Genomic DNA, 128,351 nt, shown 5'->3' with positions numbered 1-128,351 from the left:
GAGTATTCATTAATCCGGCATTCAATAATATTGTTTTTACATAAATAAATAAAAGTAATAAATAAATAATCAACTATCGTCGGGGTCATGTAACTTGAACTTTAATAGTAGATCTTTGACCTAGTTTTTAGTTTACTTTTGTTTTACGAAGAAAAAAATCTTGCTAATCACAGAAAAGGTTACTGTTTTGACTGGTGCCCACTAAATTTTTGCTTATCAGATTTATGAAATCAGTCCCATGTTTCGATCGTATGTCAAACACGTGTAAAACAAAAACTTCTCAGATGCTAATCCCCTTAACAAAAGGCTGTATAGAAAGTGTACAGACTACTTGGTAGGGACAGAGAAACGTTGGGTCACCCACGTGGGGAAGGGTATCCTTCCATAATAATAATGGGGATCAATGGCAGGGAAAAGTCGGGTTCAACGGGGTGAAAAGAAACTGACGAAATTACCCGAAAAAAAATTGGGAAATTGGCAGATAGCGACTAAAGCCTTGATCTGTTAAAAAAGTAATTATATGTAAAGAGCGAAGAAAACTGTCTTGGAAAAATAAAAGTTATTTGGGATATTGAAACCATACAAATAGTATAATCCAATTGATAAATTTTTAATTTCTCACTACGTGTCTATCAAAACAGGTGTTATACTTACTTCTCAGCGTATGGTGGTATTGATCAACTTCTAAATTCTCCATACCTTAAGACAACAAATCTCAGTTCTATTATTCTGTGTCTTCTATTTTCTTCTAGGGTCATTGTTCACTTAATTATCAGTCAATAATAATCTCACCATGTAAACACTGGTTTAATAATTTCACGAGTTTACCCCATGCAAGAAGACGTACCCGATCACCCCTTTTAAAATAAATAGTTTCAACTCTTGCAGGGCCCGCCCATTTAGTACCTAATATGGTCACAAAAGTTGGGCAAGAAAATTCTAGAAGGTCCGGCTTTGTTATGCAAATATCAAAGCTGGTTGCTGATTGGCTGGGGGCTGGACGGAGGACGCCGGCTGGGGTCGTAGGTGAAAATCTGCATGATTTGCACATTTCAAAGAAAAAATGGAGGACTTTAAAAAGTTTCCGTGTCTTTTATCTCCAAGAAATTCAGCTTTTTACCGGATTTCCGAGTTCAAACTACTACAAAAGTGTAATGGTGAGTTGAGATTTTGTTTGTCTTGAAAATAAAAGTGCTGCAAAGAATTTTCATTCGCAGAATTTGAAGAAATGTTGGATTTTACAATACAACCCGGAGGCCGAAAAGTAAAATAAAAAAACACAAGTGTTGACTCAATTATTCGGTGCGCAGACGACATTGTTGAAATGTGCAGGTTAGAATTACCGAATATGTCGTCCGAAAATTCTCCAAATTGAAACGTATTATGCACGACTAAAATTCTTTTAAAAGCATGCCCAAGTGCTACGGGCCCTTAGAAAAGAGAAGGACTGTGTTCCGCTTGTGTGAGTTCGCTATATAGTCTTTGTTTTTAAAACGTTTGGAGGCTGAGTTTTGAAAAGTTACTTTTTGCACAATCGTCCATGACAACCCGTCCAAAGCGAGTTTGTTCTGAAACTGAGCCTAAAATTCATAAAGCCGGTTAGCAGAAAATTCTTTGCTAAACAAATAGTTGGTGTAGCACCAGTCGCAACAATATAAACTTTATTGGAAAAGTAGCTGGTATTCCTGGTCCTGCTAAGCAAGATTTGTTTGTGCTTAGCAAGTTTTTGTACTCACCCAGCAATGACCAGACTTTATTAAATTGGGCCCTGGTGTCACTGAATAAGAACAATATTGTGCCGAAAATTGTTAAAATAATTTGACATGTATACTGTCATAACGATTTAGCTCTTTATATCTTAAAAACATATTTTAAAACACATTTCCAGAAGAAGTTGGAGTATTTCAATGGAGCTGTGGCCTGTGCCGCCCATGTGGGCACATTTTCAAAGCCTGGCGCAAAAAAGTATTGCTAAACAGAAACAAGTTATCAGCCACTCCATGACAAGTTAACATTGTTTTGACTGGTGCCCCACTCAATTTTTGCTTAGCAAAGAAATTTGTCAAGTAGTACTTTCTGCTTGACAACTGCCCAATTTGATAAAGCCTGTCAGTGTAAGCTTAAAAATTTGCTATGTGTACAGAAAAATCGTGCCTGACAGAAACTGGTTACTTCAGCCAACATGCCATAAATGGTTCTTTTTCTGCAATTCTCTGTGTTCAGACAGCTTTATTAAACTTTGCCCAGTATAACTGAAATTTGTGTTTTCCCTTAAAAAGTTAATTTATGTACATGATGCATAAAAACAAATCAAAATAAATATGTGAAGTTGATTGTCAATAATTGCCAATGTTTTCGGAAAACAGTAATTATTCAACCGTATCTTTTTTCTTTTAACCACCAATTCGAGTCCATGATGTGTCAACAAGGTGAAGATGCCTGGAAAATGTCATGATTCAGGGTTCTCCCCACGTACAAGCTAGCGTATCGGGCCGATACACAGAAATTATTGGCCGATACGCTGCCAAAATTGCCGATCACACTTTTTCCCACCCGATACGCTACCAATTTTTGAATACCTTTATTATTGGATACAAAATCCTCTGCGAGACAATGGAATTTTTATCATCCCATAAGTCACTCTAAATCATCAGCTGCATGTCGTTTCCCAGCTGGTAAATCACACGCAAAAAGACCACACTGACACAGCGGACGACGTAGACATAACAGAAAAACCCACAATGGAAGCTCTTGCATAATGCATGCGAGTATGCATGCAATGTACATGTACATGTATGCTGTTGATGATCGCGTGCGCGGTGCACAGTGTAACTGGTTTCCTTCCGAAGAAGGCAATTTTGCCGTTGCATACCGTTATCCGACGACGGGTACCAGCTTTTAAAAACAACTTCGACCGCAAATTAATGTTGATCGCTCAACCCCACGTTTGAACACACACCCAAAATAACATGTTACGCGAGCCGTGAGTTTGCCACAGACCTGCGTTAACAATGGCTGCCAAACAACTGTGTTTTTTGTGTCTAAACATTCTTTACCAAATTGACTGTATACATGTAATGTGAATTGTGTGTGAAAAAGTTTTCTTTCATTAAAAATGCAGCTCACTTGTAAAAAAAAGGACAGATTATAAGAGACTTTGTATTAATTTATTAAGTTTTATTTTTTTGTATCTGAACTTAACATACTCAAAATAAGTTAGGGTTGAAGAACATAAAACACTGGCTGGTATCTAAATGGTAAACTGTGTTACCTGTCCTTTTGCAATTTTGTTATTTATTTTGTGAATTATTGCTCACTTAAGTGTGCTTACACACACAAAAATCCTTGATAAAAAAAGTAATTTCAGATGCCTCTGGAGTCTTTTAAAATGCACCAGAATGCAGCAGAGAGCATGAGAGCATGTAAAACCTCAAACCCTGATGATTATACTCTGTCATTCTGTGTCAATGAAAAAAATTCAAATTGTTACACTTTTTAAATCTCGCAGTTGACACCCTATGTTGGTAAAATTCACTGCATGTTGTGATTTCCTCTTTTACGTTACCACAAACACGGAGATTTCCCAATTTTTACATGGTATATTAAAGTGCGGGCATGGGGCCAAAAACAACTACTTGCTGCATTTTTAGTTTTCACAAAGGGACAAAATGTTTGACCGAGATAAATTTTCAATAAACAGACACTCATTACGAATTTGTTTGTACTCCCTGCGCAGTTTTCACAAAGTTTGACAGTGTTCAACAGTTAATTACTCAACTCTTAAGTGCACAAGGCTGTCGCTAGGGCCCACCAAAAACATGTTCAAATTGGCCTGTGATAATCGGTTAAAACTACAACCCACGTATATACTGCCCTCATTCAGTTGTTTATAACCATTGTTGATCAATTTTGTTTATTATGATAATTAATAGGGGGCATTATTGACAAATTTCAAGAAAAACATGGTTGAATGTGTTTTGGTCATAGAAATAGAACCTGGAGAACGCTGAGCTCGACCACCCTCTGTGTCGTCTGTGGATGCGGCGTATCAATACCGCACAATACGCGCATATGACAAAATTATCATCTTGTGACATGCGCTTATGGCAAAATGGCAAGATGTCAGCGCACATAGACCATTTCTATTGTTTTAATTGGTCAATGATGATTGTATGGCAAAATATTTTGCCATACACGCGTTACGTAAATGGCGTGTGCGCGTGCATAAAAATGGTCTCACAACGAAACCGCACGCACAATGAGACACTCAGCGTTCTTCGGGTTCTATTTCTATGGTTTTGGTTTAAATTGTGGACCAGAAGAAGCACAGGAATACCTTAAATTATCACAAAATGATTCTGATTGAAAAGACAAATTAAGTGATGGGTGACTATGGTATGGTAAACAATGGTTACTATATGACCAATGACACTCACATGAATCGCAGTGGAGGCATTCTAGTCCGGACAGAACCTGCTTCCATGGATTTGTTTACAAAACTGCAGTATAATCCATTGCCATGATTATTATTATATTAAATCGTTGCTTACATTACTTTGTTCGCATTCTCACATGTTATCTCCTTGGCTAAAAATAATTTCACTGGTTCAGATCTGTATCTTAAAGCAATCGCACAACATTGGAAAACAGTATTGTACAAAGGCCCACACTTTGTGTATCACAATTTATATATAAAATTTAGACTCAATTGGATCAGAGTGGGGAGAAAATAATGGGAAAACCCACCCTTGTTTCCACACCCAATCAACGAACAGTCTGACCCTACTTTCTCTGTAAACAGGTAAATTGAAACCCTTACAGTCTCAATTCCTTCTTCAGTATCCAAAGTGAATGATTCAGAAGGACTTGGGTCAGTAGGCTCGTATGACAGTTGCTCATTAGGCCTACAAGGTCTCTTTCAAAAGCACATACTACTTTTGAACAATAAGGTGTGTTTGTTTCCTTTGCCTAAAGCTCCAGTCTCCAAAACATCTACATGTCAACAAGGCGGAGACCCAATCATCGAACAGTCTGACCATAGGATCTACCTTCTCTGTAAACAGATAAATTGAAACCCTCACAGTCTCAATTCCTTCTTCAGTATCCAAAGTGAATGATTCAGAAGGACTTGGGCCAGTAGGCTCAAATGACAGTTGCTCATTAGGCCTACAAGGTCTCTTTCAAAAGCACATACTACTTTTTAACAATAAGGTGTGTTTGTTTCCTTCGCCTACAGCTCCAGTCTCCAAAACATCTACATGTCAACAAGGCTGACCCCCCCCCCCCATCATCGGACAGTCTGACCATAGGAACTACCTTATCTGTAAACAGGTAAATTGAAACCCTTACAGTCTCAATCCTTCTTCAGTATCCAAAGTGAATGATTCAGAAGGACATGGGCCAGTAGGCTCAAACGACAGTTGCTCATTAGGCCTACAAGGTCTCTTTCAAAAGCACATACTACTTTTTAACAATAAGGTGTGTTTGTTTCCTTTGCCTATAGCTCCAGTGTCCAAAACATCTACATGTCAACAAGGCTGACCCCCCAATCATCGGACAGTCTGACCATAGGAACTACCTTATCTGTAAACAGGTAAATTGAAACCCATACAGTCTCAATTCCTTCTTCAGTATCCAAAGTGAAGGATTCAGAAGGACTTGGGCCAGTAGGCTCAAATGACAGTTGCTCATTAGGCCTACAAGGTCTCTTTCAAAAGCACATACTACTTTTTAACAATAAGGTGTGTTTGTTTCCTTCGCCTACAGCTCCAGTCTCCAAAACATCTACATGTCAACAAGGCTGACCCCCCAATCATCGGACAGTCTGACCATAGGAACTACCTTATCTGTAAACAGGTAAATTGAAACCCTTACAGTCTCAATCCTTCTTCAGTATCCAAAGTGAATGATTCAGAAGGACATGGGCCAGTAGGCTCAAATGACAGTTGCTCATTAGGCCTACAAGGTCTCTTTCAAAAGCACATACTACTTTTTAACAATAAGGTGTGTTTATTTCCTTCGCCTACAGCTCCAGTCTCCAAAACATCTACATGTCAACAAGGCTGACCCCCCAATCATCGGACAGTCTGACCATAGGAACTACCTTATCTGTAAACAGGTAAATTGAAACCCATACAGTCTCAATTCCTTCTTCAGTATCCAAAGTGAAGGATTCAGAAGGACTTGGGCCAGTAGGCTCAAATGACAGTTGCTCATTTAGGCTTACAAGGTCTCTTTCAAAAGCACACTCAGAAAAATATTTACACAATTTGTGTAAAAAAAATATGTTTTAGAGGCAGGGGGTGAACCTGCTAACAGTTAGGTAAACTTTTACCAGTTCGTTGCAGGGTAAAACTTACACAACAAAGACTTACAAACTTACTTCGTTTAGGAGTAAACATATTTACCTAAATTTTAAGTAAACGCTAGATATGTAAAATATTACACATTGGATTGTAGTCGTACAAAATTACATCTTTTTACCGTTGTTTGTACCCTTTTCCCGTCTGAACTTTTGAGTTTGTTCTAACACGACCCTAAGGCCTTTACTGCCTGTTCGTGCTCGTCGAGCAAAAGTTACAAGCATGGGGATTTTGCTCCTTGATGGACGTATTGAAAGGTGAGTTTCTCAAAAAAATTGCGATCTTCAGTCATATACAGACACTGATGTTTGCGTATTATTATTTGTTAGTTTTTACAACCATTTCGGCCTACACGTTTGCCATAAACGTGAACATGTCTGCAGCGCTAGAAAGTGAGCATGTGTTGTAACGTGTTGCAACATGTTGTCTTGCTATATCAGCATTATAGCGCTGTATACATCTTCAAGTTCATGGCAAACATGTAGGCCAAATTTTAATGGTTGTAAAACTAACAAAAAATAATACGACACGCATCAGTAGATATGGCTGTAGATCGTAACAACTTTTGAGAAACTCACCTTTTAATACGTCCACCTAGGGGCACAAATCCCCATTCTTGTAACTTTTGCTCGCCTAGCACGAACGACATGACTGCATGGACTGAGACGTTAGCAACTTGTCACGCAGACATGCGCGTGCGCACACGCGGGGAAAACATAACTTGCATGTAAACACCGGATTTTTTTCACACTTCCTTGTAAGACCTACCAATGCCATGTAAAGTTTCTCTTTACTTCGGTAAATCTTACATAACTTTGATTAACTGCAATACTTACTCTCAAAACATGTATATATTTTTTTACATTACAAATCAGTATATATTTTTGGCCGTGTTTTACTTAAGTTAGGTAGTTTCTTACATAACCTTTATTTACAAAACATCTTTTTACCATTTGTAGTGCACATACTACTTTTTAACAATAAGGTGTGTTTGTTTCCTTTGCCTATAGCTCCAGTCTCCAAAACATCTACGTGGCAACAAGGCTGACCCCCCAATCATCGAACAGTCTGACCATAGGATCTGCTTTTTCTGTAAACAGGTAAATTGAAACCCTTACTGTCTCAATTCCTTCTTCAGTATCCAAAGTGAATGATTCAAAAGGACTTGGGCCACTAGGCTCAAATGACAGTTGCTCATATTGGCCTACAAGGTCTCTTTTTCAAAAGCACATACTACTTTTTAACGATAAGGTGTGTTTGTTTCCTTTGCCTATAGCTCCAGTCTCCAAAACCTCTACATGTCAACAAGGCTGAGACCCAGTCATCGAAAGGTCTGACCATAGAAACTACTTTCTCTTTAAACAGGTAAATTGAAACCCTCACAGTCTCAATTCCTTCTTCAGTATCCAAAGTAAATGATTCAGAAGGACTTGGGCCACTAGGCTCAAATGACAGTTGCTCATATTGGCCTACAAGGTCTCTTTTTCAAAAGCACATACTACTTTTTAACGATAAGGTGTGTTTGTTTCCTATGCCTACAGCTCCAGTCTCCAAAACCTCTACATGTCAACAAGGCTGAGACCCAATCATTGAACAGTCTGACCATAGGAACTATACTTTCTCTGTAAACAGGTAAATTGAAACCCTTACAGTCTCAATTCCTTCAGTATCCAAAGTGAAGGATTTATAAGGACTGAGCCATGTAGGCCCCAAAACCTCAATTCAGGTTCTCAAACTCTATGCTGATAAAGTTTTTGGTATGGAGTGACATAGAAGAGGATATAGAAGGATAGAGGCTACATGCTGGCGAAGATTCCTACTGAAGTACTGCTCATGTTGCATCTATTCCACCTTGGAATGACAACTCTTAATTACATTAAAACCCTATCTGTAGGGGGGGGGGGGGGCACATGGTGCACTCCACCACATTTGTTAATAGGTTTTTATTGCTACATCTTACCACCAATAAACTTTCTGACTTCACCCAACAAAGTATCCAGGGTCATATTGTGGACAAAATAGTAGTTGATTGTGGTATTTTACTGCAAACTTTACACCCATTTTACTTTCGTTGGGTCTTTCCCAAGAAAGTGGCAGTGGAGTGTTAACCTGTTATATCCATTGTGGGAATATGATGGCCACCATATGCAACATCATCGTGGTTTTTGTTTTCAGTCTGTAAAGTGCACACATGGTTAATTTTGACTGTGAATCTACTTTCAATTAGGTCGATGCTGCAACTTTTTTTGCAATTTGTTTGTTATGAACCATAAATTGAATGAATTTAATGACTTGGACACGACAGGTTCAATATAAATAATTGCAGCGGCACAGTTGTTATGTTTGCCAACCAGTGATTGCATACTGGCAGCCTTTACTTCAAAAAGTACAACAAATTTTTAGTAAAAACCACTTTTTTTTTTTTACAGATTTTGTAAAACCTTACCACACAGGGCTTATTTATGCCAACCCAGTTATACATTTAGTGATAATTTAGCCACCCTCAAAAAATAACAACAAATGTCTGGAGTACATAACATATTATTGGTTTTTTTTTTCAGCCTAAAGCTGTTTGCTCCACTTAACAGTAAATCACATTGATAAATCACATTGATGAGGCACCGGGTTTTACTAAATTACTCCTTTAATACATATTTTAATTCAAATTTGAAGATATTTAATGACACTTTTCCTTACATTTTTTAATCAAGACATATTAATATTGGTAAGGATCCAGCAGTTCTTTTACAATCTTTTGAAAGGGTGAAAAGCAGAGATCGTTTTAAACTAATAAAGGTTCTGCGCTCTCCTCATTATTAATCAAGGTTGTATTGTTTCCAGAAAAATTGAGAGTAAGCACAAAATACCTTTGTTTTATTTTTATTTTTTTCTAGATTGTAAAAAAAAAACTTTTAGTGGTGATACAATGAAATAACTGTCAGATTTTTATTAGTTTTTTTTTTAAACAAACATGTTTTTGTTTCATTTTCCTGCCTGCAGCTCCAGTCTCCAAAAGTTCAACATGTCAACATGAATGTCTGAGACCCACTTATCATCATACATCTTGGCATAAAGAACTACCTTCTCTGTAAACAGGTTAATTGAAACCCTACAATCCCAATACTTTCTCCAGTGTCCAAAGTGAAGGATTAAGGACTTGGGCCAGTAGGGTCTCATTCCAATCTTATAAAGTACAACCAATTTGTGGAGTGACATATAAGAAGAGGATATGGAAACGTTGATGCCACATGCTGGCAAAAATTCCTATGCTCTTTTCCCAACAAGAAAATGATCCCCACTACCAAAATATATTGTGTCTCGTTTTTTATTTTACTACAAACTTTCCACGTGTTTTTCCAAAGAAAGTGGCAGTGCTAGTCACCTGGGGTGGATTTCACAAAGAGTAAAGACTAAGGACAAGTTGTAATATGTACAATTGTGGCACGTTTCATAAAAATAACTCTAGAACTTTGGAAAATACAAAGGGGCCACTATGTGCCACATTTCTCTGTAAGTCTGAAACTTGTTTGAGGGAAAATATCAATTTGATCCAAATCAAGACATTCAACACTGAAAATAAACTGGATCCGCATAAGTTTCTTGGAGTAGTTTTTCTAAACTGTTGGTGTTCTGCAAGTACTTTTGATAAAAATTCTAAAGTGAAAGCAATACAGTTGAAAGTAATTAATTATTTTACATCTACTGTTTGTTTTGTTACAGGAAGGCTTTCGACGTTCCACATGGCAAGATACACTTCACTGTTATTTGAACAGTCCTAGTGTTACCTTTTTTTTCTTGTGCTTAAGAAAATCAGTTTTGTTAAACTTTAAACACCTTTCTGCTTCCTTTCTTGTGATTTATATTTTCGCTTGCAATTTGCATGAGTTTGTTGATGTGTTGCTGTTTGTGTGCATGCTTAAATTTTTTTGTTTGTGAATGCGAATTCCTGCCACTCAAAGTGTATTTCCGCCGCCCCAAAATCGAATGCGGTGGTTGGTATACCCATGGGTATACCTAAGCTGCAGAATCGCGGCCCATCGGGGCATTCTGCTAAGGTCACCACGATGCATGAGTTCATCTGTGTCTGCTTCAGCCTAAACCTAGACCTCTACTCATGTTGTCAATGTGGAGCCTTCATTGGACAGCAACGATCTGTCACTTCTGGAATTGGTGAGTTTCTGCTTTCAATTTTGATTAAGGAACTGCACTCTCTAGTAAAATGTAAATTCCTTAAAAGCAAATTATTCAAGACCTGAATCTGATGTATATTTTACACAAAATCGAAATGGCAAGCAAATTGCAAATTATCATTATGCATTGTTTTTTAAGCCAGATTTGATACCTCTGCAGGGTATTTTGCTAATAACTTTTTGGCATCCACACAACTTTCTATCTGTAAACTTATTTTTTCAGAGCCAGAGATTCAGCTGTTCCCCAAAATCAAGTGCAGAGGGAATCGGCTCCACTGACATTGCTGAAGGCTACAAAGTACAAGGAGAGCAACTCTTACGAAAACATCAGCATCTAGTCATTAGAACACACTATAGCTGTTCATTGTCAAGTTACGAATGAACCACCCTGTAATTTGTCTTAAAATTTTTCATTTATTCAAGATGTGTTATTAGGCCTGACATGTTTTAATGGTGTTTTTCAATTAAGTTTTTTAACTACTTAAAACATTTCTGTAAATAAGTACACCATTGCAAGCAAGCACATAATATGCGTTTTTATGCGCTACTTGGCGATCTTAGGGCCTTGTTTGGAATCCGGAAGTACAAAGCATGGGAAATTCCAGACTTATTGCGAAAAGGGACTTGGACACATGCACGTGGCATGTGGGGTCTCAGCCCGGCCGGTTGTTTCACAGCTGGTGGTTGATCTTAAAGGTGCATCATCTGGTGTTATCACAAATATGGTTGACCAAACGGGTTAGTTCCTAGTCTAGGCCATGGGACTAGGGACCGCTCTCGGGAGTAGGGGGTGCCCCCCTCAGACGGGGGCATGGACCTGGGCGCTCTTTAACTAGAGTACGAGGGACCTGATGATCTCCCGGGCGTGTCGGGGCTGGTATCCTGGGACCTGCACGTGGTGGCCCTGCTTTTAACTAGCCTTACCAGGATGATATAGGCAAAATTATGAACCAAATAAATTAAACGCTTGCGATGGTGCATTTATACAATACCTTACTCTTTACTATCATGAGTGTAATATCCAATGTAATACTGGCACAACTTTTTAGGTCATCAATTTTCTAATTGTGGTTTTTCAGCTGTATTGTTTGAAAATAGGTTAAAGTACATTGCTGTGCCAGACATTCACTCTTTTGCTCATTAAATTTTGGTTGCATGCCTATTGCAACTAGTCAACAGAAAAAAAACATGTTTGAGTTCACTCTTTGGCTCTCACGATGAATAATAAAAGAGTGGAAAAGGGCGTTTGAGAGAACTTGAGAAAAAAATAAAATACGTGCATTGTCATGAATACATCTGTATTGTGTAAACAAATTGCTCAATAAGTTAATATATTCATGGTGAGTCTGTCTTTTTATTTAATATTTGGTTTAAAAAACTGCAAGGGGTTAAACTTGTTCTTTTGAATGATTTGGGACCATTTAATTTTTTTGGCCAATTTTTAAAAATGGGCATTTTTGGGTCAGGATGTTTGGTTTAAAAATCTGCAAGGGGTTAAACTTGTTCTTTTGAATGATTTGGGACCATTTCATTTTTTGGCCAATTTTTAAAAATGGGCATTTTTGGGTCAGGATTTTTGGTTTAAAAATCTGCAAGGGGTTAAACTTGTTCTTTTGAATGATTTGGGACCATTTAATTTTTTTGCCAATTTTTTAAAATGGGCCTTTTTGGGTCAGGATTTTTGGTTTAAAAATCTGCAAGGGGTTAAACTTGTTCTTTTGAATGATTTGGGACCATTTAATTTTGTTTGCCAATTTTTAAAAATGGGCATTTTTGGGTCAGGACTTTTGGTTTAAAAATCTGCAAGGGGTTAAACTTGTTCTTTTGAATGATTTGGGACCATTTCATTTTTTGGCCAATTTATAAAAATGGGGCTTTTTGAGCCAGGATTTTTGGTTTAAAAATCTGCAAGGGGTTAAACTTGTTCTTTTGAATGATTTGGGACCATCTCATTTTTTGGCCAATTTTTAAAAATGGGCCTTTTTGGGTCAGGACTTTTGGTTTAAAAATCTGCAAGGGGTTAAACTTGTCCTTTTGAATGATTTGGGACCATTTTATTTTTTGGCCAATTTTTAAAAATGGGCCTTTTTGGGTCAGGATTTTTGGTTTAAAAATCTGCAAGGGGTTAAACTTGCTCTTTTGAATGATTTGGGACCATTTAATTTTTTTGCTTATTTTTAAAAATGGGCCTTTTTGGGTCAGGATTTTTGATTTAAAAATCTGCAAGGGGTTAAACTTGTTCTTTTGAATGATTTGGGACCATGGGGTTAAACTTGTTCTTTTGAATGATTTGGGACCATTTAATTTTTTGGCCAATTTTTAAAAATGGGCCTTTTTGGGTCAGGATTTTTGGTTTAAAAATCTGCAAGGGGTTAAACTTGTTCTTTTGAATGATTTGGGACCATTTCATTTTTTGGCCAATTTTAAAAATGGGCCTTTTTGGGTCAGGATTTTTGGTTTAAAAATCTGCAAGGGGTTAAACTTGTTCTTTTGAATGATTTTTAATGGAAAAAAAAATCGGCAAATTTATAAAAAATGGGGCCAGGATTTTTGGTTTAAAAAACTGCAAGGGGTTAAACTTGTTCTTTTGACTGATTTGGGACCATTTTATTTTTCAGCCAATTATTTAAAATGGGCCTTTTTGGGTCACGATTTTTGGTTTAAAAATCTGCAAAGGGTTAAACTTGCTCCTTTGACTGATTTAGGACCAATTTAAGTTTCGGCCAATTTAATGAGCCTTTTTGACTGGATGGATTTGGGTGCAGGATGGGAGAGGGATTCATCAGGGCAGTTTTTACAGCAAAACATGTAAAGTTTAGTCAAAAGTGGGCGCTATAACAAAAAACATGCATTTTTCCATCATTTTGATTGCCTAACCGTTTTTGTTTCAGCGCCCTCTAGTGGCCGTGAGTACTCAGCATCCAAAAGTTCCTAAATTGTTTTTGCTATAGCGCCCTCTTGAGTGCGGTAGAACTTAGCCTCCAAAATACCTTGTAGAGCGCCCTCCCCGGCTTGAAATTCATGGCACTTTGGCCGTATTCAAAAGAACAAGTTTAACCCCTTGCAGTTTTTTAAACCAAAAATCCTGGCTGAAAAAGGCCCATTTTTAAAAATTGGCCGAAAAATAAAATGGTCCCAAATCATTCAAAAGAACAAGTTTAACCCTTTGCAGTTTTTTAAACCAAAAATCCTGGCTCAAAAAAACCCATTTTTAACAATTAGCCAAAAAATGAAGGGTCCCAAATCATTCAAAAGAACAAGTTTAACCCTTTGCAGTTTTTTAAACCAAAAATCCTGGCTCAAAAATGCCCATTTTTAAAAATTGGCCAAAAAATGAAATGGTCCCAAATCATTCAAAAGAACAAGTTTAACCCCTTGCAGTTTTTTAAACCAAAAATCCTGGCTCAAAAAGGCCCATTTTTATAAATTGGCCAAAAAATGAAATGGGCCCAAGTCGGTCAAAAGAACAATATTAAATAAAAAGACAGACTCACCATGAATATATAAACTTATTGAGAAATTTGTTTACACAAACAGATGTATTCATGACAATGCACGTATTTTATTTTTTTCTCAAGTTCTCTCAAACGCCCTTTTCCTCTCTTTTATTATTCATCGTGAGAGCCAAAGAGTGAACTCAAACATGTTTTTTTTTCTGTTGACTAGTTGCAACAGGCATGCAACCAAAATTTAATGAGAAAAAGAGTGAATGTCTGGCACAGCAATGTACTTTAACCTATTTTCAAACAATACAGCTGAAAAACCACAATTAGAAAATTGATGACCTAAAAAGTTGTGCCAGTATTACATTGGATATTACACTCATGAGAGTAAAGAGTAAGGTATTGTATAAATGCACCATCGCAAGCGTTTAATTTATTTGGTTCATAATTTTGCCTATATCATCCTGGTAAGGCTAGTTAAAAGCAGGGCCACCACGTGCAGGTCCCAGGATACCAGCCCCGACACTCCCGGGAGATCATAAGGGCCCTCATACTATATTAAATCAGCGCCCAGGTCCATGCCCCCGTCTGAGGGGGGCACCCCCTACTCCCGAGAGCGGTCCCTAGTCCCATGGCCTAGACTAGGAACTAACCCGTTTGGTCAACCATAGTTTGTGATAACACCAGATGATGCACCTTTAAGATCAACCACCAGCTGTGAAACAACCGGCCGGGCTGAGACCCCACATGCCACGTGCATGTGTCCAAGTCCCTTTTCGCAATAAGTCTGGAATTTCCCATGCTTTGTACTTCCGGATTCCAAACAAGGCCCTAAGATCGCCAAGTAGCGCATAAAAACGCATATGTGCTTGCTTGCAATGGTGTACTTATTTACAGAAATGTTTTAAGTAGTTTAAAAACTTAATTGAAAAACACCATTAAAACATGTCAGGCCTAATAACACATCTAGAATAAATGAAAAATTTTAAGACAAATTACAGGGTGGTTCATTCGTAACTTGACAATGAACAGCTATAGTGTGTTCTTATGACTAGATGCTGATGTTTTCGTAAGAGTTGCTCTTCTTGTACTTTGTAGCCTTCAGCAATCTCAGTGGAGCCGATTCCCTCTGCACTTGATTTTGGGGAACAGCTGAATCTCTGGCTCTGAAAAAATAAGTTTACAGATAGAAAGTTGTGTGGATGCCAAAAAGTTATTAGCAAAATACCCTGCAGAGGTATCAAATCTGGCTTAAAAAACAATGCATAATGATAATTTGCAATTTGCTTGCCATTTCGATTTTGTGTAAAATATACATCAGATTCAGGTCTTGAATAATTTGCTTTTAAGGAATTTACATTTTACTAGAGAGTGCAGTTCCTTAATCAAAATAGAAAGCAGAAACTCACCAATTCCAGAAGTGACAGATCGTTGCTGTCCAATGAAGGCTCCACATTGACAACAGGAGTAGAGGTCTAGGTTTAGGCTGAAGCAGACACCGATGAACTCATGCATCGTGGAGACCTTAGCAGAATGCCCCGATGGGCCGCGATTCTGCAGCTTAGGTATACCCATGGGTATACCAACCACCGCATTCGATTTTGGGGCGGCGGAAATACACTTTGAGTGGCAGGTATTCGCATTCACAAACAAAAAAATTTAAGCATGCACACAAACAGGAACACATCAACAAACTCATGCAAATTGCAAGCGAATAAATCACAGGAAAGGAAGCAGAAAGGTGTTTAAAGTTTAACAAAACTGATTTTCTTAAGCACAAGAAAAAAAGGTAACACTAGGACTGTTCAAATAACAGTGAAGTGTATCTTGCCATGTGGAACGTCGAAAGCCTTCCTGTAACAAAACAAACAGTAGATGTAAAATAATTAATTACTTTCAACTGTATTGCTTTCACTTTAGAATTTTTATCAAAAGTACTTGCAGAACACCAACAGTTTAGAAAAACTACTCCAAGAAACTTATGCGGATCCAGTTTATTTTCAGTGTTGAATGTCTTGATTTGGATCAAATTGATATTTTCCCTCAAACAAGTTTCAGACTTACAGAGAAATGTGGCACATAGTGGCCCCTTTGTATTTTCCAAAGTTCTAGAGTTATTTTTATGAAACTTGCCACAATTGTACATATTACAACTTGTCCTTAGTCTTTACTCTTCGTGAAATCCACCCCAGGTGACTAGCACTGCCACTTTCTTTGGAAAAACACGTGGAAAGTTTGTAGTAAAATAAAAAACGAGACACAATATATTTTGGTAGTGGGGATCATTTTCTTGTTGGGAAAAGAGCATAGGAATTTTTGCCAGCATGTGGCATCAACGTTTCCATATCCTCTTCTTATATGTCACTCCACAAATTGGTTGTACTCTATAAGATTGGAATGAGACCCTACTGGCCCAAGTCCTTAATCCTTCACTTTGGACACTGGAGAAAGTATTGGGATTGTAGGGTTTCAATTAACCTGTTTACAGAGAAGGTAGTTCTTTATGCCAAGATGTATGATGATAAGTGGGTCTCAGACATTCATGTTGACATGTTGAACTTTTGGAGACTGGAGCTGCAGGCAGGAAAATGAAACAAAAACATGTTTTGTTTAAAAAAAAAACTAATAAAAATCTGACAGTTTATTTCATTGTATCACCACTAAAAGTTTTTTTTTTACAATCTAGAAAAAAATAAAAATAAAACAAAGGTATTTTGTGCTTACTCTCAATTTTTCTGGAAACAATACAACCTTGATTAATAATGAGGAGAGCGCAGAACCTTTATTAGTTTAAAACGATCTCTGCTTTTCACCCTTTCAAAAGATTGTAAAAGAACTGCTGGATCCTTACCAATATTAATATGTCTTGATTAAAAAATGTAAGGAAAACTGTTATTAAATATCTTCAAATTTGAATTAAAATATGTATTAAAGGAGTAATTTAGTAAAACCCGGTGCCTCATCAATGTGATTTATCAATGTGATTTACTGTTAAGTGGAGCAAACAGCTTTAGGCTGAAAAAAAAACCAATATATGTTATGTACTCCAGACATTTGTTGTTATTTTTGGGGGGTGGCTAAATTATCACTAAATGTATAACTGGGTTGGCATAAATTAGCCCTGTGTGGTAAGGTTTTACAAAATCTGTAAAAAAAAAAAAAAAAGGGTTTTTACTAAAGATTTGTTGTACTTTTTGAAGTAAAGGCTGCCAGTATGCAATCACTGGTTGGCAAACATAACAACTGTGCCGCTGCAATTATTTATATTGAACCTGTCGTGTCCAAGTCATTAAATTCATTCAATTTATGGTTCATAACAAACAAATTGCAAAAAAGTTGCAGCATCGACCTAATTGAAAGTAGATTTACAGTAAAAATTAACCATGTGTGCACTTTCCACAAGTTTCGTACAGATTTGTCTACAACTATGCAAATAGTGTGTGAATCTTATTTTGTTAACGCACATGCAATTATTTTTGTTAGAATACATTAGCCCAAAAGGTTAGAATAGCTAAGAATGTTGGGAACTAGATGTGGCCTTTGTGTGAGTGTGTAGTGAAATGGAATTGAGTGGGCCAGGAGGGTGAATGTGGTTTGACCAAGAAACACCCTGCATGCATCTCAATTTCATAAAGCAGTTCAACAACAAAACACTGCTTAGCAACTTTGCTAAGCAATAAATGAGCGGGGCATCAGTTGCTACAATGTAAATTTTATAGAATTCTGGCTGGTAGCCAGTCTCAAGTAAGACTTTTTCTGCTTACAGACTTTGAGATATTGGGCTCTGATCTATGACACTACATGCAGTGATTTCACCTCTCTCATGAATCATCCCATTTGCTCATTAGCAGTGCGAGACAAAGATTATTGAGCCTACTGGCCCAAGTCCTTCTGAATCCTTCATTTTGGATACTGAAGGAATTGGGGGATCCTTCATTTTGGATACTGAAGGAATTGGGATTGTAAGGGTGTCAATTTACCTGTTTACAGAGAATGTTGTTCTTGATGCCAGGCTGTATGACGAGACTGGAGCTGCAGGCAGGCAAACAAAACATCTAGAGGTCCCACAAAGTCATTTTGTACAAGAAAATAGACGAGGAGAATCTCCTAAAGAGAAGATTGAAATTGTACCCAGTCAGTTTGCCACATTGTTTACAATTTGGTATTCATAAGTTTTGGGGTCTTTCAGGCTGTTTTCGTCTCAATTTTTGTTTCCACCTTAAGATTGACATTCTCAATGGCGCAGGGTTTGTAGTAAGACCAAAATACATTAACCTGGAGGCTGTTGGTTCAAATCTTGTAATTTGTCTTTGTTCAACCGAACAATTAAAAAAAAACATACATGGTTTGCATCATGTACAATTGCTTCTCATTCCTAGATTTTGTGTAATGTTTACATCAGGCCTACTGATAATAATAATTTGCTTTTTAGAAGCTAACCTTTTACTAGAGAGAGCAATTCCTTCAAGGGACACCCTGCCTTGGACCGGAATAACAGGGAAGGGGGCACTGTGGTGACCCCCTTTTTATTTTCCCACTGTTTGGGGAACTATATAAAAAAAGAAATTGATGACAAACTTTGTTTTGGGGTTTTCACTTCAATTCTTTTAAAAAATGGAGACACCCAAAGGTACAGACTGAAAACAAAAACCACGATGATGTTGCATATGGTGGCCATCATATTCCCACAATGGATATAACAGGTTAACACTCCACTGCCACTTTCTTGGGAAAGACCCAACGGAAGTAAAATGGGTGGAAAGTTTGCAGTAAAATACCACAATCAACTACTATTTTGTCCACAATATGACCCTGGATACTTTGTTGGGTAAAGTCAGAAAGTTTATTGGTGGTAAGATGTAGCAATAAAAACCTATTAACAAATGTGGTGGAGTGCACCATGTGCCCCCCCCCTACAGATAGGGTTTTAATGTAATTAAGAGTTGTCATTCCAAGGTGGAATAGATGCAAAATGAGCAGTACTTCAGTAGGAATCTTCGCCAGCATGTAGCCACTATCCTTCTATATCCTCTTCTATGTCACTCCATACCAAAAACTTTATCAGCATAGAGTTTGAGAACCTGTAATGAGGTTTTGGGGCCTACATGGCTCAGTCCTAATAAATCCTTCACTTTGGATACTGAAGGAATTGAGACTGTAAGGGTTTCAATTTACCTGTTTACAGAGAAAGTATAGTTCCTATGGTCAGACTGTTCAATGATTGGGTCTCAGCCTTGTTGACATGTAGAGGTTTTGGAGACTGGAGCTGTAGGCAAAGGAAACAAACACACCTTATTAATAAAAAGTAGTATGTGCTTTTGAAAGAGACGTTGTAGGCCTAAATGAGCAACTGTCATTTGAGCCTACTGGCCCATGTCCTTCTGAATCATTCACTTTGGATACTGAAGAAGGATTGAGACTGTAAGGGTTTCAATTTACCTGTTTACAGATAAGGTAGTTCCTATGGTCAGACTGTCCGATGATTGGGGGGTCAGCCTTGTTGACATGTAGATGTTTTGGAGACTGGAGCTGTAGGCGAAGGAAACAAACACACCTTATTGTTAAAAAGTAGTATGTGCTTTTGAAAGAGACCTTGTAGGCCTAATGAGCAACTGTCATTTGAGCCTACTGGCCCAAGTCCTTCTGAATCCTTCACTTTGGATACTGAAGAAGGAATTGAGACTGTATGGGTTTCAATTTACCTGTTTACAGACAAGGTAGTTCCTATGGTCAGACTGTCCGATGATTGGGGGGTCAGCCTTGTTGACATGTAGATGTTTTGGAGACTGGAGCTATAGGCAAAGGAAACAAACACACCTTATTGTTAAAAAGTAGTATGTGCTTTTGAAAGAGACCTTGTAGGCCTAATGAGCAACTGTCGTTTGAGCCTACCGGCCCATGTCCTTCTGAATCATTCACTTTGGATACTGAAGAAGGATTGAGACTGTAAGGGTTTCAATTTACCTGTTTACAGATAAGGTAGTTCCTATGGTCAGACTGTCCGATGATTGGGGGGTCAGCCTTGTTGACATGTAGATGTTTTGGAGACTGGAGCTGTAGGCGAAGGAAACGAACACACCTTATTGTTAAAAAGTAGTATGTGCTTTTGAAAGAGACCTCGTAGGCCTAATGAGCAACTGTCATTTGAGCCTACTGGCCCAAGTCCTTCTGAATCATTCACTTTGGATACTGAAGAAGGAATTGAGAGTGTGAGGGTTTCAATTTATCTGTTTACAGAGAAGGTAGATCCTATGGTCAGACTGTTCGATGATTGGGTCTCCGCCTTGTTGACATGTAGATGTTTTGGAGACTGGAGCTTTAGGCAAAGGAAACAAACACACCTTATTGTTAAAAAGTAGTATGTGCTTTTGAAAGAGACCTTGTAGGCCTAATGAGCAACTGTCATACGAGCCTACTGACCCAAGTCCTTCTGAATCATTCACTTTGGATACTGAAGAAGGAATTGAGACTGTAAGGGTTTCAATTTACCTGTTTACAGAGAAAGTAGGGTCAGACTGTTCGATGATTGGGTCTCAGCCTTGTTGACATGTAGATGTTTTGGAGACTGGAGCTGTATAGGCAAAGGAAACAAACACACCTTATTGTTAAAAAGTAATACTTCTCATACTTATCGTAGCACCACAAAAGTAATTTTGTACAATTAATAAAACAGGGCCCAATTTCATGGCTCTGCTTACCGTAAGCAAAGAATATCTTATCTTATCTATGTTGGTGGTAAGATGTAGCAATAAAAACCTATTAACAAATGTGGTGGAGTGCACCATGTGCCCCCCCCCCTACAGATAGGGTTTTAATGTAATTAAGAGTTGTCATTCCAAGGTGGAATAGATGCAAAATGAGCAGTACTTCTTCCATCTGAGTCTTCATGACCTCAAGACCAGTATCAACGGCAGACCACGGAAGTTTACAAACAATATTAAATCTCTTGACAAATTCAAGACAATTCCACTGTTAAATTCTCAAAAATGTGTATACAAAAACACTCATTTACCTCACACCCGGATTGCAAACTTGTGAATACCTGATTCACACAGAATGATTTCCGTATGTAAAGAAATGATGCATGATCACAGAACAAGGATACTGTGAATTAATGATCACAGAACCAATAAAGATGAATCCACGAAAGGCAGCATGAACTTGAATGTAGGGACATCAACAGAGTTGGAAAGGACTTCAGAGCAAGACTTTGAATGGAACAATTAAACAAATTATACTGCATTGTGAGGAGAGACACTGTATTCTTCCTAGTCTTGGTGCGAGACGTTTCTTGTTTCTTTTTCACGCACACCGCAGCCAATTCACCGACAATGCGCGCGCCGATTCACCTGACTTTAGTTCACTCACCGCCCCGGAGAAACGTCTTGGTCCGTGTGCATGTTTGAGTTACGTGACCTCACATACATATTCAACGTGTGGGTCAACAAAATACTACGCACGCGCGCACAACTGGAAACAGACAAGCGGGCCAGCCTGGTAACTTGCATGCACCCGACGTGTCGAGTAAAAGCCTCGCTGCATCATGCTACGGCGGGAACCCGGGGAATACACACCATGTGCGTTTTGTTGTGCATGCAAAGGCGATCACTGATCTTTATGTTATTATTACCGTAATTTTCGGATTATAAACCGCGCGGCGTATAAACCGCACTTCCTCAAAATATACAAAAAATATTTAGGTGTCGGCGTATATGCCGCGCGGCGTATAAACCGCGATCTAAAAAAAAAAAAAAAAAAACTAACCTCAAAACACGGAAGTAAAGTACGCAAACCTGCCGCGTTACGGGTGATTTTTTTATCTCACACTATCAGTCCTGAGTTATATTTTTTTTCCATCACCAACCCTTTTCAAGAATTTGTTGACCATAGGTTTGAAAACTTCTTTGGCAACAAACTCTCCGTGAATCAAAGATCGGCCGACAACGCACGCCGAGAAACAGTTGAACTTTGCCCTGCATCGCATCGCCCTCTGTTGACAAAAGTTGTTCACGTTTGATTAGACTGGGCCCCGAGCCTCAAAGCGTGGGTCAAACGTTCAAGCTCCCCGTTGTACAATGGGCAGCCGCTCTACTCGATCCGTCCGAAGTCTAGCCAAGATTTCATGAATGGAACTATCGCCGGCCAATCAACAACGGCCAATCATCAAACGGCCAATCACCGCATGCGTGAACACATAGGGGCCGTGCTTGTTTGCGTCCTCTTTGTGGCGATGTGCAGTGACAGGCGGGCAGCACATCAATCACTCCAGTCAGTCTTGTATAGTTGCCGCAATGTGGGAGTTGCGTCGTAATTAAAGTTGAAATGTATTGAAGTTTACACTCTTGATCGTAATTGAAATGATCTATTATAGGATAGCATTATTTTTGTAACCTGGCAGCACCCCCTTTGCGGGACCACATAATTGTTTGTGTTGGATAATTATTGATGAAGTTACAACTGAAAATACGTTTATTGTTGTGATACTGAAAAAATCCAATAACAATTTTAAAAATTGACAAAGTTAAATCCTACTTTATTTGTAGGTAAGTGAGTTAGTGTTGCAATAAAAACTAACTTCAGACAGTACGTGGACCATCGTTTTAACATAGGATTCGTCTGCAGAAGCAGTGAGTGATAAAGAAACAGTGCGAAGATCTATATCCAAGGAATCCTTTGCCTTCCGTTTTGTTTAAATAGAAAATAGACAAAACCAAAACCAAACAGTCCTTTTCAGGGCTACCACAACACAAACGAGAGTATTGTCTATGAGTGTTGTTTCTGTTTACAATGTAACATATTGTATAGCGGTGGTAATGCGCTACCTTATTGTTTGCGTTATCACAAGGACAGGGGATTCACTTTTATTAAACATCGGGAGTAGACGGGAAATAAGGTTGAAATGGGTCTTTCAATAAGGGAATTAAAGAAAAGTGGTTGGCCGGTGTTTCTCCCTCCCTTTTATTATTGTAGTCCCACAACGAGGACCCACAACAGATATTGCAACGGCGGACATGCGGACGGACGTAGCGTACGTAGCGTGTGTGTAGAGTAATGTATCCTGCAGCGTGCACATAAGCACATGTACACATGCGAGTTCGTAAAGCTAGCAATCTGTTAAATGCGCTGCTCAATCTCGAGATTGCACAACAGATGTTGGTGGCACCGTATTGAGCGATGTTTGCCGACGGGTTGCGCTACGCCCTCGCATTTGCGCCGCCTGGAAATAAAATTCCCAATGTTACTGGACTCAACAATCAGGGCAGGTTGAACACGTTTTTGTTTGATCCCCCGAAGCGGCATAGTTCTTTGCGTACGTCCATTCACCATTCTGCTGTTGCGTTGTGCGTGGTTGAGCTGAAGAAACCGCTGGCTGACACGAGTGTAGCCTGGATGTCTGACGTCAGTATACAAAGATCGTGGGATAAATAGACGGGCACCAGTCTAGTCTAACCCGAGTTTCGCTGAGAGGGGGAGCTGAGGGCGGTTGATAAACGTTTTACAAAGGAAACATGGAATACAATTGTGGTGGGATTTTCAACAGGATTTTGTCATCACACAGGCAGGTTTTTGTTATCGTTTAAGAAAAAAAAACATTAATTAGAATATTTTACAAACGATCTTTCTTTTAAAAAATGCCTTTTTTTTTCTCTTAAATATTTAAACGTCGGCTTACAAGCCGCCCGGAGAATAAACCGCAGGAGTTCAAAAAAATGTCAAAATCAACATATAAACCGCGGTTTATAATCCGAAAATTACGGTAATTAGAGATCAGCAGTTGCGATCGATTGTTAGAGGGAAGAAATTGTCAGTCAATGAAAAAAATACTATAACAATATTGCTGACCGCATCGGCAAGACTCGAGGAGTCGAGAGTTTTATTTGCGGATGAGAGAACTTGTAACTTGTATGGGTATATTTGCACATTATTTCGAAAATAAAGAAAGATATCCTGCATGGCTATCGGCACTTAACTATAAAGCACAGTTTTGGGTAGTCTAGGTTCCTAGACCATTGGTGTTGCGTGGTCACACACAACCAACGTTCCGATTATGCACGGCAAAAACTGTACACGCTTGTAATGAACGAACGCTAGCGGGCGCTCTGTTTCTCTGATTTCCGGATCTCCCCATCCTGTGCTCACCAAGGTCTAGGACATTTGCAAATTGAAGGCGTGGCCAGACTATGCAAATGACTCGATTATTCATATCACGTGACGGGTTGAAGATGCCTATTCAAACTAGACCGAGTCAAAGGTCAATGTGATCGGCGCGCTATTTTTAATAATCTTTGCTCAAAGAGTAATTCCGTGGTCATATTATACTTATACATATTATTAAAAGGAAAACAGTGAAATTTTAAGTATAGACTACCTATTCAGATTACGGATATGTGACGATTTGAAATCGTAAATAATGGTCAAAAATCGAACATAAGATTAGCATTCAGAGAGTCCGTGTAACGGACACTTGTATGGCCCCACGGCGTGGAGCAATCGGAACGTGAAATAAGCCTTGTGGAATATCACGTACCGCCCATGCCGTGTCTCGTGGGGGTTGGAGGTGTTAAATCCCGGGCGCTATGAGCTATGAAGCTTGCGGGTGTCGACTCCGTTGTTTCTTATGATCGCAACGTTCCAATATGCTCCATTTTGATTCATGGCCCCCTAATTTCTTTTTGTTACGAGTTTCAGGTAATTTTGATGATGTCAAAACGTAGGAATATCGCATCTACCTCCATGGTTATATCATGGTTATATTAACAGTGTTATTGTGTGAGTAGCTTAAAAATATTATGAGAATTTTTTATAAAAGGTTGAAATAAAAATAATGCTAAAACAAAATTCCCTCAAAGCATAATTTTGCCAAACAAAGTATTATTTTTTAATTCTGTGAATGAAGAGTTATTTTTGAGGTAATGATTAAACTGGGCAACTAGTGGAATTTATGACCTGACTATTCGCCTCAAATAACTGGGAGTTGAATAGCAGTAGTCGCCACCCGACAAGCAATCAAAATTCGCAATTTCTCATGAGTTGTTCCAAAAGATATTGTTAAGACTACATTCCAAAAAATATTATATGGTTACGTTCCAAGCTGCGCAGCTACTCGGCTACGTTTACGTTCAAAGATACGCTTAGGTCTACATTCCTTCAAGTTACACTATAATATCAAAAGGTATGTTTTCAAGCCCGAGTCAAGCTACGCTTACCTTCCAAGATAGGCAGCTACGTTTACGTTCCAAGATAAGCTTAGGTCTACGTTCCTTCAAGTTACACTATAATATCAAAAGGTACGCTTTCAAGCCCAAGTCAAGCTATGCTTACGTTCAAAGATACGCAGCTACGTTTACGTTCCAAGATACGCTTAGGTCTACGTGCCTTCAAGTTACACTATAATATCAAAAGGTACGCTTTCAAGCCCGAGTCAAGCTATGCTTACGTTCAAAGATACGCAGCTTTGTTTATGTTCCAAGATGCTACGCTTCAGTCCAAGATATGCTTACGTTCCAAAAGATGTCAACGTTCCAAGCTACACAGCTGCGCTTACAGATCTGCTTATGTTCCTTCAAGTTACGCTATAATATCAAAAGGTACGCTTTCAATCCCATGTCAAGTTACGCTTACGTTCCAAGATACGCAGCTACGAATTACGTTCCAAGATATGCTTACGCTCCAAAAGATACTGTTACGTTTTAAGCTACGCAGCTACTCAGCTACGCTTATACACTCCAAGATACGTTTAGGTTACGCTACAATATCAAAAAGTACGCTTTCAATCCCGAGTCAAGCTACGCTTACATTCCAAGATCTGCAGCTACGGTTACGTTTCAAAATACATTCTCACAAAGACGCTTTTGAATCCCTCAAGATTTCCTTCCCCCAAAATTAAAAAACTTTCACTGTGAATAACACTACAGGGCCCACCAGTTAATATCTGTTTGGCAGAAAATACTGTACAAAATTTCTTTACTATCCAAAAATTTAGGTGGGCACTAGGCATAAGTCTACAACATTTCAAATTTAATTAAAAATTGGCTGGTAACCAGTTTTTGCTAAGCAATACTATTTTGTGCTAACTATAAGCAAATTGTTTAGCCAATACAGGCTTCATCAGTGTGGGCCCTGCCACGATCGCATTTCAAGCTGCATCATGGCAATGCAGTAGTCTGGATCTGGATATTATACATAGAAAGGTTTGTGGTGGTACCGCAAACCTTTCTTTATCGTATTTCCACCATGTGGCAAAGTTTCAAATCCTACTGATCTGGACATTATTATACTCCGATAAAAACATATATACCCACACACACATGCAGAATAGTATAGCAAAAGTCATGCAACGCATTACTGCATGCATTTACACTGCATGCACAACACTGATGAATTATTCATGAGCCAACCGCAACGCAGCCTCTGATTGGCTCCACCGGAAAGTTGGGGGAGATTTGCCGAAAAACAATAAAAAAGTTAAGACCCGTCGTTGCAAATGTCCTAGACCTTGGTGAGCACAGGAAATCAGAGAAACAGAGCGCCCGCTAGCGTTCGTTCATTTCAAGCGTATACAGTTTTTGCCGTGCATAATCGGAACGTTGGTTGTGGTTGTGACCACGCAACACCAATGGTCTAGGAACCTAGACTAAGTTTTGGGCGAAAATTGTCCTCCATTACATGTCACGTCTAATTGTGGCCAAGTGCGTCGGCAAAGGATATGTCTGACATGTACATGTACCTTCTTGTACACACATGCACACAGTACACAACCGAATGCCAACGAGGTGTTGTGGCTGGGCTTCTTATCTTCGCGAAGACGTGTCAAATTACTCATAGGCTTAGATATTTAATGGTGGTCGACCACCAGTTGATTTTGACCAAGCTGTGTGAGTATGATACAGAAGTTTCGGATGTAGTGTTTAGTTTTTTCTGCATAAAAAGTACTTTCAGGCACTGTGACCCTATAATTATTTTTACCTACAAAGTTACCCTTTGGACTAAGACTAAAAATTCCAGAAAATCCCATGTTCTTGAACATCGATCTATTTTTGTTAGCTCTGTTGCTAAACATCCTCGTTCATAAAATTCCATTCCCCTCAATTAATTGCACTTACAAAATTCTCAAAATCTTCCCTAAAAACGTATTTTAGGGCAAACTAAAATTCGCACATCGTTCAGCAGCAATCATGTACAAAAATTAAAAGACGAACGTAAATGTACAAGCCCTACACACCAACTAACATACGAGGAAGCCTCGCTGTTTCTGGTTGCGTTGCACCAAAGACGTACAGATACCAGACTGTGGGAAATTATGCTGATACTGCTACGTCAGAGTTATGCAGGCCTAGGGCAGCACGGCATGATTGGAATGTGCTCGGAATTTCCTGAGCGATCAGCACACGGACCAAGACGTTTCTCCGGGGCGGTGAGTGGACTATAAGTCAGGTGAGTCGGTGCGCGCGCTGTCGGTGAATTGGCCGCCGTGTGCGTGAAAAGGAAACGAGAAACGTCTTGCACCAAGACTATATTCTTCCTAGTGAAAAGACTAACAACTTTAGGCCTAAGTAAACAACAAAAAATTACTGAAGTAATTTTTGTTCTGTTTTTTTTTCTTCACAATAGTGTGTGCATCCACTCATTTAGCAAACATTCATTCCCTCTCCAGGAGACCACATATTCATCAAATTGTTATCTCAATAATTCATTCTATTCTACACAAAAAAATGTAAGCCTATAAGAACGTTAATTTACTTAATAACTCTACTTCCTAAGTAGTGTTCATGTTGCTGTTTTATGTCACAATATTTTGTGTATCCACTACTCTTTTTTAGCAAACATTCATTCCCTTTTCAGGAGGCCACATATTCATCAGATTGTTATCTCAATCATTCACTCTACACTACTTGGAACTTGAGTGATTAAAAAGCTAATTGGGCCAACTTTTCTTAGGAGCATTTATTTCATTATTTAAAGTCTAGTGTACATAATTAATAATCGTGTGGTGGATTGTTTGGTTCAGTAATGTTGGTGTTGAGTTTTGCCTTTGCATCGCATCGCGTATAAACAAACCGAATTGTTCAAAAGTCAGTTTTCTCCTATAGGCCTAGTCATTTAAAGTTACGCAATTCAATAGACCCTATAATCCTGTTTGGTGCTTTGAAGCTCAATGAAGTTTGCTTCCTTTGCTCATATCCTTTGAAAATTGTATTACTTTTTCTTTTGGAGATGCATTGAATGACATCAGTTCCAAGCGAAGTGGTTGTGTGTGCTGGAAGCTGTCCGTTGTATTGTTCAGTTCGCGAGTGAACAGGTGTGTGCAGTGCGAGTTCAACAGTAGCCGAGTAGTGATTCCACATTCCAAATCAGGCTATATATGGCTACACCTTATGTTTGAATTAAGTCCAATGAACATGTATTTTGAAAAATTTTAACATGACCAAAGTAATTCTTACATGTCTTTAGCGGACGGTTACACAAATTTGTGTAAAATATACATCAAATAAGATTGTAATATTAATGGTATTAAAAGATCAACACAATTTCCACAAAACATTTTTTAAATGAGTTTTAAAAAATATTAACAAAGATTGTACAGTTGCTTTTTTTAATGAAAACAAGTAATTGCTACCAAGCATTTTCCCAGACGTTCTGTTCATTTTGCTCATTTGTTCATTTTACTCACAGAAACTTGAGTATGAATGAAAACTACATTTTGAGAGGAATTTGCTTGTGAATCTTTGTAAACCAAATTTTGTCTTAACCTGGACTTGCAAGTGTTTTCACCAAATAAACTGGTGTTTTCAACACAGAGCTGACACATTTTTGTTCCATAAGATGTGAAAAATAAAACCTTTGAAACAATATCTCTAAGTTTCTCGAGAGTTGTAGTCCCTACTTAGCACTGGTGGTTCTAAAAAGAACCGGGTTTTGTGTTGACTCATTGACTCACCCCCTCCTGGTCAGGCTTGACCATGTCTTGAACTTGACACAATAATTCCAGCAGGACGACAATATTCCTCATTTTGCTAGGAGTAGAACTGTCTCTCTTATTGCACACAATTTGTCGCAAGTTTCAGCACAACATTCGCCGCCAAGCAACATTCAGAGTCTTTGCTCGCATTTGCCGGTCTCGCCGTCTCCAAGTGCAAGCCGCCGTGCCGCGTTTGGCGGACGGCACACGGGCAAAAGTTTGAGATGGTGCAGCATTTTCACTCCCGAAATTCAGCATTTTTACTCGTCCAGTTCCAGCTTCAAACAGTTTACATTTGGTCTATATCATTTAAGGCGTCCACTTAAATCCATGGTTTGACCAAATTTGGCAAAATTTTGAAAATTGCCGTAAATTAGAAGAGCGAAATACGAAGGAGTCGCAAATTTTTTGACATCCGTTCTATATGCGTTAATTAAATCAAATGAAAAACTAACAAATTGCCTTGACGGACCGCTTATCATATCTCTACGCGAGGCGTTTACGTGTTGATAAATTTCAACAAAGAATACATTTTTAATGACAGTAAAGATTTATTTCTTCAAAAGTAACTGAAATAAAATAACTTGGCATTTGTTTTAATTGTGTCTGTCTTTTTTCCCCAATGTTTACCCAGCAAAGGCGAACTACTTCACCGGTGCGCGGAAGGATTTAAATGTTCTACGGTCGCGGAAATGTTGTCCGTGAAACTTTGAGCATGATAGACTGGTCCCCTGTCTTTGTCTCCAATGATAAAGACAGGTACAGTGTTGTTACTTTTTAGAACCAGCGAAATTCAATGGAAACAATAATTTTATTGGATAAACAGTGACGTAAGCATTCTGTATCTATGTTTTGATTGGTCCGAGGTGCAGCTGCACTTGCGGGTCGTCTGCATATAAATGTAGGTGAAAGGTGAAGATGGACGGGACGCAACTCTCTTGCGCTTATAGACCTTTCTTTTGCAACGTTACTAGTCGAGTTTTTGCCAACCCAGGATGGAAAACTATGGAAAGCCATAATGCAAATCAAAAACAGATCGCTACTGTTTGCAATAATGGTAAAAAAAGTTTCAAACATAGTGTTGATTTTGTTAAAAACAAAACAACTAACTATGGGAGGTATTATATTTATTGAAATATTGCAGAAAGTTTAAGAGTTGGTTGAAACATCTGTTAGTATGATCGAGTGTGTTACTAACATTGGCCGGCCACGTCAACCAATGCGGTTTGTTTATCAACAAAAGAAAGGTCTACTACAACGACCATCTTCGAATCCGGCCAACTGGGATGCGCAAGTGCCCCCCCCCCCGACAACAACCCATTTAAAACTTAAGACTGATCCACAGAGCACGGCTAGTGAATAAACCCACTGACAAAACAAATAGACAGAATGGAGTCAAGGAATTCTACCTAGACAATGGTGGTCATATTTTATTCGGTCACCATGAAACACATTATACCCTACACCATTATTATGGAAACACAAAATATATCACAAACACCAAGATTCTTCTGCAGTTATCACAAAGAGTATAAAACCAACAATTAGCCCGTCGATTCTCGTTTCTATAGAATACAGCAACGAGCAACATAACAACAATAATCATTGTTATAAATCTTATAAAACGAAATACACATTGATATGGTTTATATTAGTATTAGTATATTTTTTGTTCATTATTTTCTACACCGGAGAATGAAGAATACAAATTGCCCTACAATAGTAGATAATATTGAACGACCCACAACAATAGTGTACAAACAAAATAATGAGGACTCAAACTACGAATTACATGTACACGATTAATAATGGTATTGTTCCACACTGAGAGGGCCGTACTTTAAAGAGCTGCTTAGCAGAGAATGGTGCTTAGTAAAACAAGCAGAGGACCAGGCAATCAAACAGAACAGACATAACATTGTATTTTAGTTGGTAACCAGTGGAAAGTGTATGTGCTTATTTAATTAATGGTTGGCCGAAGCAGCTCTTTAACGTTTGACCGTTACGACAAACTCAAATTACCTGCTTTTAAATAAAGTAGGCTGACACAATAATTCAAGCTAGACGGCCATCTGTGGCAGGATAAGCCATTTGGAATTGTTATAATACACGATTATATTTAATAATTACAAAACCAATAGAAAAAGGGGAAGATTTCACGTTTTATTTTAGTCTCTCGACTGACAATTGACTATAGTACCGGCACAATGGTTCACTTTGTCTATGATTTAACTCTTAAAAAGTTAGGTTGAAAATAAACCAACAAAGACCAAAACTTACTCCAACTCATAAGGGCTTTCAGAAGGATGAAAAGAATTCTTTAAAGTCTTCATTTCAAAGTCCTAGAGTAAATTTCAATCTGGAACCACTAAAGTATAGTGGTGAATTTGTTGTTGCATGTACTTGTCCAAGGAATACCGATTTATGTACAATAATATTATTGGTGGATTAAATAAGTCTAGTAACTAGAAATGTACATCTCTAAATGCATAATTACATTTTCCCCTAAATTTTTATACAATTGTATTTAAGCGGTTGTTCATAAAATGGGCGGGGTTTGCATGTCATTAACCTCCGCGTGTGCTCTTAACACAACTTGGTGTACTTTAGACCAATCACAAGCGAAGAAAAAATTGGAAGGCCTGTGATTGGCTAAGACAAGTTTCTTGGATGACCAATTACATTTTAGACTTATCAAATTACAATATTTTCATGAAGAAGGTTTATGTAGAAGCACCAATTGTTGCTTTCAAATTCTAACAAAGGTATAAACCCTCAATATAAGAAATAGAAACTTAATTGCATATCTAAGTCTACTCAACATTGTAAAAAAAAAGGTGAACAATCTCAAAATGGGCAAGATTATTAATTTACAATAAAAATAATTCTGATGGGAAGGAAAGGTTTAATCTATTCGCTTTCAAATCTCGAATTCCAATGTGAAGGTAGAGAAATTGTGTTAATAGTAAAAAATATTCATGCTTTAAGGAAAATTTTAACATTTTTTTCAGAGCAGCAATATGCTTTTGCTTGATGCTAGAATGCAGACGACTGTTTAATGACTGAACCACATTGCAATTAAACAACAGTGATTGGCATAATGGCATGGTAGATGTACACATGTTGGTGAACCTTTAATGAAATAGCTACAACTATGCATCCATAGCATTTTGCTTCAGCTAAGGCCAATAAATTATTACTAAAGTTGTGTCTAATGCGAAGCAACAATGAAAACTTTTATTGGTAAATTGTATTGAAATGCAAAACTTAAACTTTGAGTTACATACACATGAAGCCGATATCAAAAACTTATAGAGGTTGGCACAACTACATAAAGTAAGCTTATGCAATAGTTTCTGTGTATCCACATAGTTCGTGTGTCAGCAAGAGGTTCGGCTTGACAGTTTTGTGGAGTTTCAACTTTGACATGGTGTCCCACATTCTGAATAATTTGTGCAAAGGGCCAATATCATGCCACATAAAAATGTTGTCTTAGATTAAAAGTAAGCAACTTAAACCTGAGATAAACGTTAACAAGACTGGTAATTTTGACACATGGTATGAAGCAAGAAAGGGGGAAACAGCGAAACAATACCTCAAGTAGCAGGTGTTTAAATAACACTATTTTGATTAATTTCTTTGACCTTTTTGCCTTTGGGATTTGCCTCAAGAAGTTACCTTAAGTGAAGCATTGTTTGAGGTGCAGGGATAGACAGAAAACAAAACTAAGCAAAAACACTTTCCTGCTCAGATGAACATTTTTTTCAATGGGGAAGTTTTCCTGAGAAGGTTTCAAGCAGTCATCACAGATACTTCTTTTGACCAATTAAGTTTTTGGGCTAACTTTATTATAAAATTACAAATAAAACAAATTAAAAGTCCGTTAAAAAATTGTTCTACACAAAACCACAGAAACTGCTTTTAGCAACAACACATTCAGCTAACAGTATTGCGCTGTTTTGCCTATAAAATTCTTTTCTGGGACAGATTCCCTAAATCTGGTGGTTAAATATGAAATGTATCAAATAAACTGCTTATAAATGCTCTAAGTAATATCATAAAAAAACAAAAACATAAAGGGCGTACACTTGTAAAAAACAAAACACTTTTGCATATTCCTACCACTACAAAATAATGCTTAATACTAGTTTTATTTAATTGAGTGTTCTTGCTAATCTCCTGGATACCTGTTTGCTTTAATGACAAAAGAACTTGACTGTGTTTGTGTGCACATTAACAGTGAAATCCCAAATGTCGCAACCAAGTTTGACCATGGGTGATGACTTCAGGTGATTTGTTTGGCCAATAGAGTCCCACAAAGTAGATTTTGAAAAGGCTCTTAATCGATTGGACCAAACTGAACATGATAGTCAACACAGGTTTGGTTGATAGCCAACTCTGTGTATTATATGTAGAGGTGATTCAAGATTGCAAATTTATAGTAGGATTTTTCTAATTGTGTCTAAACTGATATAAAATTAAAAATACTATAAGATTAATTGCACCAATATAGATCACCTTTCCTTTACAGTTTTCTTAAAACTGTTCAAACAAAATTTATTTTACGCTTACAGAATTTTACAAAAACAAACAAAGTCTCAATTCTGCTCAACTGTAATAATCAAATATAAAGCCTCAACAATTTTGGGGTGTTTTTGAAAAACAGTCAAATTAATGATGCAAGTCATTTGATTATCTCTTCGGAGTTATCAACAAAATGTTTTAAGGAAATAATATAATCTCCACTGGAATGAATACAAGAATTCTGCATAAATTGCTAACGCTTTCTAAAACATATGACACCAAGGTTTTTCAGAGGCTGTTGCTTTCTTTCACCTACAGTTTGCCAAAGTTTGGAGAGACTTAACGGTGCTTCTCAATCAACGGTACCCTCAAATTTGATTTAACTTTCCACTGACTTATTACTTTGTACAAAACAATACATCCTTTCTTTTTTAAACGTAAGAATCGTATGCTTATCAAAAATAGACAAGACAAAATAATGCTAATCTTGGAAATAATTTTTTACAGATCTAAGCTGAATAATTAATAATCATTGATTCAACAAATTAATTTCACTCTAAAAGTTAAACTTTGACTAGTTTGATTCTTCATTAAAATATCTCTGTCTTTATGCACCTCAAAGTATAACCAAATATCTAGATGCCTGTTTGTGAATGCTAAATATGGGCAATAGGTTCAGCAGAGATCAACTAAGAGTTAAGATTGTGACCAAGGTGTGTTTTTGTTTTCAAACCTAAAAAGCAAAGATAAAGCGCAAGCATTTTTTGAAGAAAAAAAACCATTTGAGTAATATTAGTACCCTTTCAATAGCAGTGATTGGTCTGTAGCCATTGAAGGAACAAGCTCTATGCTCCCAGTATGCGCAGTGGCGAAAACACACCATTAGCACTAATCCATTATGAACGTATGCCATGTACATTCTATATACAGAGTGTCACCGTCAACTGGATGATCTTTTTAAAGAATGGAAGTACTTCGTACTGGAAAGAGAAGGAAAGGAAACCAACACAAAATAGCAGCTGTCCATTCATCAGAGTTCCTTGCAGTCACATGACTATCAGATAATGAGATCAGTATCCTTGGGTCAAGGTTCATGAACTCACTATGCCATGGTCCCTCCATGTCACAATCTGTTCAAATCCAGATTTCCCTCCAAGGCCCCGAGTCACTCTTGAGTCGCCATCATAACATTGTAATCCTCGTTCAGGTCACTTCCCTAGTCTTTGACCACAACCTTAATCTCATTTCCAGTCGCAATTCAGAATTGTAACTCGCAAGAAGTCACTTTAAGACATGAGTTTCAGGTTATACAGACCAGCCTCTCATTATAGTCTTTGAATTTTACTAAGAGGAGGTTGTAAACAGCTTCTTGACAGCTTTCTTAGACTCCTTTCCAGTCACAATCCAGGGTTGTAACTCGCAAGAAGACACTGAATACGCCATCTTTAGACACAAGTCTCAGGTATTTGACCAACCTTCTCTTTATTGTTTTTGTATTTGACTAAGAGGTTGCAAAGAGCTTCTTGACAGCTTTCTTCTCTTTCTTTTCCCGGTTTTTGTGCTCCTTAGCGATGGCCTTCTTCTCCTTCTCAACCTGAGTCTTCATCTCCTTGATCTTTTTCTTGAAGATGCTACGGTCTGAGCTGTTCGTCACTCCAAGGCTCTAGGGTAGGATAAAACCACAGTAAATGAAGGTACCATTAGTTTGATCTTACATGTAATCAATGTAATGATCTGCCGTCGATTTCACAAAACTCTTCCTAACTTAAGACTAATCTTAGGACTTAGGATGAGTCCCAACCCTGCACTGTAGCATGCAGACCTTAAGATTAATCCTAAGTTAGGACGAGTTACTCGTCCTAACTCGTGATTAGACGAGTCCTAACTCTTTGTGAAAACGACGGCTGGGCCCAATTGCATGGCTTTGCTTACTGCTGATTTCTGCGCTTACGATCACTATTCTCTGCTCAATATGCCAGCGCCTAATAACTAGCTGTGAAAGCTAAGAATGCCTAGAAACGTGGAGTACGCATGCTCACAAGCCGAAATTCCTATAACCTGTAAAATGCGGTTCATGTTAGCATGGAATTCCCTGATTCTGTAAGCACTGATTCTTTGCTTATGGAAAGCAGAGCCATGAACTTGGGCCCTGATTTTAAGGTATTATAGATATTAAATTTGGGGTACAACCATGTCAAATCTGTTGGTTCTGAGGAGAACCGTTGTGGTCTCAATGTTTCTACTCATTGTCGGGAGAATGCTGGAATGATCTGATTTGAGAAGTCGTGGCGCCTCTGATCAGCAGGATACACCATAAATATTTTATTAACACAGCCTCTCTACAAACCTTTAGTTTTGCAGCATCAAGATTAAGTAACGCCGTCCCTGTAACGTTATTCGCTGTGAAGTCATTGATGTAGTCATCCAGGCCGTTACCCATAAGCCACTGGGACACATGGGTTGTATTCCACTCTGTGATTGGTCGATCCTCAATCTGGTGGGGCTTCCTGCTTGGCTCCATCTAGTTGTACAAACAACAGTGGTGGTATTATGGGAGAGACCTTTGAAGAAGTTTTCTGCATTAATAAGTACTGATTGACGAGCGCAGGATTTGAACCAATGACCTCCAGATTTACATGTTAGTGCTCTACCAACTGAGCTTTCTAACCCTATCTATGTTTGTGGTCTCCCTATTCCGTCATAACTTTGTTCTCAGGTACCAGTCAGAAGCCATACAAAGACAGTCTTTTTGAAACAACATACTGGCTAGTTATAGTCCCAATTTCATGTCGCTGCTTTCAGCACAAAAGTAGCTAAGCTCAACAAACTAATGTATACCAGAATAAGGTTAACAGCTAAACTACCATGTATAACATGTATAATTAGTGACTGGTATCCTGCTGATTTCTGCTGAGCAGAATGTTAGTAAGCAATATTTCCTGCTTAAACAGCTCTCTGAAGCTTAACTTACACTTTGTAGAGGAGGTGATATCTGATACTTGGCCGCCTTCTTACTTTTCTTCTTCCCTCCAAACTCACTCCCAGGCATCGAGTCAAAGATATCTCCTCCTGCTGTGAATTGGTGAGAACCTTTAGCCCCAAGTGACGTCAGTTCATCTGTTGATCATGCAAAACGGTGATGAAAAATTATCTTCAGTATATAAGAATTTGATTTTTTTCTTAAAGGTTTTTTTAATTTCTTTGGTGAGAGGACATTCTAGTCAAAGAACATTTGGAGAAGAACTAAATGAAATTTGCACAGGTAATTTGGTGGTATATATCTACAACTATTTAGGATTGAAACAAACAGTTGGTTCCAATTCTCAAACATATACAATCCCTTTCATATTTGAAGCTTTCTTGTACAATGGGAGCATGAGTGGAAATGTAAACATGAAAATAAAATATAAATTCACCTGAATCGAATCTTGCCCTCTCTGTAGTCCCCTCGATCGTTGGACTCCCAGGGTCCGGTGAGGTTGCTTGACTGCCGTCACCTCCTTGCTCTAGCGACCTCGTAGAGAGCAGTGTGACACCAAAACCCTCTGATGATGAAGCAGGGGGTTGGAGGCGTAGGATAGGCATGGCAGGAGGAAGACCAGATTTGGTTGGGCGGGGTGACGTTTGGGCTGTCTTGCCTTCACTGGCTAGTTCTCTGTTGAAGAAGAAACAATGTTGGGGGTTTATTTGAGGATGAGAACAGTTAGAGTAAATTTTTCAAGATTCTATTTTTACGATCTAGAAAAAAAGTTGATAAGTCAACCTACAAGGATCTTTTCTACTATTGATTTCTGTCTTGATAGGGGAAGGGTACTTGACTAGGGTCAATCTAACAGCTGCTTCATCAAATCACTTACTCGTTATGTGTCTTGCTGGACAAGCAAATTCTCATTTGTTGTTATGCATGTTTGCCCCAAACAAGGCTAAAAGCCACGATTAATAAGCAAAATCTTAATCATACTTTTACAACACATAATTTTACTCTGTTGTGCCAATAATGGCTTCATTCAATGCAAAAGTGCAAGAATATTGCGAGTGGAATTATTTCTTTTACAACTAGTGGAAATCATTGTCATCAAGAACAGAAATTAGCAAAAGAAGCAACGATGTTAAAGTTAAGAGCAAGACAGTCTTTTTCTTAGCATAAACTTCTGTGCTGATGTCCTGTGATTAGGAACAACAATGTCTTGCACCAAGACTACAACTGTGTAAGCTGAGCTGTTTGCTTGCAATTTATAAGCAGTTCAATGAAACAGGGCCTGGCCATCTTTCATAACATTAGATACTTTATCCTAAAATAAAATATACACAACAAGAACAACTTCATCTATTAATATTTTAGCTAAATCTACGATGATGAAAATCACTGAAAGAAAATTGTTATAAAACAAAATCTGAAACATCATAGGAGTTATTACAAGGATTCTCTACAACAAAAACTAGAAACAACTGGTAAATCTTGCAATCAAGCAAACATCTGTTAAGTTGGGGACAAAATCAAAACCTGGAAGGATGAAATTTATACAAGACAGAAATGAACCCCAGAAGCAAAATTCCAAATCCTACTCATGTAGGTCTACATATATATGACAAATAAACAATAAACAATAACAAAACAAGTGTAATGTTATTTCAAGTCAATGGTAAATTAAAGAACATGCTTACACAGTCAGTCATAAGAATCATTCATTGGTAAACTACAGTAAGACTTCTATAGTGTCAACGTAACAAGAAATGGAAAGTATGGGAAAAAAATTCTTCTACTGACCCCACCATACCCCCCACCATACCCCAAAAGTAATCAAAATATGTCTGAAGATTCAAAGTATATAAACTATAATTAGTCATTCAGATTTAATGAATCATGCTAAGATAGTCTGGAATACAACTCCTAATAAGATGACACAAACACTGAATGATAAAGAGATAGAATATGAGAGAAAACTGGGACCAGTGTTAAGCCCGGTTCATACTTCCTGCAAATGCGAATGAGATACGAATGTTGACGTCACAAATTTGCAACGAATAATTCGCAGCAGTTCAACATTGCTCAACACTTGCGAATATCGGTGCGAAAGGAGGTTTGTGACGTCAAATTCAAGTCAAATTCACATTCGCAGGAAGTATGAACCGGGCTTTACCCTCTAACTTAACACTCTGAGGACCTCACAGAGGCAACTTGGAGCTCAAAAAGTTCAAATCACAAACGAATTTTGGTGCCAACAAACAGAATGGTGACTTCAACTTTTAATTTCACTTCTATTGTTACCCAAAATGCCTCTTTTGCAAATTTTAATTGGATACACCTGTTTTTACAAATTATGTCTATTCTTTGTTTTTAATCACAGCAATTGTTAGTTTGCAAATCTGCTGAGCAGGGAACATTCAAAGGTAACAGCAAACAGCAAGAGAACAAGCTTGCTTTGAACGCTTGGGGTATACAACAGAAACATGCCCAAATGTAAAAGTTCTTTATATAAACAAAAAAGGAAAGGCCTGTTTATAGTGTCATTCGTGTTTCTTTTTTGTGGCTTGTGATTGTGGTACCAAGGGAAAGATGTTCAGATCAGGATGAAAGGTATGACAAAATTCTGCTGCATCGTTTTGCTTAAGTTTGGACAGAGAGATTGAGAGAAGTTAGACTAGAGAGAAAGATAGAAGGGGAAGAAGGAGGAGACCCCTTAGTTATGAAACTCATACCTTAAAGAAGGCATGCATCATCTGAGAAAAAGAATAAAGTAATATCACAGGCACACACAAGACGGTCAACGTCTTCTCATGTCATCTGATCAAATCTACAACTCTCACATATACTTTGACAACGATGTATGGTTTACGAGGAGGGGGAAGATGTTGTCGGCAATCCACCGCTCCAAGTATCTACTGCCACACCCTTGTCATCTTCAAGAATGGTCAAGACAAGCAAGAGGCAAACAACATTCTCAGTGGCATAGAGAGGGCTACCAAGGGAAAGACGATAAGAGATCTTTGAAAATGTCTTTGTACATGCAGAGAAGAATGCAAGGACAAATGAGGAAATAGATATTAATTTGATTCAAGGGATGGTCGGGGGCTAGGAAAGTAGTTCTCTCTCTACCACCTTGAAGATGTTGAAGACTTTGGGAGACCCTTTCTTCTGCCTTTCAAGAAATTTTGTTGTACATTATTCTGAAAGACATTTCAGATACCTTTCATTAAGTGAATCAAAGGGTGTGACCATTTGGGCCCACATTCACGACACTGCTAAGCGCATAATTCTTTGCTTAGCAGTGTCTTGAGTGTAGGTCTTTGCTACTGATTGCAGGAGGGGGCTGGGTACCTTACCTTATAAGCTGTCTATACACTGCGTCCATGTGATAGTCTACAGGGCTGCTGCCCATAAATAAAGACCAATTCAAACAAGTTGTAGGTATTATTGTAGTGGTGCTGGGTTCCCCCGGCAAATTATGTTACTCTATAGGTCTGAGTAACTTTGGCAGGAAAAATGCACCTGTGTGCATTTCAGACGGCATGAGCAGAAAAGAAACCTCCACCATGCCTTTTTATTGGATTTGACCTACAACATGGGGGTCTGGGTAGATATGTAACATGTATTGCATGGAGTTGTAACATTTTTAAGGGGAGGTTTCAACATTGGTCACAGCCTACTTTTAAAACTTCAAAAATACACTCATCCAACTTCTTGATCCATCGATACAAATGTGTAACTAGCAGAAATAGCAGAAACAATGGTGTTACAATTGCTATACACAACAAAGCATGTGACTGCTGTGCACTAACTTTGAGAAAAGGAAAAGTAAACATTTTCAGGGTCTATACATATAGGTAAACAAAATATACACTTCTTTGACAAAATAAGAGTTATTATAACTTTCCAACATTACCTTTGAGAGAAAGGTTTGGACATAAGAACAGCCTGAAATGCGTTTATACGCTACGATAAGTACAAATATTCTAACATCTATCATTGACTTTCATCCATTGTCTTAAACTTCTTTACATTTACAATCCTCCACTGAGTACCTTTAAGTCTATCGACATGCATCAATACAAGATCAGGCCTAGATCAGGCGGTATCAGTTCAGTTTGTGGTACCTACGATCAGTGTTGTTGACTAGAGTCAGACTCAAGTTGCCAATTTTATTGACTTGGGATTCGACTTAAGAAAAAATTACTTGCTTACAACACTTTCAAGCATGAGATTTATTGGATGTTGTTTTTAAAACTTGTCCTTCTCTTCATTTTGACCAGCTTGCTCTGGTTGCAGCCAGTTATCTCTTGAAGATGAAGAGGTTTTTCCCACGAACAGAACTGATTATATTCACTACTTGTCAAGATCAGAATTGGAGAGAAAATCTGCAATTATCTACACCGTTGTACTCATAAAAATGGCACCAAATATAAAAAGAAATTCCAGCACTATGCTGAACTACAGAGGACATGTTTGTGTCAACTCTCATTATGGATGAAACATATAATTGAAGAAATTTGTTTTCTTCAACTTGACTAGTTGTTTGGGTACTTGGCTGAGTGTCTTATTACTTGAATGCATGTTGTGTTAACACTTGGCAGGGTCTTTGGGTACTTCTGGGAGATTTTGGGTTAATTTGGTTCTGGCTGGGTGTTTGGATACTTGGCAGGGTTTTGGGGGTACTTGACTTGGTGTTTAGTGTTATGTACTTAGGTATCAGTTAATGAACTAGGTTGGCTGTTAAGCTAACTTCTAAAACAGAGCAACAGTGGTTTGCAACACTGCTGACACACCTACCAATAACCAACGGAGATCAAGTAATTAAATCTGTTTGAGTTTTAAATGTGTTAAATATTGATAAAAGGTTAACTTAAGGGAGCTGGTAACACGTATTTTAGAATATTTTCTTCAGGTTGACTTATTCTTAGATAGGTAGGTCAACTTATTAAGCCATGCTCAAGGCAAAACTCATGCAAATTCTGTGAACAAACAACTTAAGGAAAAACACCATCTGCAAAAAGTATTAACGCCCTATCAGAATACTTGAACGTATTGTTAGACAAACAGAGAAATGAAAGGAAGGAGAAAAAGAGTCCAAGATGTGAATCAAAAACAAAAGTAGCATTTTGAGACACGTTACCTGCGTATCCACGGACTGCACATGAAGCTGATGATGGGGAAAGGCATTGTGGGAAGATGCCCAGGAAAGTAGGAGGAACGAAATGAAACAAAGAAAATAAGGCAGGACAATGCAAACAAGGAAGATTTGGGTAAGGAAGAAAATAAATGAATAGAGAAAGGGAATCAGAGAAATTAAAGATTCAAACGGTTCAAAAGAATTCAACCAGGTGGCTGCCATCTTGGATTTAAAAAAACTTATCTTTTAAACTTTGAAGTAAAAAATGGTGCATGTAATGGCAGGTACTCATTACACTTATATGTCAAGTTTTTCATTAAGAAAGGTAAACAAGATGGCTGCAACTGGATCAAAAACTTAAATAAAAGCAGGATACTTTCATTTGGGGCAGAAAAAATACACAATGCTTATGATGCGCTCGTCACAGAATAAAGGTTCAGAACTCAAATCTTTTTTCATACTCTTGCCAATACTATGATGCTGTGCGAAATTAAGGTTAATTTAAATATGCTGAGGGAGCTATACAAATAAAAACTGCCCAATGTTTACTGTAAAGTTTGAGTGAAGAAATGAATTAGAGTAAACAGAGTTCACAAAACACATCTTGTTGTTTGACAGTTGTTCGTTATCTCTGCTTAGCTCTTGTTTTTGGTCATACCAAACTCACAATTTAATACACCAATGAATAGACCAAACATATTTTGGAAAGCGCCCTCAGCATATCCAGTGTGCATTTGCAGAAAGATATAAATCAATCCAAAATAAATATAGACCTTGTCTTTTAAAATCATTATAAATTTAAAAGTACAAAATTAATTTGTGCAAAAAAACATAACAAATGTGGCTATGTGTTATGGTAAATAATTCTAACGTTCAAGTTAATTCAGAGCTTTCTCTCCAATAAATTGAAAATTGCACTTAAACAAGTTTTTGATTAAAATTAAGTAATTTTTCAGAAATACCTGTGATTCTAATCTATTTTGTTTGGACTAATTTTCTGATAAACGGCATGATGTGCAAGATTCATCAAACAATTTCTGTTGAATTCTAAGATAAAAATCGAATCATCAGACTAAAAAAGGAAAGGAAAACAAAGAGACTGATGCAACCAAGTCTTTTGGGTAGCAATAGCGAGAGAGCGAGGGTGCACTTACGATGATTCTCCAGTATTAACCCGTAGTTCTGGTTTGCTCTTCTTTCTTGGGGGCACCTTAGGCGACAACCTCTCTCGCCCGTCACCGGGTTGCATTGTGCCTGCCCCTGGCAATACTGGGACCCTGGTCAATGTAGGTGATGCCTGCTGGTTGGTCTGTGGGGGCGAGGAGGCGGTGGGCGGTAGCACTCGGTGTTTGAGCAGGGGGGAACCATTCCTAGGATGATCTGGGAGGGGAACCGGTTGCCGTCCTATTCTCGGACTACCGTTGGTTGCTGGTGGCTCAGAATTCCGCGGCTGATTGTGATAATATAAAAAAAAAAACGGATTTATTTTTTTGGCGGTAAAACCTGCATGCCGCGTTTTTTCAAAAGTGCAACAAGCGTCAAGCAGGATGAGAAAGACTCACTGCACAAGGTTTGTGACCTAGTTGACCAAGAAGCTTCTCACACAGATAGTTAAAGCAGAATATCGACGAGGGTCTCGCTAACTTCTAGATGGAGGGGAGAAAATAAAAGACGACAAGACAGTGTACAAATGTACCCAATGGAAACGATTACCTCAACAGTTCTGCACCTCTAATGATTAAGGTGCCTGCAGCATTATTGTGGTAAAGTGATTTGGGGCCAACTTCATGAAACTGTTTTCGGAAAATATTGCTGACAAAATGTGTTTGCTAATTAAGATAAAAGTGGGGTAACAATTGCAACTATGTGACTGATAATATTGGCAGGTAAGCTGTTTTACAATAACCATTTTAACCACACTTGCGATTATTTACCAAGAATCAATCAAAAATACCCAAAGTATTAGAATCTCTTCATTAACAGTTATTTGGCAAGCGTTTATTCCGCTTAAGAAGAACAGTGTATTATGAACAATGCTTTGGTAGTATGGGATGGATAAATTTCGCTCCTATCTATCTACCTCTTCTGTGATTGGCCGCCTCTCAGCCCAGCTGTTAGACTGCAATGCATTCTGGGCTAGATGCGCCTTGGTGGGCTTCTTCCTGCCAGCAAGCATACTGTTGTTACCGGTTACCAACTGAATCTTGGATTTCTCAATACTGGTATCCAACCTGTCAGCGTCCGGTATCTGCTCAAACCATTCCTGCTGCTGTTGCTATGGAAATTAAACAAAATGTAGGTCACAAACATTTTTTCAAGTTGCATTGAGTAGGATTTGAAACTTTGCACGTATGAAGTATAACTAAGAGAGGTTTGCAGAAACACCATGTGAATATCTCTTTTGAATAGCTTGAGACGTTAACCACTGGTTATTTTTTAGAACCAACACTACTTAAAACAGATATTCACATGATTTTACCGCAAACCTCTCTAAGTCAAGTCGATCCTTTGACTTAGATATATACAATATACAAATATGCACAGTACTACACTGAAGTATCTGCAATCAATCAATCACTTAATCTTTCCATCTTGCTTGTGGGTCACACTGAATCTCTGCCTATAATCGATAAAACTCTGACGCTCGTTCCAGAAAATGTCTAGCATCAATACAGAGATAGGTCGTGCTTCTATCAACAAACATTAATTTCGGCGCGAACAACACGCATGACACATTTTCCCATGGCCATTGATGTTTCCAGCGATTAACATCTGTCTGTCTCTAATCTCTGTCAAAGATTCAGATTTCTTTTCCAGTAGTCTACATTTCACAAGACTACGTGCGGGAAGTGATGTTTTGACGTCATGAACATTATTTATTCTGGATCATACCAAACCCTACAAGCCATCTACAACATTTGTATGTCATCCCTCACTAAGTATCAATTTCATTCCTTAAAGCAAACTGACACTATTTCAACAGGAAAATTCATAATTTCCTCACTAAACCAAGAGCAACCTCTAGTTAATCAAAAACCCAAAGCGTCTCCACAAAATTTACTTAAAAAGGAGCCTCCTATTGAATTGATCAGTTTGTTCTTTGTTATCAAATAACATATGGGTATGCAGAGTGGGTGAGAGTAACTGTTACATCTCACTCAAAGCGTAATTTGTGTTTAACTTGAAACTCAGTAAGAAATCAATATCGGCCGGGTGTGTATTTGGGAGGTGAGTGACTGTTGGTTCAGCTTATTTCAAGGAAGCATTTCTGTCTTGTGTTTGATGATATAGGAATGACTAGAGACATTGTTAGAAGACTGATTTCTGATCTTAAAGACTGCCCAACAATGTCCGTTTGAAATGCTAATATCTTTGAAATGTAAAAGTGTTCGATTCTTTGTGAAAGGGACACAGCATGAACGCGTTCCTTACCAGCATATGGGCTTCTTTCAAGTCGGCCTCTAAACTCATCTCAAGCTCTTGCTCCTCAAAGTCTTGTGAGACGTTGTAGCCTCCCTCATTACCTGAGGAGTCTTCATCTGACTCCTCCTCCACTTGTTCTTCTTGTTCTTCCTCATCTCTGGTTGAGGGTTTAGTAGCAAAATGTGTACTTCCTATCAGTGGGATGATGGGTGCTGAATTGGCATACAGAAGAAACATTCCTAATTTAATACAAGTTCCTCATTCAAGGAAGAAACAGGGCTCAGAATTTATTTCTTTTGAGGAAGGACAAGTTGCTTAGCACAGTCAAAAGATGCTAAGCGTAATTAGTTTTCCTTGTATGTAATAGAAATGGGCTCCATTTCACAAATAGTTAAGATTGATCATAACTGCAAATTACTCTTTATTGCTAAGAAAAGTGTGATATATCATCAAGTGTCTTCTAAGATCTTAGTTTGTGAAATCAGCCCATGGATTGCTACTGCTAATTATCTAAATTTCTGCTTAGCAAAATCAGGCTCATTTAAACCCTAAGCACACACTGAATAGTCACTTCTTCACTAAACACTGACTCAGGATAATTCAGACACTATTTGAAATACAACAACTGGATTCACAGGAAACCAAACTGTACAAGGATGCAAGGTGCTTCAACTTAGAATTGAAGGTATGAAGGTGACAAAACAAACATGAAAGAAGAATGCAAACTTTCAGTTGAAACAAACTTGAATAAATAGGTGCTTCAAAGAGTTGGTACATCATTGATGTTTTAGAAGATACATTAAAAGCAATCACTGGTTAAGGAATTATCTTCTTAGCTTTCCCTTCTTGTTCATGTCAAGATATTAGAAGGAGTATTAGATCCAAAAGACCCATGTCGTGCTTCCCTTCCACAAAAACAAGTTTCTTTTGCCGCGAATGTTAAAGCAACCTAATCACGGCACGCAATGCCTTAAAAATGTGTGAAAGCAAAGCATTCAAGCCCTGCAAGTGTATTTGTAAGAATAACATTTCTGTTTTCCTTGGCTCTCAAGTCTGTGCAGAAGACATGCCTAAGATATTATCCTTGGTAATGGCATATGAGTCAGCACTTGGTCATGCATGCCAATTCCATCTTGTCCATGACCAGACTGTTTTCGCTGCATTGGCGCAGCTAAATGGCCAGTCGAGGCTAAGTGGACTTACTTATTAATGCCTTATATGCTTGAATGGTCTGATTTTACGATTCCTCTGTGGTTTGTCCGATTGTCTCATGGGTGGTGAAGCTCTGATAACCCCCCAGGAAGGAGGGTTTGAATTCTATAACCTCAGCGATACCAGAGTTCAAGACCTAGTGACGACAAGGACAGTGGCACACCTTAAACAGGAGGTTGAGGCGGGGGTTAAGACTTATCAATCCTACAGAAACAAAGCACAAATATCCATGCAGCAAATCATGCTCAGCTTTCATCAACTAAAAACATTAACTAGACGACCCATTGCATAGGCCACTGTGGCAGGAAACCCTACCCACATACTATATAGCAAAGTGTGTAGACATTTTATCTGATAGCGCCCTCTTCTGAATCAACTTCCTCCAGTTTTTATAATCAATGAGAGGGCCTAGAGGCCACGACTACACCCCCATAGGTGCCGCATACATGTCAAGTCAAATAATGTTTTCATGCACACCCATAAAGAAGAAAAATACAGCCACTGCTAGCAACAAAGATGCAGTTAGATGGCAACATTCAATACAAAATAACCACACACCATGAAAGTGCAATGTGTGGGACATGCCTTGTCCATGCCCCTCATAACAGTACACGCAGGGGCAGACATCCATCACATGCACTTTTCTTATACACTTTATATTTTGTGTTATTCCCTGTGATAATTCAAGCAGCTGATAAGGCATTAGGGTGACAATTAAGGTGAGCACGGTTCAGCGACCATGGAGGTAATATTTGCAACTAAAATTTTGAATAATTTAGACATTACTGAAGCTGTGATGTCACCTGTCAGACACATTTTCCAGGAGAGGAAACTGACCTTTAATTTAAAATTTAAATTTAAATTTCCCAGACGGCTACCTTTGGAAGTCATGCATTTTTATTTACTTTAATAAGGTGTGAAGTGTTTACATTGGGCCAAGCAGGGTGGAAGTTTGTACAGCATGGAGGCAATCCCCAAAGGTTTGTTGACATTATTTTATTTTTAAAACAATTATTGCTAAATCCTTCTATTTTTTTCTCGATTTAATTTGTTTCAAGAGTACACAGTACATAAGATAGGTTTCCACACCTTTTCACGTCGTCAAATTCTAACAAGAAAAAAAAGTTATTGGTGGTCTTTTCCTTTTAGCAATTAAGAGAAATGTAGAATTTAGTTGAAGTGTCCTTTACCATTATCATGTTGAAGAGAAGTTGCCCCACATATAAAAACCAGAATTTTCAAGAAGAAAAAACCCAAACCCTGAAACAGAATATCTTTGTGTCATGGCCTAAGAAGTTGAAAAATAAGACGGCAAAAACTGAAAGAAGACATGAGTTTTTTGGGGCAGCCTCTCACATGCACAGAGGCCATTAGTTCCTTGGAATCTCTGTAAACCCTCTGGTCTAACTTCCGCGGTCTGAAAAGAAGGTCAGTAGGTCTAGCATCTCATGATCACCTGAAGGAATGGACCTGGCAAAGTCACCTTGGGGGATCAGTCTTAATGTCCTTAGGATGTAGCAGCCAAATGCCAAGATCACTCTGTATCATCCAGCCTTCCTCCAGGTGCTCAAACCACCCTGAGACCCCCCTTCACCTCCCATGGGTGATTCCAAACCTACTAAGAGTGTCCCCGGCAGCACTGTTTTCCCGTAAGGACACTGAAGTGGTTGTCCCCCTAAAATTCCTACAACCTTTTTTTTGGAAGGAATTTAAAACTGTCGACCATGTAGACTAAAGAGATACTCATTGTATGTTTGCAGTGTTTGAGGTTTGAGGGTATGCTGCCTTTATCCAGGGTTCTACTTTACCATGAATCAGCTTAGGGAGGTAGATTTGGGTAGCGATAGTATCATGAATAGTCTAGGTCCCAGACCACTGCTCATTGCTGTACTCATTATCAGCGCTCAGCAGGCAGGGCATGGGGGGCGATCATTTAGGGAGATAGGACAGTTAGAAGAAATAGGAGCTCAACTTGGCTACACGGAGAGGTTGCAACACGGAAAGCTACGACTACAAGCATGAGAGGAGTGTGAAAATGATCACAAACAGAGAAAACTACTGAGGTTTTGTAACCATTGCATAGGCTTAAAATCAGAATAACACCAACATCATTAAGGTCATATGCCTTAGGCATTACACTTCAAGATGGTTGATGTTATTCAAGCTTAACTCTTAAAACCTAGGCGATGGTTTCTAAACACCTTTAAGTCTAAAACAACAAGATGAATGTGGCCCAAATTATTTATCTTACCACAGATAAGTTGATCACCGTCAAAATCCCACTCCCATTCAACTAAAAGTGGCGAGGTGCATGAGGTAGGCAGTGAAACAGAGCGGAAAAACATGAGCCAAACACCGAAGAAAAGAATGCAGTTGAATTTTAGGAAAGAAGATTATAAAATAATGAAAAGAGTGTCGGGACGGGAGTGAATTTGATTTGTAAACCACTTAGACGGGAGTTGGCCAGATGTAAATAAACGCCGTGGGTGAAATGTAACTGTGTGTGCATTTTGTGGCTAAATACTATCTGACAATGGGAGAAACATGTATAATCAGTGAGCCATACATGTAGATAAATATGTAAGCAATTTCTTCACGCTGTCAACACGTTTTTAGATTTAAGTAAATGGTGATCTGAATAAACAATGGGAGGAACATGTATAATCAGTGAGCCATACATGTAGATAAAAATGTAAGCAATTTCTTCACGCTGTCAACACGTTTTTAGATTTAAGTAAATGGTGATCTGAATAAATCTATGTCTACTCACAAAATACTTAGTCTTTTCTGAATTCATATTTACACCACACAAATAAAAATCATCACTTAAAGCTGTGTAGTGGTTTTTAAGTTTTCAAATAAAAGCATTTCAGATAATTTGAAATGATGGTCAGGCAACAATCCATTTCAAATTATACAAATTATTATTGCTGACTAGGCACAAACATTTGTACAAAAACTTCAGCAATGCGTGTAATTGCAAGTGAATACAAACTTTATTGTACAAAGGGTTTTTAGTTCCAAACACCAAGAATATAAAATTACATTGAATATGCAGAACTAAACTTGCAAACGGAACAAGAGAAGAAAATAACAAACAAGGAAAAGAAATGATTCAGGAAAGGCTAAATGAAGCAAACAAAAGAAAAGTCAATTCTCTACAAGCTTTTTTGTCTGGAATCTGTTAATGAAAGAAATAAGACAACATTTCAGTTGTGTTGCATCCAGAAAAGGGGTTAGAAAGAAACAAAATGAAGTCAATGATTGGGTGGAGTTAGTTAAGTGCAAATGTAGAGAAAATTATTGATGAATTTAAATTGTGTTGTTGTATGAACAAAACCAACAATGTCTCCTAAAACACAAAATGTGAACAAACAAAAAGTTACAATTTTTCTTTTCGTAAATACTAAAAGGTGGCCTTCAAAATGGTTGCCATGGATATAAACATGTTGTTTAACGAACAAAATATGATAAAGGAGTATTTTCAAACAGTTTTAAATTATAACAGTATTTTTCGAAGATTTTTCTAACTGTAACTTAACTGCTGAATAGTTTGCGTTTGTTGGCAATTGTTGTATGTTCTTTAGTTTCATTCAAATCTCAACAAAGTGGGAGCACAACATGAATTTTCATGAATATTTAACAAGGGGCGGGGCTTGGGCCTCACCTTCAGGAGAGTCATCCATAATAATTGGTTTGCCGCCCTCAGCGTCTAGGATGTCCTCAAAGGATGGCAGGCCAGTGTGCCGTATAAGAATCACGCCTTCATCTGTGCAGTGTTTTGAGGAGAGCTTTGAGAATATCTGACCAATCAAATGCCCTATGTTCCTCAAGAATAATATTCATAACCAATCCTAAGGTTGCATTTCATTACAGATTGTGGTCTTGACTAATCAAAGACCTGGGTTTCCAACTTATGAATAAAGATTAATGAGAATATTCTTGACCTAGATTGGTTAGACTGGACCAATCAAAGTGGTGCTTCCATTTCTTATGAATAATACTGTGAATATTCATGACCAGAGAGGTTAACTATGTGTGGCAACCAAGAACACATTGAAATCAACTCGTTATTGGTATTGTAAATTACTGTTTAATTAACATTATTAGCAGAAATAAATCATGAGAGAAGAATTTAGAAATAATAAAAGCAGTCTGAGAAAATTAAAACTGGTTAATTGTTAACAAGATGCAACAGGCTTTTACCAAAATGCACAAGACAGCTTTGCAAATGTGTGATACAATTGTTTGAAAATCATTTTATAAATTGTATCCCTCAATTAGTAGAATTTTTGAACTTTGGACAAATGGGTTAAAAACACTGGTACTTGATTTCCCCAGTGATCCTGGTTTTAGGAAGAAAATCAGGATTTTAGGTTTTTTAATCAAATTGCCGTTTACACGGAACTTACAAAAATACACCGTTTGCCCTAATTCATAGGCTTATAACTAATGAAATCCATGGGTTGTGTTTCTAAGGCTTACTCAAAGGAACTTATACGATATGATTATTTTTTGTTCAGAGAGCAGGGAACATTAACAAATAAGAGATGAATCTGTCTCAACTTACCCCCGTTATCCGGCGAGCTTGAGTCCTGATCAGCCTGGATTCCGTCCGATCCCTCCAGGCTGTTGCCCCTTCGAGAGTCGGCTAGCTTCAGCTCCAACTCACGAATCTTGGAATTCAACACCAATATTGTCATTCATACGACAGGTGTAATTATTAGTTTGTACAAAATAATAAAAAATTATAGCCCTAGGGTATGACTGATCTATTCTTACAGTGCCATAGAAAAGATCATGATTTGGACACTTGTAGTATAATTTTAAATCTCGGTCTCAGATGAGCTTGTAAAAAAATTTAAATGAATGTGGTGGAACTGGAAAAAAAAGGTGGTAGAAAAATGTTTTGATCAAACTGCTTTGATTGTCTCTGATTGTCTTTGGGGGAAAGCTACCTGTGCTTCACCAGACCCCCAGATGATAAAAAGGGTAAGCATGAAACTCTGCTGCTAAGCACAGTAGCAGAAATTAATTGGTTGCTTATAAATTGTCCATGGACTTTTTCAATTTAAAGCTAATAAGTAAAGAAAAATGGTTCATTTACTTGAAGACAACCAATTACAGTCCTTTGGGAAATAATCCATAATTGAAAAACAGGTGAAGCTTCACAGAGCCCTTACATAAAATCATTAAAGCATTCAGTCATTTTGGTTGATGACTCTTTTGACTCATTAGATGCATAAGATAATGCTCTACAAGAATGCCCAAAACCTCCACCCCTACCCCCTTCCCCCCAAATAGAAGGCATTGCTCATAATGTGACCGCAATGGTGGAACAAGAACCGTAGCCAAAAACGTCTGAATTTCATTGCTACCATATGCACACAGATGAAAGTCCCACACTATTTATTTCTAGAACTTGCGGCAAACTTTCTTCCTTACCTTTGCCTGTAATTGCATTTTTTCTCTCAGCTGCTTTTGTTCCATCTTCTCCTTCTCCTGTTTGAATTCATTCTCCTTGGTTTGAAACTCCTCCTCCCTGTCAATCAAATATACACAATTTGCATAACTGCGCCTACTTTAACAACTTCTGTCCATCCATAAATATATCCAAGAGTGCTCCTTCCACTTGGCAATAAACCATCAAAGATATTGAATTTCTTGATGCTAATCAAATTATCAAAGAAATGATAAATCTTCCCCTTCTTCAAGTAATCCAATCAATTCATATTTAATATCCACAAAAAATATTGCTCAACAATTTCATTAGATGAGCTTGACATTATTGCTCGACTGCATTAGCTGACCACAAATAATTGATGAACTAGACTGGTCGCCAGCTTCTGCAACCTCAGTTTAATGTGCTAAGCAAATCTATATTCTTAAAACTCGAATGAAAGAACTTTGTATTGGAAAAATCCTGCTCACCAAACTAATGTCAAAAGCAACCAAGGCACCAATCACAAACCACTTACCACATACAATTTGGTTGGTAACCAGGGCACAGTTTCATAGAGCTGCTTAAGCACAAACAAGTAGCTAAGCACAACAAAATTATGTTTACCAGAATATGGTTATCAGTCAAAATGCCATTTCTTTGACTGGTATCCCGCCAATTGTTGCTTAGCAGAAACTTGTTAGTCAATATTGTCTGCTAAAGCAGCTCTATAAAATTGGGCCGAGATTCTAAAAGCCAACTTGGTCAGTGCAGGGCAAACTGTTCTGCTGATCAACTCTATGAAGTTGAGGTCCCCAGGATCTTAAGTCTAGATCACTCTGAGCAATTTACAGGCAACCAGTTCCAGACAATCTCAAAGAAGAATAGCCATTCACATTTCAGTTTTCTCATTATTTTCTTGGGGATTGTAAGTTGCTTCTGAAATAATGTCTCTTGAGCTGCCATTGTGTACGCAGTGAAAAGTTGATTGCCTTCAAATTGCTTGAAAATATTTGCCCTATGTGACATTTGCCTTTAGATTCTTTAGATATACGGAAAGTTTGACGACATGAATTATTTACAGAGTCATAATTTTTATTTTGTTAAAAAACTCTTGTCTCAATAAGGCGAATCTTTCATATGGCCCCGCCTTAATTGGATGAAATCATCTCGTCTCCCTGAGCTTTTGACTATCTCTACTGAATCAGACTGTGGTGACGTAAACACCGCGGATAATTGTTTATGTGCGTCAGGACCAGACGGGGGCGAAGGGGATAAGAGAAAGTCAGCGGTATGGTCGAGGCGCTCGAGGTGATTGGAGACAAATTAAATGGTTGTCATGTTCAAGGGGTGATGTTGGAGGAGCTATAAATAAACGAAAAGTTCAAGTGGGTCTCGTCCTTTTCTTGGGTAATGTTTTTTTATAGATGGTTTATTTTTGTAGATGTCATGGATGAGGAAACATGATTGAATCACATTCATGAATAACTTAAGAAAAATGTTCAACACTTGATTTAACAGAAAAGAAAAAGAAAATAAGCAAAATTGATATGGAAGTAAATTTGATAATGATAAAATGATTGCACAGTAGATTGAAATCCACTGATACATTGAACGTCTGTGTGAGACTAAAAGAGAGAGAGAGAGAGACTGAGATTTTGCAGACAGTTGGGGTGGGGTAAGGTAAAGGGCTTCAAAGTGTAGAGTAGTTTTAAGCAGGTTGGGGTTTAGAGTTTGGGCTAAAGAAGAGGTTGGACTGGGTTTGAAGGTGAGCGAGGGATGGGTTTCAGTAGTTAGGGATGTGGTTACGTTTTTTAACGAGGCTGCGACAGGTGCTTCAATTTGTGATACCAGTTCTTTAGAGGGCATTTGCTGGGTTTGAAGGTGAGTGAGGGAGATGTGGTTATTGGTTTTAACGAGCCTGCTAGTTCTATTCACAAGGTGATTCTAGTCAAGAACATCAGATAATTGAAAAAAAAATATCAGTTTCAAAAATACTATCAATCTTGTCAAAAACCATCTCAAATACCAAAACCTTGCATGAGTTTCTATAACAACGCTTTGATCGTACCGACCTGGAGAGCTTAAGTTCACAATATACATTATCCTGAACTGCACTACATGGCCATCAATAATGCACATATCAATTTATTCTGTTGTGTTAGTACACAAGGCTCCCCAACCCTCAGGAAAAGCTGGCGCCAGCAAGCCCATAGGATCCAATTCATAGACCCAGTGATATTTACTCCAATCAGTACAGGGATAAGTTCACAATTTATTAGTACTTCGCTCTCAACCAGTCATCGGAAACCAATTGACATTTGAAGTTAATGATAACATAACTTAAAGAAAGAAGTTCTCAAGGAAAACTCAGCTGTACTTTGTCTAAGGAATAAAGGTACAGGCCCCAATTTCATGGCTCTGCTTAATATTAAACTCTGCATTTAAGGTGATACCATTCACAAATTGTACATGTAACATGGTAGATTGGCTGGTAACATTATTCTCGTAAGCATAATTTTGTTGTGCTTTATAACTTTTTGTTATAATCAGCTTTGTGAAATTTGGCCCAACTCTCCACCAAATTACACTCAGGTTAATTTTTTTTAAATGCGAGGCTCCAAATTGGCACCATTTCCTTTTTGTTTTCAATGTCAAGGCGAGGCAGGCATGAAACAATACTGGCATCGCTCATTAAGAGAATCGGAACTGTATCCGCCATACCGTTACCCAGTGGCTTTAAAAGACAGCAAAAATAATGAAGAGTTAAATATCAGAGTTCGTCTGGATGCTCGACTACATCACTACAATAGTGGTCTCAATAGACACAGAAGGTCAGCCCATATATTGCGACTACATGGCCGACCGTGGCATATCAAGGAGGTTTTTAGTAAGCCAATCCAGATAAAGGAAGGAGATAATTGGAGAAATGGGTCAAACATAAAACACTAACAGACAAGACGAGGCCATTGGAACAGATCTATTATTCAAAACATTTGGTTCCATGGTCAGCTTTAGAAATCAAGGAAACCGAGTTGTAAATTACCTAAAATGGCTTTGCAACAAAACCCACACTTCTGAAATTATGCATGATCATATATCTGTTTCCTGGACATGCAAAAGAGCTGTATGTTTCCGGCAACATAACTCAGACATTCTATGTCGGAAATTCCTGTGAATGAAGGCAAAAGTTACAGCCAAATCGACATAAATCCAATCAAATGTTTCCAGAAACACAATACACATTGATGTACCCAAAATACGTCAGAAGAATGCTGCCAATGGCTTTAAATATCATGGGGACAAAGCCCCATGGCAAAAGGGAATGTTTTACAGATTACTGACAAACACAAAGGCTGAAGTCAAGTGTTGATGAACAAGTAAGCCCTAATATGTTCCATCTTTACGACTTACTTGTTCTGCATGTCCTTAATGAGCTTCTTAGCCTTGTGGTACTTCTTATCGAGGATGGAGTACTGATTCTGGTTCTCTTCTAGGAGGCGTCTGACCTCTGTGATCTCAGATTGCGTCTTCTCAAGTTTGTCGTCCAAGAGGGAGAGTCGTTTGTCTTGGATCTCAATCTGGTGTTTGAGTCTCGTCTCTTCAGCTTCCCATCCCTGAGCTTGCATCACCTAAAGAGGGAGACAGTGATAGGAGGAGGATACAGTTAATAATAACACAAGTTGGAAGTTTGCATCAGGGATAAAGAATATTAACTGCAAAGATTGTGGGTTCGAATCCCACCCGTTTGAAGCAATGAGTCTTGAGCTGTCATTTGAAGATTGAAGGATTATTCTGTGTTCTTAGGTCAAGCAGAAAGCATTAGTTACACTCACTGTGGCATATTTTATCAACGTTTTGTTTCTTTCTAGTAAACTTCAAAGAATAAATTGACAAGTAACCAGAAATAAATCACAGTTAGGAAGAATATTTTTATTTCTTTGAAGAAGTACAATGAGAGGAGCTGATATTTAACTATCAGGTTTCTCCTGAGATGTTAATAATGTAGTACGGTTACCTGATATTTAACTATCAGGTTTCTCCTGAGATGTTAATAATGTAGTATGGTTACCAGACCAATTAACTATCAGGTTTCTCCTGAGATGTTAATAATGTAGTACGGTTACCTGATATTTAACTATCAGGTTTCTCCTGAGATGTAAATAATGTAGTACGGTTACCAGACCAATTAACTATCAGGTTTCTCCTGAGATGTTAATAATGTAGTACGGTTACCAGACCAATTAACTATCAGGTTTCTCCTGAGATGTTAATAATGTAGTACGGTTACCTGATATTTAACTATCAGGTTTCTCCTGAGATGTTAATAATGTAGTACGGTTACCAGACCAATTAACTATCAGGTTTCTCCTGAGATGTTAATAATGTAGTACGGTTACCAGACCAATTAACTATCAGGTTTCTCCTGAGATGTTAATAATGTAGTACGGTTACCTGATATTTAACTATCAGGTTTCTCCTGAGATGTTAACAATGTAGTACGGTTACCAGACCAATTAACTATCAGGTTTCTCCTGAGATGTTAATAATGTAGTACGGTTACCAGACCAATTACCTATCAGGTTTCCCCTGAGATGTTAATAATGTAGTACGGTTACCAGACCAATTAATTATCAGGTTTCTCCTAGATGTTAATAATGTAGTACGGTTACCAGACCAATTTATTTGAAAGGAAACACTAAGTTTCAGACTTTTATTTCATTAAAAATTGCCATACTATATTTTTTCCTTTCAAGAACTCAAAGGTTTCCCTTTAATCATAAATTCACTTTGGAAAAAAAGTTCTAGAAAGTCTCACTTCATTATTTCATTCAAGGGCTCTCTGTGATCATATCATGGGAAATCTTCTCGAATGGCTAGCATCTATTGATACCCGCTCAAACTATATATTAAATTAAATAAAACATCAAGTGCCCCTAAAGGGATGTAAAAATATTCTCAAAGCAATTGATTTTGTGTTCCCTACAAACCTTGTATGTCTTGATTTGTTTCATTTTCAGGAGAAATTAAATTGTCTATGGACAGTGTGTGTGTCTTTAAATAAAACTAGTCCACCTTATTTATATTTTCTTCTTGAATAGACCTTTTCTTTAACAGAAACTAGGACCAAAAAACTAGGAAACAAGAGATCAGTGAGAGAAGGATTAAAAAAAAAATAATAACAAATTTTTAAAAATCTCTTGTACCTGCGCCCAATGTCTTTAAGCTGTTAAAGCAGAAAACACTAGTTGACAATTTTCTTCTCTAAGCAAACATTTGAGTGGGGCCCGAGCCACAACCATTTAGACTTAATGTAATTTTGGCTGGTAACCTGTTTCGGCTAAGCAATACTATTCTGTGCTTAGCAGCTTTAAGAAATTGAGGCCTGAGACTTTGTATTAGGTATGAGAACTGCTACTCTCTGTGTCAAGAAACAATCATCATCTGCTAAGATTTGGTGCAACCTTGGATGTCCAGTGACCCAAGTCTTGATTAAGCAATAAGAATTACTCTGAATGAGCTCTACATGTCACATCAGGTTTGTATAATTACATAGAGATGGGTATGTTAGATTCATTTCAGTCTGCCTCAACCCGGATAAAGGACTTAAAGGATCTGATGTGAAAGCAATTGACTTGTTTCCTCCAGTCCTGCACATCTTGACTTCTACTTTATCAATGTAGAGACGTTTTTAAAATGAAATTTGCAGGAAAAATAATATCCACAATTCTTATGATTCTGCACTTTTAGTTTTGAACAGCTTTTACAGAAAAAATTCTGAGAAGCAAGGCAGAACAACACAAGTGAAATTGAACAACATCTCACTGGAGTGAATATCTCATTAAAGCATTTGCCGTTTAGTTCTGTTGAAACTGTTCCAGCTGGTTGCTATATCATCATGTACGAGTCATTTAAGTGTAATTGCACGGAACTAATAATAAAAGTCAAGGAAAAAACAAATGTTTGGATTATGATGATAGATCGATTGTCAGGCAGTCATTAGTTTTCCAATAAATTTGAGAGCTTCTGGAGTGGTTTGGCTAAATTTGTTCGCGACAGGCTTTTGGGTTGTGACCCATACTTTTAAATACATTGCTTTATGTTGCTTTTTGTTCCTTGCTCCATGATACAATGCATGTGACTTATATTCAGCTTCTTAAGAAGGTACTTGACTGAAAGCACAGTACTGTACCTGCCAAACCAGACAGCACATTGATTTTCTAGGAGTATACATGCACTTTGAAGCAACAGGTGTGTATATCCAACCCATTCAGAGTTTACTTCTAAAGTCAGGTATTGTAAGAGAGCCAGCTGGAAATAGTGCAACAAGTAATATGGGCAGTATGGGATATCATATAGTGGGATGAACTGGCCTCACCCATTTAACAAATATTGGGTTTTAATGGCTACAATAAGTGTGTTTAAAGACGTGGATTCGGTGAATTGTAATCAACGCGAGTAGACAGAAGGATGTATCTCATAATCATACATTAAACGGGGGAAGCCCCCTCGATGCCGTGAGATTCTCGTTAAAGTTCAAAGCCGTTAAGACCGCCTCTTGCAATTTTGCGCTATCACCTTGTGACTTGACAACTTCAGAGAGCTTTAAGCTCTCAAGTGTTACAGTGGACTGCCAGTGAAATAATATCAACCTAAGACTGGGTCCTGTATTCAGCGAAAAGAAGGGTGCAGTAGGCTGCTCTGAGTACCTTGGGAGTTGGTGACATTTAGCGGGAGATGGGCAGTTAATGCATTAGGCACTGGGATCATCATTAAAGGTAACAACACAAATCATTGATAGTTTCAATTAGAGTCGAAAAAACTTCAAATGATCAATTGTCTTCAAAATACCAAGGTATTCCACCAGCCAGCCTCAGATAAAGCAATCAAAACCTGCATGCTGGGTTCACAGAAGTCAAAAAGGAAGGAGCTAGTCACCTTGACGGGTCTGTTAAGATTGAGTTCACCTTTAAGGTTATGGCACCTATTTCTCCTCCCCCTTTAAAGGTAACGGGGGCCAGTAGGCATCTGAAAAAACTGAATCCAAGTGGATTCCACAATCTTAAGATGCCTAAACCATCCTCCAAGCAAGTTCTTCACTAAGTAAACCTTGCGACTGTAAGGGGGCAACACCGTTTGAGATTCACCTCAGATTGAAACTGTGTCAGTAACCTCACGACTAGGTGATAACTCTGACAGGAGTTGGACTTTTTCTCTCTCCAAGAATTTGGCTAAGTGATATGATGCCTTTTCAAGATTTGTCTCCGATTAGGTTTGCTACATTCTGAGATGCATGACTACATTCATGAATTGAGTGGTACAGTTTGTTTGTGTTTTCTTCAGGTCATACTAGCCACAGTGCAGCAATGCTTCTCCCCAAGGTTTTCTTTGTTTAACGTGTACCCTGCAGAACAATTGTTTAGAAAATGACGCAATGGAGTAACATTGAAAGGATCCCCACATATCGGCATCCATTAGATTGACCAGGGTATAGAGGACGGGGTGGGGGAACGCGTCTATATCAGCTCAAACCGAGGACAAAAGGACCGAGGTGTTTTGACAAAGTGTGAGACGTCTGCGCTTCACTGTACGAATGAAAGAATGAAGATTGCTTTGCCATGACGACAATCTGTCCAAGGTCCTTCCTTGTCTTGGTGTCTAATAGAAATCAAATATTCAGAGTGTTTTTATTATCATACCACATATCCATAAATCAGTATTTGTATTTATATAAAAAAAAATATAAAAAAATAAAAAAAGAGAGAGAGAGAGAAATTCAGGGTCTGAGCACTCAGCAATAACCCATTAGCAGACTATTTATCATCAACACCCGACATTATTCTGAAGGCTTCTTCCTGCACAGTAAACATCTCTGAATATGATATACACAATCGTACCACAATTCAATTACAATTGGATGTTTGACTCGCAATTATTGCAATTCAGTATGAATTAAATATTGGAGAGAATACAGCATATCATTTCCCGGGGAAGACTTATGATCCTGGAAAGTGATCTTCCAAACGTGAGAGGCTTTGCGTGTTCAGTTACCAGACTGTGGGCGACCGAATCAATGTGCAGCAATTTGTTCAGAATTATGGAAAGACGGGAACCTCGAGTGGAGGAGTAGAGTGGAGGTCCCTGGATGAATAGGACTGGAAAGAATCATTTAGAAATGGAATTCATAAAATACCAGGATGATTGATTATAAAAAATATGTTCAGATGGCCCACAGATCATCATCATAATACTATCTGTTGCATTAATAGAACATCTCTGCCACTTGGTGAACAACAACTCAAACTTAAATGGAAAACTGATATTGCCCCAAACGGCACGACTTGAAAAAACCCCAAACACCTCTATGCTGCTGCGGCTGTTAATGTCCCCAGAGTCAGATAAGTCACACAAATTCTCCTTACAAGCTCGCTATCATCATGAATGTGTTTCAATTGAACCATCTTAGAGAAGGGGTTCACCAGGGCCTAAGATTCTCCCCTTGGTCTTGATATAGCGGCATCCCCCTGTACCTCCCAAGTTTTATATTTCAAGGGTTTTTAAAACCCATACATACTATCAATAGTATCGGCACAAATAACAAACATAGAGGGTCAGGCAAAGTGCAGGTTCTTCATTTCGGTGAGTGCTTGGCAACTTATAGACAGTTTTGAGGCAAAGGTTTGTCAACCCCCCCCCCCCAATCTACCCTAACCCCACGAGTTAAGGTATGGCAGTTTGGTTTATTAGGTGTTCCAACATTCTGAATTTGTTTGTGCAACCCTTCCCCACCCTCAGCCCCCCCCCACCCCCAGAAACTCCCCTACCCCCCCCCCCCCCCCAAAAAAAAACCCCAAAAAACAAAGCTAGTAAGTCCTGATAAATTTCTGTGGCATTAGTTTTTGACAGCATTCTCATGGTGAAAGAAAACTATCTTTTTGGTTACTAACGAGCGTGGTGCTGCTAAGAGCTACATTGTACATAGCTTCATCATCATTAGCATTATGATTTAACAAGTCAACTGTTGGAAATTAAAAATGACCTGTGTGGAGGGTTGCCATTGCCATGACCAACGCGTACCAATGGCTATCTAGTTTCGTTTAGATGTCACATTTTTCACTATAAACACAAGTTTGTAAGTCTTTCCTCCTATCACCTATAGTGTATCAGTTTGGGCAGCCAGGCAATATTAACTTCTGACAGGTGACAACATGTTGAAATAACACTGAATGCCCATTCTGCATAAGCATAAGTTGACTAATGTGAGGGCACCTCCAACGCTTCCAAAAAACCTCATCTTCAAGAACATAAGGAAACCTGGCAACCTTGAGGCAATTGCCAACAATAAACTGTGGAAGAAGAGAAAAATATTCAAAAGTTGTCCAGGGTTGCTCCCAATTGTCTCTAGGACTCCCATATTGCTTTTCTCCCACGGTAGATGGATGTACCTGGCTAAGTACAAACGCCCCCTCCTTCCGGAAAGAGTGCTACGCCCCCAACCCACTTTACTTATCAATACTTCACAGGTTAACATTCTTTTCTGACTTGATCACACACAACTAAATAATTGTTCTAATGTGTGCTTGTTTACTGTACCTTATGGAGACCAAATTAAAGATCTCCATAGGGAAATTCTAAAGACTGGGGTGCTCCAAAAGGACATTTGTGAACAAATTCTAAGGGATACTGTCAGTGCATGGATAAAGAAAAGAACAAACAAAATCTCCACAAGGATGAATTTTGTTTAAGTCAGAGTACTTATGGCATTTATTTTTAGTATGTGGGCTGCCTCAACTTGGTGAACTTACGGCTTCCCTTTTTGGAAGAGAAAACAAATTATATTCCCCACATGCAGATGCTCAAACTATTCAGTAAATTGTAGCTAATATTTGGACACAACCTTTTCATTTTGATTTATCACACAAGAGAGGGCGCTATCATTCACGAAACCACTCTTACAACACAATCTGCCCTACATGTATGTGTTGACATGGATGATAGTACCCCTTGGGGGTAAATTGTGACAACTCAAACAGAGAAGATCTCGCACCAAGATTTATAGCTGTAGGTAACCTACTTCTATGGTGTAGTCAGTTAATGAGGATGAGTGAGCCAGATAGATTGAAAACTGTTTTCAAAACATCACTGAAATTTTGAAAACTTCTTTGATGATTTGTTAAGATCCTACAATGTCTCTTTAATTCTATCACTTTATAATTTGGACAGCAACTCTGAACAATTCCAAAATGATGAATTAAGACAACTTATGAGATTTGTATGCCTAGGCTGATGAAGGTGGGGAAATACATACAAATCTTACACAGAAAAAATAACCTACATTATTCAATTTTCACCTTCTACTCTAGTGTTGAATGATTTCAAGTCTAAAGCAGAGACCGTGTTTAAAAGTTTGGTCTCATCTGGTTATGAAGTAGTTGGAGAAAAAGAAAAAAGGGCTGATGTTAAAGACGTCAAAAGTCAGTGATGAAAAGAGCATGATATCGAGTAAGGTACCATTGGCTATTAGTAGCGAGGGGGCGATTAAGTGCCCTTAATGGGCACCTACGAGTAGGCGTACATACAGCAGCCTTCATTAGTCAAGAGTGGGCATGTGAGAAAACTTAGTCTAGCGGGGACCCTCGCTAAATTCCCAGAGAGTGTAAAGAAGCACGATCTCTTGCTGCGGGAGGATTGATTTTTTGTTTTGGAAAAGATAATTTCAGGACGTGGCGAAGAACCATGGGCAGATTCCCTTTGGAGAAATGGATTTGACATTTTCAAAATATTTTGCAGCTACGTGTTTGGGGGAGTCGGTGCTGTTTGTTATTTATTTGCTTTTGTCGAGGGGTTGCTGCGGTTTGTTTTGTAGCTTTCCACTGGGATGGATCACATTAAATTACTGCACGTGCTGGATAAGGTGGGATGAATGTCAAATCCTATATTGCGTGCTAGATTTGATACAACTCTTTTACGGATCGATGCTTTCTAAAAGCAAGAAAAGTGGAACTACAAGACGTCTGCTCAGCTTCACAACAAGGAGACCATTTCTCATTTAAAGGGTTATTTCATCCCTGGTTTCTGACAACAGGAAAAGCTATCCCATCCTCTTTTATGCGTCATACAATCAACTTCACAGTCAACTTCAATTTCATACAAATTTAGGTGATTCAAAATTGGTAGAAAACATGAAAGCAGCTGTTAATACTTCCCCTTTGGTTTGTGTTTTTTCATATTCTTCTGTTGATGCAACAATCACGTATATATATCTCCTAAATGGGCTTTTACAATACACACACATTTTGAAAGTGCCTGGATTCACACACAGATGCAACCGGTGTCAAAATACAACAATTTTGCACAGAGAGTTTTTGTGTTACATTGTATAATACAAAAATTAACGTTATTATATTGACACAACTTCCATCTCACAAAAGCATTATACAAATTCAAGCATTAGGGAAATGTGCAATGTTCAGTAAGTTTAAAAAAAGTATGCTTTGAGATAAAAACAAAAAACATTTTTCATCACCAATAACCTTTAATATAAACAGACTTGTCATATGAAGCAAAATTTCCAACTATGCTTTCTTTTTTGGTGTATCTACGGTAAGGCCACAAAGTCCTAATGGATTTGGAGGGGGGGGGGGGAATAAAATAAAAAATATACACAGCAGGCAACACACACCCTCTTCCAGATTTGTTTTCCTGTTCTCAGAAGAAAAAAAATCAGTTCTAAAACCATCACAAGTTATTGCCGTTTTAATATCTCTTGAGAGATTTTATCAACCATGTTTATTGGCTCGGAGTGTTATTGTTGAGAAAATCCGTATGGTTCAAACACAAATTGTTGAGACTTTGAAATAGGTCAATTGGCGGACGAGTGTTTGTCACGCTGAGAGAGTTACTTCAATCCGTTTCTCCTGAAGAAAAAAATCCTTTCGGGCCGTCTGTCTGAGAAGTCTGGATGTTTTGGCGCATGTTCTGATCCAGAAAGCTCTCCTTATATACATCGTGTTTTACTCACACAAATTGGGCATATTTCCCTGATCTACTTATTTTTGTTAGATCAGATAGTTCAGGTATTAAAGTGAGAAATTCCCTTCAAGGACACATTCTAAAAAATATGATAATAAAAAGACAGAAATACTCAATATTCCCTACAAAGTCGTTTTAGTGTTTTGTAATATGGCATTGGCACCCATTCTAATTATGTATATTCTAAAAAATATGATAATAAAAAGACAGAAATACTCAATATTCCCTACAAAGTCGTTTTAGTGTTTTGTAATATGGCATTGGCACCCATTCTAATTATGTATATTTATTTTGAATTCTAACTTTAACTCAAAGCATATAGCAACTCAAAATCTAGTATGGTTTGCGGTTACACTTTTGAAAGTTCTTTTATGTGAGATGTGGCGGTTCTGAAAAACCAGATAAGTAAACAGTTTAAATTGATCGTAACATCTGACATCGTCAAACAACAATCTGAACTGTCAGGCCAGGACGCTTTGACCGAAGATAAATGTTTTTAATCAAATGGGCATTTTCATGTTCCCTAGATTAATAAGATCTATATCATATGGAACGTGTACACAGCCTCATGTTTGTATTTGTGTTTCACGAGCCCAAGTTTCAGGAAATGGAGCAATAAGAAAGTGGGACAAGAAGCACACGCTGAATAATCAGTGTCTGCAGAAACTTCCTAAAGTTCAATTATCGGAATTCTAGAGACTTCTTCCAAATAAACTACAAGTTGCCCCTTAGGATACATACACACAGGTACCCCTTTTACCACTGAGTGAAGAGGAGCAGTATGAGTGTCTTGTTCAAGGATTCATGTTTCATAACCGGGATTCGAACCAACACCCTGATGACTCAGCCACCAAAACTTGAGTCCAATGCACTGAACCGCTCAGCCTAGACACGCCATTGTTTTAATTAAGTGAAAAAAGGGCAACCCTAAATTACTTGAGTTGAGTACTTTTTGGAGTCCAGAGTTTGTAAGATTACACTCCGTCCAATCTAGGCATGAATTGCAAATGACTTGGCCCTAGAACTCAGTCAATCCCTCTAGCAACCAGAGATAAATAATTCAAACCACATCATTACAGATGTAAACAACAAAAAACCACATTGCAATAAAGATTGTCCTCCTTATCAGAATCACGAATCCTCCAGAGGCATATGGAATCTTTTACTCCAAATGCATATAACCCCCACCTCCTAAGTTACCCTAATCAACAACCCTACCGGGCTTGGTGACACAGATTCACTGCTCAGCGACTTCAATCAATTCCAAACGAGTCGAGATTCTTGTTAAGAGGACTGATAAAGTGAACTCATCCAAAGACGTGATCTGTACTAAATGATGAAGTACTTGGAATATTGTTACGAATTCTGATCAAACTTGGTAAAAGAGCAATCCCTACATATGCCAAGAAACAGTCTTAACTGTTCACAAGGCCAGCTGGAAAACTTAGTGCATTATTATTGCAGGAGAAAAAAAACATTATAAATTTATATTGTTTTTTAAATGTTTTTTATAATGTTTTTTAAATGATAAATTTCTCAAGTTCAAATGGCGGCCTTCTAGTTCAACATTATCAGTGTCTGAAGTTAATGAAGAGGTTTGAAAGACCAGAGGGTGTTCGTGGATGTTGTTTCAGGGTGATTGCGAGGAATGATAACCCAATTTCATTTCCCAAAGCCCCTTCTAATAAGTTATTCAAATCTTTGGTGAAGCGATAGGATCTAAATATTAAACAGAGACTGGATAACCATAAAGATTAACTCAAGCTATAAAAGTTATAAGTAGCTGAAACAGGGGCCTTATCCCTTCAGAGAGAGGTCCAGACTATTTTGTCTTGAGGGGGGGGGGGGGGCAGTGTATTACTTATCATTTGCACCTCTACCAAATTTGGCCCAGACGCCTTTAAAAACTCTTTAAAAATTACTACATTGAACTACTGTTTTCTTTTAACCAATTTCTCTTTTCCAGGCAACAGGTAGAAGGAACCTTAATTGAAAAAGAGGGAATACATACTGTTCATTAATCTCTGCCTACGGCATGTCTAGCGATAAGCCACCCACGTCAACCAATAAATTTTCGGTGACATTTATGTCACATACAATGATTTTAGTTCATCGAATGTTTAAAAGTGAACATTGATCACGTCTTGCAGTAAACACCCAAATTATCAACCAGCATGTCCTCTTTTTCCTTGCCAGTGATGGTTAAAAAAAATTCCAATTGAAATGTCCTTGTTTCTCCATTCTATTTTTGAGGCAATCAAAAAATCTAACTTGCAATTATATAAAATGGGTCTAGGACAATTCTTTAACAGCATGATAGGTGGGTACTTTACACCACACCCCCACCACCCCCTCCATGATTCTACCTTTAAGGTCCTCGGCCAATTTTAATTTCTAACAGGTAGAAGAACTGCAGATGGGAACTCAAGCTGCAGCTGGTCCGAGTAGATTGATCATTAAGTGTGTCCTTCACATGTCCCTTAAAATTGAAGCAACTCGTCCTTTTCTGAAACTCTTACACCTTCTGACATTTGAGTATTAACCCTTCTCACCCCCACATGAGTCCAAATCCGACTGGGGTTTCAATTCAGGCTTGTAACGCTTGTACAATTTCATAGGCGGCCATTGGATTAGGAAGCTGGTATTCTTTTTAATAATGTTGCAATTTAACAGATTCTAGCTTAACCTAAAGACTGCCTTTTACCTGTCTCTATGATCTTTCTGTCCAGGGAACTAAGCAAACTCCCACTAGTGGATATGAACACCAAGCTGGCAACAGCCAATCTCTCTTATACAAACATTGGTTTAACGTCTATGATTATGAGTTGGACAAATCAAGAAATTGATTCAGTAAGTGAAAGACAATACTTATTCTAGTCATTGTTTACTTGGTAGGATTCGAACCCACAACCTTGTGATTGCAAGTCATGCACCTAGGATTTGTGCACTATAAGAACCTAATTATTACTATAGGTTTTCTCGGCCAATTTCGGAAAATGAGCAGCCAATTTAACCATCAAGCTATTCTATTTCGCGCAAAATCGAATGCTACTGAAAAATGTCATTCAATTTCGTTTTAAGACTAGTCAAATGTAATGTTGTGTTATTCGATTTAACAAAATAATCATTCAATTTAACAATTCATCAAAGCAGCATTCAGATTCGCAGTTGCTTCTTGAAGCGTGTGTGTCTCGAAAAAGAATGACGATACACTAAATTGAACATAGTGCTAAATGAATTTGACTCGACTCCAAACGAAATTGAATGGCCAAATTCTGAATTTGAAACACAGTAAAAACTGGAGAGGCACATCAGCTTTAATTCGAACACATGAAAATGAAATTGGCTGCCCATTTGCCGAATTTGAGCGAGAAAACCTATACTATTATTAGTATTTTTATTATTAAAGGTAGGAAGGGTGCAGAAGTGGAATCTCATATTTGAGAGGGCAAGGCCATTTTCATTTTGCACCAAGGCCAAGACCAGGGGCAACAGGGGCCATGGCCTCCGTGCAATTCCAAACCTGAGGGTGTTAACAAATCACCTACCTGTATTTTGAGCTTAGCAATCTCAGCCTCAGCCACAGCATTCTTATACTGAGCTTCTTTCAGTTTAATCCTCATATCAATAACGGCTTGATCTGGAGCTAGATCCGAGGAGGGTGAAGTTGGCTTGCTGTTTGAATCACTGCTCATACTCTCATCCAGGTCAAAGGTATCCACGACCAATTGGCTGTCCTCATCACCATCAGACGATTCACCAGGGAGACCCAGCTCGATATCGTCTTCTTGGGGGGAGAGCTACCATGGGGAAAGAAGGTCAGGTGGGGGGCAAAAATGATTAATTAATACAAGTGTTTATTTATGAATTTTAATTAAAGTTAATGAGAGTTGACAATCCAGCTGATCCTTTGGGGCCCTCATTTTGTCAAACTACATCATACAATTAAAAGGAAAGCAAGACACTTTAAGCCGACTTAATTTCACACAAAAACTGCCAACATGGGCTAGTAGCTCATTTGGTGGAGCGATGGCACGTTAAACAGGAAGTTGTTGGTTCTAGTCAATGTTCAACCCCGGAATTCAAACATTTGTTTGTTGGTACAAGTTCTTTTCTATTGAGACGAGTGCCATGCTTTCAAGGATGTATGACCCCCTCCCCCATGGTCCCTGACACTACACAGAATTAAACAAGCTATTTACCATCCATGTAATTGACTTACATACACATGCACAACATCATCTTTTTAAATCTATGGCTCTTAGGTTCCATCATTGACTTTGGGTCTTCCCCATCAAGCTCCCTCCAATCAACCAACTACCACCAAAAAATGTGTAAATCTATGGCTCTTAGGTTCCATCATTGACTTTGGGTCTTCCCCATCAAGCTCCCTCCGATCAACCAACTACTACCAAACAATGTGTACACTTGGCAAACCAACTCAGGAACATAGAAATATATCAAAACCAAGGTAACATTGGGTCATGTAAAGGACTCATTTCTTTGAGACACCTTGTTTTGAGATTGGTAATATTGTCTACTAAAAGAAGGAATAACTGAGAATGCATTCACTTTACAATGCATTAGTTTTTTTTTTCAGATTCAAATTGTTTTTTTTGCTAACAATTACAGGAGTTTGGTTGATACTAAATTTTAATATCAATAGCTGTCTAAGTTTCCATACAACTTTGCTCTGATAGAGCTACAAGATATCATGCACAACCAAAAGACATTCATAAAACCACGACATCAAAGCATGCCTACAAAATAATACAAAAACCATCACATTTAAGAACTTAATCCATTAAGATGTCAACTACCGGGTCCATAATACATCACCAGCATGTCACCACGGTTACCATCCACAGGCCAGTCAATCATGCCACATGTGACAGTATACTCACAAAGCCATTGGCTCGTCTGAAAAGAGAGGAGGGGCTATAGCTGTTGTAGTTATAAGGCCATACCATTGACTCGGAGGGGCTTTGTACTGGGGTAGTCTCCCTCATTGCCTTGTCGTGCTGAAGTGACTGGGAAATCAGCTGGGCTACCTCACTGTTCTCGCTGTCTTTCTCCCGGCCAATCATGAATCTGTAAAAATCAAAAAGCAAAAACACAAAATCAACAAGGCAATTTATTTCTAATAATGTATACTCATAGGCATGAAGCATATTGGGTAGAAGCAGACAATGTGATGAACTTGAAGGTGGAGTTTGTTTTGGTCAATTAGCACTCACGGCCACAAAGAGAAGAATCCCTTATTCACTTGCAAGGATGCTTTAATCTAAAGATGATTAACTCTAAATATGAAGCAAGTATTCTCCGTTGCTCATGACGTATCTACTCTGTCCTTGCCAATGGCACTTCCTGTTTCATTATTCAGTTTTAAATCAGAAACATTAGAACACACAAGTTTACAGCAGATGTATTCCGATCACAGGCGGAAATACTCTCAAAATTTGTATATAAACAAAAACAGTTCACAAAACTGATTTCAAACCAGAAACTTCTGATTTCCTCTGGCTTTTCTTTTAAAACAACAATTTGGTTTCCGTTTTAAAAGCTTCTCATTTGATGCTCCGACATTTGTCTTTTATTTGATATCTGTAAATTTGAGTTGTATATTTTTATGCTAATAATACAAATGAAAGCCAAAAACAGTGATCTTAACTTGAATTAAAATGAAATACTGAATTCATGTGTTTAAAATTATTAACGGTCTAGCATATTAAAACAGCATTCTACATCTCCCTTAAAAAAACCTCTGCCATTAAATATCCATCACGGATGCTCCAACCATTCGTCTTGATTAATTATACAGCAATCACTTTAAACAGCATTAAACCAAGTCAGTCAATAATTGAATCATACAAGTTACTTATGGAAGCTAAGCCCATCAATCATAACACAATCCTTCTTCAATGTCACTGCACTATTCCCAACTACTTTTTTTTCTACATTAGGAATTATCACCACACACTTGGTGCAAACGCAATTTCCCAGCCTACCACACGCTTAATAACAATTACTTCCTGGTCTTTCCATTAAGTCTTTGATCCTAGTAAATGACCCTATTAAATTCCTTTCATGACACACGAAACCGTAGCTTGTAAAACTCAACAAATAGAAACCTCTGTGTTAGTATTAGAATGCGGAGAAAAGGGTACACGTACTTTTATCTAATCTTAATTTGTTCATCATTGAATCTTTCCGCATGTGATACTGAACTTGATGGTTAATGGGCGTGTTTAGAGTAATTTATCCTAGGTGGGAACCCAGCATAGGGTGTGGGGAAGGGGGTGGGGAGACCATCATCAGCTTTGGGAAACTCTAGGGGGAGATTAAAGGGGGTCTCAAGTGTGTACTTAACTTACTTATTTAAGTGACTAACCAAGACATGACACTGAGGAATTATTGCCTAAAAGGTCACCTGGATGATACTGACTGTGGACTTATTCAGTCTCTGTGGGGATTTTTGAAGAGAGAATGGGGTGAATCTGGGGCAGGGGAGTTGGTGTGGGCATGTTCTTTTTATAGGGGGTAGGGGTATGGGATCCAACTGGCAGACATACATTTTTGTTCTGGGAGTAAAAAAACGCTTTTGTTCAAGTTAGGAATCGTCTAGAACTGAAAGGTCAGTGCACACCGTGGGATCTCAGTAAAACAAAAGCAGTGTAAAACCACCTCGCTTATAAAGAATTTTTTTGAAAACTAGATTTTAGTTGGTAACCAAAGGATTCTGGAAAGAGTTCCAGGTTCATGGACTAGATGATAACTTATTCCTGATGTGGTGCTATGTTTGCCGACAAAGGGTCCAAATTCCCACTGAGAAGAAATATTAAGCAGTCGCTGCAACCCTTTATCTCTTATAAAAATGTTCATCACTCAAACTTCGACAACTTCACCACTTTTTTCGATATTTTTTTAATAAAGGCAAAATGAAATGAGCTGCTACTCCACAGATCATTGAGTATTTTCATTCACCGAGGTTGAACCAAAATGTATTTATTTGATTCTAACCCGGTGATCTCAGAAAGGATAAAGAAAGATGGTTTTGATTGAAATGATTACTGCATTGGAAGGAATGTAAAAGTGTTAACAGAGAACATAATAACATGTCATGCACGTTGGTTTTTAATAAAAAATAGAATGACAAACTGTTGGTAGCAACTGTGTGTCAAAAAGTATGATTAAGTGACTAGTGTCCTTGTCAATTTTGTCAAGCAGATAATTGTAGAGTGACGTTTCTACGATGACTCTTTAAAGTTTTGCCTCAGATACAACTGATTTCACAGTCTTTGTATTGGGACCCAGAAACAAAGATTTGATCAAGGAAACCGTAACAGTGTAAACGTAGCAACTTTATTTTATTTTTTTATCTAAAAAATGATCTTGTCTTTTTTTCGCTGTTCGGAAACAAGACTACTGTTTCCTGATCTTGTGCGCTTTTCCTCATCTTTCACATCTGTAATAGGTCTTGGCTAATGTTGCATTGTCAGACAACCAATCGCTTCAGAGAATGTCAAGTGATCTTCGCTAACTAGAACAACGTTTTCTCAAAGTGATCTTGTCTCAAGTAGTAACTGGTTCATTGAGCCAACCTGCTTCTCTTTGCATCTTTATTAAAGGCAGTGGACACTAATGGTAATTACTCAAAATAATTATTAGCATAGAACCTTAATTTGTAACTAGTAGTAGGGAGAGGTTGATAATATAAAACCTTGTGAGAAACGGCTCCCTCTGAAGTGGTGTAGTTTTCGAGAAAGAAGTAATTTTCCACGAATTTGATTTCGAGACCTCAAGTTTAGAACTTTCTCGAAATCACAAGGGTGTTTTTTCTATTCATAGCTATCTCGCAACTCCGACGACCAATCAAGCTCAAATTTTCACAGGTTTGTTATTTCATGTACAAGTTGAGATACACAAAGTGAGAAGACTTGATTTTGACAATTACCATTAGTGTCCACTGCCTTTAAGGTTCTTGCAATGCTTTGAAATAAAGTCCCAGGCAATTGTTTTTCGGTGATTCCTTTTTGTTATATATGTTCTGATGATAAATCTGGAGATTCACGCAATATAAAGAGTCTTCTAATTTGGTTATTTATTATTTGGAACAATACAAAATTGTTTAATGTTGCCCAAGTCACGCCAATGTTCAATGTACGTCTTTCACAGCTAGTTCACATCCGAAAAAACATTTCAGCCTCCTTTCCTGTAAATGCAGTTTTTGCATCAGCACCCCCCCCCCCTACAGATGCTACAGAACTATCTCCTCTGACCAGCACAAATAATTCAAACCCCTCGTCGGCACGTTCCTCCGGCCTTGGTCTTTCCGCTGCCACCTCTATCAACAACCAGCGTGACAAATGCACAACAACACTAGCGAGAACACATGTTGGAATCTCCATCAGGAAAAACTGAGAACAAAATCTCGAGCTGGAGAAAGACTTAGAGGAAATCTTGATGCATGGACATTCCTCGGATTCTAAAGATGGTTAACTTTAGTGGAGAGCATGACTAAGATCAAGCCCCGTCTAACAAGAGAAGGTGATAGGTTCAATTCAAAGGTCAATGAATAAAAGGTTGCATCCCAATCAAACTGGCGATAAAGACCTCAGAATTGACCTCTTCAAAATGGTTCTGATTGTGAAACTTCTCTGACGACTTCGAATCTAAGTATTATTAGAAATCAATAAAATAAGTCATTAATCGTCTTGTTAACTAGCTTGCTCCATGATTTAGTACAGTGTCAGACATCACTAGCAAGTTGAACAGTTTGGTCATAATCGACTTTGATGGCCAGATGTCCAAAACAAGGTTTTTGAACTTTGTTCTTGAAGGTCAAGATAGCCCGTCTACCTGAAGTGAAGGGCAAGGTTATATTATTACATTCCACAGGCGTGAAAGATGAAGAACTTTGAGGAGAGGATTTGTTCTCTTTCTTGGACTTCTTAGGACCATGGTTCGAATCCCACATTCTTGTTTTTCAGTCCCTATGCACTATCCACGATTACTTTTAAATGTAAGACGAGAAGGGTTTGATTAAAAATGCAGTACATAATACAGATGTATGAACGATACTCATCATTTAAACTTCATATCAAACATCACTACCGAACAGGAAGCATTCTATCCTTTCATAAAAAGGTGTGATAATTGATTGCCTGATCCAGTTAACCTTGGCATATGGAGATTGCATGGCTTCTATTCTTATTGAATGTTTAGACCAAGCTAGATCCATCGTCACATTGATCTCTCACAGCACTGATCCCTCTGCTTAGCCAGGAAGTCACGACTCAGAGAGATCAGAAGATGCCTGAGATGTCTGACAATCCTCTCTAAGATCACGTTTCTCAGAGATTCAACAACAGGGTCTTTAGATTCTTTCTATCGTGTGTTTGACTTTCGCTCTTCGCTGACAGTCTTTTTCTGCTTCTTCTCTTTGTATAGCTTGGGTTGACATTGAATTCAATTTTGGTCGGCAATTGATGACATTAGATGAGAAATGATCTGCAAGGTTACATTGTTTTTGGATGTTGCAAGCTGAAAATAAATTTTACTTCAAAGGTTCATGGCTAGAAATAAAATTGATTTGCTGTCAGAAAAAAATAATCTCATTTTTATTTCATTTCATTTATTCTGGTTGTGACGCTAACTTAATCACTGTGCTGACCAAAAACCCAATGGAGAGAAGACAAGGAAAGAAGTTTTGAGTTTTTGATGTGAGAGGAAACCGCCAATCAGGTTTTCACTCTTTGCTTACTTAAATTAAATTTTTAAGAATAGAAGACTAAAAATATTAGTGCGCTTTTTGACGGTAAGCCAACAAATCAAATTTATTTTAGAAGTTTACTATCATTTCTGAAGCTTTCAGACTAATTTTTGTATATTCCACTTATGATCAGTTGGTACTTTAAATACAGATGGGACACTTGATGGAATTACATGAGAGCAATGCTCTTTCTTGACACTGCCTCTTCAAGAAAGGAAAGATAAGATTGATGAATGAGGTTTGCTGGAGCATAACATTGGAAAGAGAGACAGACGATGGTAGGTTACAACAAGTCATCAATCTGTCTTTTTCATTAACCAGTGTCACTGAGGTATGGCGTTCGAGTGACCTTTAAATTCCGAGATGATTTCAAAAACTTCAGGGTTTGAAGGTTTCTGTGTCTGCTCCCTGTGATGTCGCTTTATGGAGATGGTAAAAACACAACAGAGGCTTGATTTGTATCCTTGATGTGGCAATACAATCTGTTGAGATTAATCTTAGACTATTGTAATCTTAATGTTATTAAACATTAAAAAAAATGAATGATTGTTTACACGTTTGCAATCATTTATCACATGTTTCAAACTTCAAGTAACAAACCACATGTCTCCAATTTCACATATCTCCTCACTTCCAATTGCTTCCTCATGAGTGGGGATGAATCAATAGTAATCTCAACTTTCTTATGAAGATTAAATCCAGAGAAACATTGAATCCCATCACTCCATAACTTACAAAGCAAAGCTTAGAGGAATGAAGTCAAGCCACCATCATCATCATCATTGGTCCTCTACATGAGTTTGTGATTAATGTAAGACTTCATCCTCTTCATAATCTTCACATAATTGTATTGCATCTCTGAAACACTTCTTCCTCTCACCATCTTCCTTCAATTACACCCTTCTGTAAACAGTTGCCTCACAATATGTCCAATTCACTTCTCTCTATGTTCAACAACTTTCAACCAATCAGAGCAGTGACTGCTCTACAAATAGCCCAGCATGTCGCACACTCTTCAGTGTCCTAATGATGACTAGAGCAAGTTAGTCCAAATGTTGAGACCATTTAATAACTCACTCCACAGAAATGAAGTAACAGGTACAAATGGTAAATGTAAAATGGTACTTTGGCTGGTAACCTTATTCTGGTAAGCATATTTCTGTGCCTCATAGATACTTGTCCTTAAGCAGCTTAATGAAATTGGGCTCTGATAATGATGAAAATTGTGTGAATCAACAAAGATGGGTCTCTAGCCAATCACGCCAGGGGTGAGAGCCTGTCAGTTAGGGTTGATGAAGAGGGGATGATGTTTAACACTCTCAAGATGCACTGTTGACTTAACAGATGTACCAACATGTATACAATTAATTCAATTACAGCCCAGATGTCTAGTTACTGATGAGAGCCTACAAGTTGATGGGAAGAGCAAACCTGATCGAGACCCCGCATCGCTAGGGACACGCACCTTCACGGAGAGACGCCCTGCCTGTCATTCCATGCATTCTGTGAGGCGTTTTTATTGTCGACGGGGCATCGTATTAAACAACCACAGTGCAAGAAGTTACTAGGCTCATTGGGTTTCTCGTAACAGTGTTGGCTCATAGCGTGAGACAAACCCCTGTCGTGATATATATGAAGGCATGCAAGTAATTATCTTATTAAAATTTTTCTTTTTCGATATGGGGAGGGGGATGGGAGACAATTTTTTACAAACCTTTTTAAAAAGTTCTTACTGTTTGTTCACAGACAACATAGACCTGCAGGATAGCAGACCAAGAATGAGAAACAAAATCAGGAAAAATTCTGAAAAATCCCAAACCTGGTTATATTAATGTAACAGAACACAGAAAATGCATCCTATAATTTTAACCTGACATTAATGCAATAGTCATTATCACACTTATTTTCTGCAGCCAGGTGTACAGCACATTCTGGACAAGTGTGAAATATTTTACATATCACAGTTGAGTAGCACCTGTTACATTTATGGTGTGTAATATACACAAGAATACTCAATGAATAGGGGTGGCCTTTATTGAAGTGTCTCATTACATTGTGATCTCATATCTTTCCTGTCAATATCTCAAGCACAGCCAGGGGTATCATAATAAAACATGAGCCGATACACACTGTTCACAACATTCAAGACATGAACATTTATCAATATGTGGCTTGTCGTAGCTGAGTAGTCTAGTTCACTGTACTCCAGCTATGTTGTTGTCAGCAGCAGAGTGTGGGTTCGATTCCAGGTCATGGCACTTGTGCCCTTGAGCAAGGCATTTAACCATGGAGGAAGGAATAGACTCCATGGTTTTACCAACCAGGCCCCTAAAGTTGATGATACCCATGCCTACATCCTAATGGACTGTGAAGAAGGGTAGCCCTGTTTAACCCCAGGAGTAAGTGGCAATGTGCCCTGGTGGCAGTTGATTTTAGGTCAATAGCCCAAATCAGTTGTGTAGCCCTCACCACCATGCCCTCACCTTGAAGTGGCTGGTTCAAATCCCTCTCCAGACAATTTCTCAATTTCCCCAAATCAGTATCTTTCTGATTAAACTCTTCTTGTATGAGACCAATAACAGTTTTGTACGAACTAGGAACCTTGGGTTCACATTCACCTATCAAGAAAAGAAAACCTCACAATTCATCAGGGCCGAACATTCAAATATGCACGAGGCTTTCAAAGGAATAGACTAGGCCCTAGATGAACCCAGTGCATTAAAATTGACACTTCAAAGTGATCACATTAAACATCCAAGTTGGCAACGGAGGCAAATTGTATTCTTTATCTTGAGGGATTTGCGCTAAATCATTACAGGAAGTGGACTCAAGTCAAGTGCTTTGGACTAAATCTGTGTAAAGGTACTCTCAACTGGCAAAATTGAAAAGTTTCCCCATGAAATATTGGCAGTCTTTCGTCTGGACACTGCCGCGCCTGCTTTAATTGATTACCTATTAACCAACTGACAGGATTGCGACACAAACATGTATGTTTGCTGGTTTAATACAAACAAGTTGGGCTTGAATTATTGAACGTTTTACATGTGTTATGCAAAGTTCATTTACAGCGAGTACACAAGAATTAAGTGCAATAGTGCTGACTAAACAGAGGTACATGTATGTGAAGTTCAACACTAGGCCACTAGGCACTAGGTTTGACTTTGAGTGTTGTTCTTAAAACACCAATATAACGATATATTTATTAGGTGACAGATAGCAAAGAACAGTTTGAACAATGTGTATATCACAAATGGATTGGCATCTGTAACAAAGGAGGGCGCTTCTTGATTACGTCACAAGAGGAGCTCAATTTCAAAATACAAAGCTACACATAAAAAAACCTTCAAAACTTTGGCAATATGTGTGCAGATTTAATGATGGTGAACTTTAAGATACCAAATACGTTTCATATTCTGAGAGTTAAAAACCTTTTTTGTTTACCTTTTACTCGAGGTATAAATATCTAAACCCATAGTCCCATGGGTGCACACTATGCTGCATTCAAATAGTGCATTTTTAAACACTTAAATTGTGGCTTATTGTGTTGCTAAATAAGTACAAAGTTGACACAAAATTTACATTTTAACTTTAAAATAAGTTAGATAGAGAAAATCTGTTTTGACCAACTTGTAACAAAACAAACCATTGTTTACCATACTGGTGAAATGTCACTGTTTGCATATTTAGTGAGAAAACAAAACACAATGTGATTTGTTTTGCTCTTAAAATAGACAAACAAAGGTAGTTTTGAATCCTATTTCCTGAGTGAGTAATAATCTCTCCAAATACATACAATAGTAGATAATAGCATCTTTAAGACACGCTTCAAGAAAAGCTTTCACTGAATCAAGTAAAATTATTGATTGAAAAACACTGAAAGTTTCGCAAGTTGGCAGTCAGAAGTACAGAAGTAATTGGTCCCATTCTAGAAGTCAACTTACCTCACCAAGAAAGTCTAGTCCCCTATATCCATAAGGCAGATAACACACACTGAAAACCCATTATGCCTAGCATCTTCAACATGTCTTTAAGAAGTAGAGAGGAGAAATAAAAAAAGGCAAGAATCCAGCAGGAGTTCAAACTCTTCCTACCTCATTGGACGGGTCAAGACAGATGGCGTACTCATCTTAGGGTTAATTGATACCATTCAAGAAGCTAGCTGACAATCTCAGGGTCACTCAACCAATGATGATGGCAGAGGAAACAACATCTCAAAGAGGAAAGTCTGAGGAAGGGGGATGGGCATAAACAGACCAGAGATAATGCTAAGGATGAGCTCCTCACTACCAACGCTGGTGGACGGCCACGGATGGATGGTGTATGGATCCTCCAAATATGGGCTGCCTGCATGTCTCGCATAGTTCTTGTTAGGGTTGGAGAGTTGGGTTCTGAGATGGAGGGGGGGGGGGGGGGGGGGGGGGCTGGGTTAGACACCATCTTCACAATCTTATGAGGATCACTGACTGTACAGACAGACGTTCATATTTGTCAGTCAGGGCGACGATGAGTGATGACCCTTGATATCAGAGATGTGAATAAACAAACTCTGACATGAATTAGCTACAACCATGGGCTTGTGTTTGATGAGTCAGAGCTAGTTAGGATTTCTCACCAATGATGGTCACATGGTGGAGGCATTGTACAATGGCAGGTTTATTGTGTCTTCAAGCTTCAGTGCAGTCCAGCTTAATTGCAACTATCTTTTAGAATTCTCAACACATAGTTGAAACAGAAAATTTTAAATATTTTACCTTACAGATAAAACTATCCATAGCAGAAAAGATGGTTTGCGATGGAATCCGTCTGTGGGAGTTATTTTCTTAACCTTTCTTGGTACAGACATTCCAGACAAATCTAGGAGAATTTTCTATTTATTTATGTACATTTGTGAAAGTAGGTACACTTACTAGAACGGGATTTGAACCTACCACCTCTGGATTAATGTGCTGGCAGAATTGAATCTTCCCTGCAGATAGTTCAACTATTGCGATGGAATCCGTCTGTGGGAGTTATTTTCTTAACCTTTCTTGGTACAGACATTCCAGACAAATCTAGGAGAATTTTCTGTTTATTTATGTACATTTGTGAAAGTAGGTACACTTACTAAACCATGTCACCAATAACAAAGTTCCACTGGAACATTAACAAAAAAGACTCCAATCCCTGGAGTGGTAAATAAATAAAAACTTAACTTCCTCAATCCTAAAAATTCCTCAAACAGCTCTATTTTTAAAATCATCAACATCCAGGGGTTGAATTGAACAACCATGGGAAAATAACATCAAATAATGCAGATACCTCTGATCAAAAATAACATTCCCTAAACTTATTAAAATATAAATATTTCTCCAAAGAGTATGTGTAACTTTTGTCCACTAACATTCCAATTGCTCGCGGAATGGAGAGCTATGGCTACAAATATTTTCAAAACTATACAAATGTTTTTGTCAGCTTTCACTTCCCACAGTGATAAATTTTCAAGACCTCTATTGTCACATGGAATTAAACACAAATATTGGAGGCAGCCATATTTTCAGATTGTATGTAATAAAAGCCCAGATGGGAGAAACATTTTTAAAACCATTCAAAACAACTTCACAATTTGACGATAACCTGACAACCAAAACATTTCCGGAATCAAAAGCCATTACGGTTGTCATGTCATTATCTCTCAACCAATCAGAACCATTGAACTTTAAAAGGCAAACAGTTCATACATACCGAAGAAAGGTCTCACTAAATTGGCAAGTCAGTCACAGAAGAAAGATGGAATTTGTTACTCTTGAGAAATTTAGACTGAAGACTATCAACCTTTGCTGCATCAGTTCATATAGCTGTTAGTTTCTTGAGTGGGAAAACAACAATCAGGGGTGTACTGTACTCACAGAACAGTGAGTTGAGTACGAGACGATTTGGGTACCAGACAGGAACTGGTTAGTTATGGCGCCATCTTAGATTAAGTAGACAAGAGTATAATCCCAGTAAGCTACCAAGGACAGACCATATAATGTAATTAGCAGATAGTTACTAAAACAAGGTTGAACCAACACTACAATGTATTTGTCATTTAGGTGTCATTATTGGTTGATCGCCACACTTAAGTCTTCAAAGGGTGTGGACCCCATTGATAATTAGGCTCAAATTTTGTTTTGACTAAAAGAAAATCACAGACAACGGTTTGGTCAGGTTGAGATGAAAGATATTCGTGGAATAAACAAACATCCTGTTGAAGGAGTTCATCCATGTGATACCTTGTCACCTTCAGACAGAAAGTATTTGGCTTTTAAAAAGCACCAGTCCAAGTGGCTACCTGAAGGAGACAGTTGTGGTTTTTGTGGGAGCAAAATTTACTTTTTTTTTTTTTAAATTCATTGCTTTGGAACAGTTATGCTCAGATCTTTCCTGAAAATGTCTCCTGCCCCAGCATCTAGTCTCCCGTTTGACACTTAACAGGTTTCAAACGAGCCCTATGGCCAATCAGAGCTCAATTTTATGTGTATTCAACACTACTCAGCATTTTTCACTTACACAGCTTGCGCAGAAATTCAGCGCTTGCACAGTTAGCAGAGAATGGTATTCGCAATCGCAGAATTTTGGTGGTAAGCAGAGCAATGAAGTTAGGCCCAGGTTAGGTTGAGGATAACCTGTTCATCGGTAAACATAACCGATCAACACTCTTAAATTGTCTTCTGAAATATGCCCCAGGTCTTTATGAAAACCCATTCCTGGTCTAATGTATAGTTCTACAAACAAAATTGACCCCTAATCAAATGTATGCACGCAATATCGTAAAAGCGGCGAAAGCACTCGTTAAGAATGCTCAACATCTGTTTTGGCCGTAACAATTATTTTGCAATTACGTTGGATGCCGCTGTTCGTAGGCATGGATTGAGGCTGATCAACTGGATTAATTAAAGCCATTAGAAAATAGAAAATAGCCATGGATTTATGCCCTTGAGCTTGGGGCTCATGTAGGTGGATTATGGACTGCAATAAGGGTAGTGGGGGTAGCAGCGGTTGTTAAGGTAGTAGGGGCAGTTAGTAGAGGTAGTAGGGACAGTATGAGTAGTAAAGGTCATAGGGGCAGTAGGGTTAGTATAGGTAGCAGGAGTAGAAGTACTAGGGATAGTATGATCAGTAGGGGTAGCAGGTCAGTAGGGGTAGCAGGTCAGTAGTGGCAGCAGCGGCAGTAGGACAGCAGTGGCACCAGAGGCAGTGGGGCAGCAGGGATAGAAAGGGGTTTGGGGAGTATAAGTTATAGGGGCATTAGGGGCAGTAGGGGCAGCAGAGGTAGTAGTGACAGAAGGGCAGTAAGGCTTGTAGACCAATTCTGCTTGTAATATCCTTAGACAAATACAAAAGCCAATAAGAGTTAAAAATGCTAACTGCTGAGAAGTTAACTATGTTTTGCCACTCTTCAATTATCAGGAAACTCCTCCCAACCCTCACCTTTCACCACAGCTTAACTCCAGCCTTCTCCGACTCAGATCCATTGAATCTGGTCTCATGCCTTTGGGAAACATTCCATCACCCCGTCTGGGAATCCGGAGAATAGCTCCAATAGGACTGTTGACTAACTCCATACTTCTGTTCACTCTATCTCATATAGAGAGAGAGAGAGAAATTGGTCGCCACAGAAACGTCATGAACAGGAAACCATCAGGCACTACATTAAGTTGGAGTTGACATCATCGACACCAAAGATACTAGAATAACTTGATAACGGACTCCCACAAACACTGATTTGTATCGTCTACCTGACAGTGTTCCAACGCATAAGTTTTCAACCATAAAAATCCTTCAAGTTGTTGCTTTATATTCCAGTGTATAGCATCCTGCCCAGGCAGAACTCTGGGATCCAAGTATTTATCTGTTATAATCCAACAAGTTGTGGCACGTTCAACTCTCAGCATCCGTTGGAATCAAAATAGCTACTGATTAAGAACTCACTTCAACTTAAAACAATCACTTCCATGATCTAGCAAGTCACAGCCTGGTCTGTTTTTTTTCTTCTTCTACCCGAAAACACATGGATAGCATAGAGTTTAACTGCGCATATATCAAGATTCACTTTTGTTTTCGGTGTAGACAGTGATAGACTATATGGATATATACTTGTTCTTTTGTTTCTGAAACAGGAAAGGGAATTTCCTGCTTGTTTTTCAGGTAACCACAGGATGTGTTGACATATCCATGGACATAGCTATTAGCAGCAAAGAACACAGATGACCGGACCGGCTTCCCTAAACCAGGTAGACCTTGGTCATGCTACCCACCTTCTATGACCTGTTCACCTCAACAATATGTATTATTTCTCATAATAGCAAAACATTACACCCAGACCATTTCCTCTCCCAGCCTGTGCTAAAGAACTACTTCGCGCGTTGTCTTTCCTGATGTGGTTATACATAAATAATAAGGTACAGTGCCGACAGAGACGGCCCAAGCAATATTGCAAACTTTAAGGTAAGTTGGATGATTAACTCCATTATATTATAAATATTACGCACACTGAAACTGAGTAATATCTAGATTGAATTTTGGTTTCTGCTTTAGTTGGCACATTTCATACCATTATCTTCATTTGTTTTGTAACAAACTTTCCTAGACAAAACACTTTTCACAGTTCCATTGATGTTTACTATAATCACTCTTCTAGTTCACGGTTTTGATTCAAAGGAAATCAGATACTTGATTGCCCCCCCCCCCTCCCCCACACACCCACACTATTTCTTGTTCCCTCACTTGCCAAGTAGACCTACACAAATTAGAGTCTGGCGCAGCCGTTGTTTAACAAATCAGATTTCTGATACCTGTGGTCGATGTAACATAAGTTTGGCTCCTTTTTTATTAAGTTCCCAAGAAGTGTTTTCATAAATTCAACATCTTCAGTCATAATTACGAAGAAAGTAAGAGGGTATCTTGCAGGAATATATTGATATTTATTTGAAACTGCTCTGAGATTCCTTGAAACTCGTCTGAGTAAGACAAGACAATCAGTTACATATTCATTTACAAGTCTCAGAATTACTGAGGAGCGGCTAGCGAGGCCGGCTCCTGAACCGTGGTAAACCAAAACCTGACCGAGACGATTGGGTTATTCTTTAATTTTTAGGGAATGAGGTGGTCACGATCAGCTACTCACAGACAATGCCGAGTCATTGACCGGTTACACATTTAAAATATTAATAACTCTATGATATAAACCAATTGAAAATGATAACATGTCTGATGGAATGACTTCTTAGGATGTTCGGCGCCGCGTTCAGTTTCGTCCCAGCTAACCTTTCTTTACCTCGGTAATTGGCTCAGCATCGTTTCTTCTAGTGGTGAAAATTACAAGCGTAAGCCTTTAACTAAAAGGGAAGGTATGCATTTGCTAATCACTCAATGGCAATAAATACTATTGGTAAGAAGCCTACAGCAGCTTTCAATAGTTTCATTTCATTTCATTTCAAAATGGTTTATTAAAAAGTACATGAATCGCAGCCAAAAGCTGAATTACTCATGGTTTACAATTAAAACAGCAACAAAGTAGAAAAGTATTTTGAGAAACATTTCACCTCGAAATTGCCTGCTTTAAGTAGCTCAACGAAAATTGGCCAAAGACAATCAGTGTCAAGGTCTTTCCCAATGTATTTAACTGGCAACAAGATCAATAAATTTTGTATTCAAAAACAATGTCTTTGTTATTTTCTAATATTCTCGTTCAGAGAACTTTGGACTTAAATCTCCTTGTTTATCAAGGAACAAATTGCCTGAGCCAGTTTCATTACGCTAGGCAAAGAATAATGTGACACAGCAGTCACAAACTATATCAGGCCTCATACCTCACCAATATTAAAAACAAAGTCTCCCATTGGGTGAGTAAATTCTGCTTTGTACGTGCCCGAAGAAACTTCATTAGCCTAGATGTTAAACACGTATTGACAACAGTAGTTCCCCTGGCCATTCATACGTGAGGCGGCTCACCTCCCTACTTGAAGTGTACACCTTAGTCATTTTTTAACCAACAACACCTCACCGTAAACATTAGCTGTGAAGGAAAAACTGATGAAAACATTTTCGTTTTGTGTAATTTTTTCCTTCTTTCGATGTTTCCCTCGATATCTGTGTATCAAGAAGTCACAATTTGGATGTGTAGATGGAATTACTGTGCATTTGTGTGAGCATATTTAACTTTCAACATATTTAAGTAAACACAATAAGGCTGTTTTTGTCCCAGTATTCAAATCTGAAAGAAAAGAGCACAATATTGAACCGCATGCTGAATTTAAGAAGTGGTTTTATTTTCTCCCGCTTGCCCTCCCCTTACCCCCCCCCCCAAAAAAAAATTGTCTAGTTACATTGCATGCCACTGCTTATGGCCTTTATCTGTCAAACACTTTAACACCAAATTGTATCCCTGCCAACATCACTGTTTGTCTAGCGAGAAGAAGAAGAATGAAGAACTTCAAAGGCACAATTTATTATTCAAATCTAGGAATCTGTTTCATGGTCGTCACACTGGACGACAAATACATGGCTGCGATACTCTAGGCTGAATGATTTCCATCCACAGTGACTCGCAACTGGGTTCAAACACCTGTACACCTTTGGACATAATATGCACACCCTGGGTGAGGGGATAACATGGAGGGGTGTACATGAAAACTTCTATCTGGCCATTTTCTTGCCGCTGCAGGAAAACGTAACTCGGCAAGCAATTATAAGTATTGGAACCAGTCACCAAAAACTATATAAGGGAATGCTCTTAAAGGAGCCTTGTATTTCATTCTTGAAGGACCACAGCAATTGCCCTCTGGTAAGGGGAACTTATATGAGGAAATTGTAAACTTGTATTGGAACTTTGCAAAAGGCACCACAGCAAAATCACAGGGCACCACGGCAATTGCTGTGGGTGCCATGGTTTTTTTTTAAGGCCCGTAGTTCGGTGTTAAATAGCTTTTTGACATTGATCTCACAACTTTTATAAAACTTTTTAGAGGCCAGTTTTTTTGTTTCTTTAGTCAAACATAAAGGCAATACTTTTAACTAGCCGAGCAAACATTCAACACCTGCAATCCTTAAATCAAATTATGTTTAAAAGTGAAACCTCATCATGGAAGGAGGCATGACCAAACCCCCTCACTTCTATTCTATCCCCATGTGCTATTCTTCTACCCTATTCGAGCACAGATACACTCAGCCATGCTAAGTATTATTTTTTATCCCCTAGTTTTTCCAGGGAATTGATGGAGAGATAAGAAGACTGAAGCATTACACAATCCAAGGAGTTACACAATCCAAGGAGTTACACAATCCGATCACACACATGACCATGGGACTATCCAACCCACAGATGAATCAAAGTAGGCGGAATGCCCCCTAGCTTCCTAGTTTAAAGCTAATCAAAATGCCCAGCAGCACCATTCTTAAAGGTCGACAGAGCACCACCACACATACACCTGCGAACCTAGGGGGCTCGCTGTCAGTGTGAAGACTTCAAAGATGGATTAGTAGCAGAACTGACAATTGTGCCGAGAGTGGGATCTTTTGCAGACCGGGGAGACGAGGACAGAAAAAAAAGGTGAACGTTCGCCATAATTGCACAGGATGAGAGACAGGGATTAGGGTTTAGAGAAGAAAGTTAGAGAAAGAATGAAACAGGGAGAGATGTTAGATAGGTTAACTCAGGGTGGTTGGCAATGAAATGGGACACAGAAAGTAGAACGGTCTGGATCTCAGAACGAACAAATACAGGGTGATGGGAGAGAGAAAGGATGTAGGACACCACAAGATAAAAGACAGGATGTGTGCAATGGTTTGAGGATGATGAAGAGCGTAAATGAGAAAGCGGCTGAGGTGGATGATGGTGAGAGATGAGAGGGAAGCGAGGGTCAATGGACAGGAGTGGATTCAGAGAGTGTGCCATCATCGTATCCACAGGGAAATATGGGACACATCTGTCAATGTACAAATGAGGCAAAATGAAAGCAACGTTATTGGCTCAACAGACACATACAGGCCTACAACTAAGTGACAAAATTGAAGACAAATGTGCGAGAAATCAATGAAGATAAATCAAAATGCATCCAATGCAGCAAGCTTCATGTGGTGCTGACGAGCAACTTAGTAAAGAGTGAACATTGATTCTGAACACCCCCCCCCCTCCCTAAGGACTCGAGTTGGAGCATTTAGACAGCACTGTCTGCGTAATTCGTGGGTGTTCATTAGCCAATGACTAGGATAGTTTCAACAAGTTGAAAAACAAACAGGCGTGTTTTATCCTTCTAAAGGTGACTCAAAGACCTTCTAAGATGCATGAGGGGAAAGTAGTATTACATCCCAAAGGATATTGCTGGACAGGCTACTGACAGAGAAGATTATGTGGGGGTGACAATCGGACAAAATATGGCTCTTAATAAAGGATGTTAAAATGTGGGTAGGTATTTCAACTACGGAAATGGCTTATTGTATTAGCTTGAGGTATGATGTAGTGTTTGCAGGAGTGGTTTAAAATTACAGACAGTGGGTAGGAAGTGGGCATGGCTTCATATTTCAGATTGGGAGTGGTTTATTATAGACAGTGGGAGTGGATATACAATGTATGTTAAGAGGGAGGGGTTAAAAGTTTAGTGTACAATTTCTATAAATTATATGCAAACCACATCCCCCTTCCCCACCACAAGATACAATCCATCTGTCCTGAGCCAGACTGCATCCATTCACTCAACACATAACAGTCTCTTCTAAAGAACAGATACAGGTACATCTTAGAATGAGACTGAGGGGTTGTACTGTAGGTCACCTCATCATACCATGTTCCCATGACAATTTATCATCTTCAAATCAAGTTACAACGTCTTCAATACAACACATGTGGGTTGAGCTGTCAGGAATCATGTATGGGTGAAAAGCTAGACTTTACCAATTACAACATTGTGATAAATGCGCTCCAGTTAGCACTTACATGAAATCCAATCCTAAAACTTGATGCCTTGTTTTTAAATGAATGAAATTTGTTCATGGTGGCAGAATTGAGGGATGTCTGGACTTTGATTACAGCCTACTTTCACCCACTTAAAAGGGAAGATATCAGTACTGTTGATCTCACACTCATTTCGCAGTCAAATTCTACATACAGGTATACATATGTAAAACATCATTTTACGGATGTACATGTACGCTAATAAATGTACATTGTATCCAATGAGATCACTGGCTCTGTAAAACCTATACCTGTCTTTATCCTTGCGGATAAAGACGGGGGACAAGTCTAACATAGGCTCTGCTTCTGACCAAGCACTCTATTGAATCATCAATGCAGGGTGATACTCAATGGAGCGTGTTTTTCAAGATTCTATAACAATCCCTTGTGTATAAAGCACGATGGCCAACACAGATATTAGCGTCATAAATACGGTGTCTTGATCGAACCTAATACCCCTCCCTTTACTAAGGTAACAACGACAGAGCACGCATCGGAGATGCATTCTTCTGCTGTGTCTTAGTCCATACCAGTCTAACCTCCAGTAAACCCTCGACAGAATGGGGCCACAAATCTCTCCATGTAAAAAATCATATAAAATAGTCACATCTTCTTGCTTACTCACTTGCAATGAACCAACGGTTTTTATTTCACAATCATGCTCACTAGAACTCAACAACGGCGAGGTGGGGGGGGGGGATAATGAACGAGAGTACAGAACCCCATTGGCTAAATATATCGTTATATGATGCACTTCTTTAGGAGTTATGCGGGTTTGAGGATATTTCAGGGAAGAGTTTCCCTCCTGAGAGAGAGAGAGGTGTAACCTAACCCAGGATGAAGAAAGTTGAATCCTCGGATAAAAGGATGTCTGAAATACTACTGGTTATATTGGGTGTCCGCATTGAAACGTACGACAGGTGGTCAAACTACACAATGACTTGATTGAAAAAAAGAGGAGGGGTTGAGGCAGGGAGAAATGAATCTCTGTTCAACTGTGTACGTAGGGGGCTGGCTCTTGTGTGCTTCGTTCCATGGGAGCAGAATTCTAACAGGTTCATGCATAGTTGATGAAGACTGTGTAGGCATGTCCTTGCCCTTCAGGGGGTAAGACGCGTAGGAGATGTTTCACTCTGCCAGTGGTAGCTCATGCAGAATGACCAAACATTCACTGTGTGTGCAGACGGCACTTAGATTAGTGACCATTTAATGTGGATTGGTAAGATTTGCTTGGATACATACCATAATACGGACACGCTACAATTAAATACCGACAGGGGAACTCTGAAATTGGATCTTTTGTTTGTTACAATGTGACTTGGTTCCACAACATTGGAAAAACGCAGAAAATTTCTGGCAAGTGTTTCTAAATTGACAAAAACCTTCAAATTTTTACTTTTTTATTGAGTGATCAAGAAGGTAAAAGAACCATGATTCATAGAATGTGAAAACTCAAGTTTTGTAGTATGTTAAATTCACCACAGATAAGATTCAAATAAAGCATGTCACGACAGTGGAATTAATTTACCCTAGACAAAAACTTTCACGAAATATCCACAGAGCGGGGGCAGTCTGATATGGAAAAACACCGTGCCATACCTTTCACCCAAAGACATGATTTATACCCGACAGTAAACGGTTAAAGTGTAGTTTACGAGTCGCTACGGATCAAAACCATCTCAAACAGAGCAGTGACTAATTTGAAACGATGCGTCAACGGTGTGCGACTGCATCCTCGTACGTATTGCTGCGGCTTGCCAATTAAAAAAAATGGCACATCGCTGTAATCTGTCCAGAGACCTGATAGAAATGTCTCTCTAGTCAACAAAGTTACAGTTGGTTGCAAATTTGAAATTACATACGTGAGAGTTATCGGCGACATTCCACGCAGCTATACATTACCTGTCAATGTGAGGTATGTATGATGCCATCAACAGTCATGTTTCCTCCGCTAATGTCTTGATGTAACTCATTGCATGTCTGCACTAGTGCCTAATGTTGACTGAAGTCATATTACATAAGTTGGTGTCCCCCCCCCCTTCTCAAAGTGACATGAACGTAAATTGAATTCTACATTAGCTGAACTGAACTACTTTAGATTAAACATACTCTGATGATCATGAAACTATCCTGCGCAGGTCTGCAAATGATATTTGTTTGCAGGGGAAAAATGTTCCAGAGTTTAGGACCAGAGATGAAGATACCTTCAGCAGTGGTGAAGGAACTTTTAGATGTAGGTAACAACAGCTATTTGTCATCACATCAGGAGGAATATAAACCAAATCTTCCAGGTGCAAAATAATTAAGATATTGAGGATTGTAACATGAGTAACCAGGATTGTAATGTGAGTAACCGTGGAATTTCTCTAAAGTTATAAGCAATTGGAATCACTCACTTGACAAGTCCGCTGGTATTTTTCAAGACGCTGGCAGCGTACTTCTGGCTGACTCCAACTAGACTCTTCCCATCCACTTCAATAATCTGATCATTCACCTTAATACTGTATCAAATAAGAAAAGAAAAAAGAAGAAAAGGGAAATTATTAAAAGCTAGAAAATCTTACGTAAAATCAAACACTTAAAACAATTGTACAGCTATCTTTGACCCTATTAGCTTGACTTCACTATCACAATTATCTTGGTTGCATCATTTTGGTAGCCAATATTCCTTAGAACTGTATTAAATAATTTATATGGGAAGTATGTATTATATTACCCATTACAAAATAATAGTAAATTTCAAGGCAGAACCAGTTTTTGATTTGAAAAAAGTAAGCACACAGAAGAGACAGTTTACCATAAATTGAATACCTTAATAAAATGATTGGGGACCATATAATGTTTACAAGTACGCCTGGTGTTGTTGTAGCTGTGTATAACTGAAAGTTACAGCGAAACCAAGAACTTGTAATAATTTTCACATTTGTAGTAAGCATTACAAAAAGTGTGAAAATCCTCCCCAGCAATGATCACACAACTGTAGGAAATGCATTGTAAGGTCCACTTTATCGATAACCTTTTTGTCAAAGCTCCCACCCCTGCTAGCGGTTCCGAAATCATGGGAAAAGAAGAAAATGGTCCCCTCTCCCCAGTTCCCCTCCTCAACCCTCTCCTCTGCTTCTCTCTCTCTCCATCAAATCTAGCAGACCTTAGACCCTTACAAACAGAATGTCTCCAGCCTCAGGACTCTCCCTACCACCGGAACAGTTCCTCTTTCAATTACAAACCTGTCAACTTCACCAATCTCAGAATTTCAAACAGACTCCTTTCACCTCATAGAGACTAACCCCATCCAAGCTCCCGGATGCAATCCAATTTCACTTTCACTACAACCCCCACTAGATCTACGTCCCCCGTCTTAACATGAGCATCTTGAAGGCTCGTCTTAATGTTTTCTCTTGCTCCTTCCGGTATTAACCCTCATCGCAACTCATCAGAGCAGAAGTAATTCCTAGTGACAGAGTGACTATCCTATTTCAACCCATGGACTTGATTAGATGCTATGGGTACAGGTTTATTTTCTTTGCCTACCATGAAAAAAGGTGCCCACTGGAGACGCCTACCATGCTCTGATTTTTATTTTGAAAAATGAGAAGTGTACTGGTTTGCTTTTTCCCCACCTCCAGGCGGGAAGGCTTAATTGATGAAAAGGTTCCTTCGTAGGGTCTAGCTACAATGGATTTGAAAGTATGTGAAAACTCAGTAATATAGTATTAATACATGTTATACTTTTGCTTGCTTGAGTACTTCTCTACCATGTTTCCTTACCAAGACAAACTAAACCTACTCCCATCATGCCGCTAGCAAGAAAACTACGTAGTACAATTCCCAAAAGGTTACAAAAAGGTAACATCCATCAACATGTTTTTAACATGGAAACTATAACATAACACAATTCCCCAAAGGTAGCTTCTCTAACTTCCACAAGAATTTCACCACTTTGAGGGTCCTAAAAAAATGACAGACCTGTTGCTAACTTGATGTGCCCACTGTTATACATTCATCTTCATTCATAAGACTGGGAGACTTTATAAAATAAATAAAAAACCTCAACAGCAATTTCCACAGAGATTACAAGTTTCCGGCAGTACACACAATTTTTGGACAGGTCCCGTTTCTGGGGGCCACGTCCCACTTGCACTCAGGAAGTCTTGTTGTCATTACTCCAGTATGGTTGTCATACCAACCTCTTTAAATTGCTGCCCCCCATGACAACGTCCACAGCCAAACAAAATCAATGTATGGTCCAGAGGGACTTAGGTACAATTACAAGAAGTGCTGTAGAGACTCCCAAATCTGGTATCAACAGAGATTGCTTGACTTACAATTTTCTTTTTTTTTTATTGATATTTTGGAGTCTCTTTTTATTTGTGTTTCAGAAATTTGACAAGACCTCTGTATCCCAGTGGGTAATAAAATCTCCCCACATCTGAGAAACAAGAAGCTTTAGGTTCAGGCTCAAGTTCTAAGACGTGGTAGAGTTGATTACATTCTCAAAGGGAATAAGTGCATTTTGATCTGATGGTTGGACTAAAGTTGGTATTTCTCAATCCATCCTAAGACATTATTACTACCAGAGAGCATGAAGAATGTGTACAGAACTGTGTCAAGAGGATGATAAAACCACACACAAAAACTAAACAACCAATACTATGAGCTGATCTATCAACCACAAAGGAAAACAACTTATAAGAGAAACAACTTATAGCACCATAATTACAATTAACTTATCTCAAAGATGTTATGATATCATTTCTTGAAGTATTGGAATGACTGCTCTCCCTAAAACTATTCACAGCTCAAAAAAAAAAAAAAAAAAAAAAAAAGGGGGGTGGAATTTAATTTTGTTTTAATTATTATTATTGTTTTTGTTATTAGTAAAACAATTTGAGGTGTGCATTGGGGGGAGGGCATGTCATCTTTAGGACTCTATTATAAGTCCCTCTGATATAACTTGTAGCTAGTGCAAAAATGTGCTTTTGAGAAACTGCCCAGGGGGGAAAATTAGAAAACTTTCTGTTGACAAAACTTCACCAGCTGAGGGCGCTCTTCATTTCTTTGATATTAACTCTGGGTAGTTGAGTTGACTGCCTTTGATACACTGCAGTCAAACCATCACTTGTTTTATTCAATACACCCCCTTTTCAGTAAATCTGCACAGATATTTATAAATAAAAAAAAATAAAAAAAATAAAAAATAAAAAAACTGAGTTTCAGGGCTTATATATACTCTGAATAGAATTCAGCAAACTTCATCTCGAAGAAGTAGATGATAGTTTTCTTTAAGATGTCAGAGAGGGGAACTATAAATATTTCCTTTTTAGTTCAGAAAATACCCCCATTTATTTGTTAATTAATTGGCTTATTCACAACTGTTAGGATGAAGTTGCAAAATGAAACAATATTTGTTTGGTTTTTGAAATATTACTGACAAACTCATGTAAAATTTCAGCCCACAAAAATGCATCATTGCAGTTACACAACGGGAAACAGGGAGTCTGACCGAGATATTATGAAAAAAGATTGATGCAAGGGAAACCTTAGACCGAGACTGCGAGAAAAACATTTTGTCAAGGGTAACTTTATTCTACAATTTGCATCTTTCGGCGCCCAAATAACCATCTACTCATATTGCCTTCAAGAAGCCAATAACAAACAAATCAAGAAGCTGCTATTTTTTAGGAAGGAAAGAGTCTGGAACATTTAACGAGGCGACACATAAAAATGATTTATCCTAAGAAGCGAGTTCTTGCATTGTTGTAAAATTTGACTACCGGGACATTCAGCTGGCAGTTCTTATTCGGATAGAAAGAATAATCCATAAAAATGTAAACAATATTCCATTCCATTATCAGTGAAGAAATTGGAGCATGAATCCACTTATTCATAAACCAGGTCACAATCTATAGCAGAATCCATTCTCATATATATTACATTTTAAAAGAAGAATTCAGTGATTTTTTACTGTCTGCCCTTTCTGTACTCTATTACACTCATGTTTGGACAGTGATTTGTCTTCGCGGAAAATATACACCTGTTCACTATTATATAAAGCATAGACCTTAGTTTGACTTTTATATAAAATTGCATCGTAGACGCCCATCGTTTGTACATTAATAACTTTGATTGCCTATAATTTTCCCACTTTTTTCTCTGGATGAATGTCTTCCCATAATTCTCTTTTTTTCGTGTGCTATCAACGATATGTTTTTGTTTGCTTGTTTCTCTTTGACAAAGGTCCGATTTGGATTGTAAGCTAAGCCCATCTCATCTCAATCCTTTTATTTTTTAAAATTTGTTTTGTGCAGCCTTGGTCTCAACTTACACTCCCGACTCAGACAGAAGTCAAACTTTGATGTAACGCTGACTTTTAATTTACATCATCAACAAATTGAACTGAAAACAGATCTGTAATTTATTCATTTCTGGAAGTATTTTCTATTTTGTTTGATTATTTAGTCAAGGACAGGGCAGTCAGTCTCTCTGGAATCCAACAATAGAGCCAAACTCATCAGTAATGCACTAGCATCATCCAGTATAAAAAACAAGAACCTTGAAAGCTCTTCCGCCATAACATATCACAAAACATTTATACACAGAGCAGGCATGAATGCATTTCCCAAGTAACTGCATTATCAATATTTAAATACAGGGGGGAAACAACAGTTTTGAGACATCTCAAAGTTAAAGGAAAAGTCAAAAACAGTGTTAAGTCTTGTTCAGAAATATGAATACATATTAGTTGTTTTGTTGACTGGCCCACTGGATTCAAGTTTTGATGTTCTCACAAGCGAGTGGGTTGAAGTATTCAATAATGATAACAATCAGGGCTTTAATTATTAATGGAACACAATACCACCTTGGGGGGATCTCAACCATCATTTAAAAAATATCCATTACAAAAAAAGAGGACAAGTAATCATCCACAAGACATTAAAAAAGACATTAAAAATTCATTAAAAGTACATGAGGTTACAGGCAAAAAGGACTCACTATCAATTTGAAATTAATCAAAAAAATCAAACATTGTGACCCAAAGGTCAAATTACACAGCCAATACAATATAATGGAGACAGGAAATTAAACCGACTGACAAAAATTGACACATAATAGACTGCAAGATGAAAAACCAAACCTTGGAATGAATTCCAATATCAACTTTAGGATGTGTGCGATTCACTGATCACTACATTGAAATGATTGTGTTTTGCAACGTTATCCATCATTCAGAAAATCAAATGACATCAAGTAGCTCCATGAAATATTCCTTCAGTTAAAAGTTCAAACCACTTTTTTTCCCCTTAAAAAAACTCCCAGATTTACTTCTAGGTAGCCTAATGATAATTTTAAAGGTAGTACTTTTACCAATATCTTTTGGATAAAGCATTGAAATGAACGGTGACAACACCTTAAAGGATGAATGCCTATCCAAGAATTTCCAGGTCTACCTCAGAAAGCATTCCTAGAAAGACAAGTTTCAGATGAACCTAGAAAAATGTGTTCAGTCGGCCAAGGAGAGTTTGCAGACAAGCCTAACATAGAGTTTACAGAAGTGCCAGGCCTAAAAAAAGAGTTTCCAGATAATTTAAAAGTAAAATTGGTAAAGAGACTTCCTAATTCAACTTGCAGATAAGGACTTCACAGGTTAGTTTATATACATTTCTCATCAACTGAACTGAGTGAATGTATTTCGACCCCCCCCCCCCAAAAAAAAAAACCTTAACCAATCCAAACGGCAAATCCCAATACTGCCTGTAGCAATGGCACGCAGTGAGACTGACTGAGATGCAGTGGCAGTCACACTCTGCAGAGTTATTGGGAGACGACGCATTAATGGGATTTGCAAAGGATGAAAAACTCAATGAATATACAATAAGGAACGATTTCCTTTGATGTTGTGTTGTCTTCAGAACGCATAGAGTATGGAGGATAGAGTGCTTTTATGACAGCTACGCTAAAACATTTTTATTGTTGATGAGTTACTACTGCATGATGTCAGCAGTTTGTGCTTTGACAGAAGGATCTTTTTCGATAATTTATAGAATGTTTTTGACAGTGCACTCTGTTCAATGTTAATGGTCATGACAAAATGTTCTAGTTATAACATAAAATTTGTGAAAGGTCTTTTAATATAAAAAACCTAAGTTAAGACATTGAGGGCTTCCTTTAAAAACAATTATGTTCGAAACACTTCATCAACAATTGGCATTCTTACCTTCCGTCTCTCTGGGCCGCTCCATTCTGCGTGATTGTCTTAATAAAGATTCCCAGTTTCTCCAGGCCGGCATCTGCGCCCACCCCCATTCCGATAATGCTGAGACCCAAGCCATCGTCACCTGTAGCATCATTAAAAAATAAGTGAGTAATGAGACATTAACACATTGCATTCAAACATAATCTTTACTCTGTCTTTTCTTTACATGAGGTTTGCCCATACATCACAACGCCACACACGGCCACTTCAAGGCGAGGGCAACACTTAACTGATTTGGGCTGTGGACCAAACCAACTGCCAGCAGGGGCACGTTGCCAGCAGGGGCATGTGCCACCTACTCCTAGGACTGAAACTACAAACACTTCCCACATGAACAAGACATTTTATTAATTTTGTGTAAATATTTCATGATATACAGATAAAACACAAACTAAAGGACTTTTGCTTTGAAACCTAGACGGGTTTATTTCCATCTGGTGAAAATGATAGGGCAGTCCTAAAGAATTGATACACTGTCTTCAGCTAAAGGTTTTGGGTTTCTTCCTGATAGGGTATTCTATTCCTCTTGGGTTTACAAGAAAGGAGTTCACTGCACGATATTCAATAAAAATATTTTAAGAGTTACAAGTCTTGTGAGATGGCCGAGCACTCAAACCCTGGTGTTTCTGATCAGCAGAGTGCGGGTTCGAGTCCCATTACTGACACTTCACAGTTTTTGCTTGGCAAAGAAATTTGCTAAGCAGTATTTACTACTTAACAGCTTTATAGAATTGGGCCCTGGTAGGTTTCACGTTCAGGTACACAAAGAAAGATGCAAGATTAATGAAACAGTCAGAAAACTTGACATTTGCTTTTAATTCTAGCACCATCAGACCCATGTCCTCCTCGGACATTAACAGCCATTTACCAAGTATCAGAATGCTGACACTCTTACAAAAACGCTGTCGCTCAAGAACGACAAATGTTTACAATGACCGGTTCCCTCAGTTAAAGTCTATTTAACTACGAGTATTGGATAACGGGTCGAGTGGAGCGCGCAAATCCTCGTTCGGCGACAGGCCGGCTGACAGCTCATGTATACAAATGTTGAGGAATACTGTGTACATGTTTCATTGAGGGCACTATTACCATTCAATTAACCAAGCGTGTCAAAAAGAGGAGACTTCTTTTCAAAATGCCATGAACGGAAAACGTGACTGGAACAAAAAAATTGATGATGATACCAGTCTCAGTGATTGTAAGAAGATTCTAGTTTCTCAAGCCCACTTCACTCTAATGAAGATCTACTTCGATGAGGTTTGGCATATCCGGTGTCAAGCACAAGAGATTATGTTGAATGGGAGGTTACGTCAAGGTTTTGCTCTTTGAATTATGTCACAAAACATTTCACTGGACACCATCTCAAAGAGCTTTTGAGCAGCACTAATATCTCATGATATACCCTCCAACAAACTTTCTCATAAGCATGAAAACTTGCCGTTTATTCACTTCAACAAATTGACTAATATGCTTTACAATCTAACTAACATCCATTTCTGAATATAACTTTCTTAGAAAAAAACAACTGGCTCAACGATGAAAAACTTAATTAGCAGAACCACTTTGCAGAGAAACAAGTATTACCAATCACTCAATCAACACCAGTGTATCTCTAGGAAGCAAAATCTAAACACACTTTGGGTAATAGGTCTTTTTCAGAAGCTACACAACAATTATTAACTTCACTCCTACATCCGCAAAACCCTGCAGGACCATTGACTCTTTCAAGAAATGTCCTGAAACAAAATTCAGGTCTAATGCTTTACGAAAAATCATAGGTTCTTGTTTGTTACACAATACCTGCTTGACTTTATTCTTGTACTTTGTAAAAGTTCCTGTTTTGTGTGTTCATTGTTTATAAATGGGTCTCATAATTCACAAGCTTGAGCATCTTATTGGTGGCTTTGGCGATATATGGAATCCATATTTGATGTATAATTGTTGTTCTTGTTTGACACCTTTTTAAAGGAGACCTGGAGCCAATTACACAAAGAGCGTATATTGAACTTAACTGCAAATCAATCATAATCGCTATTGAAAGTGCGATGTCACAAGGCTAATACTGACAACTAATCTTTGTGCTTTATGAAGTCGAGCCCTAGTTGTTAGAAATCCTCATTTATAATAATCTGATTATTATTGCACTAGATAATGACGGTTATTTTCTAATTATAATTGCTATTTAAAGTGCAATGTCACAATGCTAATACTGACAACTAATCTTTGTGCTTTATGAAGTCGAGCCCTAGTTGTTAGAAATCCTCATTTATAATAATCTGATTATTATTGCACTAGATAATGACGGTTATTTTCTAATTGCAGTTAGCTAAATTTAACACAAGCGACAATCAATTCTTACATGACAAAACGAGAATCTACTCCAGATGTGTGTGAAATTGGAAATCTGATTTAAAAGGTGGCTAAATCAGCAAAAGAACTCTCAGGCCGACTGACCCAGAGTCAGTAAACGAGTGACTCTCGCTCAATCGCCATGAGGACCTGAGCGCTCCGCACACCCACAAAGAATCTGTGACATCTAGGAAATGTAAATTGCATTAAGAGATAATGAGCTTGGGTCATCCATGCGATGACATCTGGGAAGCATGCTCCACGCTACCGGTCACCACAAAACCAAAAGGAACTTTAAAAAAAAACGTCCAATTCCGTTGGGAAATGGACGAACAGGCTCAATGGTTAAGAGACGTTGATAGCATTCCAGCCTCTGGACTAGTATTCCCGGCCAGCGGCTTGCGGTGGCTTAAATTGCATCTACTGTTTGGATACTAGTACGCGATACCGGAGCTGTTCGTCAGATTCATTGAATCAATTCTGAGGACAAAAAGATACGCACTATTTTTGTTGGCTGTTATTATTGTCCCAAAAAATTTATGTGAAATAGAACCTAGGCTGCCTGCGATATGCAAAACTTGTAACCATTATACAAATAAAATTTCTGCAGTGCTTAAGTAATTAAAAATGGGATTTTTTTGTAATCAGGCAGACATAAAAAGGTCTGAGTTAAGACAGAAATGTTAAACTTCATGTCCCCTTAGTTTTCCGCAAAACAAATTTGATGAATCCAACCAATCTAATCAAAACATTCAGTCGTATGTTATTGCTATTCAAATAAGACAAGGACATAATCAGTTCAATCGAGTAGTAATAATGGTGCATTTAATTTATATGAAAAGATTCCACAAGGGAATGCAATTAATTACAAAACTATTCTCATGTTTTCTAAAATGCCGTGGGCGAAACTAAGTAATAAAATTGTCCGGGAGGGTAAACCTAAAATACGGGCCTCAGGCATGTTGTAATTTCAGTCTTTACCGCAGGTGGGTTCCACATAAATCAATTTTTTTAGCGTGACAAGATCATTAATTTCATGGCGATAAAACTCTAGCTGTACTGTTTATCGGCAGCATTCAAAAGAAATAAACTAAAACTAAAAACAAAATTAAATGCATTTTTTGTGTTAATTTGTATAAAAAGCGTACAACCTGCCTTAATTACATTTATAGCATTGGCAGTTCAAGAAGCAGTGGTTATTGAGTGGACGTTATTAAATAGACAACTGCTGTAGCATCCAGTGAATGTTGGATTCTACAGTATGGGCAGATATAGGTCAATCCCAACACAGCTGGAAAAACTTGTTCAAGTTTGAGGTAAGTTTGAGGGAAAAACTTGTTCTACCTGGAGGTATACCCAAAGTTCTGGCTTTGTATAACTTTGATTTAGAAGTGACATAAAAGGTCACACAATTCAAAGGTTACTATAATGTCCCTACTCTAAATATATGCACAGTAGGAAGTATGGCACACTGGGCAAAATATTCATGTTTGATTTTACCGTTTCATCGGAGAAATATTATGTTTCTCATTTTATCGCCCCCTTTCAGTACTGTCTGTCTGTCTGTCTGTCTGTCTGTCTGTCTGTCTTAATGATATTCCCATCCAGGGAACTCGGCAAACTCCCATAAGGGGACATATAACACGTGGATTTCACAAAGGTAGTCCTAACTTAGGACTAGTCCTATGCAATGCTAAGAGATAGGACCAGTCCTAAGTTAGGACTTAGGACTGGTCAATGCTAAGAGATAGGACCAGTCCTAAGTTAGGACTTAGGACTGGTCCTATCTCTTAGCATTGCCTAGGACTAGTCCTAAGTAATGGTCCTATCTCTTAGCATTGCCTAGGACTAGTCCTAAGTTAGGACTACCTTTGTGAAATCCACCCCAGAGCTAGCTACAGCCAAACTCTCTCGTACAAACATTGGTTTCGTCTATGATTTTCGAGTTGCACAAATCAAGAAATTGTGATTCAGTAACTAGAACACAATAATTATTCTAATTATTGTGAAATCAGTGGTTAGCTTGGTAGGATTCGAACCCACAACCTTGTGATTTACAGTCATGCAGTCTAACTACTGGACCACAAATAGAAAGAGGTGAATGGGACAGCCTTATCTCCACTGATTACATCTACACTGCCCTCTATTGAAATCTACACATATTCACAAAACTCCAGTTTTTGGATCAATTTTGTAGCAGATCTTGAAGTTAGATATAAATGACTTTGAAAAGCTATTCAAGTCAGTTCGGTTCCTCATCTTATCCGATGACCAACCCCAAAATGTAACCATTAGACAACGAAGAGAATAACCTCCATGCCCAAGAGATCCCTCAGTGAATAGATCAAGTTAGATTTTACAATTCTCTCATGATGATGTCCTTCCAAGAAAGAAACTTGTCTTGTCCTAACAAGAACAAAAATATCACGCCAATGGCAAGTCCTCAAGTGAAATGAGAATAATTTGCGACTCCGGTTTCTCCAAACGCAATATTGCACATTAATTGCTGAATAAGCTTCTGCTGGGCACACTTGCTTCATGTCTTTCTGACGGGGAAACCGACATATGCTTAACTTGACCAACATGAAAATAACACCAACTGAAATCGGACCAACAGTCGCATGGAAAGACAACACATGGGGGCACTGTCAGCAGGGACAAGGCAGAAGGTTTCAACAAACGGAAGGAGTTTGGAATAAGTTTGTAACGCACTGATGCAAAATGATGACCGGAAGAAGACAAATGAAGTGATGTGGCACGCCAAAAAAGGGATAACAGATGGGACATACTTTTTCCCCCAACCATGAGATGGGAGTTTTGATTCGGTAGGGGAAAGAGATCTAGCCGGAAGAAGGATCCAGAGATAGGGCAAGAGGGAGACAGTGAGTAATTGAAACAAAAGCCAGACAAGGATGACAGGGATGATGGAGTGAGGGAAAGAGGGAACGACGATGAGGACATGATGTAAGAAGAAAACAGAATAAGACTCAAAACAAGGGATTGAGATGGAAAGGCCAAAGGAGGGAATAGGAATAAAGGGATGATTATGGGTTTAGAACAACAGGATGTTTGCTATTGAAAGAATGATAGGCCTGCAGCAAAAAAATCAAAACAAAATTGTGAAAAAAATAACTTAATAAATACTGTGTGGTAGCTGACAGTGTTAACTCGTTATATTATTTGTAAACATATTATAAGTAAATTTCCTCAATTTTGCTGTAAAGCTTCAAAAAGAATATATTGATCTTAAAATTTTGTCTTTATTTCAATTTTGTGGGGCCTAACTATCAAGCCAAGTTTCTTTTAATAATTAGCATAGGTTGTTTACATATGGGCAGCACCAACTCTTTGATGTGCCACCAATTATTGCATTATAGAGATTCTTGGGTGCAAAAACCCATTTAGAATAATAAGTTTTGGCTTGCAACAAAACAAGTTACCAGCCAAAATATTGGGTATAGTATACTGTTTGTGGATGGTTCCCTACCACTCCTGGCTTAGCAATATTTTCTGCTTAGCAACTCTACAATTTCAAGCCTACAGTCAGCCAGGAATTGTGCCATTTTGAGATCAAGGCAAGAATTCTAAACACAGGTTGTTTGTTTACAGCTAGCCGGGTAGCATTTTAAAATAACCATACCTGACAGGGCACTTTATTAGCCAATTCATGAAACATCGTTAATCAATACATTCCCGCGTCTCCCCCACTCAAACAAAAAGGTTTCTAAATAAATTCATGCTCCAATTCGAACAGGAACCATGGGGATACAAAGTACGCTTTAGTAAAACTAGAATGGTGTTGGATGAGTGTTGGCACGTATTATTAAAGAGAGTGTTTCTAACCTATTAACCATCCCCCATCAGTCTGTACTTGCCTTATTCTATTAAACCAAGATGGGGGAAAGATAGGAAGAGTTGAAAGAATGAATAAAGAGCTGCACGATCTACTCTTTTTGATTAACTACTACATGTACCCGGTATTAAAGCTGCATCATGCTGTTTGTTTTTTCACCGAACGCTCAAACAATTTAGATTTCTTTTCTCTGAACAACAATTTCGTAAGATAAGACTTAAGGCTATTCATGGTAGAAAAAGTAAGGTTTGCGGCAACACCATGTAAGAAATCTCCTTTGTGAGTAGTGGTGGTTCTGAGAAGAGCCGGTTCCTGGCTCACTTAACAATTTTAAGGAACTTGAAACTTTCAACTCACTAATAATTATCTGTGATGGTTATTATCTAAAAGATTAGAACTTACTTGACAAATCCAACACTGTATCAAGTTTTTAATCTCAGTTTGGCAAGAAATCTTTTGATGCATCTTTAACCGAAAATGTTTCATCAGCTTAAAACACCACCCTCGCACATACAGTGCAAACTGAAAAGGGGGGGGGGGGTTCTGTCGTATCTCTAAGGCAACCTCCTATTCCTTCCACGGACAGAGGAAACCAATTTCTGTCAGGGAATCAATCATGTTTGTTTGTTTGTTTGTTTCCGTGACTATTACCAGCTTATTTGTCCTCTTGGCCTATGGTAGGAGGTAAAGGGGGAGGACAGCATGGACACACTCTCCCCCTCCTCCTTCAGTTAAAATTCCTCAAAGCGCATCTTGACATATTTTAAGTCTTTGATTTATTAACCGCGACCCCACTTAGAAGATGTCTGTTTCAAATAAACAATTTTTGAAACATAAACCAGGAGGGATCTGTTTTCAATTTAATTTACTCTGGACATTCCTTTTACAAAAAAAAATTGCGTAATATCAGCTACCGTAATTGAAGATTTCTGCACTAGATATCATCTTTCTTTCATTTTTGAATGCCTTTGAATCTTGGCTTTGACGCACTTACTTCCAGAAAATAACATGTACTTCAATTTAATATAAACAAATTTATTTTAAAACCTAGGTGTAGGCCTTCTGCTTGTCTCTTGAATACAGAGCTGTTCCAGTTAGAAGTAAATACTTTAAGTGTAGTTCTAGGTTATGTTTATCAGAAATGTGTGTCAATTATTTCAATGTGATCGAGGAATGCAAATTCTAAATGTCATATATTTCAGGTGAGACAACAGTCAACTGGGGTTGTTTTGGGGAAGAAAGACAAATTTTATAATAATGATAATATTAAGTTAAGTTTAATTCTATGATGTTGGAACTAAAACCCATTGTAAAGCACCATATATCTAAACCAATAATCAAAGAGCAGTACAATAGCAAAGTGAAAACCAATCCAAGTACAGTTCAGGTGTACTATATCAACAATATCAATATGAATGTTAACTACAATATGTAAACTACATAATAACAAAATGAAGAAAACAAATTAACAAAAAACAACAAACAAACACTAGCTGAATTTAAATGTAAACTGGGAATTAATGTTTCACAACATCAGCCAGATGTTGTGACACAATTCCATCACCTGTTACCAGACCAAAATGATGTATTGAGGGTTGTTTTGATTAAAATTATGCATACAAAAAACAATAAAAGAACTAGGAAACAGTAACAGTAATGTGGGAGGAAAAATTTCGGGGGTGGGGGGGGGGGGGACTCACGCACTGAAAACCCAATCCACATTCAACGCTCCGGTTTGAGGTGGGATATGAACTGGAGTCCACAGAGGGGGAAGGAAAGAAACCACTGAGCCAATCTGACCCCCATTAACAGTTGTGAATACCTTCTGAATTTGAACTGTACATTTCCAAGAACCGATAACACAAACAGAATGTTGCCAAAAATTGAGTCATTAAAGACATTGTTGCCAAAAGTCGGCATCACACATTTAGAAAAATTTCCTGGAAAATATTTGAAAAGCCTATTCAAACTCGAATTCCTAACCCTGGAAATCACACGGAAAATATAGCTCAAATAAGTGTGAAATAAAATTGGGACGGGTAAGTAGGTTAGTCCCAAGAAGTGTCCTGGGGTTTTCAGCACCCGGGAATTTGAGCTTAAGTTACAGCCGCTTAAATAAGTTGCACAATGCTACCACTGACACAATTACAGCCTTTTTTCTCCACAATAAACCCCTCGACAAAATGTTCCCTTGGGTGGGGTCTCACAATTAGCAAGGAATTAAAACATTTGCAAACTAGACATTTCGATTTGAGGTTATTGAAATAATATAAAAAGATGTTGACAAAAATACTGAAATTCAAAAGCTAATGTCCACAGCTGACCAAGAAAAGAAAAAAATATGTAATAAAAACAAACTAAATCCTTTCATCCGTCTTGCCTAATGGAATAATTAACTAACTTTCAGCCACCTCATCAGGGTCAAAGGTAAAAGTTCCTCCAATTGACCTCCTTAACATTGTAACGCCTGCCTCCTTTTAATCACCCCTACCAAATCAATGTGAGAAGTCCAGGCTAGAACTTTGCCCAAGGAATACTTGTTGAGTTTTACACGCATAGATAAACATCTTCATTGTGTCTTTGTGGGACAAATTTACTCAAGCCAAGTAGGTTTTTCTTTCTCCGAAGGCGGTTTTGTTTGTGTCTTTCTCCGAGAGCGGTTTTGTTTATGTCTCTCTGCCGTCACTTCCCGGGGGAAGAGAAATGTAGTTATGGGAGCTGGACGCTTTTTTCTCTAGTGAGGCTGTGTTTACAAACACGACTGACAAAATTCCATTCAATCAACTTCTTGTGTCGTTTTCTTACAGAAAAACCATGTAATAAATTCATTCTTGGAGGACATTTCAACTAGGAATTGCTTTGATTAAGCTTTTATGCGTGGGAAAACATGCTTCCGAGCAACAGTAATCAAGTTTACTTTTGTTGTTCCCAACCCCACATAAGTTGTTTTTTGGTGGTCTGTCCAGTTTATTTCTTCAGTTGATTTACGAAGAGCCATGCCTGAATGCTCCTCTTCAATTCATTCCTTATTTTTGCTCATCTAGTTGCCCTCCTGTCATGTTCTGTTCTTTTTTTTTTATAACTATTGTGTGCTTTTTGCTTGAATAATTATTATATTTGTTATTTTTATGATTTGTTCGTTGTTTTATGATTAGTTCGTTGTTTAACTTTTGCTGTGCTTTTTGATGTACTTGTATTTGTTGAGGTCAAATAAATAATAATAAATAATAAACAAAAAGCAATTTGGCTAGGCTTATGTATAAAAAAAAAATCTATTTCAATTTGAATTTAACTTTATTGTTCAACATATCGATAGGAAAAGCTTTTAAATAAGACCAAATTTAAAGCCTAATAAAAAATATTAACATGTACAGTATTTCAAAGGGAAGGTACATGTTTGGTTATCACTCTTAAAATTATTGCCAATAAAAACTTTCTTGGTACACTATGTTTTGGTTGTCTTCACTTTCAATGGCCATCCCACAATTTCTGAGAAGTGCTTGATTTTGGAGTGGGAGGTAACACTTGTTTGTGTTTGTCATCTTTATGTCTTGGAGCCTTGGAATCATAACTCAATAATAAACATAACAAAAGAGGAGGCAGAGTACAAATTGAGCACTTTCTTGTTTGGTTTTTCTTTTGCAAAAAGAAGTAAATGGCCTGACACTTCAACATTGTTAGTTCCTCATCTAAAAACATTATACTAAAGCTACAACAAATCTTCCTATTGGCATTTGGCAACAATGTTTTTCAGTAATGATATGTTGATAAAATCTTGAAAAAGTTTGACCAACTGCAAGGAGCAAAAGTATTTGATGTATACAACGAAATACCCCTACCCCAATCAAGTTAGGACCAACCGCAAAAGAGCGAAAGTATTTTATGTATAAATCAAAATACCCCTACCCCAATTAGCCATTTTGATATATGGTGGACATACTATTACTATAACACTATTTGGTTTGGGTAAATTTAACCATCTACACCAAAATCCTACCGTGCACTTATATACATCCACCATATCTCACAAGGCTAATCAAGTAAGGCATCCTCGGTTCTTGTGTACACAACCACCCACTCACTACAAACTCCCAGGGTTTCTTATTATGCATCTTAGAAAGAGAGGCAGAGAGATCTTGAACAATGATGACGGTGTTTCTAAACCCTCAGCGTCCATCTCAAATACTCCCTCCCCTCCCCTGACCTTTAGCAAACACAATGAATAGTCAGAATTTTCCATAAATAACTATTTTTCTCGATCGCCCTACTTTTTAATGAAGAGAACCGAAAATTGAAGCAATAAAATTCTGAACTTGTATTGTTGTTGTGAAGGATCTAAACTTATCTATTTCAGTTACCTTGGGGGATTTTTTTGTTTGCTTTATTAATTTGGAGACCTCTGGTCAGCTGGGAAATGATGTTATATGAAAGAGAACAAGACATTTATTGAAGTAAACGATTGCACAAAGTATAGAGTTAAAGCCACATGGGTCCACTCTCAAAAAGCCAGTAAGCACTAACAAATTTATTGAGCCTAGAAAATACTAAGAAGCAGAAACAGATTTACCATCCAAAATAAAATGACATTAACACTCTAATGACATTGTGACTGGTACCCTGCAATTGTTTTTGCGTAGCAAAATAATTCTAAGCACTGTGTTCTGCTTAACAGTTTCAAGGAAATTTTAATAAGCTATTTTGTAGGGTATTTAATACTCTGCATATTTTTCTGTATCACACTCGGCAATCTGCCTGTCAACCAGCTCCTGCTAAGCAATATTGGTTCGGAAACAAAGCTACTGTTTCCTCATCTTGTGCGCTTTTCCTCATCTTTCACATCTGTAATAGCACAATCAAGCAGTAAGCAAATCACACTCAGCAATTTGCCTGTCAACCAGCCCCTGTTAAGCAACATTGGTCTGTGCTAAGCAAATTTAGGTCTGAAACAGCTCAATGAAATTGAACCCAGGTGGTCAATTGAGCAGAATGTCATGATGGATACAACTCTTATCCATAATTTGCTTCTCTTCGTACAGGTGTATAACTAGGGTCCTGTGAGGTCTGAGATGGTACTTTGTTTGATTAAAACCTCAAATGTCTCACTCTAATTGGGATTGTAGATACATGGTAGGGTTTGTTTGTTTTGGGGCATGTTTGTTTCTTGTTTTATTTATTTATTTTTTTTAGTTTTTAATTTTATTATTAAAGCGTATACATTACTCCTGTGAACATCAGTGGAATACTGCTACTTCAGATCTAGGCCAGCTGTGGTGTTTTCAGAAATAACAATACTCCTCTGCGCTTTTTCATTAAAACAGGTTTTGTTTATTCTGAAAACAACTCCTAACAAATATTTGTGTTAATTAGGTCATCAGCACATCTTGGGTGTTTGAGTTACTCCTGTGTTATCCTTTGGAATGTCTGAGTTAAAACAACGCCAGGAGAAGAAAGTGATGCCGCGTGGTAGTTGGCCTAGTTATGGGGACCTCCTACTGGTTGTAACTGTGAAAAATTAGCTATTGCAGTTGGCTGCAGAGTTTTATCAATACAATAAAATATATATGTATAAACTATTGTTTAAGGTTGTAACTTTGGTACAACTATGCTGTTAATGCGGTAATAGACAGCATCGTAGCTTATTATTGGCATAATGGTTGTAATTCACTCCATATGACTGACTGGCTCTTCTAGAATAATGAACTTAAATAATAGATAGTAAAAATATGCAAACTTCAAAGAAGTTATTCCACTTGATTTGCGGCGGCTTCTATTTTAAGTGTAAAAAATGTAGAAGGAATTGGTAAGTGGGTGAAACAGCGAGGGATAAAATACCCCAAAACTAAAACAATAGTAAAAAGTATATCAAGGACTTCTATAAATTGGACTCGTTTAGCAATGTCCTTGTTGGTTTTCTACACAAAAATAAACTAAGGATGCGTTTTATCTGTTATACCATCCAAATCAATATACAGGATTCGAACTGCCTCTAGCTTCTGGGCAATCTCGGTGGTCTAGTTGGTAAGACACTGCTCTAGAATGGCAAAGGTCATGGGTTTCGAATCCCACTTGAGTAATATGCCTGTGATTTTTTTGTACAGAACTCTACACAACATTTTTAGCACGGACCAAAGAAACCAGCCTGTTTATTTTATCCCACATCTTTCATTTAGAAGAAACTCAGCTCAGTATAAAGTCAAGTACAATACTTCAGCAGCCCTACCATAAATACTGCAAAACTCATGCCTCCACAGATATTAGATCTACTACAAATATCTTGAGGGCTGGACGTAGGAGGCAATTTATAGGCAGTCCGTTCAAGGAGAAAGTTTGTTCACATTTTCAACTACTTTTCTTGATAATTTTATGACACTCTTAAAAAATAACGTGTGTGCTTCAGAAATATTCCTTTCATACGCACTGCAGTTGGTTAAACTTAAATTGCCTATAAAAATTGCCGTGCTTGACGTGCAATCTTCAGGTTACTATGCAGGAGTTCGCTTTCTCCCAACTAAGCATACCCTTGATGTGTCGGTCACTGATCCTTCATGACAAATATCCATTTATATGACCTAAATTGTAAATGGCTGTTTACATTTTGAATTTTACCACCTAGGTCCTCTGCAGTTATTCATGTCCGTTAGTAAATCAGCTGAAAGTACAGTTGACATCTACAGGTGAATATACCTGGACTTTAAAGGCACTGGACATTATTGGTAATTACTCAAAATAATTGTCAGCATAAACAACTTACTTGATAATGAGCATTGGGGAGATGTTGATAGTATAAAATGTTGTGAGAAACGGCTCCCTTTGAGAAACATGGTTTTAGAAAACGAGATAAATAATAAAAGGCTTTAGGCCTGAAGTCTTTTTAAAAAAATGTTTGTGCAACAAGCGTGTATTTTCTTTCATTATTCTCTCGCATCTACAACAACCAATTGAGTCAAAGTTTTCACAGGTCTGTTATTTAATGCATAGAGCTGATACACCAAGTGAGAGTATTGGTCTTTGACAATACCAAAGGTGTCCAGTGTCTTTAACAAGACTCTGGCAAGTAGGAGAAGGTCCTAGAGTAAATGGTCAATAAATCATGGATTCAGAAACCTTCTTTCTTGATGCCATTTATAAGGGTACTCAAACCACTTATTCAAGGCAAATTCATCAATGCATTATTGTGTGATTTACTGCCACTGTCAGCAAAGTAGGTAGTTGGCAGATGTCTGTAGAGTGAAATCATCGCAAAACAATGCATGTATTCAAAGTTAATGCAACAAACAACAGCTGAGCAAGAAATCAAATAACTGAAATATTTCTATAATATGAAAGATTTCTACGGTCATTCAAATTGTGTCATCAGTATCTCAATGAAATTTCCTCAAAATTATTTGTATGTTGGTTCTCCGAGTCTGTCACTCAACTTGATCAGTAAATTCAACACAGGAGGGCCAACCACCACATGCAGTGATTTTATGACCATTTTGGGAAGATTTCAGGCCAATAAAAGAAAGCGTTTTCATAGTTAAGAGAGGCTATTACAACCAATGTTTATTCTTCAAGGTTAAAGGTGCTCTCTACACTTGAACCAGGAATGACCCACAAATCTTGGTTGATGTCTTCCTTAACTACTACAAGAGTCAAGGGATTTTGCGGTAGAACCATGTGTAAATCTGTTGAGTAGGGTTGGTTCTAAAAAGAGCTCAATATTTTGATCGTCTTCAGGAGGATGCTGTGCTCTGCTGCTGGATGCTGATTGAGCAATGCCTTGAATATCAAAGACAGTGGACACTATTGGTAATTGTCAAAGACCAGTCTTCTCACTTGGTGTATCTCAACAAACACATAAAATAACCAACCTGTGAAAATTAGAGCTCAATCGGTCGTCGAAGTTCCGAGATAATAATGAAAGAAAAACACCCTTGTCACATGAAGTTGTGTGCTTTCAGATGCTTGATTTCGAGACCTCAAATTCTAAACTTGAGGTCTCGAAATCAAATTCGTGGGAAATTACTTCTTTCTCGAAAACTACCTCACTTCAGAGGGAGCCGTTTCTTACAACGTTTTATACTATCAACCTCTCCCCATTACTCATTACCAAGTAAGGTTCTATGCTAATGATTATTTTGAGTAATTACCAATAGTTTCCACTGCCTTTAACTGGTAGTTGGACTTGGCACGTGATTCAGTTACGCACCAAAGATTTGTTTTTCTACAGGTATTATTGTACTGTACAGTATTGTATTCTCAGTGAACATGACCACAGTTTAGTGCTTTTAATTATCAATCTTATAAATGGTAATACCCAAGCAACGTCTAGCTTGATCCTTCATAATATCCTCTTGATCGTTTAGCTACCCTGACTGAATGAACTCCCACTGATTTCAATATTTGTCAAAAACTTTATTTTCAAACCATAAATGAACCATTCTCATCATTCAGACTGAAGTCACGACATTAGAAATCTGGCTGTACTTATCCCCTGACAGTAAGAGACGGTGATCGCCCAATGATTATACTCTTGCTGTTTTGACCTTTTCAACTTGACAAAAGCAAGAAACCCCCCTCCCCTTCCCACACCCAGATAACTTGCCAATAACTCGATTGGTTGCGTAATGTCATTTTGTCGGCTTCTATTCTACCAGCACGCCTGCTGATTATTAAATTTGTATAAATGACACCCCCTAATAAAGTGCCTAGGGGTTTCAGTTGAAGTGCATCACCATGGTCTCTGGGGAACTTATAAGTGTTGGGAAGGGGGAAATGACAACAAATGAAAGAAGGAAGAATGACACAAAAACACAGGCTGCATTGACCTATAAGTGCCTGATATACTATTTTTGAAAGTCCGAGTGTTGTAGCAGAGAGAAAGGACCCTAGACACTGTGACCTGAATTCAAAAGTATGTCAATATAAGGTCACCACATCATTGACCAATATTCCTGGGCTTAATGTTTGCAGAATGGCCACAGATGAGTGCTTTATGTTGGTAAAATACCATTATAGTTTAGTCGCTGAATAAAAGACCCTTCAACCCAACATCAACTGAATTAAAGATTCTACTCCTAGCTCCCTGGTCCTTCAACTATCATTCATCAGTGTCTCAGGGGAAAAGTTTCTTTTTTAGCTTTGTAATTTGGAAGAGTAAATGAAGACCTAGTTTAAGAAAGGGTTCAGAGCTGCATTTGCACATCACAGGCGTATCTTTACCTCAGAGTATCAAGAGATAATCATTCTCCTAGATTTAGAAGCAGCGTATATCACATTACAATTAGGTGTTGCAGCGAGACATTCTAGTATCTACTTTTTTATTTTACACACCAAGTTTTTGTCTGATTTAATCTGAGCATAACTGCCTGGGCTATCCATCAGAAAAATGGGGCAGATAAAGTACATCAATGAGTATCAATAAGACAAAGGATTAGTGTATTCAAATGGAGGTTTGCCTGACCTTTGAACCTTATCACAGGAACCTTCTTGAGAGAAAGACTCTGCTAGGGTTGAAACTTGGGGCCACTAACTATTTTTGCATATCCATCCTTGGTTGATAAGCAGTCTGCAGTTAGCTAATTTTATTTACTCAAAAATAGAAAACGTTAATTATCAGTTAATTATTAGCAAAAAATAGTTAATAGCCCCATGTTTCAACCCTAACAGAGTCTTTCTTGAAGGCTAAATGACATCACAACACAACTTATAGCCAGAAAGACTCTGCTTTGGTCCAAACATTAAGCATTTTTTTTGTCTTTTAAACTGTAGGGCCTTTTGGTTGGTTAGCAATTTGCAACACATAATTCTATTATCTCAGTTAATTGCCAAACACAAGGTTTATGTCAGTTCATTGGCAAGTTTTTTTCTCATCTGAGCTTGGTAAATAGAACCTTTGTGAAAACAAACATTTTCACTTTCGTGCAAATGTCGCAATGCATAATTATTTATCGTAATTAAAAAAGTAAACCTTGTAAAGCTTTGAAACTTAACAAAGTTGAAGGCCTTGATTTAAACATCTAAAAATCTGAAGAATAAAAAAAGTAGTTCTGTATACAGGGTGTCAGGTAGGTATGAGGGACTTGGGCTTAGATCAAATTGCTGCTGACAAATCACACATGTTCAAGAGTGACACTGAAAAATGTAGTTTGTTATTACATTTTTGCGCCCCAAAAATGCAGTTCAATAAAGTACATTTGCCTTTTTATAGTTGGATTTCGTTCCTACGATGTTTGGTTTAGTTAATTGTTCATGAAATGAAACTTAACCTAGTGTACCTACTCTCACAAATTGACAAAAGTAAACAGAAAATTCTCCTGAATTTGTCTGGAATGTCTGTACCAAGGAAGGTTAAGAAAATAACTCCCACAGACGAATTCCATTGCAGTAGTTTTCTGAAGAACAAACTGTGAGGAAGATTCAATTTCAAGGAATCCTGAGACTGTTTTTTTTTTTTCCTTTTCTTTTTTCTTCAAGTTTCAAATGAAAGAACTCTAAAGCTGAAATTACAGGAGGACAGAAGGAAACATACAGGAATGCAAGCGATATGAAATGTGCATCCTGTCACTTTTGTTTGCATGTTTGTTTTGTTTCTATTTGTCTATTTTCTTTAAGAGTTGGTTTGGGATGTACCTTTTGGTTATGTAAGGGAAAGGGTGAAATGGCAAAGTTTAAAAAGAAATGTTTATCGTTTTAGAAAGTATGTTCGTCCCAAGAATCTTCAATTTCACGATTGGCTGTCTCTCTGTTACATAAATTTGAAATCTGGTAATGAATTGAACTAACAAACAACTCAAGAAGGAGGAAACCCTTTTCCATCTTAAAGACTTCATTGATTTAAACAGCAGAGTAAAGGGAACTGGAATCTCATGAATTATAAATCAACCCTAATTCTGTTTTGCAAGTAGAGACAGATGTTACTCAAGGCCATGTCCCAACAAACATTCCCAAGAAACTAGGACACTCTCCAAGCCACACACCTGGCTGAGTCAAACATGATGTCATCATGAGGGAAGGGGGGTGTCAGAGGAGGAGTGGGGAGGACGAACTGATGCCTTCTCACCTATCTAGTGACGGTGCATGCATCTCCTGCGATTTCAAACTGTTGATGCTAACCGTAATATGCAATATGCATCACTCTACAAAATGGACTTTAAAGTGCTCGACAAGGTCGGCGAGGAAGGAACAACAATTTTCACAATTCATAGTCCGGCTTTTTTAGACATGTGACGTGAAGATCAATATTTTCAGTATAAGAGTTATTACTAGAATTGTATGCATCCGCACAGTCGATGATTTCCCTTCAAGATCGAATAGAAATCGGACCCCCACACATAAAAGATTTGTACTTTTTTTTTTGTCTTAAATAAATTATCCCTGTTTTGTTCTACTTAAGTTAGGCAGTGGCGTCCTGTTTTTAAATGAAATGCAAATCATTGGATTTCTTTCCATATTGATGGGTGTTACAGCTTTTGGTTTCTAGACACGTATTTCTCGGCACCCCTCTGAGTATTCAAGCACATGAATGGCGTTAGATTTCACAAAGTCTCTCCACACCCTGGGGTTTAACTTCCTCATAAAAGAAATTTCCATAGTTGAGAGGACTTGGCAAACAAACATTGAATAGAGCAACCTTGCATCCTGGCTTATGGCTAGCAATCCAAAGTGCTACAAAGCCATAAAGAACATGCATCAAAACATATTACAACTTACAAGCCATGTCTGAATTGATGGCTATGGCTGTGACCGTTTCTAAGGGTGTTGCTATGGGTAGCATAGGCTTACTCACATGACAATCAAGCCACAGCAACTAATTTGGACACAGCCACATTTTCAAAAACCTTTTAAAATTAAGCTGTCACCACCGCTACATTTGTCTGTATTCCATGAACACCTTTTATGATGACTGAAATAACATAAACCCCCAGCTCTTGCAAATGATATCGCAGGGGGAGTAGGGGAGGGGTTAGGGGAGGGGGAGGGAACTTTTGTTCAAACATGTATGCAATTGCAACCCCTAACATGAGATATGATCTGTCATCAGGAAATTTACACCTAAATTCAGAAAAGAACACCTCATCCCCCTTTATCTATTTAAGAATTTTTAGTAGGCAAAAAAACTCTCTCAAATTTTGAGAGATATTATTGGTGATATACAATTTATTAACAATGTCAAGTTAGCCCCACCAAAAAAGGCTCCCTTATACTGTATAAATATGGCAAGAGATCTGTCCATTGTTGATAAACAAATCGCACTGGTTGGAATGGACGGGTGAAGGTTAGCAAAACATTCAATCATGCTAACAGATGTTCTGACAAAATTCAAAAGTTTTGGCAATTTTCAATTAAATAAAATACCTCCCAAGATTGGTTGCTTTGTTTCTGACCCATTTAGTTAAGTGACGTTGTTACAAACTGTGGCCATCTGCTTTTTTTTTTTTTGCATTTCTGGCTGTCTATAGTTTTCCCAACCTCGGTCAGCAAAAACTCAGGCTGTGACGTTGCGATAGAAAGGTCTATTTGAACATTTACGCCCTCGTCCCATCCGCTCTTCTATTGATTATTCACTTGACTTACTTCTTAAGAATTTCTAATAACAGCATAGTGCGTCATCAAGAAAAATCATCAGCAATTTTAGAACAAACTTCAATTTCGTACACACAGAAGCAGTACTTCAATCTCTGTAGTTCTACGAAAAAAAATGTCCGACCAAAAATACCCATGTCCTGAAGCCTGGCAGGGAAACTGGATGCAAGAAATCGAAATCCAGGAATCTGGAATCCGAGTTAAAAGCCACTACACCATTGAATCATGCCACATCAATCCCTTTAGAAGGACGCTGATCACTAAACAGTGAAAATTAAAAACCTTGAGATCATGCGGAACTTTATCTCCCACATCCTACCCCTAAATCAAATAATCTTTCCAATCCAAAAAGTCCACCTGCCCCCAAACAACCAAGGGGGAAAAACGATGTCTATAAATCTACTGGATGGAATTGGTTGGCCATTTAATCATTGAGAGATGCATATTGATGCATATGGAAGCATAATATGGTGAAGATGTATTTCATTTAGGTAAGACTGACTAGTGACAACAGTCACGTATTGTACACTTAAAACTTAATTGTACTTGTCAGTCAATTGAAGAGTGGTCATCCCCTACAATGTCCGTTAACATTGTCTGTAATAATATTAAATGTATCACTATGAAAACACACAGACCAAGTGGATTCTCAACCCCTCTTCTTAGACAAACATTTGCAGTACGCGATGTATTTAATTGGTTAAGTTATTAGTAAAACAAGAGACATATGAGCGAGGAATCCACTGACATGAAGAATGTCATGCATGATGATGCGTAATTATTATCTCCGTCAATCATCAGAAGTTAAATCAATATAAAATCTGTGAGTGAAGATCAAATACAACAACCTGCTGCTTTACTGGTGATCAATCAATTATCTTGAGACATGAGAGTATTACAGGTTTTTGAATGTAGTTCTCATATTTCTACTTCAGTATAGGCAGGTGCATCAGCTGCAAGAGGTTTAAGGGCGAGGGGGAATCGATATTGATATTGTACACCAGCTTCCTTGTGGAGTGTGACTGTTCTAAGCTGCTAGAGGGTGAAGAAAGGGAGGAGGAGACTCAGGGTGGTTGGGGGGGATCAGCTTTGCTTTAAACTGTACACGCTTGCTGTACATGTATGTGCTTGTCAAAGCATAGAGCAAGGATTGAGGTAGGTAACATGGTGTATCAAGGGCAGTGTAGGGGCTGTGATGTCCTGGGTGTTCTTTAATGCATGTAAAAGAACCAAGTACACTTATCACTAAGAAGTGTTTGACCCTGTGTTACTGGAGAGTCGCCATTACTGATGACAAACAATGTGCGCACTGTGCAGGACTCTCAGCCAATGCGCGCACGTTTCATCAGTGATGGCAGCCAATGCAAGAGGTCTGTAACTTGCTGCAGACTATGTCACATGATCCTAACAAAGTCTTCCAAGGTGCTACATAAATGGATCTCATAATTCAAACACAGCCTACCTGTCATTAAATAATGCGGGCTTTGAGATGCTGGCCGGGTGTGATAATGCAAGAAATGTGTATAATTACTATATTCAAGTATGTGACTGCCTTCGAGGCTAGAGTTATTTGACCCTTTCAGATCTTTCGCACACATGATGTCATAAGCCTCATCATCGTTAAAAAAGTATCATGAAACATGTGCAGGACATTTTCAGCCAAAGTAAGTGGAAACTTTTCCGGGCGGAACATTAACCAAAGCGTATCCTCTACCATCAAGGAATGTCCTGATGAGTCTTAAGGAAATCAGACCACTTTGGTTTACGGGGGCTGGGGAAAGTCTTGAAAGCCAACCTCTAACTGCTACAGTCCGCTGTCAATGATCGCCAAATTGCACCAAGGCACGTTCACTCTCATCTTTGGATGGGTTCCGGATGGATATACAGACTTAATCAATCTCATGAATTAAACCATGTGTAGCAAAACAAGATCGAACTCCCTTAGTCATTCAAAAGATATGGCAATTTGCAAATGCCCTTCGTCAGAGAGTGGTAGAGCACTTCATAGTTTGGTCAAGTTGTACGGTCCCCAATCACGCCCCACTCATTCACATTCATCCGTGGTCCATTATCAAACAAACAGTCAATTACTATTCAACGATTCCTTCAAAACAAAAATGTTACGTACTTGAGACTGGCTGGTCGCTGACCGTAATGCAGAACTGCCAACATTTGCATCTTGCAGTTCAGGAGATTTTGTACAACAATCAAGGAGATATTTAGTAATACATTCAACAGCATAGGGAAGAAGTTTCCATACTCAGAGACGTTTCCTAATTTCTTCATCAAAACATACTATCTTCCTTCAGGCCTACATGATAACTATACTCCATTTTCAATGTATGAATACATCAAAATCTTGCAAACACCTAGGGGAAGAATTTGAAGAGAGAAAAAACCTTCCAGTTGGTGGAAAGTTACTCACTCATCAGTCAACTTTGTCCATGGAAAATTCTAAATAATGGAAGAATGGGTCAAATCACTAAGGAAGGATTTGCCACAGTTCACACTCTCCCGACAGATGCACAACTTCAGGGCGCAAGTTACCACAGAATTCCAAGTTGACGTACCTCAAAGTTATAAACTTTACAAAGTGCTTTAAAGTGATAAGCAGGGCCTTGAAATTATGCGCTCCTGCCAACAAGTTGACAATCTTACCTTTTTCAAGTTCCACAGGAAAGACATCCATTCGTTCCACTCTCTTCTCCAGTTCATATTCTGCCGATGCAGCAATAGGATCAATGTCCTCATTCTTGCGATCGTATTCATGCACTGCCCACGTCGCATACACCTTAAGACAAAACAGAAATAGAGTGGAATTTAATTCACAAATGAAGTAAAGAAGAAACAGATGTGAAACAACCAAACATGTATGGTACATAATGTGTTGCTTCCTAAAGACTGAATGAGCTCATGGCCATCCAAATCACAGAAATGATTTGTACAAAAGTAAAAAAATACTGGAAAATGTTCAACAATTTTTTTGTTCACTTAAATGTATTTTCTATATCCTTTATTGAAACAAGCACAAATTGTAGTCTAAGACCACAATTTTTAAGAAGGGCTGAACCTAACAAGACAGTCAAACCAAAGAAAAGAAGTTCATGAAAAACTGTTCCCACTTCAAATCTTAAGTTGCAAGGAGTTCAATAAGATACCCAACATCAGAAAAACATCCAGACAAAACCAAAGTCTGCTCTATTAAGTGGTAAAGATGTTTGATTTTGCTGACATTTTTAAAAATCTGTGGAAAGTCTAGGTGCACCGCTCAGTCAACGCATCTCAAGAAAACAGTCCAGATTTACAGTCCTTGGCAAAGAAGCGGTGCTATCGGACATTTGCATCTCCCAATCTGATGATGAGATTACAATATCATCATCTCTCTGATTCACTAAACTCTACAACTGATAAGCTTCTAGGAGATTAAATGCTCCATTTATCGGTCGATTGCACCATGCTACTGTACAGCTCTGTTCCATCATTCCCTTATTGATAAGTTCCACTTCTGTACTTCGCCTTTAATAGGGACTTTTCGTTTTCGACGACGGATGGTTCTGCGACGGTTGTTCAGCTAAACGTTGTCGTTTTCAGCACAACAAAGATTCATCCGAAGTACTGTCGTAGAAATTGAGGGACGACCGTCCTCAAAGCCGACGCATGCGCAGATGACGCCAAATGTCATCTTTACCGTCGCAGAACCATCCGTCGTCGAAAACGAAAAGTCCCTAATATGTGCTTGACAATTTAGTTACCTTAAAGGGGCAGTACAACTTTGACTTTTTGACAAGAGCATTCTAATCCTCTAAAAATTAACTTCCATACAAAAAATACATTTCATTACAAGGCCTGATTTTTGAAAAAAGGGTAAAAAAGAGACAAAATCCTCAAGAAAAGTTGTCAGACTTTGAACGAATTTTAAACATTTCATTTCAGATTCCTGACAGTTTTATACAGAGATTGATTTGTGTGACCTGCCCCGTTTTATTTTTAAACAAGGAAATGTGTTTGTGCAGACTTTTAGAGCAATGATTGCCCCCCCCCCCCCCCCCCCCCCACTGGAGCAATCGAACAGAAGCTTGCGGGAGTATATATCACAAACAAACTGTGTATTTATCAGCTGCTGTGTCATAGCATATACTTTGCACTTGACCACACAAAGTAATTAATACTGATAAAGAACAACAACACAAATATCGGCCATAATCGCACAAAATGAGGCGAACCTCCAATACAATGTGGAATGCAATAACATATAGAATCAATATCATATCAGCAACCAATCGTAAGGTCCATATCAACGTGTAAGTCTAAAAATATTATTTTTTGTATTGAATAATAATCAACTTTTTGATGCATTTGTTTTTATAAAAACACCATAAGGATTGATCATCACTTACGGTCATTGCTAAGAAGAAAGAGATTCTTTTTGGATGTGCTCCAAAGTTTGACCCAAATCCCTTATTTGATTCAAGTTTGGTAATTACCAAAGAAGAAAAATATTTAAATTTGAAACTGTTAGCGAAGCTAGTACTAATGCAAATATCCCTGCCAAATAATTCTCTCTGTGTTTACGTTTTATAAAAGTGTCTTATTGACATTGCCAGGTCAGGCTAATTGTAAGAATAAAAGAGGGTTTGCCCTTAACATTTTTAGTGCCTGGTTAGCAGGGCCAGTTAGCTTGTCATTTCACTGGTCCACCAGCTTTGTTTTCTTCAAAGAAAACAAGGATCAACACTGAACTAGCCGGACGGACCACTTGCAGAGAATTCTGAATGGTGTATTAATTGCCATTTGGTCAGCAGACCACTGTTAAGGGAAAATGCTGTAAAAAATATATATATAAATACAACAATACGCGCCTTTCCCAGATTGGTTTTTAGAAATCCTGTTTTAAAAATCCTACGATGTACTCTCCCTTGAAACACAGATTAAACTTCACCCAAAAGCAAATTCCAGAAGATGTTGTCGATAGAAATCTCGCTGTTTTTCTCCCAACTGATTACATCATCTATTAAAATGTTATTGAAATTCAAGCGTAATTTCTTTTCTTTCTTTAGCAGGCACTCCAGGTCCCTCTTATCTTTAACACAGCCAGTAATCAAAAGACCATAATGCACCCTTCGTTTCACACTCTTGGTCTCCCGACTGCAGACAGCATGTTAATGTTCGGGAATTAGCTGAAATGATCTAGCGTGAAGGGTTGGCTGTCTAGTCGAGACTACGGCCAACGGACGGGATGACGAGCGAAATATCTCTGATTTAGTTATCACTTTGTGAAGTCGTCCTGAAATCCTATTCATGCATTCTTATGGGAACTAATACAAGTTACTCAAGGAGAGTGATTTTCTATTCACGTGATGCTAAGTGTTGACATGTTTTGCTTAGCAGACTGTACAGTATGTAAAAGGTTCCCATGCAACTAATTTTGTCTTGGAAACTATCAAGTAATAACTGGCATAAAATTAATAACTTGGCTTGGATTTTGGAAGTAGAGTGCTGGTGTACTCTGCTTTTCTCAAGAATAAGGGACTGCTGATGATATACCAAAGCTAAGGGCTGAAGGGATGAATATCGAAAGTCCAGCATTCTCCTCAAGACAAGCAGAGTATAACTGTTGGAAATGTCGAGACCAAAACAGGTCTTTTCAGAGCCATCATTCCTCAAAAAAAGACATGGTTGCCGTACCTGCAAATTTACTGGCACTAGTTTCTTTCTATATGAATTGTGAAATTTCTTTCATCAGGCTTGAATGTCTCCTAACTGTGTATACAAAAAACTTCTTCAAAAGCAAGCGTCTTGAAAGCTGCAGATCAAAAAAGTACATCCCCTAAAAAAACATCAAAAAAATTGTCAAAATTTCAAATAACAAATTTACTCTGTAGAAAAAAAAATTCCACTACACCCTGGTCTTAACGTTAGCACAATAGTGTGACTCGGCATGCATGTCCCGGTTTGTTTTTAGTACAACTTGTAATAATTTGAAATGTTCTACACACGGTCGGGAATGTCACAGATGGTTGGAACATTCCGGAAGAGGATTCCCAACATAGGTTTCACCTGTGAATTGATTACAGTAATGTGGTAGCAGACATTTTCAAGTAATCATCAAGGCACCACACAATTCCTGTAGAGCTGCGGCACAATTTTTGTAGAGCTGGGTCCAATTTCATGGCTCTGCTTACCACTGAAATCTGCCCTTACGATCACCATTTTGCGCGTACTGTGCAAGTGCTGAATTCCTGCTCTAGCTGTGTAAAGGAAGGATACGGCGGAGTGCACACACACATAAGCCAAAAAATCCCTGCTAACCCATGAAATACGCTTGGCGTAATTGCCAGCTTTGGCAAGTGCCGATTCTTTGCCGGCGGAAAGCGGAGCCATGAATTTGCAAGAAGATTACAATTTCTAGCAGGGATACCATGAAAACTTGCTAGTTTCTGCAAAGAGATTTTTGTCTTTTTATGTGCTTGCTAGATTTGCGTTTGCTCAAACTTCACATGGGTAAATAATAGATCTTACAGAAGCTCCTGTATCCAAGGCAACCACACAATGCAGATGCTGTGTTTAGGGATACAAGGCATTGCATTGGACTGTAGAAATCTCAAGGTCAATTTCATCTGGAATACTTCCTCAGTGGTGAATACTTCCTCTAGCTTCATCTGGAGTTTCACATTCTTGAATTTCAACGCACCCCATGCAGAGGATAAATAATTCAATTTCCTCTGTTTTAATGTGAGGCACGATATTTGTGCTCCTTGATGGTAAAGACCAGTCCCCAGTTTCATGGAGCTGCTCAAGCACAAACCCATGTGATGTTCAGCTTAGCAAAAACAAGCAGAATACCATGCAAAGATTGTCCATGTGACATTGTATTTTAGCTGGTAACATTATTCCGGTAAGCATAATTATGTTGTGCTTAGCAACTTCTTTGTGCCTAAGAAGCTCTATGAAATTGGGCCAAACTGAGACCAATTTCATAGAGCCAATTAAGTACAATAATTAGCGAAACAATTCTGCCTACAGGAAAATGCATAACAGCCCAAAAATGACATGTAATGTGGTGTACTGTTTGTGACTTATTAACAGAAATTTGCTTAGCAATATCTTCATATCTTCTGCTTAAATCATAAAATTGCTTAGCATTATTTGGTGCTGGTATATCGATGCTGTGAATTGTCCCTTCCTTTGCTTTCCAAAAATCATGAAGATGCTGGGCAGAAAATGTTGCTTCAACAAAAACCCTTCTCTTAGTGGAAATTAGCCACCCACACGGTCCCTTATTGGGCTCAGCAAGGAGATAAATTGACTGCGGAGGGGCGCCGAACACATGGACATGCCAACATCATTCTTCATGTCTTATATATGAATGAAACACCTCTCAAATTCCACTCAATATACATGGCAGAATTAGAGTGAGAGACCTTTTCAAGTTCTACTATCCAACATTAATACAAACGCCGAGAGAAATTAGAAGTTTCACCTAATCAATCTTGTGTCAAGGGAGACATGGTGGATGCCCTATATTCCTCTTCACCCCTGTGTGTTGTCAAGCATAAAGGTATCAGCAGATGGTAATGTTATATCCCTTAGGGGAGGTACAACATGAACAGATAATAAGCAAAGCTAACTATTTACCTTCAAGGAGAATGCGATAAGTGTTTCATATTAATGTGACCGTCTGTTTTTGCTATGCGCAAAGTGTAAGCCAATATGTGGATAATTTATGCGGATTATGCGAAGAGTGATCATGTTTATCATCCAGACAGTATATGATTTGTCAAGAGGTCATTTGCATAAAAAAGGGCCCCTTCAGAAAAACAAGCTATTTTTATATCTTTTAAACTGCTTAACTGCTAGGGTTTCCACAACTTTTCTGGGCCCCCTGTGGGATTCATTACCAGAGTTTCCAGAATAACTTTTCAAAAAAACAAAAAGTTTATCACATTGAAACCAAAGGCATCCATCAAGCAGAGAGATTTAACCACAACACTGAACGAAGAGATCATGATGACCTTACATGCTCAATCAACACATTCTGAACTTTTATTTTCTTTACACCATGTCCTTAAAAGCCAATGGAGTGTTGAAAGCTACAGAGCATAGCTCCTTGTCCTTTAAACACCTCCAGAGTGGTGTGACCATCCATGGATATAATTATAGCCAGAAACAGAAGCAAAATCACTAACATGGAACCAACAATCCATTCGTCATCATCCTGCAACCCACATAAGTTATAACACCTCTTGTTTAAAGGCACTGGACATGTTTGGTAATTACTCGAAATAATTGTAAGCACATAAACTTACTTTGTAACAGGCAACGGAGAGCTGTTGATAGTATAAAACATTGTGAGAAACGGTTCCCTCTGAAGTAACATAGTTTTTTAGAAAGAGGTAACTTCTCACTCAAATATTAAAAGACTTCAGGCCTGAAGCTTTTGTAGGCATCTGAAAGCACACAAATTTGTGCAACAAGGGAAGAGTTTTTCTTTCTTATTCTCTTGCAACTTTCATTATTTTCTTGCAACTTTGATGTCGAATTGAGTCAAAAAAGTTTGCAGATTTACTAGTTTATGCATATGCTGGGCTACACCAAGTGAGAAGGCTGGTCTTTGACTATTACCAAAGGTGTCCAGTGCCTTAACCATCATATGATTATCAATAGCTAAAAGATACAGAGAGACTCAATCCACACACTGTATTAGTATCAATTTCAAGTTCCTTTGAGTGGAGATAGCCAGCGAAGCGCCAGAAACAAACCGGAGCAGAGCGCCAGAAACAACGCCACAACCAGACGTCTACTCTCACAAGGTCTCATGCATTCTGAGCAGACAAGTAATTGTAACACATTCAAGAAAACCCTTTTGACAGGACCGTGTTTATCTTGCATCCGAATCGTTTCTGTTAATACTTGGCTGTACTCTTTTATATCCGAGTGTACCATTAACCAGTATGATTCGTGGATGAGTTTATTGACATGCCTTTCCCCTTATGGAGTAGAAATTTACAAGCTACTGTCCAACACTATGACAGAAGTACTTTGTCAAAATCACAGGAAAGGGTACAGAGCCTTTCATCTTCACCATTATTATGATGAATATATTTTGCTGAAAGATTTCTAAACCACCCATAGTTTACAACAAACAGAACTCTCCAAATGTTCCTAAACATCTTCAAAACAGTACTAACAAAAATATGAAGAATGTGTGCATAATAACTAGGTCTGCTCCTGCAAACACGTTATGTCATTTTGTAATTTCTCTTCTTGAATTTTGGCAATAACTAAACAGAACAAGACAGGAAATCCAAGAATTCATCTTGAGTTAGAAACAGTTCCCCTGTGAATTTTGAAGCCACCCTTTCAGCACATCTATTTTCAAGCTAGCCGCCTAGCTGACATGAGCAGGTATGTGTGTTGTAAAATGAAAGTCAATATTTATCTGGCAGTTCTTGCTCAAGCATCCATCACAATTCTTAAGAAAGCAACATAATCACTAGATGATCTTAAACAAACCCTTGATTCATAAATAAGATTTTGCATTTTGTTTTGAAAACAAAATGTTTTATATTTAGCCAACCCAAAGTGACACCTCTGTATAAAAATAAACGTATGTAACAAAATAAATAAATACTTCATCTTGGGATGATGGGTTAAGAGGTATGGTGACAGGTTAAGATGAAGAAGCTGATAACAACAGTGACTAAATAAATCTGTCTTGAGTTGTGGTGTATCTGACACTTTCTCATTTCATAAGAGTACATGTTTGGCTTCAGGGTAAGGGGCAGGGGGAGGAAGAAGGGGCGGGGGATCGAGAAAGGAGGGTGGAGGTCTTTTATTGGTACCTAGCTTTGATATGGTAGCAAAGAAGACTGGGATGCTCCACAAGGAAATTTATGTACAAAGTCTATGGGAAACCATTAAGGCACAAGGATGCATTTTTGAGAATGTGAGCCCCTTGGTTGTGGAGAAAGTAACACTTACGGGTCAGTTCTTCATTTAGTCCTAATGCACTTTTTGCATTTCTCCATTTAAATCATCGAAACCAAAATGAAGCTCGAGGTTAAATAGTCTGACCTCTTTCTTTCAACATTTGGAATGAGTATTCATTACTGTTAATGCATACAGGGAGCTAGACTGAGATGGCCACAACATGATAAGGGTTTAAAGGCAGGCTAATACGCACGAGTATCCGGCTAGGATGAAATTAAAACGGCTTTCCTAAAAAAAGAACCTTAGGTAAAAGATAAACTGACAAACTTTGGCTGCGTGCAAGCCATTGGCTAGAGCAGCTGAGGCAGTCTGGGCTCTAATCATGTAAGAAGGAATCTTTCTTTTGATTTGTTCCGCGCCAAAGTTGATAAAAATCACAAAGAGTATTGCAATGTCACTGATTGTATCATATGGAACAAAACCAACAGCTATTTTATGAAACTACAATTTTTGGACCTTGCAGTATACTAGGCCTGAAATTCTGCTGCCTAGAACCTGTATTTAGTTTACTAATGTTTGTATCATGAATACATGTTGTGTGAACTGGTTTGTTGATATTATTCCTGACAAAAAGTAGGATATGCCATACTTTTAGCTGAGCAGAAACCAGGCAAAAGAAGGTGAAAGACACTACATTTCTTAGCGATAACCTACATTTATATCTGCTTAGCAAATATAACCTGCTTAGCAAATGTTTAAGCCTGACAGCTTCATAAAAGCTGAACCCTGCTTGTGAAACAAAAACTCTAATCTCAAGCAATTATTTGGAACTAGACTAATGATGTACGCTTTTACATTTTGGTTTCTTCTGTAAAGTGAGATGAATGGGAGAACATCTTGTGTTATATTGGCCGACTCCAGACATGACAAACAACAATTAAGGCTCACGTCCAATCCGTCTTGCACCTTAATCAATCAAGGTTTAAACATGAAACATAATTGGTTTACAAGCAAGGGACAAGGATTCTAGGGAAAAAACACATCCATGTCTGATCATAGAACTGACTAGCAGTGAAGTGAAATCACTTCAAAATAATAATCTTGCAACTGTGGACTTTACAAGACATGTTTGGCAATCAACTGGAGTGGATATCACTCTCTTCCAGCAGAAACTTAAACCACACTTGTTCATGCTTGCTTTCCAACATCTTGACAATTGTTTTCCCCCTCTTTTAAAACTATTACCATCTTGTTTGATGAAATAAACAGACTGGTTGTACAGTGTTTCTTAAAATTACAAACCACGACAATGGGAAAACCAATTGACAAGTTTGAAGACGTTTTGCCGAGCTGCCGTGTCCGAGGTTCAATCATGGTTTGCAAAGCAGCAGGGGTAGCTTTCTGTCTTTTCGGCATCAGATGGCTTTTTGTGCGGGGGCCAGTGAATGTTTTTCACATTCATGTCCGTCACTCCCAAACTAACTGTGCAGTGTTGACATCTGAGTGTGATTACTTTTAGTTGACTGCTCTAGGGGAAAATAACCTCTCTGTAGTGGACTGTAGAGGGCGCACTATTTTATGCATCCTCACTATTGAGATGAACATTCCAAACCAGTTATATGATAACAATATACATCCTACACATCCACTAGTTTTAAACAATCTACACAAAAATAAATTCAAAAGAGAAAATAGAATTAGCTGGTGCAAACTGCTTCACAAACATAAGGAGGTATGGTAGCCATGCAAAAAATAGTTATTGGCCTCATGTTTCGACCTTGGCAGAGTCTTTCTGGAAGGACCTATGATCTTATAAAACCAGTAAAACCTATTGGGCTCTATTCACTTTCCTAATTTCAAAGTTGATTACACACTAATTATTCATTTCAAATGTGTCAATATGCAGGTATGTCTTTCAATGTAAACAATCTTTTAAAACCTTTTAGTATGCTGATGAGGTGGGCAACAATGATCTCCCTAAACCAAGAATAATCACATTTATGAAAATAAATGCAGTTTTGAATTGTCAATTGCATTCTTAAATCCAGTCACAAGGCTACTATCGCTACCAACGCAAAGAAAAAGAGGACTTTCACAGGACACGCATGTGCGGGCTCTGTGATGTGGCCACTGGAGGGCGCTGTTGGCAAAACTCAAAGTGATTTCACTTGCGGTCTAGGAAATTTGCAAATGTAGTAATTCGCTCTACAGGTAATGTATGAGTAGGTAGAGATTACAGTTATTAATTGTCATTTGCAATCTTATACCCACTCGCAATAAAATTAATTAAGTTTTGAATCAAACCATCTTGTCCATCAATGATTGTTGAAAATGCCCAAAGAGAGAAACAGAGAAAGATGCTGACAAAAACAAGTATTATAATTACAGTGTTTTTCAACATCATCACAACAAATAACTGCCACAAAGAAATTAAGCTCTCAAAAGGGCGTAATTTGCCAGAACAGTTAGGCTTTTCCTAAATTTAATGCATGAATTCTCATTTTCTCGCTCAATTATGTTGACATTATACATGAATCAAAAACTAGGATACCCAACTAAATAACTAGGCGACTAACAGACAACCAGACTACCCCTCTGGCTAACACTATGGATCAGTACAACCCTGAAGGAACAGACTAAACGATCCCTCCTTTCAAGTGCAGTATTTGGGAGTCAAACAGAATTAATATTCTGCGTCAGTCAAGACTTTCCAAAAATCACGTACATATGACCACAGGCCCTCACTGAACCCATGGCTTACGGGTATACAACGCTCCAAACTTTTCATTATAAATTCAACCACCAAAATGAATTTCACTTTGCAGGCCATGCCCTGGCATCAGAGAGACTTATTTCAGGCTCCTCCTTTTGGCAATTAGTTTTAAGAAAATGGGAACAGGGTGATTTCTGTCTCAAATACTGAAACTAAACTAGAAAAAACAACACTTTGATGAAAAGAAACATATGTTTGTAAATTTTAAGGGTTTTGGGTTACGTTGCAAATGAACACTACAATTGTACTCTTATACCGGTTTGATAAAAATCACACTGAGAGTCATATAAGATTTGGAAGAGTGTAGGACTGGAGGCTTTGAGTAGTGGCGCTAATTGGTACACCATGTCTTAATCTGCTCTTGAAAGAAGTGTTGGCTCAGATGTTTGGTTTTTCTCAACCCCTGGCTAATGCGCTTTAACTGTTGGAGATTGGAAATAAAATGCATGTCTGAGTGAATTATCCAGGAACTTGCCTGGACCCGAGTGAGGCAAATTATCCATCAGTAGGCAATACTATGTAAGGTTGGTGACCTTTTGGTGGTATTAACAATTTCATGCCAGAATAATAGTGTAAAGATTATCTGATGGGAAGATGATGGTAGTCAAGATTAAACAGAATATTGTTACCTCAAGAAGTACATTGTATGAGGCCATAGAAGTGAGTTTTTGTTTTATTTTTATAATTTTATAATTTTATATTTATCCATTTATTTCATTGTCATTGCTTATTTTGTTTGTATTTGCTACTGTTTTGTTGTTGCTTTTTAAAGTTTGTTTATTGACCAGTTGAACTATTGATTGATAGCTGTATTGATTGATTTGTTGATCGATTGATTATTCGTTTGACTGTTAATTTTGTTTGGGGGGGGGGGAGGCGGAGATAACTTTTTTGGGGAGCTTGAAGACTTCTCTTCATACATGATTCACATTGCATTTTCCCTTTTTTTGTTTTAGGGGGTGGGGGATGGGGGAGGGGGAGGTCATAGAAACACTGCTTGACATGTTTGAATAATTATTTCTATTTTCCCCAAAGGCACCCTAATCAATTTTCTATGATACCCCTGTCCCAGAGCAGCATTGCATTAAAATTAACAACCATACAAGTTGCCCCCTCTGCAGTGGTAAATAATCAACTAGATATTAGCGCTATGTCTTCCCTTCAACACTTCCACTCATTGTAGCACTTCCTGAGCCAATTAAAGATTCACATTCTAATTGAAAATGAAATCCATGTCTGAGTGACTTAGTCAGGAACTGCTCCGACCGGGGCGGAGAAAAATGATTAATCAGTGGACATTTGTCTTGAGGTCGGTGACCCTGGCAGCGTTAAGAAATTCATGCGAACAGTGTGAAGATTATCAGATAGAGAGAGGGGAAATGGAAGGCAAGATCGGCCATTCAAGACGGGTGATAATTCACTGGTCTGTGCTTTAATTGATGGTTGGTTAGGATTGTAATTAATTCCACTTGATGTCTTCTTCTTGAGAGGTAAAAACTAAAGATGAGCAAATTTGTCTTCCTCGTTAAAAGAGGGTAACCAAGTTGCAGCTGAGATTGTCACCTGATCATTCCAACATGCCCCCCTCCCGATACCAATCCCCCGAAAGAAACAATGCTTAACAAAAGTTCTGGTATTTATGATTCATTTTGATCATGACTTCAATACTTTGAATTAATAGGATTTAAATATATAGAGGAGTTTAAGAAAAAAAATTTTTTTTTGTTTTAATTGTTTTTATTCCCCATCGTATTTCACTTCATCCATAAAGATTATGCATGTATCAAGAAACCGATTTCAACGCAATCGCTTTGTATCGCACATCATCAAGTTCAATGTTTGGCAACAAATTTGTCGTCAAGCCCTACCACGTTCTGACTCAGGCCGAAACAAACACTAATACCTCTAATGACCATCACATGACACCCCTCAAGTGAGCGCAAAATGTCCTCTTAAGCGGGCATTAGCTTCCTGCCATCTCCGAGAAGGTTCTCTCAGTTGGATAATTGTAACCAGATTACTATCTCAAGTCTGTGGGAAATTACTCCGACTTGAAAGCATGGTGTGAGCCTAAGTGAATTAAAACAGTAAGAGCATTACGTCAACATGGTACATTCACACCGGGTGTATTCATGGGCTGTTTTTGTCTTTAGTGGGGGGACTGGGGGAGGGTGGGGTGTTACTTAGGT

General features: G+C 38.2%; 1 protein-coding gene and 1 long non-coding RNA gene across 9 annotated transcripts; both read right to left on the bottom strand.

Moving 5' to 3' along the window:
• Nucleotides 1-16,285: 16,285 nt before the first annotated feature.
• Nucleotides 16,286-29,366, bottom strand: LOC117291837. The gene is made up of 8 exons (XR_004519209.1): nucleotides 28,934-29,366; nucleotides 20,485-20,566; nucleotides 19,960-20,049; nucleotides 19,698-19,787; nucleotides 19,435-19,524; nucleotides 19,171-19,261; nucleotides 17,976-18,102; nucleotides 16,286-16,569 (listed from the first exon to the last, which is right to left on the bottom strand). It is a non-coding gene; the product is annotated as an uncharacterized LOC117291837 (long non-coding RNA).
• A 991-nt stretch (nucleotides 29,367-30,357) lies between these two features.
• On the bottom strand, nucleotides 30,358-116,247 carry LOC117291898 (neurabin-1-like). 8 transcript variants are annotated; one of them, XM_033773896.1, is made up of 19 exons: nucleotides 116,118-116,247; nucleotides 94,652-94,772; nucleotides 88,833-88,937; nucleotides 68,599-68,785; nucleotides 67,243-67,494; nucleotides 55,076-55,293; nucleotides 51,667-51,763; nucleotides 50,792-50,897; nucleotides 49,889-49,990; nucleotides 48,473-48,514; nucleotides 45,019-45,221; nucleotides 43,667-43,861; nucleotides 42,741-43,036; nucleotides 41,590-41,616; nucleotides 39,803-39,847; nucleotides 36,895-37,133; nucleotides 36,450-36,595; nucleotides 35,826-35,999; nucleotides 30,358-35,141 (listed from the first exon to the last, which is right to left on the bottom strand). In XM_033773896.1, exons 1-19 carry the CDS (start codon nucleotides 116,146-116,148, stop codon nucleotides 34,980-34,982), a joined length of 2,748 nt encoding a protein of 915 aa, XP_033629787.1. In that variant the 5' UTR covers nucleotides 116,149-116,247; the 3' UTR covers nucleotides 30,358-34,979. The 8 variants fall into 8 exon arrangements, with proteins under 8 accessions (XP_033629787.1, XP_033629788.1, XP_033629793.1 ...); XM_033773897.1 differs by having other exon boundaries at nucleotides 43,667-43,855; XM_033773902.1 differs by having other exon boundaries at nucleotides 68,662-68,785.
• Nucleotides 116,248-128,351: the final 12,104 nt, after the last annotated feature.

This window comes from Asterias rubens, chromosome 6, assembly GCF_902459465.1.
Source record: "Asterias rubens chromosome 6, eAstRub1.3, whole genome shotgun sequence".
NCBI classification, from domain to species: domain Eukaryota; kingdom Metazoa; phylum Echinodermata; class Asteroidea; order Forcipulatida; family Asteriidae; genus Asterias; species Asterias rubens.
This window is presented reverse-complemented; position numbering and strand designations above follow the sequence as displayed.

Coding starts and splice junctions, on each gene's coding strand:
- LOC117291898 (XM_033773896.1), bottom strand. CDS start 116,148: ATGGATGTCTTTCCTGTGGAACTTGAAAAAG. Junction 48,515..49,888: donor TATGGATGACTCTCCTGAAG/GTGAGGCCCAAG, acceptor CGCCACTTTTAG/TTGAATGGGAGTGGGATTTT. Junction 36,596..36,894: donor GAGGGCAAGATTCGATTCAG/GTGAATTTATAT, acceptor CATGATCAACAG/ATGAACTGACGTCACTTGGG.